Source organism: Ascaphus truei, chromosome 4, assembly GCF_040206685.1.
Source record: "Ascaphus truei isolate aAscTru1 chromosome 4, aAscTru1.hap1, whole genome shotgun sequence".
In the NCBI taxonomy this organism is placed as follows: domain Eukaryota; kingdom Metazoa; phylum Chordata; class Amphibia; order Anura; family Ascaphidae; genus Ascaphus; species Ascaphus truei.
In genome coordinates this window covers 383,509,040-383,653,218 of record NC_134486.1, presented here as the reverse complement: position 1 = coordinate 383,653,218, position 144,179 = coordinate 383,509,040, and the positions used below count along the sequence as shown (strand labels likewise).

Sequence of the window (144,179 nt, the reverse complement as noted above, 5' to 3'; positions counted from 1 at the left end):
GAGCAGAGCGGGAGTGGAAGCGGTATACTATCACATGCCGAGCAGAGCGGGAGTGCAAGCGGTATACTATCACATGCCGAGCAGAGCGGGAGTGCAAGCGGTATACTATCACATGCCGAGCAGAGCGGGAGTGCAAGCGGTATACTATCACATACCAAGCAGAGCGGGAGTGCAAGCGGTATACTATCACATGCCGAGCAGAGCGGGAGTGGAAGCGGTATACTATCACATGCCGAGCAGAGCGGGAGTGTAAGTGGTATAATATCACATGCCGAGCAGAGCGGGAGTGTAAGCGGTATACTATCACAGTGCCGAGCACAGCGGGAGTGCAAGCGGTATACTATCACATGCCGAGCAGAGTGGGAGTGCAAGCGGTATACTATCACATGCCGAGCAGAGCGGGAGTGCAAGCGGTATACTATCACATGCCGAGCAGAGCGGGAGTGCAAGAGGTATACTATCACATGCCGAGAAAAGCGGGAGTCGATACGGTATACTATCACATGCCGAGCAGAGCGGGAGTGCAAGCGGTATACTGTCACATGCCGAGCAGAGCGGGAGTGCAAGCGGTATACTATCACATACCAAGCAGAGCGGGAGTGCAAGCGGTGTACTATCACATGCCGAGCAGAGCGGGAGTGCAAGCGGTATACTATCACATGCCAAGCAAAGCGGGAGTGGAAGCGGTATACTATCACATGCCGAGAAAAGCGGGAGTCGATACGGTATACTATCACATGCCGAGCAGAGCGGGAGTGCAAGCGGTATACTATCACATGCCGAGCAGAGCGGGAGTGCAAGCGGTATACTATCACATACCAAGCAGAGCGGGAGTGCAAGCGGTATACTATCATGCCGAGCAGAGCAGGAGTGCAAGCGGTATACTATCACATGCCGAGCAGAGCAGGAGTCCAAGCGGTATACTATCACATGCCGAGCAGAGAGGAGGTGCAAGTGGTATACTATCACATGCCGAGCAGAGCGGGAGTGCAAGCGGTATAATATCACAGTGCCGAGCAGAGCGGGAGTGCAAGCGGTATAATATCACATGCCGAGCAGAGCGGGAGTGCAAGCGGTATACTATCACATGCCGAGCAGAGCGGGAGTGCAAGCGGTATACTATCACAGTGCGGAGCAGAGCGGGAGTGTAAGCGGTATACTATCACATGCCGAGCAGAGCGGGAGTGCAAGCGGTATACTATCACATGCCAAGCAAAGCGGGAGTGGAAGCGGTGTACTATCACATGCCGAGCAGAGCGGGAGTGCAAGCGGTATACTATTACATGCCGAGCAGAGCGGGAGTGCAAGTGGTATACTATCACATGCCGAGCAGAGCGGGAGTGCAAGCGGTATACTATCACATGCCGAGCAGAGCGGGAGTGCAAGCGGTATACTATCACATGCCGAGCAGAGCGGGAGTGTAAGCGGTATACTATCACATGCCGAGCAGAGCGGGAGTGCAAGCGGTATACTATCACATGCCGAGCAGAGCAGGAGTGCAAGAGGTATACTATCACATGCCGAGCAGAGCGGGAGTGCAAGCGGTATACTATCACATGCCGAGCAGAGCGGGAGTGCAAGCGGTATACTATCACATGCCGAGCAGAGCGGGAGTGCAAGCGGTATACTATCACATGCCGAGCAGAGCGGGAGTGCAAGCGGTATACTATCACATGCCGAGCAGAGCGGGAGTGCAAGCGGTATACTATCACATGCCGAGCAGAGCGGGAGTGCAAGCGGTATACTATCACATGCCGAGCAGAGCGGAAGTGCAAGCGGTATACTATCACATACCGAGCAGAGCGGGAGTGCAAGCGGTATACTATTACATGCCGAGCAGAGCGGGAGTGCAAGCGGTATACTATCACATGCCGAGCAGAGCGGGAGTGCAAGCGGTATACTATCACATGCCGAGCAGAGCGGGAGTGCAAGCGGTATACTATCACATGCCGAGCAAAGAGGGAGTGCAAGCGGTATACTATCACATGCCGAGCAGAGCGGGAGTGCAAGCGGTATACTATCACATGCCGAGCAGAGCGGGAGTGCAAGCGGTATACTATCACATGCCGAGCAGAGCGGGAGTGCAAGCGGTATACTATCACATGCCGAGCAGAGCGGGAGTGCAAGCGGTATACTATCACATGCCGAGCAGAGAGGAGGTGCAAGCGGTATACTATCACATGCCGAGCAGAGCGGGAGTGCAAGCGGTATACTATCACATGCCGAGCAGAGCGGGAGTGCAAGCGGTATACTATCACATGCCGAGCAGAGCGGGAGTGCAAGCGGTATAATATCACAGTGCCGAGCAGAGCGGGAGTGCAAGCGGTATAATATCACATGCCGAGCAGAGCGGGAGTGCAAGCGGTATACTATCACATGCCGAGCAGAGCGGGAGTGCAAGCGGTATACTATCACAGTGCGGAGCAGAGCGGGAGTGTAAGCGGTATACTATCACATGCCGAGCAGAGCGGGAGTGCAAGCGGTATACTATCACATGCCAAGCAAAGCGGGAGTGGAAGCGGTGTACTATCACATGCCGAGCAGAGCGGGAGTGCAAGCGGTATACTATTACATGCCGAGCAGAGCGGGAGTGCAAGTGGTATACTATCACATGCCGAGCAGAGCGGGAGTGCAAGCGGTATACTATCACATGCCGAGCAGAGCGGGAGTGCAAGCGGTATACTATCACATGCCGAGCAGAGCGGGAGTGTAAGCGGTATACTATCACATGCCGAGCAGAGCGGGAGTGCAAGCGGTATACTATCACATGCCGAGCAGAGCAGGAGTGCAAGAGGTATACTATCACATGCCGAGCAGAGCGGGAGTGCAAGCGGTATACTATCACATGCCGAGCAGAGCGGGAGTGCAAGCGGTATACTATCACATGCCGAGCAGAGCGGGAGTGCAAGCGGTATACTATCACATGCCGAGCAGAGCGGGAGTGCAAGCGGTATACTATCACATGCCGAGCAGAGCGGGAGTGCAAGCGGTATACTATCACATGCCGAGCAGAGCGGGAGTGCAAGCGGTATACTATCACATGCCGAGCAGAGCGGAAGTGCAAGCGGTATACTATCACATACCGAGCAGAGCGGGAGTGCAAGCGGTATACTATTACATGCCGAGCAGAGCGGGAGTGCAAGCGGTATACTATCACATGCCGAGCAGAGCGGGAGTGCAAGCGGTATACTATCACATGCCGAGCAGAGCGGGAGTGCAAGCGGTATACTATCACAGTGCGGAGCAGAGCGGGAGTGTAAGCGGTATACTATCACATGCCGAGCAGAGCGGGAGTGGAAGCGGTATACTATCACATGCCGAGCAGAGCGGGAGTGCAAGCGGTATACTATCACATGCCGAGCAGAGCGGGAGTGCAAGCGGTATAATATCACAGTGCCGAGCAGAGCGGGAGTGCAAGCGGTATAATATCACATGCCGAGCAGAGCGGGAGTGCAAGCGGTATACTATCACATGCCGAGCAGAGCGGGAGTGCAAGCGGTATACTATCACAGTGCGGAGCAGAGCGGGAGTGTAAGCGGTATACTATCACATGCCGAGCAGAGCGGGAGTGGAAGCGGTATACTATCACATGCCGAGCAGAGCGGGAGTGCAAGCGGTATACTATCACATGCCGAGCAGAGCGGGAGTGCAAGCGGTATACTATCACATGCCGAGCAGAGCGGGAGTGCAAGCGGTATACTATCACATACCAAGCAGAGCGGGAGTGCAAGCGGTATACTATCACATGCCGAGCAGAGCGGGAGTGGAAGCGGTATACTATCACATGCCGAGCAGAGCGGGAGTGTAAGTGGTATAATATCACATGCCGAGCAGAGCGGGAGTGTAAGCGGTATACTATCACAGTGCCGAGCACAGCGGGAGTGCAAGCGGTATACTATCACATGCCGAGCAGAGTGGGAGTGCAAGCGGTATACTATCACATGCCGAGCAGAGCGGGAGTGCAAGCGGTATACTATCACATGCCGAGCAGAGCGGGAGTGCAAGAGGTATACTATCACATGCCGAGAAAAGCGGGAGTCGATACGGTATACTATCACATGCCGAGCAGAGCGGGAGTGCAAGCGGTATACTGTCACATGCCGAGCAGAGCGGGAGTGCAAGCGGTATACTATCACATACCAAGCAGAGCGGGAGTGCAAGCGGTGTACTATCACATGCCGAGCAGAGCGGGAGTGCAAGCGGTATACTATCACATGCCAAGCAAAGCGGGAGTGGAAGCGGTATACTATCACATGCCGAGAAAAGCGGGAGTCGATACGGTATACTATCACATGCCGAGCAGAGCGGGAGTGCAAGCGGTATACTATCACATGCCGAGCAGAGCGGGAGTGCAAGCGGTATACTATCACATACCAAGCAGAGCGGGAGTGCAAGCGGTATACTATCATGCCGAGCAGAGCAGGAGTGCAAGCGGTATACTATCACATGCCGAGCAGAGCAGGAGTCCAAGCGGTATACTATCACATGCCGAGCAGAGAGGAGGTGCAAGTGGTATACTATCACATGCCGAGCAGAGCGGGAGTGCAAGCGGTATAATATCACAGTGCCGAGCAGAGCGGGAGTGCAAGCGGTATAATATCACATGCCGAGCAGAGCGGGAGTGCAAGCGGTATACTATCACATGCCGAGCAGAGCGGGAGTGCAAGCGGTATACTATCACAGTGCGGAGCAGAGCGGGAGTGTAAGCGGTATACTATCACATGCCGAGCAGAGCGGGAGTGCAAGCGGTATACTATCACATGCCAAGCAAAGCGGGAGTGGAAGCGGTGTACTATCACATGCCGAGCAGAGCGGGAGTGCAAGCGGTATACTATTACATGCCGAGCAGAGCGGGAGTGCAAGTGGTATACTATCACATGCCGAGCAGAGCGGGAGTGCAAGCGGTATACTATCACATGCCGAGCAGAGCGGGAGTGCAAGCGGTATACTATCACATGCCGAGCAGAGCGGGAGTGTAAGCGGTATACTATCACATGCCGAGCAGAGCGGGAGTGCAAGCGGTATACTATCACATGCCGAGCAGAGCAGGAGTGCAAGAGGTATACTATCACATGCCGAGCAGAGCGGGAGTGCAAGCGGTATACTATCACATGCCGAGCAGAGCGGGAGTGCAAGCGGTATACTATCACATGCCGAGCAGAGCGGGAGTGCAAGCGGTATACTATCACATGCCGAGCAGAGCGGGAGTGCAAGCGGTATACTATCACATGCCGAGCAGAGCGGGAGTGCAAGCGGTATACTATCACATGCCGAGCAGAGCGGGAGTGCAAGCGGTATACTATCACATGCCGAGCAGAGCGGAAGTGCAAGCGGTATACTATCACATACCGAGCAGAGCGGGAGTGCAAGCGGTATACTATTACATGCCGAGCAGAGCGGGAGTGCAAGCGGTATACTATCACATGCCGAGCAGAGCGGGAGTGCAAGCGGTATACTATCACATGCCGAGCAGAGCGGGAGTGCAAGCGGTATACTATCACATGCCGAGCAAAGAGGGAGTGCAAGCGGTATACTATCACATGCCGAGCAGAGCGGGAGTGCAAGCGGTATACTATCACATGCCGAGCAGAGCGGGAGTGCAAGCGGTATACTATCACATGCCGAGCAGAGCGGGAGTGCAAGCGGTATACTATCACATGCCGAGCAGAGCGGGAGTGCAAGCGGTATACTATCACATGCCGAGCAGAGAGGAGGTGCAAGCGGTATACTATCACATGCCGAGCAGAGCGGGAGTGCAAGCGGTATACTATCACATGCCGAGCAGAGCGGGAGTGCAAGCGGTATACTATCACATGCCGAGCAGAGCGGGAGTGCAAGCGGTATACTATCACATGCCGAGCAGAGCGGGAGTGCAAGTGGTATACTGTCAGTGCCGAGCAGAGCGGAAGTGCAAGCGGTATACTATCACAGTGCCGAGCAGAACGGGAGTGCAAGCGGTATACTATCACATGCCGAGCAGAGCGGGAGTGCAAGCGGTATACTATCACATACCAAGCAGAGCGGAAGTGCAAGCGGTATACTATCACATACCGAGCAAAGCGGGAGTGCAAGCGGTATACTATTACATGCCGAGCAGAGCGGGAGTGCAAGCGGTATACTATCACATGCCGAGAAGAGCGGGAGTGCAAGCGGTATACTATCACATGCCGAGCAGAGCGGGAGTGCAAGCGGTATACTATCACATGCCGAGCAGAGCGGGAGTGGATACGGTATACTATCACAGTGCCGAGCAGAGCGGGAGTGCAAGCGGTATACTGTCAGTGCCGAGCAGAGCGGAAGTGCAAGCGGTATACTATCACAGTGCCGAGCAGAACGGGAGTGCAAGCGGTATACTATCACATGCCGAGCAGAGCGGGAGTGCAAGCGGTATACTATCACATGCCGAGCAGAGCGGGAGTGTAAGCGGTATACTATCACATGCCGAGCAGAGCGGGAGTGCAAGAGGTATACTATCACATGCCGAGCAGAGCGGGAGTGCAAGCGGTATACTATCACATGCCGAGCAGAGCGGGAGTGCAAGCGGTATACTATCACATGCCGAGCAGAGCGGGAGTGCAAGCGGTATACTATCACAGTGCTGAGCAGAGCGGGAGTGCAAGCGGTATAATATCACATGCCGAGCAGAGCGGGAGTGCAAGCGGTATACTATCACATGCCGAGCAGAGCGGGAGTGCAAGCGGTATACTATCACAGTGCCGAGCAGAGCGGGAGTGCAAGCGGTATACTATCACATGCCGAGCAGAGCGGGAGTGCAAGCGGTATACTATCACATGCCAAGCAGAGCGGGAGTGCAAGCGGTATACTATCACATGCCGAGCAGAGCGGGAGTGGATACGGTATACTATCACATGCCGAGCAGAGCGGGAGTGCAAGTGGTATACTGTCAGTGCCGAGCAGAGCGGGAGTGCAAGCGGTATACTATCACAGTGCTGAGCAGAGCGGGAGTGGATACGGTATACTATCACATGCCGAGCAGAGCAGGAGTGCAAGCGGTATACTATCACATGCCGAGCAGAGCGGGAGTGGATACGGTATACTATCACATGCCGAGCAGAGCGGGAGTGCAAGCGGTATACTATCACATGCCGAGCAGAGCGGGAGTGCAAGCGGTATACTATCACATGCCGAGCAGAGCGGGAGTGCAAGCGGTATACTGTCAGTGCCGAGCAGAGCAGGATTGGAAGCGGTATACTGTCAGTGCCGAGCAGAGCAGGATTGGAAGCAGTATACTATCACATGCCGAGAAGAGCGGGAGTGCAAGCGGTATACTATCACATGCCGAGCAGAGCGGGAGTGCAAGCGGTATACTATCACAGTGCCGAGCAGAGCGGGAGTGCAAGCGGTATACTGTCAGTGCCGAGCAGAGCGGGAGTGCAAGCGGTATACTATCACAGTGCCGAGCAGAACGGGAGTGCAAGCGGTATACTGTCAGTGCCGAGCAGAGCGGGAGTGCAAGTGGTATACTATCACAGTGCCGAGCAGAGCGGGAGTGTAAGCGGTATACTATCACATGCCGAGCAGAGCGGGAGTGCAAGCGGTATACTGTCAGTGCCGAGCAGAGCGGGAGTGTAAGCGGTATACTATCACATACCAAGCAGAGCGGGAGTGCAAGCGGTATACTATCACATACCAAGCAGAGCGGGAGTGCAAGCGGTATGCTATCACATACCAAGCAGAGCGGGAGTGTAAGCTGTATACTATCACATGCCGAGACAGAAGTGGAGACGAATTGGTTTATCCTATCTTAAAGACGGAGCTGGACTTTCATCGTGAAGCCGAGAGCGGGTGCATTCCCGATTGGCGTGGCCTCTTTCTTCACAAGTGTGGACTGTAGCAGTCTATAGTAGCTATAAGCTATAGTAGCTATAGGACTCTTTTTTCCAAGTGGCAAGTTTTTTCCAAGATTTTTCTCTCCAGCAGCAAGTTCTCTCCATCCAAGAGGGACCCCCGGTAAACTTGTATCATTCTCATGTATCTATTTTTTATTGACACATTATTTGTTTCTATTTTTTTATTGACACATTATTTTTTTCTATTTTTTTATTGACACATTATTTGTTGTCTAGCGCTGTCAAGGTGCTTTTTTTTATCTATTGTGATACCATATATTTTTATTGACTAATTCTATATTATGCGATTCTTTGCGCTGGTAATTTCTTTAGATCTTGTATCTATTGATGCTGTGAGCCATCATTTCTATCAGTTGCATTTTTTCCCATACTAGTAACCCCATTTTTACCACGTATCTTTGAGGTTTTTGGGGTACTATTATAAAGGGTTTGGTGCCCATTATCTTTTTTTCCTCAACATAGACTCCCCTTTGTCACAGCTAAGGCAACGTGACGCCTCTCATTATAAGATCTGGTAGTGCATGTGTCACTTGTGACAGAACACAGTGGGTGTGCTTGGCTGAAACTCACTTGCAGATGGTATTTTATCAAATGTACTGTAAGGTTTTGCAATTGTAATTCCAATTTCATTTGCACGTAGGTTTCTCCTTTGCTACAAAAGTGATGGGAAATTCAATGTAAGTTAAACACAGTATTTCAAAATACAGGCATGCCATGGCTATTGCCCCCACATAATGACTCAGTTCTTAGTCTTTGAATCAAGGGCTTAGAATTTAAATTAGGGGCTTAAAACAGAGAAAACTAAATGGTAATGGAACAATTCTGTCAACACAAAGTCCTGGGTATTATCAATGCTAAAAAAAAGAGTGAGATTAACAGGACCTCTGCAGAGTGACGATTACCAAACCTGGTAATGTTGCTAGCCTCAGTATCGCACGGGGTGGTATAACAATGTATCAGAGATGTCAACCTTCAGGTACTGAAATCTGCGAGATTGAAATGGACTTCGTTAGTGAGTCTATGATTATGCCGATGCTAAAACTCATTGAGTCTGACACCAAATCAGTGAGACACATCTGGAATATACAATCGACCTCTCAATCACGAAAAGTTGACAGGTCTCATATAAATCCTAGAGTAGGAGATAGTTATCACAGCTTGACCTTAATATTCAATAGTATATAAAAGATATGGCGGTGCATGGGGAATAATAGATATGTTTATCAAATGACCAAGTATGATCACAAAACGGTTCCCACTAGTTTGCACACAGCCTAAATTACCATGGGTAGTATATAAGGGAACTAATTAGTCCCAACATACATATAATGCAGAAACCAGGAGGGATAAAATACAAAAATAATAACATTTTATTAATTATTTATACCTCTTCTAGGTGAAAAAAAATATATGTATATATACACACTAATAAAATGATTAAAAAAAACACTGAAGTATGCCTGTTTTGTGGACCATTCATATAAATATATGCATGTATATGTCCTTGTTATAGTGAACGCATAATCTCGTATTCAAATAACCTATAGTCTGTGACAGGAATGTGTCACCGATATCAAAGTGTTGACATCTACAAGTGGATAAGGTAAGTATATGCTTCATACTTCAGTGTTGTTTTTAATCATTTTATTAGTGTGTATATATACATATATTTTTTTCACCTAGAAGAGTTATAAGTAATTAATAAAATGTTATTATTTTTGTATTTTTATCCCTTCTGGTTTCTGCATTATATGTATGTTGGGACTAATTAGTTCCCTCATATAAATCCTGCAAGGTTTTTGCATCATATTTTACTGCTCCTTCCCCACTCTTCTTCTCACCCTGGAAAGTTGTCCTCTGTTGCACCACTGAAATAAAGTCAAAATACACCCATTCCAGCATCATGTTTCTTTCATTGTATAATGTTTTACTGTCCTACACCCTGCAAGTGTTCAAAGCATTGGCACCTTATCAGTTCAGATCCATTGTTGGGTCAGGTTCCCAGGTTGGGTCAGACCTTCCACTCATGGCCTACAGGAAGGCTCCTATGTAGATAAGGGCGGGTTTTGGGTCTGCAAAAACCCCAGGGTCACAGTTTAGAGGGGTGCCTATCAAAGGTACTTTTCCTTGTCTCTCATGCGCACAGTGTGGGAATGTGCATACCGGTCCGACATTCACTCACCCACATACAGGCAAAAAGTATGGGATTAAAGATTATGCCACATGCAATTCGGAGTTTGTGGTATATCTCCTGAAATGTCCTTGGGGGTTGGCCTATGCAAGGGAAACTACAAGGAAGGCTAAAGAACGGGTCAGCATGTCTACAATACGCTGTACGGTACTGTACCAACCCGTGTCTGCACATTTCTTACAGGTGGGGAATAGCGTAAATCAGCTAAGACAAAGCGCTGTTCCATAGCGTGAAACGCGTTGAGGGGGAGATCGAGGTGTAGCCTGGTTCTTTGTGTGTGTTAAGGTGGAATAAAGTTTTTTTCTACAAACCGGAAGTCACCTGGATCTTTGCCGCTTGCAGTGGCGCCGCACTTCTTCCTAAGCTACTCTACATTTCTATGGCTGCACACAGGAGCAGCGGAGCCAAGGAGAGAATGGACCTAGATCGGAGAACCTTGAGGTAAGGGATTTCCCTCCCAGCCCCGATCAACCCCAGTGGTCAACATTTATCTCTCATACCCAGCTCCTTAGTTGTTTATTGACACCCTCGGGTGCAGAGACTAAACACCAGAGCGCACAACAGTTTCTATGTTTATCTATGTTTACTTAAGAGAAGGGAGGCCTTCTGGATTTGTGAACTGGGCACTCTTAACAAGGTCTTAACAAGGAATATGACCTCAAAAGAACTATTCATCCCACGGGCAGTACAAAGGACTCAGGGCCATCCCTTAAGGTTGGAGGAAAGGAAATTTCACCAACAACAAAGGAAAGGGTTCTTTACAGTAAGGGCATTTAAAATGTGGAATTCATTACCCATAGAGACTGTGATGGCAGATACAATAGATTTGTTCAAAAAAAGGTTGGACATCTTTTTAGATGGGAAAGGTATACAGGGATATACCAAATAAGTATACATGGGAAGGATGTTGATCCAGGGATTAATCCGATTGCCAATTCTTGGAGTCAGGAAGGAATTAATTTTCCCCCTTAAATGGAGTTTTTTGTTTGCCTTCCTCTGGATCAATAAGTAAGTATAGATATAGGATAAAGTATCTGTTGTCTAAATTTAGCATAGGTTGAACTTGATGGGCCTACGTCTTTTTTCTACCTCATCTACTATGTAACTATGTAACTATATGTAACTATGAATTATATTAAAACTAATTTTTAATATCAAAGTTTAAAATAAAGTGTACATGAAGGACAAACAAATAACAAACATGTGACCTATCTAATAGCCAAATTGAGGGTGTCTCCTGGAGAAAATGAGCTAGATACATAATCCACACTGTGTGAGAAAATGACTATGGTAGCCAGCCTGTACTGAAACAGTAAATATCAGAGTCATATCCAGTTTTCTTCATATGGGCAACTGACATGTTAAATCTGAATTCAGTGTGCCAGTATTAGCCTGAAGTTTACTGCATTAGCACTTTTCTTAGGCCTAGAGGCAGGAATAGATATTCCTTTTTATACAATAAATGTAGTTGCTGGTTGTTAAACTACAATGTTGCCACTGTGTGGTCAGATGCTAACACATAGATTCACTTGAAGTTCTTGTGAATATTGTGAGGATGCAGGTATCACGGCGGTCGCAGCGTGACCCCCCCCCCTTACCTTTCGTTGTACCCGCTGCCACGGGACGCCGCCCTCGCCGGCCCCGTCCGGTTCCCGTGGTTGGGGGACTCCCCCTTCGTCCCGGGCGGGGCGGCCGCTGTTCCGCGTGCACCTGGGGCTCCGGCGGTTGTAATGTCTCACGGGCGAGCGCTCCCCCTCGTTACAGAGCGCGCGCCAGAGCAAGTTAATTTATTCACTGCTCCTGCAGTCAAGCCACGCCCCCAGCTCACACACAGGCAGCAATTATGCCTCAAAACTGCTCATCTGCATCTTCCTCAAGGCAGCCCATCCAGGACAGCTCCATGCACTCCTCCAGGTCTGCCCCCTCTGCCTATTCGCCAGCCGTTCTGTTTAATGCCTGTCTTGCCATTCCCACATCGCTCTACATAGTTTCTCCTTGCGGATGTCTATTCTGGCTCTCTCTCTTCATTATTCAGGTTACGACCCAGCTTGGCGGACTTCACTCTCTGGCTCTGGACCCCGGCTCTCACTTGACCTTGCTGCTTCTCACGCCCTTCGACCTCTGCTTGGACACCGACCTTCCGGATCTCTCCTGTCCCTGACCTTGGCTAACAGCCACACGACGTCTCCTCTTGTACCGGCAAGTATTGCTACAGCTATCTTCACCTGGCCTGGCAACGCCAATAACACCACACTCTGGACACGCTCCTTCTGCTGCGGGTGCGTGCATATATACGTCCCCATCTCAGTATAAGGGACGGGTCTGGTCTGCGGGCAGCACCGGCGTAACATTATGTCGAGTCCACAAGACGCAGACCAGCCTGATCTGGCCTCCATGATGACGGCCATGTATCAACAAATCCAGGCCTTAACTAATCAGATGGCTCTCCTCACTCAACAGGTACAGGAACTTTCATCTCAGGCACCACCTGTGGCCGCACCTCCGGCTCAGGTAGAACCGGTGCCCACCGAGTCTACAGGCCTGAAGATTCCGGCACCCAAGCTGTACGCGGGGGATCCGCACGCCTGTCATGGATTTCTTAATCAATGCGAGATCCAGTTTGAGATGGCCCCGCAGCATTATTCCACTGGTCGTAAGAAGGTGGCATATGTTTACAGCCTGCTCACTGGAAATGCGCTGGCATGGGCCTCCCCGATCTGGGACGTTCACAGGGACGTCGGTCCGTGGCCCAGTACGCCTTGGAGTTCAGGACCATAGCGGCCGAGACACGATGGGACCAGGAAGCCTTAGTCTCAGTCTTCTGCCATGGATTAACGAATTCTGTGAAGTACGAACTCGCCTCACAACCCAGGCCAGGACTTCTGGAAGAACTCATCTCCCAGGCCACTCGAGTGGATCAACGTCTTCATGTACGCCGCGCTGAACGCCAACACCCCCGGTACATGCCTTTTCGTGCTTCTTTTCCCAGGTTCTCTTCTACCACGGGACCTGCCGTCTCTCCGCTCCCCGCTCTGGAGGCTCCGGAGCCGATGCAACTTGGAGTCCAGCGTTCCCGAGCATCGATGCGACAGAAATGACAAAGCCCAGTGAGTACGAAGGGGCCCTCCCTGGGTGCTAAATCTCCTTGTCCCCTTTCCAGGAAGGAACTTCCTAAGAAATTGATCATTCCCGTCTCCCTCTCTGGCCCTACCTTCCGCACCTCCACAGCGGCATTTATCGATTCCGGAGCAGGAGGAAATTTCGTGGACCAGACCTTCTGTGAACAGAACCAGATTCCACTCGTTAGGAAGAAGTCTCCCGTTGCCTTGGTCGGGATCGACGACCGTCCGCTCACCCCGGCATACATTTCCTTGGAGACTTGCCCCCTCACCCTTTCCTCTCATTCCCACAAGGAGATCCTGGCCTCTGATGTAATCCATGCTCCCGGAACACCAGTCACCCTTGGCTTACCTTGGTTGCAGAAGCACAATCCTCACATCAACTGGACATCCTGAGATCCCATTATGTGGAGGTCAAGGTCAGAGGAGTCATCTCCACCAGCTGTACTTCCGCCTCAACTGTTGGCCAGTACTTCCAACCCTAAGGGAGATTTACCCGCTCCGTATACTGATTTTCTGGATGTTTTCGGCAAGACTCAATCCAAGCTACTACCCCCTCACCGATCGTATGATTGTCCGATTGACTTGGTACCTGGATACATTTTGCCCAAATCCAAATCCTACCCCCTTTCTCTGCCGGAGACGGAAGCCATGGACGAATATATTCGCGAGAACTTAAAGCGGGGCTTCATACGGCATTCCACTTCGCCTGCGGGGGCTGGATTCTTCTTCGTTAAGAAGAAGGACGATACTCTCAGACCGTGTATTGACTACAGGGGACTGAACTGCATCACGGTGAAGAACCGTTATCCACTCCCACTCATGTCGGAACTCTACGACAGACTTCAAGGTGCTAACCTGTTTACCAAGCTAAACCTCCGCGGGGCATATAATCTCATTCGCATCCGGAAAGGTGACGAATGGAAGACCGCCTTCAACACCCGTAGCGGCCACTACGAATATCTTGTGATGCCCTTCGGCCTATGCAATGCTCCGGCGGTCTTCCAGGACTTTATCAATGACATTTTTCGGGATGTCCTTAACCTTTTTGTTATTATTTATCTGGACGACATTCTCATTTTTCCTAAGAATCTACAGGATCATATCTCCCATACGAAGTTCGTACTCTCCCGCCTCCGAGAGAACCGCTTATTTGCCAAGATGGAGAAGTGTCTTTTTCACCAGTCTTCCACCTCTTTTCTTGGGTATATTATTTCCAACAAGGGATTTGCCATGGACCCGGAGAAACTTAAAGCTGTAGTGGACTGGCCACAACCCGAAATCCATTCAGCGGTTTCTAGGGTTTTCCAACTATTACCGGAAATTTATTCGCAATTTTTCCACCATCATCGCTCCGATCACAGCACTAACCCAAAAAGGAGCCGATCCTTCGGCCTGGTCACCTAAGGCAGTCACGGCTTTCAAAACTTTGAAACAAGCGTTTGTCTCTGCTCCCATCCTCCGACACCTGGACACCAATTTTCCTTTTATCCTGGAGGTAGATGCCTCGGACAGCGGGGCCAGCGCAGTCCTATCCCAGAGATTTTCTCCCCAGGAGAAACTCCACCCTTGTGGGTTTTCTCTCTAAGAAGTTTTCTCCAGCTGAGAGGAACTATGACGTGGGCAATAGGGAACTTTTGGCCATCAAACTGGCCCTTCAGGAATGGAGGCATCTTTTGGAGGGGTCTAAAGAGTTGTTCACGATTCTCACGGACCATAAAAATCTTTTGCATATCGAGAGCGCCCGCCGTTTGGGCTCCCGCCAAGCCCGCTGGTCGTTATTTTTCTCTAGGTTTAATTTTATTTTGTCCTGCATTCCCGACACCAAGAAAGTCAAGGCGGATCCCTCTCCAGACAGTATTCTTCTGAAGAGAGACCGGAGAAAACTACCGAGTCCATCCTTCCAAAGCAAAAGATCCTCGCGGTCACTGCTTTCAAGAATCTGGAAAAGATCATCAAGTCTCAAGAACACCTTCCTAGTGATCTCGAAGTTCCGAAGGATACTTTGTATGTAGACTCCAAATTTATTCCTGAGATTCTGGATTGGGGGCACGCTTCCCGTTCAGCAGGACATCCGGGATTCAAAAAAAAACTGGACCTCATCCGTTGCACCTTCTGGTGGCCCAATATGGCCAAAACCATCCTTGAATTTACTCGGGCCTGTCCGGTATGTGCACGCAATAAGATACCTCGTCAAAAACCCCATGGTCTTCTTATGCCTTTACCCATTCCGGAGCGCCCCTGGTCCCACATATCCATGGACTTTATTGTCGAATTGCCTAGGTCGAATGGCATGAACACCATTCTAGTAGTGGTAGACCGTTTTTCCAAGATGGCACATTTCGTTCCTCTCAAAGGTTTACCCTCCTCACCCACCCTAGCCGATATTTTCTCCAGAGAAATTTTCTGGGTCCATGGCATTCCCACATCTATCGTTTCGGACAGAGGTTCTCAATTTGTTTCCAGATTCTGGAGGACCTTTACCAGAAGACTGGGCATTTCTTCTTCCTTTTCTTCAGGTTATCACACTCAATCTAATGGGCAGACTGAGAGGGTTAATCAATCTCTCGAGAAGTACATGAGGTGTTTCGTCTCTGATTCACAGGACGACTGGTCGGAATTACTTCCCTGGGCTGAGTATGCCTTTAATTCCTCCAGGAATTAATCCACTCGTGAGACGCCGTTCTTTATTAATTAAGGATTCCATCCGGCTTGCCTGCCCATTTCCAATATCTCCTCTGGAGTACCAGCCGTGGATGAACGCATCACACTATTACAGGACTCTTGGTCAGGATACAATCGGCACTTCAAAAGGCCTCCCAGACTTCAAAAATCCATCGCCGAACTGCACCCAATTACAAGCCAGGGGATAAGGTTTGGTTGTCTTCCAAGAATATCCACCTCAAGACCCCTTCCCCTAAATTGGCACCTAGGTTTCTGGGTCCTTTTCCCATCTTGGAGCAGGTAAACCCGGTGGCCTTCCGTCTTCAACTACCTCAAAGCATGAGAATTCCTAATGTTTTTCATACATCTCTTCTGAAGCCGTTCATCTCCAGTCCTCTCTTTCCGGACCACACTCTTAAACCAGATCCAGTGATCTTACAGGGCAACGAAGAGTACGAGGTCCAAGCTATACTAGATTCCCATCTCTCCAGGGGTAAGGTCCAATTCTTGGTCCGTTGGAAGGGCTTTGGACCCGAAGAAAACTCTTGGGTACCTCTCAAAGACATTCACGCACCTGGACTTCTCAAACGCTTCCGTAAGCAGTTTTCATCCAAACCGTGGGAGGATCGTCCTGAGGCCGACCCTGAAGGGGGGGGTACTGTGAGGATGCAGGGGTCACGGCGGTCGCAGCGTGACCCCTTACCTCTCGTTGTATCCGCTGCCGCGGGACGCCCCCCTCCAACTCCCCCTTCATCCCCGGCAGGCGGCCGCTGCTCCGCGGGCAGCTGTGGCTCCGGCGGCTTTAATGTCTCACGGGCGCGCGCTCCCCCTCGTTACGGAGCGCGCGCCAGAGCAAGTTAATTTATTCACTGCTCCTGCAGTGAAGCCACACCGCCAACTCACACACAGGCAGCAATTATGCCTCAAAACCGCTCACCTGCATCTTCCTCAAGGCAGCCTATCCAGGACAGCTCCATGCACTCCTCCAGGTCTGCCCCCTCTGCCTATTCGCTAGCCGCACTATTTAATGCCTGTCTTGCCATTCCCACATCGCTCGACATAGTTTCTGCTTGTGGATGTCTATGCTGGCTCTCTCTCTCTCTTCATTATTCAGGTTACGACCCGGCTTGGCGGACTTCACTCTCTGGCTCTGGACCCCGGCTCTCTCTTGACCTCGCTGCTTCTCACGCCCCTCGACCTCTGCTTGGACACCGACCTTCTGGATCTCTCCTCTCCCTGACCTTGGCTAACGGCCACACGACGTCTCCTTTTATACCGGTACCGGCAAGTATTGCTACAGCTATCTTCACCTGGCCTGGCAACGCCAATAACACCACAAGCCGGACACGCTCCTTCTGCTGCGGGTGTGTGCATATATACGCCCCCACCTCAGTATAAGGGACGGGTCTGGTCTGCGGGCAGCACCGGCGTAACAAATATCCTGTAAGTATACGTTAATTTTGATACAAAGTGTTGCATCTTGCCATGGCGATTAAAGTGATCTGATACAATACAGGCTTTAAGTACTAACGAGTCTCCAAATGTGCTACACCCAGGCAGTGGGCGGATATTTCTAAAAACAAGGAAGATCCAGATAATTATACTGGATTGTAGTGCTGGATATATACAAGACAATCTTTAGTATGTGGTATTATTATCCACTAGTCTTAGCATTTGCAGAAATTTGATATTTGTATCATGCGTTGTTGGTATCATATCTACTTAGTGTAACGAGTGCTCACCACAAACAGGACGGGGCCGCGAGACAGAGATGGGGATATTTGTACACACCGAACTGCAACCAACCGGGCAAGCAAGTCCAGAGTGAAGGTCTGGTAGCCGGGTCTGGGTAGTAGAGGTCAGAATAGTCGTGATACTCGCCGTGATCTAGGATTGGAGAAGTTGGGTGGTCGTTGTGCATAGCCGGGGTCCAGGGGTAGAGAGGTCAGAATGGTCGTTGTGCGTAGCCGGGGTCAGAGAAGACAGAAGTCTGGGTACAAGCTGAGGTCAAAAGGTACAAGACAGCAAGACTTGAATGCACAGAGCAGTAGGATGCTTGGGGCAAGCACTATGTACATAAACAAAGTTTATGCTCAGCCAGTTTGCATCAGGGCTTGCTGAGCATATATGGAACAGGTAGCCAATTGGAGCGTCCCTCCAGACTGCGAGCAATGATTACTTAGAGGTAGACTGTGTACTGATAGGCAGGGGCGGAGTGTATCGCAGGTGTGGCGTAGTTGATGGAATTAACCCCTCGTGTGTCCCTGGTAATGCGGCGATGGCGTGTAGTGTGCACAGGCACGTCCTCCATTGCGTAACGGGAGGTGGTGCGGGGGAGGAGCCTAGGTCCAGTCCTGGTAGGGGTAATGCAGCGCTTGCGCGCAGCACACACACATGAGGGGCGTCACCCAAGATGTCACATGGGCGGGGCCAAAGTCCAATCCGTGAGTTGTCCCCCAGGCTGGCAGCACAACTCCTGTGCACACCCCCAGAGTGATGTGTGTCACCCAACACGTCACGGGGCGCGTCACGGCGACAGGTCTGAGGTCCAACCTTCACAGTACCCCCCCCTTCAGGGGCGACCTCCGGTTGAGTTAACGTTCGGTTATTCTCTTTAGTGCATATGTAACAGTAAGTTAGGTTAATGTTAGGTTAAATAGGCTAACAAGCTCAGTGCATCTGGCCCTATATGAATTAAACATATCCAGGTTTCTGGGGAGGTTGGCGGGATTGCTACTGTAACATGATGATCCTACAAAAACATTGTAGGGTTTGATGTTTTTTTTATTATCAGCGTCTCAGATGTCTGACATTTCCGCTCCTAAAGGAATAGAGATTAAGAATGCGCATACTGCCCTCTATCATCCTGTGTTTGTACTGCGCTGCCCTGATATTCATTAACCCCTTCACAGGCAGAAGAGCCAGCCACGCATTGCTTTGTGCTGCTGGTCCCTCTGGTAGCAAATGAGTTAAAAAGACAAATTCACTTCCCCTTTGGGCTTCTTGCCATTCAAAAGCATTATTCTTTATAGATTCCACCAGCTAAATTCACTAATTAAAGGAGCAGAACCCGCTGCCTTTTTTTTTATATATAGGTAAGAAGCAGGGGGTCTCCAAGGCTGAACCATGATAATTTAATCTCCAGGGACCCCAGGGTTTCCGAGAAACTTACCGGAGAAGGTGCAACCGGTACTATACCATCCAGGGACAACAAAATGGCGTTTAAATCTCCCGCATTATGCGAGCCAATAGGAACCTGCGACATCATTCCTCACAGCTTCCTGTTGGCCCATGTGATGGGGGGGATTTAAATATCAGGAAGTAACCAGCGGCACCTTCTTCGGTATCCCAAGAACCAGGCGGTCCCCAGAGCTGAAATGAATGCAGCTCTGCTCCGGGGATCCCCTGATAGATAGATATAGATATACAAGAAAGCGCATGGCCCATAGCGTAAAAACGTTTCACATTTAATAAAGGTAATGGGAAGGGTGGGAATAAGCTCACTTACAAAGGAAACATAAAAACAAGCATTTCGTGAACAATTTTGTCACCACTAGACAACTAGATAGGTCCTCTGGTGAAGTCCACAGTATATATCCGTGATTCATTCATAACACAGGAACGGACTCAGCTGCCCCTCAATGGTGATGCATATGGAGCTAAAGCTGATAGATTGCGGTGTATTCGGGTCTCCAAATCCCGACAGACAGACTCACTGCGGAATGCACCTGGCACTGTCAGCCTCAGGCAGCAGCGACGCAATCCGGCCACGATCCGACAGTCCCGAAATGATGACGCAATGTCCCGAATACACCGCCATCTCTCAGCTTTAGCTCCAAATGCATCACCATTGAGGGGCAGCTGAGTCCGCTCCTGTGTTCCGAATCAATCACGGATATAGACTGTGGACTTCATCGGAGGACCCATCTTGTTGGCGGTGGCAAAATTGTTCACAAAATACTTGTTTTTAAGTTTCCTTTGTAAGTGAGCTTATTCCCACCCTTCCCATTACCTTTATTAAATGTGAAACATTTTTATGCTATGGGCCATGCGCTTTCTTGTCTTTTCGATTCTCCATTGGAGTTGGTTCTTCCTTCTGAAAGCAGCCTACGCCCTACTACAGATAGTGTTTTCAACAAACGGGACATTCAAGGGACTGGTTATATTCTCTGTTCTTTGTTGTTTTGTGTTGTCTGTTTATTCACACATGGTATTGTATTATTGTCAATTATTTAGACATTCATTTTGCCTCCATTAGCAAGTTTTGAATTTAGTATTTGGTACACTTATTCAGTGTTCGACAAATCCAGTCGCCCACAGGCCCGGGCGACTGGATTTGACGCTGTGGCGACCTCCTCGTGGCCGCCCAAATTTTTATTTTCGAAATCCAGCAGCCTGAATTTGGTGACGTTTTAATAACTCCGTGTTTGGTAATGACAATTTTGACAATTTGAACAAATCTCCTCAAACTTCTTTAGTTTCTCCTTATCTAGTTGTAATGGTATTTTCCCCATCCGATGGCAGATTTGGCCATTAGTGTACATGTGGTGCATGATACCTGCTGGTAACAGGAGGGCTGAGTCATCCGCTGATGGTAGTGTGGTCACAGGATCAGGTTTCTGGGGTACATTACCCATATGGTTCTTTAGCACTGCAGCGCCTCCATCTGCCGCAGGCTCCAAGATGAATGGAGGCGATCTCCTACGGTAGAAATACTTCCCCTCCTCCCAGTAAGATCACACCCAGGCAGGTATATGCAAACAGGAACAGTCTTTATTGATACCACCAACACACAGCAGTGGTCTGCTCAATCACAGTTTCTCAGGATCAGCTAGCACTGTCAGCCTCAGGCAGCAGGGACGCAATCCGGCCACGATCCGACAGTCCCGAAATGATGACGCAAAGTCCCGAATACACCACCATCTATCAGCTTTAACTCCAAATGCATCACCATTGAGGGGCAGCTGAGTCCGCTCCTGTGTTCCGAATCAATCACGGATATAGACTGTGGACTGGATGATGGTCCCTGGACAACCACTACAGGTCAGGGCCCCTGCTGCTGTCCCAGCTCTTCCCGACTCCCTTATCAGAAGTCAAGGTATAGGCTCACACTCACTCTCGCCCGAAGGGAAAGGCCAGGGAAGACCCCAATCTCAGGCTCTCAGTTGTGTGACCTTGCCTCTCTCAGTGGGGACTAATGAATTTGGGGCTGCCTTTAAGTACAGCCAAGAGGAGGGTACAAGGTCTGTCCCATGATTGGACATGCTCAGGCCCAATGTCACCGCCTCCCACTGTCACTCAAATGCAACACCATGGAGTGGGGAAAACCCATCTTAACTGCTGGCAATGCCTGTTCTTACCAGGGTTTACTGCCAGTACAAGGACAGGCCAGCAGCCACGGGTGGCATGGCTACATAATAAATTCCAAATATCTTGTATATTTTGAGCTTACCGTAAATCATATATTTTTGTATTAAATCCAAGGGGAACATGTGCATTGTCAAATATTGGGGTTCATTTAGAAGGGGAGGAGGTCTATCCAAACTTCTTAGAGGAATTTCCAAATATTTAAGGAGAATTTGATGACTTCAGAGGATATTGGTGGCTTTTGTCCCTTATCTATCCAGAGAAAAGCTGTGCAGGGAGACTGACTTGCATAATGCAGACGCAATGTCTACCCAACATATTTCAGAGGCTTTCAATGCCAGATCATTTAAATTAACCTCCTTATATCCGGAGTAGCTAAACCTCCCTGTATGTTCGAGAGCCAACAGCATCAACCTAGCTGCTCTTTGTTTCTTATTTTTCAAAACAAATTAGATTATTTTATTCTGCAAAGCCTTTATTTGACTAGGAGGAATGGAGACCAGGAGTGTCGGGAAATGATAGAGCAATCTGGGTAGAATATTCTTTTTGAATTAATGTATCCTTCCTAACCAATAAATAGGAAATGTATCCCATATCTGTAAGTCTCTACTAATTTGTGGGTATTTATGTTTAAACAGGGAGTGATAATCTGTAGTCAAGTATATACCTGGGTACTTCTAGGTGGGGCTCCTTCCATTTGTAGTCAAAATGTAATTGGAGTAATTTATCTTCGTTTGAGGTAGGTTCCAGTTTAATGCTTCACATTTATCATTGCATAGAATGTCTAAGTAGACTTTGCTCTGATAAGGGTATCGGCTTTTAAACATGTTACTAATGTAGCGGACATGTAAAATGGCTACAGTCATCTCTCCTGCTGACAGTAAGGCCTGGTAAGTTGTGGGCATGCCAGCAGTAATTATGGAGGTTTGCCCTCACACCCTGGTGGGGTGCCCTGTGTATGGATGGGAGTAGTCACATGCTCTGACTCCATGGTTAGTGATGTCAGAGGTGTGTCAGCTTCCAGAGTATACATAAGGCACAGCACTGAGCCTAAAGTTAGTTCTGCCAGTTCTACACAGATCTACGTTCAGCTCTGCCAAGAGGAGGAGTTCTGGCAGGAGCCCAAGTTCAAGTACTAGCCTAAGAGACTGAGAGTTATGTTCTAGTAACCATAGAGGAGACTGTGTCCAGGGACCTGGCACAGGGCAGTGATCCCTGCGGGGATAGGGAATCCCTATCTAAGGAGAGATACACCTTTTAAAGGGAGGCACTGACTGCAGAATGAGTGGCTAAGAATATACTGCGAGGGGCAGCTAGCCCACATCACCAATAAAGATGTTCTCATTCACAAACCCTCTCGTGTACATGTGGGGAGTGAATGTACAGAGAGGAGCACCACGGAGGAGTTCCTCAACCAGATCATCCCCTTGCGGACGCAGGGACCCTGATGAGGTGGAGGCGCTGCACTGGAACTAGGTGAGACTCAGCACACTACCTCAGCTGCCTGTCTGGATGGGTCCTCTCCACACACCATCATGCGGGAGACTCAGGAGTCCTGTTACCAACAGGTGCACCACCAGACACTACCACACTGTAATGGGGGCCGGTTAAACCACAGGGGCCAATGTGAGATTGGGTGGGTCAGGCCGGTTCACAAAAACCGTTACATTTGGAGGCGCTGCTGAGATCAGATCTGTCATCAGGACAGGCTCTAGCTAGGCACACTGGGAAACAGGGAGAGTGTCTGCTGCCACTTTGTGCTGCGTAGGGACGGACCTAGGGGTGGTCAGGGGGCTGACGGGATATTGTCAGTTCGCAGGGACGACCTAGGGGCCTGAAAGGAGTGAGGGGTCTGGAGCCGGGCTATAGCTGACCGAGTCACCTTGAGGCAGTGCTAGTTGGTAGGACGCCAGAAGGGATAGCCTGTAACTTGGTCAGGAATCCTGGAGAGGGTCTGTGCTAGGCTGACCAAGAGAGGTAGACGCCCCAAGTACTGCATGGCAGAGCCAGAGTACCTAGCCATTCCAGACACTTACCATAGGGAGCACAGACTGGGAGGAAGGAGTCACAGCAGACACTGAGAGAGTGAGCCTAGCCTGAGGTAGTGCAACATGAGTCCAGCCTAGTTCAGGTACACATGTGGTGGTGCATCTGAGCAACTCTTTATTGTACTGATGTGGAGGCTGCCCCGCAGAGCGGAGCCCCATGTACGATAATTGGTACGAGAGTGTGACAACCCAAAGAATGGAGGATCCGCGTGGTGCGGAGAACACAAAATGGCGACCAGAGGCTGATGGGGAGGGCACCCGTGGCGTGCACCCCACTGAAGAGCAAACTGTCGCCGAGTTATCGTTAACCAGCCTGCTCTGGAGCGGAGCGAAGGCCGTGGCTGCCCCGTTTTTATCCTGTCTGGGACACCGAGGGGCCACCCTTGAAGAGTGTGAGGAAATTGTAATAATTGGGGGAGAACCCCGCGAGGAGAGCAAACAGAATGACTTTTTGGGCTTAAAAGCCAACCAAAATGGCGGTTCCCGCTTGCTAGGGAAACCGCATGGGACAGTCACAGAAGAAATGGCTGATGCAGAACTTGCAAAGAGCTGGCCGGGAATGGCGCGAACAGCAGAGCCCCGCCCTGATGGGGGGCATGGCGCGAAAGCTATGGCTGCGCCTGCATGGACAGTGACTAACTCAGCCCCTGTGCTGAGTCAACCGCTTAGCCTATGGGACCCTCCACTGATTTCCACCAGGGGGAGTGACTTTCAACTATGGCCTGTGGGAATGCACCCACTGGGCCCCGGGACTGATATCCAGACGGCGCCACTACAAAAAGTAGTTCCGGCCGCGGAAATGATTTGCAAGAAAGAGGGATATTTTGCACGAAAAGCAGCAGCTAGGAGAAGGCGGGAACTAGCCGCGGGAAAAGAATCCAGCTCTGAGGAGGAAACTGGCGCGAAAATGCAGACCGCGCCCACCAGGACTGAGAGAGGCGCGGCCTTAATCAAGGGGCATGATATTTCCCTGTGGGACCCGCCCATAATTGCAACCCCTGGGGGCGGGTTCCAGCTATGTCAGTGGAAGGAGGAGCCGAAGCAGGAAGTGGCTGGCCCAGAAGCTTCTACCGGTCAGTTGCGAGGAACCACTGACCTGGAGAGACCCACACTGAAAGTGGTCCCTACAAAAAGAATGGCCTGCCCCTCCGCTGTGGGAACTATGGTCTCCACTCAGCCCTACTCAGTACCCGGCGGGCTACTAGTAGTGAGGGTGGCTAACACCGAGACGGTGGTCGGGCTCTGCCTACAATGCGGGCTGCCCGGAGGCACGGTCAACACGGCGGCACGTTGCCCACATTGCGGGACACTGTACTTATGGCCTATGCCAACGTTTATACCGATACAATCGGCTGACCCCCCGGGGGACCAGGCTAAGCGAACTGCCGAGTCCCCTGGCGCACTGTGGATAGGACGTGCGAGTCCCGGAGAAAGGGGACTGGAGCCGGTCAAGTCGGCTGGGTCGGCCGCAACTGAGACAGTCGGGATACCTCCTGACCGCACCGAGAAGGGAGAATACTCGGACGAGGATCTCCGTGAACTTGCGGAGGTAACAGCGAGGCCCAGGATAGAACCGGGGAGGACGACACCCCGTGGTACTAGCAGCTGTCATAAAGACAGGACGTCTCCCGCAGATCGGCGAGCCGATAGACGGAGTCCCTCCGCCTCAGAACGTGGCGGCGACGGACGAGAGACACCGGCACCCCTGCGGACGGGTAAGAGGAGTCCCTTCACTTACCTTGCCCCAGCAGACGGCGGTGTAGGAGCGGAGAGGCCATGCCAGGCCGCAGGCGCACGTGGAGAGACGGCATCACTTCCGGTGAGGACGACGGCGGAGCTTCCGGATGTCGTCATTGAGGAAGAGATCCCGAATGGGGGTCCAACCCGCGATGACGGTATTTCCGGTTCCGGGGAGGACTTCACTTCCGGTGGCGACAGCGGAACCCCGAGGAAGAATGCAGCGACGCTTCGGCGATCGGGGGAAGGTCCCCGATCACCTACAAGGCCCAGGAGTTGGAGGGGCGATCCGAGGACTGAGGAGGGTGAGATATCCTCATTGGACCAGTCTACGGACAGCCAGGAACGGGTCGTAACCCCGTGGGGTCCAATTCCTTGCCCAACCGCCCAATCCCCCGCCCTAGCTAAAACCCCTGCCCCAATCACACGGTCCCCGGGTTCCCCGCCTAGTTTGGAATCTGTGGACATATCATCAGGGGGAGAGGGGAGACGGACTGGGGAGGGGGAGAATTAAGAGTGATCACGACAGCACCCGAGCCAGTGATAAGGGCCCCGGGGTCGTCCAGGTGGTTCCTGCCGCGATCCGCACGGTCATCGGGGATATTTTCTATAGATGATGATAGGGAGTCAGGGAGGTCAGATAGATTCAAAGAGAATCGTTGGTGGGCCCCATTATTCGAAGGGTACTCCGCCTGGATGGACCGCACTCGGTTCCTCATCCGGCGAGAGGATGTAGTGGACTACTGGTGGGCTGTGGGAGAATTCACACCAGAACAGAGGGACAGAGAGTTGCAGGAGCGGTGGCTGCAGATTGAAAATAGGGACATAGAACCCATGGGTCCTAGCATCCTATCAGACCCCGTGGACCCTGATGAGCCCCTATCATGGGTGTTGCCTGGGAGGGCAGGTAAGGCTGACCTGACTAGGATTAGTAGGGCAGAGAGAACCATAATGGCTCGGTATAAATCTTCCCACGGGTTGGAGTACCCGTATATCCCTGAGCCTCTCATGGATGAGATAGAGGACAACCGGGATAGGTGGCTTAGGGAGGCCATAGAAATGCACCTAGTGGGAAGAGGGAGTTCCGTGATAGGGAAGAAGGCTGAAGAGCGCATAGAGCACTTAGTGCGGGTATGGGGCATTGGCCGAAACATCTATAAGCACCGGGTGACATATAGGCCTGAGAGGGGACTGCCTAGGCACTATCACGTCACGGTCATAGACATGGGCGGAAGAGAGGTCAAGAAACCTGACCCGAATCACTATTTTTAGGAGGTATTGATACATGACGCGGGTTCGTGGCTGCTGGTCGGGGCGGGCTTGGCGGAATGTACTGTAGTCATTTTTGTTATACACCATGAAGATTTGTATGAAAAGTTAACCAATTATGTGTTGTATTTCAGTGCTTCCTGGAAAAGGGGTATACAAATTTAGGTCCCAGCGAGGACGATGGGATTCACCAGGGGGAGAATGTAGCGGACATGTAAAATGGCTACAGTCATCTCTCCTGCTGACAGTAAGGCCTGGTAAGTTGTGGGCATGCCAGCAGTAATTATGGAGGTTTGCCCTCACACCCTGGTGGGGTGCCCTGTGTATGGATGGGAGTAGTCACATGCTCTGACTCCATGGTTAGTGATGTCAGAGGTGTGTCAGCTTCCAGAGTATACATAAGGCACAGCACTGAGCCTAAAGTTAGTTCTGCCAGTTCTACACAGATCTACGTTCAGCTCTGCCAAGAGGAGGAGTTCTGGCAGGAGCCCAAGTTCAAGTACTAGCCTAAGAGACTGAGAGTTATGTTCTAGTAACCATAGAGGAGACTGTGTCCAGGGACCTGGCCCAGGGCAGTGATCCCTGCGGGGATAGGGAATCCCTATCTAAGGAGAGATACACCTTTTAAAGGGAGGCACTGACTGCAGAATGAGTGGCTAAGAATATACTGCGAGGGGCAGCTAGCCCACATCACCAATAAAGATGTTCTCATTCACAAACCCTCTCGTGTATATGTGTGGAGTGAATGTACAGAGAGGAGCACCACGGAGGAGTTCCTCAACAGGATCATCCCCTTGCGGACGCAGGGACCCTGATGAGGTGGAGGCGCTGCACTGGAACTAGGTGAGACTCAGCACACTACCTCAGCTGCCTGTCTGGATGGGTCCTCCCCACACACCATCATGCGGGAGACTCAGGAGTCCTGTTACCAACAGGTGCACCACCAGACACTACCACACTGTAATGGGGGCCGGTTAAACCACAGGGGCCAATGTGAGATTGGGTGGGTCAGGCCGGTTCACAAAAACCGTTACACTAGTGATTAGAAAACACAAATGAAATGGCAACTACTGTTAAAACACCACTGATTCATAAATACACCGAGCTGAAATATGACGTGTGACAAATAACTGTGAATATCACGTCCGCTTCCCATTGTTACTAACACCCACTCTGAGATTGAAAAATCAAGCAAACATTCCAACCAATTATGAGCATAATGTATTATTCGTCCATCATATTCTCGATAGAGGAAATAATGTGCAGGTTTCCTTATAAGTGAGTCTCCCTTGTCAAATCTAATTCACAGCTGTCTTCTCTAAATTCTGACAGGGGCATCCATCCATAACCAAGGGCCGCCTAAATGTGTCACAAAGTTTAATCAATCTGCTCATCATAGACAGGAAATGCCAAATAAACACTGGGATGTGCACCTTTGTGATCCCTTATTGGGACCCACTCTACCCATGAGGGTTCCAGCAATATATAAGAAACCTAGAAGTATCACGGGAGTACTGGCATCCAGTAGACTCAAAACAGGTGGTGGCTCAGTAGGCTCAAACAGTCGAGCTGCTGCCCACCCACCAGGGCTAAAATATGGGACCCTCCCATGGTAAAAAAAAAAAAAGGGGGGCTGCAGCTCAAATTATAGTGTTGGTTGTTGTGTTGAGCCAGGGCTCTGGTTCATGTTCTGTCCTTCTCTCCCTCAGGGGAGTGGGAACACCTACCCCTTATTATCCCATCAGGGGAAAAGGGAGCTAAGGAGGGACTCTTGGTGCCTCAAGCTCCTTGGGTTTTGCTCCAGGGATTAGAAGACTGTATCTGTGCTGTGAGAGAATAAAGACACTGTGGTTTTACTCCTGCCTGAGGATGTAGTTATTCAGGGGGAGAGAGATGGGTTTTTCCTGCAGGGGCTGCTCCTATCTATGACAGGCCCTGGAGGATGGAGGCTCTGCACCAAAGAGATAGAAGATAAACCCAAAAGCCTGTCCTGTTGATCCCCAATACCATCGGCGGACGCTCAGAGCTCCTGAGAACCTACAGGTCAGCCCCACAAACACCATATTGCGGACCAATCTCCCGTGGGTGGGGGGGACACAGACAGGTTTGCTTCCCTGGGAGATTGAAATGGCTGCTGCCAGTCAAATTCATGAAGACAACACAGGTTGCCATGGTAACAGCTGATGCCCGTGTAATAATAAACAGGTGAAAATTCAGTCATATGAAGTTTTAAATAAAATGAAAAGTTAAGAATAAATCAGCACAACATGTCCTAACTTGAGGAATCAAGGTAATTTGATTATTTCTTTTTTGGGGAGAGGGGGATGTGGGGGTGCTTTAAATTCTTGTTCTAGATCTAATACTAATAGTTCTGTATTTGGTTTACCTTCAGAGCTCCCCACTCCTCTGATCCTCACTATACATCAGCTTTGATCTCTTGCTATGTTCCTGCTCATCTCCTGCCCTCTGCCCATAACTATCTCCTTTCCACCCCATTCAGCTTTACTGCTATCTCTCGCCGTAAACTTTTTCCCCTCAGTGCCCCTTACCTGTGGAACTCCCCCACACATTCTGTATACACCAAGCACCTTCTCTCCTCACCATTAAGTCAAACCTTAAAACACACCTCTTAAATTAAAATTTTAATTAGCCTAGACCTGTGATTCCCAACCTTTTTTGTTTTGAGGAACCCGTGAAGTATTTTCAAAAAATCTCGGGGAACCCCCTATCTGGCTGACATATTTTAGGTTCATTTCACATCTCACGAGCCCCCTCTATTTCCCACCCTTTACCCATGTATTTCTCTCCCCTCCGTCTCACTCACTCTCCCCCTCTCCCGCCTGGCATGTATTTCTCCTGTGCGTCTCACTCTTACTCTCTCTTTTCCTCACTCTCTCCCCCCCTCTCCACTCACTCGCCCCTACCTTCCATCAATTACCCCACTCTCACTCAATCCCCCCAACAAAATACATACCAAAAAAAACACCCCCTCAATACATATAACCCCACCCCGCAATACATAATAAAAATACCCGGCTCCGCCAAAACATATTAAAAAGACCCCCGAGCGGGGGCATTTTGGATATGTATTGGTGGGGGCCTTTTTAATATTAAAAAGACTCCCACCGCCCCAATACATTTTAAAAAGACCCCAGCCGCCCCAATACATTTTAAAAAGACCCCTACCGCCCTAATACATTTTTTTTAAAAACCACCGCCCCAATACATTTTTAAAAGACCCCCACCGCCCTAATACATTTTTTTTAAAAACCACCGCCTCAATACATTTTAAAAAAGACCCTCACCGCCCCAATTCATTTTAAAAAGAGCCCAGCCACCCCAATACATTTCAAAAAGACCCCCGCTGCCCCAATACATATTAAAAAGACCGCCCCCCCCATACATATTTTTTTTAAAGGGTCGCTTGGGTAAAATCATCATCATATCTCCCCCAGCATTCCATATCATCATTTTCATATATCTCCCCCAGCACCCCTCATCATCTTCATATCTCCCCCAGCATCACCTTCATATCTCCCCCACCACCCCTCATCATCCTAATATACCCTCCACTCCGCATCTCACATTTTCCCCTCCCCCCACCCCCCATATGCCTACCTCAGGCGGGAGGAGAGGCTGGTATCCTGCGATTGGCGACGGAGGAGGCAGCGGCAGGAGGCAGCGGCGGCCGGCAGGAGGCGGCTATGAGCTGGCAGCAGAACAGGCAGGACTGCACGCACACTCTCGCTCTAGCTAGCAGCAGGCACCGGAAGTGCCGCACTGCTAGAGCGCGCTCCTGCAGTCCTGAGAGCGGGCTTGGGGAGGGGGGGGGCGGGCTCGGGGGAGAGCCAGGAAAGCCACCACGGGCCGCTCAGTGAGTGTGGACGGCCCGCGGCCATAGGCGGAACCCCAGGGACTGCTCCACGGAACCCCAGGGTTCCGCAGAACCCTGGGTGGGAATCACTGGCCTAGACTCATGGCTAATGTCCCACAGCCACTCCTACAAACCATTGTGGCCAAACACTGCCATCCACTGCACTTATACCCTCACCTGTTGTCTCTATTAGTCTCCCAACATACCACTTAGATTGTAAGCTCTCCAGGGCAGGAATTTCCTTTACTATTGTCTGATTTTGTTTGTTGCACTTATTGTATTATCATCCCCTGTACTGTGGGCGCTAGATAAAGATATACATACATTTGACAAAAGTCAAGCATGTTCAGGTTCAGCAGGGGCCAAATCCAAATCTTTTTAATAAAAAAAACACAGCCCGGGATAAAACGGTTCACCAACAGGGTACAAACAACAAAAAGAGGGAAGGGCACTTTAGAGGGGTTAGAGTAAAAGCTGGAATAAACCTGGTCAAGGGAGTGGCCACTGCAGTGAGTAGGAGAGGTATTCGACATAGGAGGCTAGACAGATAAGTTGGGCAGATGAGGTGGCAGTGGGATTGTGAATAGGTATGATAAAGTCTCCCAGTATGACAGTAGGTGTCAGAAGAGAGGAAGTGAGGGAGCAAAGCTGCAAAGTTGCCCAAAAATTGGGATGTATGTCCAGGGGGACGATAGATGACAGCGACACAGAGAGAAATGGGGGAAAGAGATGGACAGCGTGGATTTGGAAGGATGAGGAGAGGGAGGGAAATGGGGGTATGACATGAAATGTGCAGCGTTGGGAAAACAGTAGGTTAACTCCTCCGCCCTGTCTATTCCCTGGTCGGGGTGTGTGGCTGAGGGAGAGACTGTCGTAGGAGAATACTGCAGGAGAGGCGTGTCTGAGGGGGTGAGCCAGGTTTCTGTAATGACTAGAATGATGATGGTACATGATGACTCATTGCCATGACAACGTGATATAGGAGATGTTGGCTTCACCGGGCCCCGTCAAACTCCCAGCTGGCCCTGCCTCCATGTCATGTGATCGCTATCATGTGTCTTAGGCTGAGTCCCCGCTGGCGCTGAGCGCGCTCATGCTTGGAGAGCGCTCCAAGCATGAGCGCTGGGTTTCCTGTCATTTACGTGCGCGCGCGCGCGTGAGGGGACCGGGGGTGGCATTGAGCACGCTGGAAAGTTAGATTTTTTGTTTACATAAGCGCCGAGCGCCGGTGAGCGTGTGTGCCCGTGCAGGAGCGCACCCCGTGAGCGGGGACTTACATATAGCTATATATGTAAGTGTAACGGTTTTTGTGCACCGGCCTGACCCACCCAATCTCACATTGGCCCCTGTGGTCTAACTGGCCCCCATTACAGTGTGATAGTGTCTGGTGGTGCACCTGTTGGCAACAGGACTCCTGAGTCTCCCGCATGATGGTGTGTGGGGAGGACCCGTCCAGACAGGCAGCTGAGGTAGTGTGCTGAGTCCTACCTAGTTCCAGTGCAGCGCCTCCACCTCATCAGGGTCCCTTCGGTCACTTGGGGATGGTCCTGGCGAGGAACTCCTCTGTGGTGCTCCTCTCTGTACAATCATTCCACACATGTACACGAGAGGGTTGGTAATTAAGAGCATCTTTATTGCTTGAGGTGGGCTAGCTGCCCCTCGCAGTAGTTTCTCTAGCCACTCATCATCGTTCAGTGCTTCCCTTTGAAAGGTGTAATTCTCCTTTAATAGGGATTCCCTATCCCAGCCGGGATGTCCTTACTCTGTGCCAGGTCCCTGGACACAGATTTCTACTCAGCTACTATAACATAACGCTACTCTTCTCAGAACTCTGGCAGGACTACTCAGAACTCCTCCTCCACTTAGCAGAACCCGAACTTTTAGACACAGTGCTGTGCCTTATGTACACTCTGGAAGCTGACACACCTCTGACATCACTAACCACGGAGTCAGAGCCTGTGACCACTCCCATCCATACACAGGGCACCTCACCAGGGTGTGAGGGCAAACCTAAATAATTACTGCTGGCTTGCCCACAACTTACCAGGCCTTACTGTCAGCAGGAGAGATGACTGTAGCCATTTTACATGACCGCTACATTATCCCCCTGGTGAATCCCATCGTCCTCGCTGGGACCTAAATTTAAATACCTTTTTCCAGGAAGCACTGTAACACATAACACATAATTGTTAACATACAGATTGTACATTATACAGAAAAAAAAATGACCACAGTGACATCTCGCCAAGCCCGCCCCGACCAGCAGCCACGAGCCCGCAAAATGCCTTAGTACCCCCTAATAATAGTGACTCGGGTCAGGTTTCTTAACCTCTCTACCACCCATGTCCAGGACCATGACATGATAGTGCCTAGGCAGTCCCCTCTCGGGCCTATAGGTCACCCTGTGTTTGTGTATATTCCTCCCTATACTCCACACTCGCATCAGGTGATCTATTCTGTCCTCTGCCCTCCTTCCTGTAACTTCACTCCCCTTATTGACTAGGTACATCTCGATGGTTTCCCTAAGCCACCTTTCTCTGTTCTCTTCTATCTCCTCCATGAGGGGTTCAGGGACATAAGGGTACTCCAACCCGTGGGAAGACTTATATCGAGCCATTATTGCCCGTTCCGCTCTACTGATCCTAGTCAGGTCAGCCCTACCTGCCCTCCCAGGTAGCACCCATGATAGGGGTTCGTCAGGATCCACAGGATCGGACAGTGTCTCGGGACCCATGGGCTCTATCTCCCTGTGCTCAATCTTAAACCACCGTTCCTGCAGCTCCCTATCTCGCTTTTCAGGGGTGAATTCTCCCTTGGCCCACCAAAAATCAACTACATCCTCCCTTCGGATAAGGAATCGCGTACGATCCATCCAGGCCGCATAACCTTCAAAGAGTGGGGCCCACCAACGGTGTTCTTTGAACCTGTGTGAATCCCCTGAGTCACTCTCTTCCGCATCCCCCCATGAGAATACCCCCGATGTCCGTGCCGACCGTGGTACGGACCACCGTGATGATCCCAGGGCCTTGTCCTCTGTTTTATTGGTCGCAGGAGGCAACCACGGCCTACCGCGGCCTTACCTAACTCTCCCCCTCCCCGAGAAATGCCCTCCGTAGCGCAACTGCGTTGTCTTTCCCCAGTCCTTCTCTCCTCCCCCCCCAAAGGTATGTCCACAAGTTCCAGGCTAGGCGGGGACCCCGTGGAACAGGTGATGGGGGCAGGGATTTTACCTAGGGCGTGGGGTTGGGCGTAAGGGCAAGAGGGGATATGCCACGGGGCTACGACCCGTTCCCGGCTGTCCATGGACTGATCCAAGGAGGATAGCTCACCCTCATCCGTCTGCGGTTTGCCCATCCAGCTCTTGGGCCCTTGAGGTGATCAGGGACCTTCACCCGATCGCCGAAGCGTCGCTGCATCCTTCCCGTCTGTTCCGCCGTCGCCACCGGAAATGATGTCCTCTCCGGAACCGGAAGCGCCGCCATCTTGGGTGGGACCCCCATGCGGGATCTCTTCCTCGATGACGACATCCGGAAGTTCCGCCGTCGTCTCCACCGGAAGTGGTATCTTCTCCGCACGTGCGTCTTGGGCCTGGCACGGCCTTGTTTCCGCTACACCGTCTACCGGAGCAAGGTAAGTAAGTGGCTTTCTCTTGCCATTCCGCAGGGGTGTAGGCGTCTCTCGCCCGTCGCCACCATATCCTGGGGCCTTGGGACTCCGTCTCTCGGCTCGCCGATCTGCGGGGGACGCCCTGCTTTCCAGGTTGCTACTCACGCTACGGGGTGTCGTTCTCCCCGGTTCTGTCCTGGGCCTCGATTTCACCTCCGCTAGCTCGCGGAGATCCTCATCCGAGTAGTCTCCCTTCCCCGACTTAGGGGTCACCGATTGGGGCGATAGTCTTTTTTCAGTGTGGTCGGGGGGTGACCCGACCGTCTCGGTTGCTGCTGACCCAGCCGATTTAATCGACTCCAGTCCCCTTTCTCCGGGACTTGCACGACTGATCCACAGTGCACCAGGGGACTCGGCGGAGCGCCTAGCCGTATCCCCCGGGGGGTCAGCAGATTGGATCGGAATGAACGTCGGCATTGGCCACAAGTATAATGTCCCGCATTGTGGGCAGCGTGCCGCTGTGTTAACAATGCCTCCGGGCAGCCCGCATTGAAGGCAGAGCCCGACCACCGTCTCGGTGTTGGCCACCCTGACTACCAGTACCCCGCCGGGTACCGAGTAGGGCTGGGTGGAGACCATAGTGCCCACAGTGGAGGAGCAGGCCATTCTTTTAGTAGGGACCACTTTCAGTATGGGTCTCTCCAGGTCAGTGGTTCCTCGCAACTGACCGGTAGAAGCTTCTGGGCCAGCCACTTCCTGCTTCGGCTCCTCCTTCCGCTGACATAGCTGGAACCTGCCCCCAGGGGTTGCAATTATGGGCGGATCCCACAGGGGAATAGCATGCCCCTTAATTAAGGCCGCGCCTTTCTCAGTCCTGGTGGGCGCGGTCTGCGTTTTCGCGCCAATTTCCTCATCAGAGGGGGATTCTTTGCCCGCGGCTAGTTCCCGCCTTCTTCTGGCAGCTGCTTTCCGTGCAAAATATCCCTCCTTTTTGCACGTTACCTCCGCGGCCGGAACTACTTCTTGTAGTGGTGCCGTCTGGATATCAGTCCCTGGGCCCAGTGGGTGCATTCCCACAGGCCATAATTGAAAGTCACTCCCCCTGGTGGAAATCAGGGGAGGGTCCCATAGACTAAGCGGTTGACTCAGCACAGGGGCCGAGTGAGTCACTGTCCATGAAGGCGCAGCCATAGCTTTCGCGCCATACCCCCCATCAGGGCGGGGCTCTGCTGTTCGCGCCATTCCCGGCAAGCTTTTTGCAAGTCCTGGATCAGCCAATTTCTCTGCGACTGGCCCACGCGGTCTCCCTAGCAAGCGGGAACCGCCATTTTGGGTGGCTTTTAAGCCCGAAATGTCAGTTTATTTGCTTCCCTCGCTGTGTTCCCCCCCAGTTATCACAATGTCCTCACACTCTTCAAGGGTGGCCCCTCGGTGCCCAGACAGGACAAAAACGGGGCAGCCACAGCCTTCGCTCCACTCCAGAGCAGATTAGTTAAAGACAGCTCAGCGACAGTTTGCTCTTCAGTGGGGCGCACGCCACGGGTGCCTTCCCCATCAGCCTCTGGTTGCCATGTTGGGCTCTCCGCACCACGCGGATCCTCCATTCCTTGGGTTGTCACGCTCTCGTACCAATTATCGTACATGGGGCTCCGCTCTGCGGGGCAGCCACCACACCAGTACAATAAAGATTGCTCAGATGCACCACCACATGTGTACCTGATCTAGGCTGGACTCATGTTGCACTACCTCAGGCTAGGCTCACTCTCTCAGTGTCTGCTGTAACTCCTTCCTCCCAGTCTGTGCTCCCTATGGTAAGTGTCTGGAATGGGCTAGAGTACACTGGCTCTGCCATGCAGTACTTGGGGCGTCTACCTCTCTTGGTCAGCCTAGCGCAGACCCTCTCCAGGATTCCTGACCACGTTAACAGGCTATCCCTTCTGGCGTCCTACCAACTAGCACTACCTCAAAGTGACTCGGTCAGCTATAGCCCGGCTCCAAACCCCTCACTCCTTTCAGGCCCCTAGGTCGTCCCTGCGAACTGACAATACCCTGCCAGCCCCTGACCACCCCTAGGTCCGTCCCTACGCAGCACAGAGTGGCAGCAGACGCTCTCCCTGTTTCCCAGTGTGCCTAGCTAGAGCCTGTCCTGTTGACAGATCTGATCTCAGCAGCTCGCCTCCAAATGTAACGGTTTTTGTGCACCGGCCTGACCCACCCAATCTCACATTGGCCCCTGTGGTCTAACTGGCCCCCATTACAGTGTGATAGTGTCTGGTGGTGCACCTGTTGGCAACAGGACTCCTGAGTCTCCCGCATGATGGTGTGTGGGGAGGACCCGTCCAGACAGGCAGCTGAGGTAGTGTGCTGAGTCCTACCTAGTTCCAGTGCAGCGCCTCCACCTCATCAGGGTCCCTTCGGTCACTTGGGGATGGTCCTGGCGAGGAACTCCTCTGTGGTGCTCCTCTCTGTACAATCATTCCACACATGTACACGAGAGGGTTGGTAATTAAGAGCATCTTTATTGCTTGAGGTGGGCTAGCTGCCCCTCGCAGTAGTTTCTCTAGCCACTCATCATCGTTCAGTGCTTCCCTTTGAAAGTTGTAATTCTCCTTTAATAGGGATTCCCTATCCCAGCCGGGATGTCCTTACTCTGTGCCAGGTCCCTGGACACAGACTTCCTACTCAGCTACTATAACATAACGCTACTCTTCTCAGAACTCTGGCAGGACTACTCAGAACTCCTCCTCATAAGACAAACTGGTGCTACCAGAATTGTCCTTAGCCAAGCTATCCGGATAAGAAGAGAGTAAGCAAAAAATGCATAAACATGAATGAAAACCTCTTGGTGCCAGTGTCCCACTCAGGTGTTTCAGGAGTTCGTTTCAGGAGTTCATCATTTTCCCTGGCGGCAGCAGTGACCGCCTCCTTACAACCTTTTCTACTGTGCCTTATGTACACTCTGGAAGCTGACACACCTCTGACATCACTAACCACGGAGTCAGAGCCTGTGACCACTCCCATCCATACACAGGGCACCTCACCAGGGTGTGAGGGCAAACCTCCATAATTACTGCTGGCATGCCCACAACTTACCAGGCCTTACTGTCAGCAGGAGAGATGACTGTAGCCATTTTACATGCCCGCTACATAAGTAACCGCGGCAAGCGCCGCCCGCTCAGCACACTCAGCGCTAGCGGGGACGCAGCCTAAGCCCCTAATGCAATAAACAGAAGTAGAGGGGGGCAGTCAAAACGTTCAGCCCAATCAGCCCTTAAAAAACAAGCAAGTCCCTATGATGTACCTTGTACGTCATAAGGACACTGTAAGGCTTTGCCCCGCTGGCGCTGAGCGCGCTCATGCTTGGAGAGCTCTCCAAGCATGAGCGCAGGTTGTCCTTTAAAATTTCGCAAGCGCTCGCGGGGGGGAGAGGGGCGGGGATGATGCAGGGGAAGCTGAGCGCGCTTGTAAGTCAGAAAAATTTGTTTATGTAAGCGCAGAGCGCCGGTGAGCGTGTGTGCACGCGCATAGCGTGAGCAGGGACGTGCATATATATTTATATGCAAGTCGCCTCGCCAAACGCCGCCTGCTCAGCGAGCTCAGCGCTAGCGGGGACGCAGCCTAAAGCGTAAAGCTTAAAGCTAGAGTTCTCCCCAAATGGACATATTTTTTAACCTTAACTGGGGTGTTGGTGGGGAGGTCCCCTGGAGCTCATCCATGGTCACCCGGATTATGTTTTGATTTTCTGCCGATTTTGACACTCAAAAAATTACAAACATGGAAGCCGGACTACACATATGGCTGCAGGACCACCAATCAGCCACCGGGCTGAGCATTTTCTATCTGGTGGGCACATATTCTGCCCAGTGCCCGAGCAGTGTGACTGGTGGAGCTCGGGGAGTTGGGGGCTCATAGACCGTATCAAATATTGGGATCCATTCATCCAGGCAATTTTAGAGCAAAACTAGTGGATAGGAGGCACTTTGCTCCTTGTGTCTGTATCTGGGTAGTGTCCATGGGAGACGTTAGGGGGAAATAAAATGGCACAAGCTATATTGGGCTGAAATTGAATACATCTTTGAATTAACAGTCCGCACTTGACGCAATAAGTGGTTTCACAGGTTCTTACATCAGATACAATACAACTGATGACAAAAAACGGCGAAGAAACATGTTACTTTCAGCTAGTTGATGGTGTTTTCCTCTAGGAAATCAAACTGTGAAATTAGCATTTACATCTTTATGACAAACATCTTTGTATTCCCCTCATTCTAATCGTGGAAATAAACAAAGAGCATGTGTTTTCCCCCCTGCTGATCAGTTCTGATATGTACAAAGTATGGTGTTAATAAAGTTTGCTGTAGAAAAAAAAAATACACGGTTGCTAAAGACGCAACACTAGGTACACAGAGCAGGCTCTCAGTAACACGCCGCGCGCACAGCGCGTATCACCGACTGGTACCAGAGGATTCAGATTTGGAACGTTGGCCCGGGAGCTGTGAAGAGCAACGTTCCAAACAGAGTGGGCGGGAGATTGGGCTCTGGCCAATCAGGGCAGAGATGTGTCAGGGAAGGCAGTGAGCGGCCCGTGACGTCAGCGCCCGGGAAGGAGTTGTGAAGAAGCGCCGGGTCTGTGACGGGGCGGATGGGGCTGTCTGCTGCAGGTGAGAAAACACTTTGTTTTGCCAATGGGGTTCCGTTTTAACCTGGTCCCGCGGTGCACCTGTGAAGTGAGGCATTGCTCCTTCCATCTGCATGCACAGAGAGGCTGCACCTAGTACACACGCTGCATTTACCCCATCTCTTCCTACGGCAGTGTTTTTCAACAGGGGTTGGACCATTGCAGAATAACCCGAGGCAAATTGAGCCATTGCATGCATTAACTGATCTGTGTGAGGGCTGCTAACCAGTCCCCATCACCTTTTTATCCAATAAAAAAACCTGCATTTTAAAATGCTAAACCAGTGATTCCCAATCTTTTTAACCCTTTGAGTGCTGGGGGAGGGGAATGCACCATTAAAGTGCCTCTGGCACATTGTGATCACACGACTGCTCCTCACGGGATCAGGTTCGTCGTGGCTGATTACAGTTTCCTCACGTGGCAGACGTAGCGCAGAACGTGATCTCCCCTAGAAAAAGATCTTAACAAAATCCTGGGGTGTCAGACCCCATGATGTAGTGGCAGTCACGGTTAAATCGGGCGGTCCCCCAATAAAGGCATTTGTTTTGTCTTTTTGGACCCCCTCTTTGTATTCGGTACACAAAGGATATATATGTATATGACCAGGGCAGGCTTGCCACCTCTCCGGGTTTCACCCGGAAACTCCATGTACTTGGCTACGGGTTTAGCTCGTCAATCGCAGAGCCACCGGCATTCTTCTGCAATTCCTCCTCCAACTGCAGGGAACAATACCGTAGAATGCCGGAATCTCGGTGACGCCCCCGCCGCCACCCGGAAATTGACGGGCTAAACCCGTAGGCCGGAGGTAAGTGCCCGGAGTCTCCGTGTCAAACCCGGAGAGGTGGCAACCCTGCCCTTGTCATATACAAGTCCTGCTCACAGGTGTGCCGTACTTCAGGGGGGAGCAAACTCTTTTGTTTTCGCCCCCCTGCCTGTTCTCTCCTATTGCTGGCGCCCCTCCCCCTTACCTTTCCTCTGACGGCGGTGGCATGTGACGTTGCGTTGCCATGGCAATGCATTGCCATTTGACTCAGTGTTGTCATGGCGATGTCACCTGAATCCGCCGGTGAGATGGAAAGAGACATACAGAGGCCTCGCGCGCTCCCGGCATTTTATTTAAATGTTGCGGGGAAGAGCGCGTAGCCTCTAAGCGCAGCGCCCCACCCCCAGAAAGGGGCGCGCATCTCAGTTTGCATTCAATGAAATGTCTGTAAATGTAATGTATCACACCTCTGTTCGTTTAATGTAACCATGTATCTGTCATCATAACTCTGGGCCCAGGACATACCTGAAAACGAGAGGTAACTCAATGTATTACTTCCTGGTAAAACACTTTGAAGTGAAACTTCTTTGCTGGCGCCGACAGGGGTTTTCATGGGAAAAAATCCTTACCTTGTAACGAAAATCCGTAATGCGGGTGACTGGTCGAGCGCCCGTCACGCTTGCGCCCAAAACCACCATTTCAGGCCGACCGTAGTCTGGCGCACATGCGCAGTGGCAGCCGGAGTCTGGCGCACATGCGCAGTGGCGGACAGAGTCTGGCGCACATGCGCAGTGGCGGCCGGAGTCTGGCGCAGTGGCGGCCGGAGTCTGGCGCATATGCCCTGTGGCGGCCGGAGTCTGGCGCACATGCCCTGTGGCGGACGGACTTGGTGCTTGGGAGACAGAGGCACCCAAAGACACAGACGCACACACACAGAGGCAAGCAGACACACACACACGCAGGTACACACACACGCAGGTACACACACAGAGGCAAGCACACAGAGACAGTTAGTATAACTATACAAGTGCAAATATCTTAAACAGAGGTGTGTGCCGAGCACGCGTGTTCTAAGTCAAACTTCTTTGCGTTTTCCCACTGACGTGTTTTGAATTTTAATTAAAAATATCACCTTCACAAATACAATATCTGTGACAAAACAGTGACCAAATACAAAGAAGTTTCCCTTTAAATGCGCGTGCTCAGCACACACAACTTTTTAAAAGTAACAGACGTTATGTTCCCTAAATTAACAGGCAAAAACAACATCCGAAGTACATTTGCAGACCGGGGCATTCGGCTGCACGCGCCGCGCAGGCAGCGGGGACGCAGCCTATGTCCCATGCCAGATACATAGCCTACCAGGTACAACACACCCAGTGGCTGACTTCCTTGAGAAATTGTAATAACTCCTGGAATGTATCCTGACAAAAACCTGCTTCTTAATCATGCAAAATTTGGTTACGCTATCTCAAGAGGTGTCCAAATGCATAGTGATCAGACAAACATTTTTCCAAAATGTATAGTACAGATGACAGACGACATGGAATTTTAAACAATGCTTTTGGGATTTCTACTGATGCTTAGTCTTGTACAGGCATACCCCGGTTTAAGGACACTCACTTTAAGTACACTCGCGAGTAAGGACATATCGCCCAATAGGCAAACGGCAGCTCATGCATGCGCCTGTCAGCACGTCCTGAACAGCAATATCAGCTTCCTACCTGTACCGAAGCTGTGCGCAAGCGGGGAGAATATAGAGCCTGTTACACAAGCGTTATTTACATCAGTTATGCGCGTATATGACGATAGCCGTACAGTACATGCATCGATAAGTGGAGAAAAGGTAGTGCTTCACTTTAAGTACATTTTCGCTTTACATACATGCTCCGGTCCCATTGCGTACGTTAATGTGGAGTATGCCTGTATGCTTGTGTTTGAATATGGAGTGTATTAATCATTGCATTTTTGTTTATCAGACGTTTTGAAGGACTTTCTTACCTTTCTTGTCTCGAGTCGGTCCTATGTTAGTGAATTTTGCCCAACTCTCTTTAAGGGTTAACATACACAGGAGGAAGGGGGTCAGGCCGCATTCTCTGTAACACACGGAACCAGTTATCTCCATATTGCTCTCTAGGATGTGTTTCCCAGAGGTCTTTTCTCTGCTCCTGCTGTTTATGGTGTAGTATATAAACTTGCACTCGCGTGGAAATTATTAATGAAGAGTCTTTATTAACAGATCAACGTTTCGGTCCTTAGCATGAGCCTATACCGTTTTTTTGACGTTTTAGCCATATGCACGGACCGTAATCTTATTATTAGCATTATGTATGTTTATCTTTATGTAGCACCCATAGTGTACTGAGCGCTTTACAAAAGAGACAATGCAATATAGGGAATTATAATAAGTGCTTGAACAAAAGCAGACAATAGGAAAGGAGATGCCTGCCCGGAGAGCTTACAATTGAAGTGGTATATTGTGAGGGAATAAGTGCAGTAGATGGCAATGCTTGGCAACAATGTTTGGTACTGTAGGTGTGACTGTGGGTGTGGGACAGTAGCCATGTGTTCGGACTATTGAAATATTTCATTTAAAATGTTTTTACGTTTTGAATTAAAGGTGGGGAGAGAAGGTGCTTGGTGTGTATTAAGTGTGAGGGCGTTGTACAGGTAAGGGGCATTGAGGGAAGAAGGATTTAAGGGAAGAGACCAGTAAAGGGGGGTGTGGGGTGTGTGTGTGTGTGTGTGTGTGTGTGTGTGTGTGTGTGTGTGTGTGTGTGTGTGTGTGTGTGTGTGTGTGTGTGTGTGTGTGTGTGTGTGTGTGTGACAATTATCGATGGAAAACACGGACATAACGAGAGATCAAAGCTGATATGTACAGTAGGGAGGAGCAGATGAGTGGAGAGCATTGAAGGTAAGAAGGAGAATTTTGTAGGTGATCCGAAGCTTAATGGAAAGTCAGGAGAAGGATATAAGGAGGAGATGAGTGGGGGACTGTTCTGGGAGAAGCAGAATTTTGGATAGATTATTATAAAGGTCCGGGTTAAGGGTCGAAACGTTGGAGACTTGATGTTTTATTGACTCACAGTTATATATATATATATATATATATATATATATCCCCTCCCTTTGTGTTTTTATATAAGAAAGTTAGGATACGCTTTTCTACAATGAGGTCTGGAGATTTGTCTTAATGTGTAGCAGGGTTAGATTTTTCTTTTTATTGCTGACATAGTACTACTGCCTCCTGTAATCCACCTTGTAGTAACAAAGGAGGGAGAAGGAGTAGGTGATACGATAACTTTTTTATTGGATTAACAAGTAGTTGATATGTAACAAGCTTTCGAACCTCCTTTGGGTCCTTCATTGGGTATGAGGTTGGAAGAAAAGACCCACATGGCTACTCAGTCTTCTTTGCTACCTTTAAGCTTTTGGAATCATAATGTGTCAGTGCCATGGGCTGGGTACCATTACGTGTGAGTTTAAAGAGCCGAAATCCCCTTTACCCGCGTTCCCTCGGCCTCCGCACGGGAGAACTGACTGTGTCCGCAGCCATATCCTTGGGACATTTTTATTCGATACGTTTTTACAATAAGGTAATGTTACATTTTCATTAAAAAATCTCAAATATTTCCAGATGAGCCACAAAAATAGAATTTGCTGACCACGTTTTGCATGCCAGAAACATATATAAATGAGCTTTGTGTTCCCCTATGTTGTATCAGCAGTGGTTACAATAATCTTCTTTTAAATCACTCTTACGTTTTGGCTAATTTTAAGATTGTTTAGTGATGTAATGATTGCCTATTTCATTCAGACGTGGGCATTATCAAGCAATAAAGATACTGTATTAGGAAATTGTGATACTATTTATCACAATAAATATCTGTTCAAAAGGGAAAAAATAACATCATTAACCATTTTTTATTTTATTTTAAGAGAACCTTTTTTTAAAGTAAAAGTATTATCAAAATAAAGAAAATATACTCTCTGTCTCTCTCTGTCTCTCTCTGTGATAGTATTCTCTTTTTGTACATTACTGCTCAATACAGATACTCCATCCAATCACTGCTCTGGAATGTTTCTGTGTATGCTACACTATGCTTTATTTGTGCTACATCTTTCTGATCTTATTGTTTGAACCTTTTTTGATCAATCTCTGAGACAGTGGATCGCAGGCTTCTTTCTGTCACCTTCCCTCCCCTAATTGAGCAAAATCTCCAGATGGCTTAAAGAGCTTACCACGTTTTTCTTGCTGTGTAATAAGTCTGTGTGCATTAGCACCTGCCATGATAACCAACCTGTACGTTTCTTTGTATAGCCGGACAAAACCCAAACTTCTGGTAAGAGGACAAGCCGGTTGTAAACCTGATGCTCACCGTTGCAATCCTTTGTGATCGATAGGTAAGGCTGGTATCTTTTTGTTATTTATGTAAAACAGTGTTTCCAGGAATGTCTATTTATATTTAGGCCCCTATTCATTATGCTTTGATGACGTCTTCATTATACTAGGGAATAAAAAGAACTATTACAGTACCTTCTCCAGCTCAGGGACTGTGTCTCTGTGTCTCTGTGTCTCTGTGTCTCTGTGTCTCTGTGTCTCTGTGTCTCTGTGTCTCTGTGTCTCTGTGTCTCTGTGTCTCTGTGTCTGCAAATCTCCAAATTGACTTGGTGTCTTTTTGTTTCTTCAATATGTTGGTATATAATGAAATGTATAAAATGAGTGACCCTGTAGTCAATAATCACTGTATCCTAGAAAGCAGATGGTTCCTTTTGATGAAGTAATATTGCTGAAATTAAGATATTGTTGATATATTACTGAAATGGACTGTGGGGGTCTCTGGAGCAGGATTGAAAGATATGTTCTGTTTCCATTTTGTCTGTTATGTCTTTAGTATCCATTTTGTGTGTAAGAATGGAGTATGAGTGCGTTTTTGCTCTTGGCACATTTACGACTGTGCCTGTAGTTTACGCCCACATTTCTAGAGTAAGGTGGTACCTGGTTCCTATAATACAGAGCTGTTTCAATCTAGTTTTAATGATCTGTAAGATGATTTGGTTCAAGAATTAAGGAGTGGTTAGTGTATTCTGCCTGGTAACCTGTTTTAGACAAAGGAAGCCAATGTGTGATCATACTCTGCTGTACGTACAGACAATAAAGTACTTATTATCAACGAAGCCTGTTTGTAAGTTTGCAAATGTTGACACTTTTATACCAGGACAATCTGGATCTCTAAACTGGCTTGAAAAATCATTATGTATACTTTTAATGTAAATAAAGTAAAAACATCAGCAGTAACATAGTCACAGAGATTTGTTTTACTCTATTAAAACAGATACAGCTCAACCCCGTTATATCGCGGTCCTCGGGGACCACCCGATCTGACCGCGCTATAACCGGGGTCGCGCTAATTTTTTTTTAAAAATTGCCCGATCACGAGGAGGCGGGAGGAGGTGGAGTGAGGCGCCGGCAGCCCTACACGATCCCCCAGCAGCCACCGTACTTCTAGCAGCAGCTCTGCACCGATCCCCGCCAGCAGCTCCGCACCAATCTTCCCCACACCCCCCCCCCCAGCCCCTCACTGATCCTACCCAGCAGCCCCACGATGCCCCCAGCAGCCATGACACCAGAGGTAGGGGGGTGGGAGGGCTGTGTGTGTGCAGTGTGCAGCGAGTGTCTGCTGTGTGCTTTGTGTGTGCTGGTGCAGTGTGTGTGTGTGTGTGTGTGTGTGTGTGTGTGTGTGTGTGTGTGTTGTGTGTGCAATTGTTTTTTTTTTTAATATTCGGGGTCCACGCTCAAACCGTGTTATAGCTGATCGCGCTATAACGGGGTTGAACTGTATATGATTGCTGAGGACTTGTAATCGATATGTTTGCCACTCACATCTCGTCCACTTGAGTTTTATGCATAATAATCCATGTCATTCAGGGATACAGGTAAGTGTATGTGTAGAGGTAATGCAGCTTCCTTCTTGTAGCAGTTTTTCTAAATGAAGGAGTGGTAGGTAAATAGTGTGATATATTCTGTAGTTGTGCAGTAAAAAGAGATCTACAGGATTTCGGCAAACATAAGCCATTACTGAGAACCGCCCAGGGGGCCTTTCTTTGCAACCACGAAAAGCTGGCTGATATTACTCACGTCGCATATAAAACTCTCACGCTGGAGTCTTTGACTTCCTTGTCCTCATCTCTGTCCGATGACGTCAGCGGAGAGCGCGTGTTGTGTGGCTTGGGTGTTAGCAGCTCTGCGTGTCTGAATGTGACCTAGAAAGTTCAGGGGATTGATATGCATGACACTCAAGTGGAGGAGATGTGAGTGCAAAATGTATAGGTTACTAGTTCTCCGACCAGATCTGTATCATCTTACACTATGTAGGGTTTTTTTTTTCCTCCCTGATCTTGTATGAACGATTCAAATATTATAAATGCTGTTTTAAGATTTTTTTTTGGGGAGCGGAGGCGGGGGTATGTCTTAGTGATGCTCAGTATATATTTGTCTTGTGTTTACTATTGTTCACTCAATATAGTTTTTTTGCTTTGTTTCTTCAGATGACCTGTAAGTGGGAGAATGGAGTTGGGAAAAGGTAAACTTCTGAGAACAGGCCTGAACGCCTTGTACCAAGCAATCCATCCTGTGCATGGTTTAGCCTGGACAGACGGCAGACAAGTTGTGCTAACAACCTTACACCTTGATAATGAAGAACCGAAGTTTGGCAACTCTGTTGTTATCGGACAGTTTGACCATGTTCATGGTCTTTACTGGGGACCAGTTTTTGCAAACGATATCCCAGCTCTGCTAGCTGTTCAGCATAAGAAGCACGTTACTATTTGGCAGCTGTACTACAACCCTCTGGAAAAGAACAAGCTTGTTGTTTCTCAGACTTGTGAGGTTGGAGAGCCCTTCCCTGTGCTCCCCCAGGGCTGTGTATGGCATCCAAGCAAAGAAATCTTGGTCATATTAACTAAGCGGGACGCCTCTGTCTTGTACTCTGTCCGTTCTGACAACGCCAATGTAAAAGCGGATATTAAAAGCAGTGGTATTATTCACTGTGCCTGTTGGACTAAAGATGGCAGTCGTATGGTACTAGCTATTGGCAGTGCCCTTCATTCATACATATGGGATAGCAAACACAAAACCTTAAATGCTTGCAGTTTTTGCCCTATGTTTGATGTTGGCGGATACATATGTGCTGTTGAATCTACCGTTGATTCTCAAGTTGCAGTGGCAACAGAGCTTCCTCTAGACCGAATCTGTGCATTAAACGCAGGCATTGCTTTCGATGTCCCAGCCAGTGCCGAAATATCGTTCTCTGCACAACCAGCTTTATTGCTGATGGAAGAAGAATTCTCTATGGATGTCGGACGAAAATCAATCGATTCAGGAACGTCTCTAACAACCGATTCGGCAGCAACTTCACCTGGGGCTTTGGATCTCACCCATATCCTTGTCAACCACTCGAAATCTGATCTGAGTCCTCTTCTTAACCTGAAGCGAAAGGACTATCTAACAGGGAGTGGACAGGACTCTTCACATTTGATCCTAGTGGCCTTTGAGAGGAAAGTAACTTCCACAAGGAGAGTGAGCATTCCTGGGATTCTAGTGCCAGACATACTGGCTTTCGATCCCAGAGCTCATATAGTTGCTGTTGCTTCGAACATGTGTAGCAGTGTTCTTGTGTACTCCTTAACCTCATCCAGCATGCCCAACATTCAACAAATCCAGCTGGAAAAGAACGAGAGACCAAAAGGCTTGTGTTTCCTGACCGATAAAATGCTGCTGGTCCTAGTTGGAAGGCAGAAGGCATCAGACCCAGCTTTTCTGCCCTCTTCCAGCTCTGACAAGTACATTATCCGCTTGATGGTGAAAGAAGTGATGTTTGATGAGGATACTTCAGCTTCGTCAACTGGGAACCCAAGTGCACATTCCAGCTATGATTCCTGTGTGAGCTTACAAGGCAAAAGAAAATATTTGGACAATCTCTACAGGGATGAGCACCTTGCCAGCCGGGAGCTGGTAATTCCAGGAAGCACATTCGTCCCTCCCGTTTTGAGCAAAAAACAGCTTATAGAAGAAATTAGAAGCTACAACTGTGATCGGAGTCCAACATCTAGTGCAGGTGACTTTGAAGACAAAAAAAACTCACTGACCATGGCAAATTTGGAGATCGAACCGAAAAATCGGTCAGTGACTCTTGGCCTTGAGACGCACAGGAAGCCGTGCAGCAGGCCAACATCTCCAAAAATGCAGTGGCCGGGGAGTCTGAAAACCCCCAGCGTGACAAAAGATAGTGTACCACCGCCTGACGCTGATATCCTTCACATATCTAGAAATCTGGAGAGATTGTGTTGCAACTTTGCACATTTGCAGCAGCGCCTTTCAGAATTAACGGACTTCGCGAGGAATGGAAAAAAAATATCATCAACATACCCATCGCTCAAGGAAGCTCCATTTGTTACCATAAAATGTCAGGTAATTATACAAACAGGACATTTAAAATGTGCCTTAAGTGTGCCAAGATGTACTGTATAAGTAATTGGAATAACCTCTTTTTACAAAGTTAATGAACCAACAAGAGTAATGTCTACTAACAGTTATATTTCTTTTCTACAATTCACTGCCATAATAATCTGGATTAGTAGTGTCAAAACATTTTTGATAATGGGGCCCCTCCACCATTACCTATAGCTCTGTCCTCTCCTGCATCCTTTTGCTCTGGGTGCTTAGCAGTACCAGGCACAGGGAATTAGGCAGATGTGCTCTTTGGTAGATAAAAGAAAAGCAATGCATTGCTGACTCTTCTGATTCAATACGGGGTGATTTGTATTACATGGCTATAAAAAGTCACTCGCTCTTTTCAAGCATTGCCACCTGAAACAAGTCCAAGTAGTTATGCTGCTGCAGTATGTAATGTGCCTGGAATATTACAATAACTACATTTGTTTTCTCAACCCCTCAATAAATATTGTTCTTGTAGGGACATTATTTTATTTATCAAATGTATGCCAACTATGCCTTAAAATGCATTGCAGTGGGGTTAAATGTTAGAAATCGCACCATGGGGTATGGGGTATAATGATTACACAGTACCTGGGTAACAGTTACACACCGGGATGTGGGTGTTTCTTAGCCTGTGGCAGGTGCTGATATAGTGTGCAGCCAGTTCTGCTGTGGTTTTATCTTCTCCCAGGAGGATCGCTATTTTTTGGTCCTCTTCTATATTATTAAAGTTCTGGATAAGAGCTGTGAGTTTCTCTAAGTGGGCACTCCTCACTTCAGAGTATGTGTGCAGCACAGCAGGAAGTGTTTCATCTTCTACCTCTCCTAGCTCGCATCGCTGGCACAGTCTCACCTCCCGGGGCTTCCAGTTCTGCCTGTGTCAGCCTGTTTCTATTTCCAGGCAGTGGCCGCTCGTTCTGTATTGGCACATGGTCTGTCTGTGCTTCGGGTCTTTTACCTTCAGCAGGTAGGGTGCCAGAGTGTATTCTCTTTGTAGGCTGTGGTAGGTCTCTAGCTTCTTTGAGCGCTGGGTATCATTTTCCCACATAGTCACATACTGCTCCTTCATTTCGCTGGCGGTTGAGTTGATTTGTTTTTTCTGCAGGCTGTTGATCTGTGGGGTTTTGTTCTGGGTGTGAGAGGACAAGTTGTTTGGCACAGGGTTTAGTGAGGATCTGCTGGATAACTCCTTGTTCTGTAGCAGTATGACACTGGATGGCTGTTTAGGTGAGCCCAGAATGTCAGTGCTCTCTTCTGTACAGTGAGCAGTACACAGATTTCAAAAGTTATGTACACATTAGTACATCTATAGTATGAGTAATATCTGGAGTTTTTACACATAGAGGACATGAATGTTCGTTATCTCCATTGACTGATGGGATTAAATCAAGAAAGATGGAAAGTGAAAGGATAGATTAGTAGCAGATAGAGGTCATGCAGCAGAGTTTCAATTAAAGGAACTAGCAGCACAAGATACAGTACAAGTGGGACCACATGTTGTTAAAACCTATAGAGACTGATCAGTGTAATTATTATTTCAGGGACCGGTTCTGATTATACAGTAGACCAGTGCTAGTCAACTCGTTTTTAAAATGGGGTAAACTGCAAAATGCCTTATGCATAGTAGAAGCATAGTAGAAGCAAGAAGAGTATTATTTTATTTTAGATGTATTTACAATTCTAATATATCCGTAAAAGAATAACCGTGTGCACAGTTCATAAATATTAACATCTGGGCCATATAGTTTAATTGCCATGTCTTAAGTGAGTTTCAATGGGATTTTTCTATTGCATTTAGCTGCCCGAACGCCGAATAAAATAACCAGGAGATTATGTATTTTTAGTTTTTACGTATACAGTCCCAGCAATGTTCGCAGGGCTTTATAACCCTGACATTTGAATGCAGAGAAAATAATATAACCAGTGCTTCAAACATACAAGCAATAAAAAAAGAAACTGCCCCAAGGGACTTGCAAAAGAATATGTTCTGTGTGTCACTCACTGGCTCTTTGTAGGTTATCCATAGACAATGAGGTTGTTTATATGCGGTCATAACTCTTTATTGGCTACAATCTGAATATTTTATTTTTACATCCGATGGTTTTTGTGCTGTGAAATTGTTTGTAAAAGATGTGGATGTTTTGTTTCAAATTGAGATGGTATGAAACGTTAACGCAACATCATGATCACGTGCCTATGTGTATCCTCTGTCGGAGATATATACCGGTCTATTAGCAATAATCAATCAATCGCCGATCTGGATACAGACACACCCAGTCCACTAGGGGTTTAATATAGTCAATCCACTGTAGTGTAACAGTGTGGACGTTTATTTCTATACTACCACACGTACGTGGGTAACAGCAGGGTGCAAAAACTTGCATTGAAATTTATGAAACAACCAAACATGTACACCATTCAGTACTACGTGATTCACATCATATTCGTTATGTATAATAGGCCACACACCCCAATCAGTATTTATATATTCAGTGGTCTACTAAACCTAATTCTCTCCCAAATGGATTTTTCCTTTTCCAAAATAATTGGTCTGTTATTGTACTATTATCTCTATCCAGCCCAACCAAAATATATTACACATCCTCACCTTGAGTAACTAGCCTCCTATCTCTGTACATAGAGCTAGGGTTTTGCTGTTGTCACATTCCACTGTTCTACTGAAGCACATCAGCATAAAGTAGGGAAGCGATTCACTAGGATTTTAACTTTCTAATTCTGTTAGTGTCATCTCGTAACCAAGCATTCATTTTATATATTCTATCTTGCCTCCCTCTACTAAGCGAGGTGCAAGGTTTAGCCAGAATAGCAGCATAGATGTATCTGTGCGAGACACAAACTGATGGGCTCAGTTGACTCTTATCCACATCTTGTACCGTATCTCCCTTATTCCTTTGAAACACTTCACAACACTTATTCCATCCGTGGCAAACACCAAAACTATGACCAGAACGGCAAATTGTTAAAGGATTTCTTTGTTTTTATTATTTATTTATTTTCATTCTGTATTTTCCAACAAGAATTATTATCTTCTGGAGAAGGTTAGCTGCTGAAAACTCGTCAATGCTATATTTCTGTTTGCCCTTTTATTTAAAAAAAAAAAAAAAAAAGTAGTTGTATATTGGTCAACAGTTGTTGTTTTTCAATTTTAGGCTGCGCTTATAATGACAGCGGTGCTGCGGGCGCTGGAAAAATCATATTGACTTCCAGCGATCGCGACCAAGCCGTCACTCTGTCCCGTCGCTTCTACTATAAGCGCACGCGACAGTGTCAATACATTTGTGTTGCTGCGACGTCGCGTTGCCGTCACTATATGCGCAGCCTTATTCTACTTTTTATTTTTCCCGCATTGTTGCTACTTGTCGGGAACAGTAGACCTGTGAGCACGTGACTTGTCTAGCTGACTCCCCATTCTCCCCACAGGGTCCCACAAATGAGTAATATCTCCCCTCAATCTGTCACAAATATAACCTTTACCACCAATGATAAAGAAAAGTCACGGGGTCCTTAGTCCCCGTTTACCAAGAGAACTATGTAATTAACACACATCTATATTGTAGCAAATTGTTTGAAAATGTGGTTACTCTGGTAACAAATGTGCAAAATCAATTAGAGCCCAAAACAGTGCTTATTACGTTTTAGATTAAATATACAAAAATATTACAGTGCTTAATTTACAGAAAAAAAGAATTAAAAGAAACATACAGTACAATATACGTAGACCTTTTATTTATTTATAAAATGTTTTACCAGTATGTCCCTGGGCACAGTTATAATGACAAATACATGGTTACAAATACATTAGTTACAGTTAGTGAAGAGGGTATACATTATATACAAGACATTGCATGCACAGATAAAGATGATATACTGTATTATAGGTGTGTGTATATATATATAACCGTTACAGACTGGATTAAAATGTGAGACAGCTTTACTTTTGAAAGAACTTGGACTGTTCGCGGCTGTGAGAGTCTCCGGTAGACTGTTCCAGTTTTGGGGTGCACGGTAAGAGAAGGAGGAACGTCCGGATACTTTGTTGAACCTTGGGGCCGCGAACAGTCTTTCTGAGTCAGATCTCAGATAAGTGCTGCATGTGGTAGGGGTGAGGAGCTCATTCAGATAGATGGGTAGCTTTCCCAGAAAGTATTTGAAGGCAAGAAAAGAAAAATTAACTTTGCGCCTAGACTCAAGTGATGACCAATCTAGTTCTTTGAGCATTTCCCATTGATGTGTGTTGTAATTGCATTGGACGACAAAGCGGCATATTGAGTTGTAGAGGGTATCAAGTTTGCCATTATAATAATAACCAGGATTAAAATAGAAATACGTTGACACATTATATCAGATTCCTTCAAAGAGGCTTGAATTTTAAAATCAGAAAATCCATGTGTGTATTTGGCCTAACACACCTATTCTATTTTCATACCCCAAATGCATGGTTTTTATCATCAAAAAGGAAAAGGAGGAGGGGAAGGCAGAAGGTCCTCAGATATCTTATTTTTAGTAGCTATTAAACTTAATGTTGACCTGTTTGTCACCTCTCACTGCCACTTACAGTGGAAAAATGCAAGAATGTGAGGTCCTCTTTGAGGATGACACCCAGGTCATCTAGTAGGTCTGGGCACTGTCCCCAGACCTCCATAATATACACACTTCATGTTAGTGGCCCATCAATGACCAGCCCAGGTGAAGCTCTGGCACCCTGCTTATTTCCTCTGTCAAAAAAAGAGTTGTGCACCTAGGGTTTTAATCACCCCACAATCCCAGAGCAGGTCGCCCTTCAATAACCCCACTTTTAGACAAACACAAAAAATGAGGTCGGGGGCCCTGACCCCAATAAAAATAATGCTTGTATTTTGAAGATGTAACTTGTAATTCAAGTTAACCTGTTGTATGCCAGATTATTAAAACTGAATATTTTTATGGTCCTATCATGACACTACTATATTTTTGTTCAATAACAAACCACCGCTATTTGTCAAGTTTAGAGATCAATGTCCCTTTTGAATTGTGACAAAAAATTGGTCTCTAACTGGGTTTTTCCATTCGAAGCAGCCGTCTGTCTGTGCCAATATGGCACCAAATCAAAGCCATTCATATTTTTACACCATTATATATATATACAGTGGTTGACAAATCACCAAAAAATCTACTCGCCACCTAGTACCAAACGTGTGCTGCTTGGGCCAATATTTACTCGCCCGGGGGTTAAATCCACTCGCCCGGGGCGAGCAAATGTATAGGTTTGTCGAACACTGTGTATATATATATATATATATATATATATATATATAAAGCAGAAAGTAGCCGTGTTAGTCCAGTTGCGATAGTGCAGAATAAATGAGTTCTTCAGTATTAGGTGATACCTTTTTTATTGGACTAACAATTTATGTCATAGGACAAGCTTTCGAGAGTTCTCCTCTCTTCTTCAGGTCAGCAATACTGTATTGCTTGACCTGAAGAAGAGAGGAGAACTCTCGAAAGCTTGTCCTATGACATAAATTGTTAGTCCAATAAAAAAGGTATCACCTAATACTGAAGAACTATATATATATATATATATATATATTTTATATATATATATATATATATATATATATATATATATATATATCATTGTGCCTGTAATGTTGGGAAGATATCGATGCTCCAGAAACTGTTGACGGATCTATTATACCGGCAGTCACCGCAATGCAATATTGAATTGGGAAACCCAGGCCTGCAGACAGATTTGGGAACACACATGCACAGTTCAAAAGAGGTAACTGCTGATCCACAAGCGGATGCAGCTTCCTTCAAAGATTACGGGCTGAAAGGATTTAAGCAGGGCTGTCACAGCGCTTACAAACCAGCAAGAAGACATTCTTAAGAGTGTAAGGCAAAGTAATTTATCCCAACTATATTACATACAGAAAAAAATTATTCAGTGCTTTTCTGGTAATCCATAATCTTTTAATTTTATGCATGTCCAATTTGCTGCTGTGTAACTACTGTAATTTAAAAAAATAAATATATATTTATTATTATTGTTTTTTAGTCAACCTGCTATTTCAGTTTCAAAGTAAATAAATACGGAGTAGTTTCACAATAAAGTATGTCATTGGGATGACAACGGGAAAGCAACAGATCATTTGCTCCTTCGATGTGAAATATAATCAAGATGAAGCCTGTGTGGGTTTTCAAGGGCAAAATAACCCGCTGTTTTCAGTTGAAAATGGCCCCACATTTGTGGGGGTTTTCAGTCGAAAATGGCCCGACCGGCAGCTTCGGCAGATTTAGAATGTACCCCTGTGTGTTTTAATGGTGCTAAGGATGGGGTACTTCAGGGGTGTGCAAGATTTGTATTTTTTTGTGGGGGGGGGGGCGTGGCGCGGGAGTTTAGAGGTCCTGCACTCTTCCCCAAGGCATTTAAATGAAGCCGGGGACTGTGCAAGGCCTCTGCAACTCCCTTACCTTGATTTCAGTAGGCTTCGGGCGACGCATCGCCATGGCAACCCGGCGTCATTTGATGCCGGCACAAAGGTAAGGGGGGGGGGGACGCGAGCACTGGCTGAGAGCAGGCGGGGGGGTGCAGCACCAAAAGTTTGCGCACCCCTAGGTTACTGGACAGGGCAGGAATTCTATGTGCCAGAGAAGTCCCACAATAGTAGATGTAATGTTGTATTGTAGGGTTTATGTCTTTACAAAATATAAGAGTCTGGGGTGCTGTGCAGCATGTGGGGGTTCCTTCCACATTTAGCTGCTACTGGAGTACAGCCAGGAGGGGGTTTTAATTGCAACTTTAAGCTTAAGGAATACAGATTATTTATCTATTCGGCTCATACATTGAGTCGAATATAGGCATTTAATTATAAACATCCAATCTTGGTTGGGGTCCCATTGTGATGATACTGAGCACTTAAGAGATGCAGCTTTTATTCATGTGTTAAACCTTTTTAGCTCGTATATAAAAAAATTTGGGATGCAGTTATCAATGCACAATAGACGTAAAAATAGCACGTGATACTGATAATCTGTAAGTATATCTATATATAATGTATCTGAATTTGAGAAGCATATCAATGTGCCATAGGATGATGATGATTGAGAACCTATTCTTTATTTATTTTTCGGTCAGTACAAGCTAGGTAATATTAAGCAGTATAAGTCTGAAATATATACCTGTTCGAGCAAAACGTGCAGCAGGAAGATAAGACCAGGATATTTTGCTAGTGTATAAAAAAAACTGGTATCATTCTCTAGCTAATCAAACACAGTTGTTATTGTCCATTGAATAGGTCCTCCTGATTTTCCTGAGATCTGTGGCTATTGTCAGTCGAAAATCAAATCCTATTCCTGACACTGGTCTCCTACATAGTATCCCTGATGCATTTGAACGGAGAGAGCCTTGCTAAACACTGTGATCATTTCTGGTTAAACCTTTCCTTGTAACTGTGCCTCACTGTGTGCTTCCTTCTTATTAATGAAGATGCGGCCTTCCGAGGTATCTGCACGTGCGGAGAGGAGATGTCTTCTACTTTGTGATAACAAGCTGCGTCTGAAGACTGTTCAGGAGGCGTTCAATCTGTCCTTAGCAGAAATGCAACTGGGTAAGTTGGGGAATATATTTGCACGTTTCCTGTAAGCTGCACGTGGAGCCTGTCCTCCATTCATGGGGTGATCTATCGAATTGCTCTACTTGAATTTCAAGGCACCATTACGTTTTTTTGTATATTTTTTTTATTTTTGGGGGCATGGGTAGGTTTGAAGTAGGGGGTCTCTGGAGCGGAACTGTATTTATTTCAGCTGCCGTGACCCTCCGCTTCCAGAGATACTTACCTTGGAAAGGGGGTGCCGGTATCTCTGCTCAGTTTTTAAATGTCCCGTGTCACAAAGGCCAATAGAAAGCCGCAAGGGATGACGTCACGCCTCCCTATTGGACGCAGGACATTTAAGCAGCTATTATGTTGGCGCCAACTAGCCTAGCTGGAGCTGCTAGCAGCATCCCCTATGGAGGTAACTATCTCGGGAAGCAGGGGTTTCCCAGAGCTGAAATTAACGTGGTTCAGATCCAGAGACCCCCTGCTTCAAGCCTATTTCTTTTTTCTTTTTTTTAAAGTGTTGCCATTAGTGCTACTTTAAGTTTGTGAACGGCAAGCTGCACAAATCCCAGCGTCCCAAAAACCTCTACAAAGTGCCTTAACATGCAGAAGTAATGGTGTGATCTTTTAACAATACTTAATTTTATTTATAAAAAATGTTTTACCAGGAAGTAATACATTGAGAGATACCTCTCGTTTCCAAGTATGTCCTGGGCACAGAGTTATAAAAAATACCTGGTTACAATAAAAGAACAGGGTTATACAGTCACTTCACAGACATTTCATGGACAGATAAAGTAGGAAAATTGGGTACCGGGGATAAAGGGCTTGTGAGTTTCAGATAGAAATAGAGCAGCTTTAACATCAACTAACGGCAGCAAACGGCTCACGCCCTTTGGCTGCGCCAAAGGCTGTGCGCCTTTGGGGCAACGCAGATGTACGCTGGGAGCGTGAGGTTGAATCTGATGCGTCTGTGAACAAAAAGATCTTTTCTTTGTGACCCCATTGCTCATTAACATTCCAGTGGGTGGGGTTGCCGATTTCAACAAATGTCATATAACATGTCACTTAATGTCATACAACACATGTACAGTACTTCATGCAAACTCACCAGCTATTAATATTAAAAACATTTTAACAAGAATACTGTCACGTTTCTCCCGAGAGATCTTTTTTTCCCAACCTTCTCTTGGCCGTGCATCCGAAATGCCATTTGTCAGTTTTGAGCATTGTTCTAGTGAAGGTGTTCTGCGCGTTTGTATTAACAACTGAAGTTTCGCCCAGCTTGAAAGTCACCAGTGCATGTGTTTTGAAGGTGGTGCAACTTGCGCCAAAACACAGAGCAAACGTTTGAATTATTTTTCTGTTTTTATCACTTTTTGGCAGCCTAGAATTGTATATAAAATGTTTTGGATTCAAAATATTTTAAATAAGCATTTGGGTAATAAAGTAACATTTCTAAACTTATATATATATATATATTTTTTTTTAAGGTCCCTCTTCTTGGATTATCCTGACAGGAGACAGTGAAGGATTTATTCCCTTAACATTTACAACTGCTCAGGAAATAACCATCAGGGATGCAAGCTTATTCTGTGACGTTTCTGCACCTTGCTCTCCGAGGAGCACAGACACTAGCCTTCCCATGGAGCCCTCAAGCAGTGTCACATAATGTCTTGTGAACGGACCTTTTCTTGCTGCTGCATGAGCTTGTCTTCTTTTCTGAATCTGTTCTGAACTAGCGACTTACACCTGACTTGCAACCATGTGAGATCATCTCTGCAGTCTGTAATATTTCATTCATAATTATGGCATGTTTAATAGCTTACAGATAGTGTAATCTGTGCAGGCACAGGGTGAGAAGAAAAATCCCTATAGCTGAGCACACCTTACAATGATTAGTGAATCGAGTGTTAAAAGTAACCTTTTATTGATGTTATAGTAAATTAAAGAGACAGTCTGGTTAGACAGCGAGTGTCTCGTTAGTCGCTAGAAAATGTCGCAGACAGTATGCAACACAATATTGTCAGAATGAACACATGTAGCCTGACACCCAAGTGTAAACAACATTTTTTAAAAGCCATGGTTGGCTGCAGTGTCCGTCTTCTTCTGGGGTCTATGGCCAGAAATAATACCTAAGTAAGTAGTTTCAAATGTCATCAGGGGTATCCCCATGGGACAGTTTCTGCAGAAACGGTTCCCTCTTAGAGGATTTAACAGGCTATGGAAATGGAGGAAAGATTCCTGCAACGGGGATACAGCACTAAAAGTGTCAGAAACGCATTCCATGGGGTGAAGATCTGTTAAAAGACAAATAAATTTAAAAAAAGACATCAACTACAACCATTAGTTGAAACTACCAATGAGGTATTACTTCTGGCCAGACCCCTGGAGGGGTCATCTACTAAATAGTGTGTGAGTGTGTGAGTACATACATCCTTAGGTACGCAATACCCTACAGACATCCTTGGCTTTTAAAAACGTTGTTTACACTTGGCTTTCGGGCTATATGTGTGTTCACTGTGACAGTATTGTGTTATATACTGTGCGCTATTTTCCAGCGACTAACGAGACTTTAGCTGTTTATCCAGACTGTCTCTTCCTTTTACTATAATATCGGTAAAAGTTACTTTTTATACTCTATTCATTAATCATTTGTACGGGGTGCGCCGCTATAGGGATTTTCTTCTCGCCCTGTGCCTGCATAGATTGCTATCTGTACCATACACCTATCCCAGGCAACACCCTCCCACACTCACTATGAAGTGGCTGAGCAAGGTACTCCATACCATACTATATATATGTTTCATAGCTTGTCCAAAATAATATAGAGGTATGCGTGCACATTAAAGATACTTGCGGGTGCGGAAACTCAATGGTGACATCCCATAGAAAGAAGTAAAGCGAGTGGCACTCCTAAACAGTGGTCAGACCCTGGTTTTGCAGAACCTGCTGTGTTGGACTGAAATGTTGGATAAATAAATATTAACCACGTGACCACTAGTTTGGAGTGTTAAGCTATTAAACATAGTCAAAAGAGTAACACTTCAAAATAGTGATCAAATAATATTTATTCATCCAACTAGCTGATATACCCGGCATTGCCCGGGATGTAATTTTGGGGGGGCGGGCAACAGGGTTGGGCTCTCCCCCCCCCCCCTTCACAGCTAGGCGGTGGCGGGTCACTCAGGGTTGTAATCCCCCTCCCCCCCCTTCAGAGCTCAGTGGCGGTGGCATACTGGGGGGGCAGGAGCGTAGTGATTCTCCCCCCTCCCCCCTTCAGACCTCACTGGCAGCGGCTCCCTGGGGGGGCGGGAGGGTTGTGATTCCCCCCCTTTGAGAGCTGTCCGGTGGCAGCTCACTGCGGGTGCGGGCGGGGGGGGGGGGTTAGTGACGGGGGGAGGCGGCACGCTGCGGGGGGGGAGGGGGTAGGTATCTCTGCGTCGGCTAACTTTGGGTGTGGTGTGTGACGGGGGTGGGTGGCAGCTGCTGACTTACTGTGGGGCGGGCTGTCCGCTGCAGTGGCGGGCGGGAGCAGGGCTGCCAACAGAAATCATGGGGCCCAGGACAAATGAAAGGAGCAGGGCACCCCCTCCCCCAACCCATAGTGCACCTCTCCCCCAACCCATAACGCACCTACCACGAAAAAATATTTTTTAGCGCGCAACTTTTACTTAACTGTTTTCGTATTGTGATACAGGAAAAAACATTACAATGCAACCTGTTTATTTTTATATTTCAACAAATGACAGGTGACTGTGTGCCTGCCTGACTGAGTGGGTGACAGTGACTTGACAGTGACTGGGTGACTGACTGACTGAGTGGGTGGGTGACTGAGTGGGTGACAGTGGATGGGTGGGAGACGGTGGGTGACTTACCTTGACCGGGTGGCTGGTGCTTTCTGGAAGCAGACGCTTCCCCTCGTGGCCCTGATATCCCCGTGGCAGCTGCCTGGGTCAGGAGGTGGGCTCGGGAAGTTGGCGGGGAGGGGCCAAGAGTGGCAGGCTGGGGCAGGAGGGCTGCGGCGTGCTTCCCCTCCGTTCCTCATTGGGGGGTGTGGGGGTGAGCGAGAGTGGTGAGGCAGGAGGGCCGCAGCACGCGTCCCCTTTGTTCCTCGTTGGGAGCTGGGTGCTGTGGGGGTGAGCGAGCGTGGCAGGCTGGGGCAGGAGGCCCGCGGCGCGCTTCCCCTCCGTTCCTCGTTGGGAGCGAGGGGGGAAGTTGGCGGCTGGGAGAGTGGGGAGGTTGGCGGCTGGGAGAGGGTGGAGGAGCGGGAGGTTGGCGGCTGGGAGAGGGTGGAGGAGCGGGAGGTTGGGGTAGGAGGGCCGCGCCCCGCTTCCCCCCCCCCCCCGTCCGTCCGGGAGCCGGTAGGAGGGTGCAGGGCGGCGCACGTGGGGAAGTGAGGCAGATGGGGTGGCTGTGGAGGTTGCGGGTTTGGGTGAGGCAGGTGGGGTAGTTGTGCGGATGGGGCGGTTGCGAAGCGGCCGTGTTTGTGTGAGGCGGGGGGGGAGGGTAGTTGTGAGGATGGGGCGGCTGCGGATCGGCCGTGTTTGAGTGAGGGGGTAGTTGTGCGGCTCGGGAGGTTGCGGAGCGGAGAGAAGCGCCATGTTTTGCTGAGGCGCGCCAGGGGTAGTTTGGGTGGAGGTGGGCCATATTTGGCTGAGGCAGGTGAAAACGGTGTGGCTCTCACCCGCGGTATGAGGAGGCTGATGAGAGCCGTGGGGGGCGGGACACCGGCCAATGAGAGCCGCGGGCGGGTGGACCGAAGGACCAATCAGATTGGCCAGAGGCGGACTGACGGACCAATCAGCATAAGAACAGCAAACATACAACGTTTTCATATAGATATAGATACAGCAAGTTCTGCGAATGGTCTGCTGTGTTGGACCAAAATGGATGAAATATTAACCACTTGACCACTATTTTGGAGTGTTGCTCATTTTGCTTCATGCTTAATAGCTTGTCAATTTCAAGCTTGGAAGCCTAGATCCAATGCGATAAACAGTGATGTTCTTATACGGGTTATGGAGGGTTATGGACTGGCACTGTACCCAACTGACAGAAGAATGCTGCAGAGATTCTAAGGGTGCAAGGATTAGTGTTCACTGTTAGCGATAGTGTGAAGTTCACAACAGGTGCCCTTTGACAGAGAGGCTGAAAATATTTATTTCCATGAATGTTTCTTCAAAAGTAAACTACTGGAGTGTGCAAGCAGGATAACCTGAAAATGTGAGCAATTTGTAACGGAAAATAAGGAATTTTGAAACTAAAATGGATTAGCACGGCGATATATCCGCTTATTTGCAAGAGTGCGGTGCTAGCCCTTCTGACAGTAGTGAATCAAAATACATTTGCTGTTGTAAATTGGGTAAAATGTATATAAGAAACATTACTGGAGTCTTAGAGAACTTTGCAGGCGTCTGTATTTTCTGTACAAGTAGTACATTGTAATTAAAATATGCATGCATAATATGTGTGTTTTAACAAATTGCTGAATATTTTGTTTTTCAACTGCGATTGTTGCTACTTTTTTGGCCTTAGTCTATATTGTCCGGAACTAACATTTGGGCCATTTTTGGACAATATTCTCGAATTACTACTCTAGATTATATAGAATTACCCCCTTAGAGCGGCCCATATAAAATCACACACAACCAAAAAAATTTTTACATTTTGTAGTAGGTACATTTTATTTTTCATGTATTTTAATTTTTAAGTATGTCCATACAATGGCTGAGTAAGCACTCTTCCACGCCTTGCTCTTCCCAAGAGTTACAGCCAATGCAGAGGGGAAGGTTTGGATGTGTGGAGTAGTGGAGTTATAACTACAAATATACAAAGAATTTACCATTTTAAGAACCTTATGTCGGGTAGTAAAAGCAAAAATATGTTGACCGAGCAAACACCCTAGGGCATGGGTGTCAAATGTGGGGCAGCAGCATCCCCCAAAAACCTTAGCTGTGCTCCTCGTGAAATTTAAAATCTAATTATGATTAAACATTTATATTGTGTTTGTTAAAGCATTTATAACCTGTGCACGCAGCAAACAAATGCTCTCTTCTAAGCAAGTGACTTGTGTTTGCTTGGTACACTTCACACTTCAACCCCCACAAGTGATGAAGTGTGGACATCCTTGCCTTGTGCTAGTAGATGTCCTGACATGCAGGAAAAAGGGGAGCACTGCTCCAGAAAAAACGGGGAACGAAACTGGAATTGCTAATAAAAATTGGTTTTCTTTTCGGAACCACTTGGCAACATTGCAGTCACAAAAATAGCAGTCCTCTTACATGTTTCACGCTGTAGGTGCTTTATCAAAGAGACACTGAGTTGGGGAAATTGCAAGTTTGATTTGTGGAAAGAGAGGATTGGCCTGGCTATATGGGGTCTTCACTGTGACATGACAAGAGCGTCCCCCTCCTGTATCTCTTTCAACACCCCCCACCCTGCCTCTTCTCTTCCTCAGCACCTTATTCTCTCATTGCATTGGTATACGGAAGTCTTTATATATACCAGAAGGACATATTTAATGACAGATACACTAAAAGACTTTATCTCTTCATTTACACTGCTACCCACCAGGACTCCATTCATTTTCTCATTGAGATACATGGGTATATACCTTATCAGGATCTGCTTCACCTGTCGAGCACTAGCACGGGACTTTTGAGTTTCGGAACTTCTCCCTGCCTTGTGCTGCACTGCTCTTTTAATTCTCTCACTCGCTCTGTCCTCCTGTTTCTCTCCCCGTTTCTCATCCCCCTATCCAATATAGTCAACACCTACATCATTCTTTTTCATGTAATATTTGTATTCACCCCCTTTATATTGCTATATTCACTGCTGCAACATATACCTGCCTGGTCTTCCGCTCTCCTGTGCATTCTCGTTCCTGCCTATCCAAAATACCACTTCCAAGCTCATATATTTTATGAGCCACTTCATTGTGTGTCTTTTCCTACCCATGTCCTCCAGAATCTATTTTGTGTTGAATCCTCCCTTCAAATATCTTCATTACAGATTGTACATCTTTGTGCTGCATCTCGGAGCTTCTCCCAAATACACCCCATGTGTCCTATACACTCTGCCCAAGATCCTCTCTTCCCTCATTGCCCACTGCTTGTCGTGCTTCTGTGACCCTTCCCCCTGCAAATTCAGACTTTCTTCCACCCATGACACACAAAAACGTTCTCCTGTTCACAAAATCAGATGCAACATCTTCCAGATCACCTCATGCCTCACTGCTTTTGAGGTTGATTTCTGCTGTCGGCTAAACCACTGTACTGCACATGTATATGTCTCACCTTTTGTAGGGAAACACTTATTAATAGAGACCTCTCTCTTATTGACTTTTACTACCCCGAAATGATCACTGATTCACCTGCTGCCTGCTCTGAACACATGCTCCTCTGAAAAACGGCACAACAACAAGTCGTTTGATATCCATGTCTACAGTCGTGCAAACCATGTTTTTGTTTAGTCTGTGTGTGTGTGTGTGTGTGTGTGTGTGTGTGTGTGTGTGTGTGTGTGTGTGTGTGTGTGTGTGTACACACACACACACACACACACACACACACACAGTGTTCGACAAACCTATACATTTGCACACCCCGGGCGAGTGGATTTAATATCGTGGCGAGCTATTGGCCCAAGCAGCACACGTGGGGTACTAGGTGGCGAGTAGATTTGTCGACCATTGTGTATGTGTGTGTGTGTATATATATATTTATATATATATATATTTTTTTTTAAGCAGCCCACCAAGCTACAGGGACCCCCTAATTCCTGAGGTATTGAATTTTGAAATTCCCAACAAGAATCCTTGTCCGGTGGAAACAACCCGGCCCCCTGGTTCAGCGTCCTTCTGACGCCCAACATGAAGCTGTGATATGATTGTGAGATGACATTGCAGCTTCTGTTTAGGTGACCCTGTGGCCAGCTGTATTTTTCCTTGCATGTACTGGCAAAAGACACACTTCAGCAAACGGGGGGGTTCATATACAGTTTAAAAAAGAAATAAAACGTGACATTTTGGGGGAAAGCCGCTTTAAGTACAGGTATTCTATATAGCACTAAGTGGAATATTTGGGATGAAAATTCCCACAGAATAAGGCCGTACATCTTTGACAGGTAAGCTCCGTTTTCTTTTTATAAAGGACACCACGCTGCACCTTTTAACATATATGTGTATGTGTGTATTTTCCTAGTGAAGTTGCCTCTGCAGTTCATTCCATACAATTGGATTTACAAGAGGAGAAGGAAATCCTGTTACGGTTCTATATTGGGTTTGCAAATGGACTGAAAGGGAAACAATGTTCAACATAACGTCCCTGTAGGTTTTCAATAAGCTGCATTACATAGGGCAGGGAGGCTCCACTCCAGTCCTCAAACAGGACAGGGCTTCAGGATATCCCAGCTTCAGCACAGGTGGCACAGTTTGCGCCACCTGTGCTGACACAGGCGCTATCAGGCTCAGTCTTCGACAGCCTGGTTGAGCTACCTGTGCTGAAGCAGGGACTGATTGAGCCACCTGTGCTGAAGCTGGGATACCCTGAAAACCTGACCTGTTGGGGTTGCTTGAGGACTGGAGATGAGCACCCCTACCGTAAGGAATAAGTGATACTGTGTGCAATGAATATTCATGAGGCAGCATATATACACCCGAAAAAATGGTGGCAGGCATGAAAGGGGTCAATTATTGACTGATTAATAATGTTTTCAAATAAAATATTTCATCAGGACAGATACATTGAGGTGAATGTGTTTTCAATGATGTCCTGAGGGCTGAAGTGCATTGCATTGACAAGCACATACAGTGTGCAACTGAAAAGAATCAGTGTCCAAACATAAGTATAGTAGAACAGAGTACTGACAGTGAGAACCCTCCCCAGTATAGTGCAAAGGATTCCCGAGGACAGCTCTTTATGTTAAACCTGGGGTCAGTAAGCAGATTGGCTCCAATAGTCATTTCTTTATTGAGTTGCCTGTGCAATTGTGGGAATCCAATATTTTCTTAACTGTCCTTGAATATTCTTCTGAAAGGTTGCAGTAACGGATATGATTTTGGGCAAAATTGATGCAAAAATACTGTACCAGATTTATTAGAGAAAAGACTTCCATTGGTTTTAATAGGAATGTCTCTTATTGGTAAATTTGGTGCCGGTTTTTTTTGCCCCAAGCTTTGCAACCTGGAATCTTCAATCCATAGATCCCATAGGATTGTGCAACGGGTCCAGTTTGTGGAGTTGAGTCCGTTGTACCATACACAATGTCACTTTACTCCATAATGGCAATTCATCAATTCATTTGTGGCTTTCTAATTCTTCGTGGAAATGATGTAATTATGGAACGTAGCATTCAAAGGTAGAGGCGTAATTAGTTTTTTTCAAGAAATAGCAGAAATTCGCTCTCACGTGTCCAATGTGCGGTTGTGTAAATACAAATTAGTTAGGACGTGTCAGAAACTGATGGTGCAAAAGCTTGACTGTGTTAAGTCATACAGCACATACGTCAGCTTTGCATTAGTACAGAAACCCCTTGGCTTTCCAGTGTAAGTATTGCTGACCTGAGGAAGAGAGAACTCTCGAAAGCTTGTCTTCTAGCAGGGGGCTCGACTGAGCCATTGAGCCACCGGTGCTGAAGCAGGGATATCCATAAAACCTGACCTGGTGGTGGTCCTTGAAGACTGAGCCACTGATTGAGCCACCTGTACTGAAGCAGGGATTTCCATAAAACCAGGCCTGATGGTGGCCCTTGAGGACTGAGTTTGAGACCCCTGTCTTATAGCATCAACTGTTAGTCCAAATAAAAAAAGGTATCACCTAATACTGAAGTACTAATTTAAGCATAGCAAACATTGATATTAAAATTGATTATAAAAAATTGAAGCTAAAAAGTGTCATTTTTGGCTTGCGTCTTTTTGCATTAATCTACGATGCTGCTTTGTGCAAGTAATTTGAAGACTGGATATAGGGGCAGAAAGGAGAGGACATGTTCAGCACAATATGAATCTGCCAGGTCTGCGGTAGCATTAACATTGGGATCAGTCGGAGGAAAAATCTCGAATCTCCAAAAATCCAGTGGCTGGTCATCAAGTCATTGTTAAGCTATGCTACTGGCCTGCATCATCAGTTCTTGCTGAAACATTAGTGTTTGCCTGCTGTTACTCCATGTATTCTGCATGGTGCCTGATTAAAACATTCACTAACTGAGTGTTTACCCCCCAGGTGAAGAAAGAATGAAAGAGAATGGTTTTGTGCTGGTGCAAGAGAAGCAAAACCCAAAGGGACTACTGAATTATCTCAATAAATTGCTGCCTTACTTATTGCACATTCACAAAATATATCACCAATCCTATGTGGTTGACTCTTGTGGAATGGATATTTGATTGTATTTCTTTTCAGATCCTTGGGTATATACTTTTTTTTTTTAATGTACATGAGGTTATATTTCAAATGGGCTTCCCGTGTGCCAGCATCATATTGTTTTGCAATGCATTATTAACCTTGAAGTGATGAATCCCTTAAATTACTACAGAAAAGATGCTGTTAGTCAAGGAAGGATCAGCTGTGTGCTATTATAATGCACACGTTTTTTGTATTAATACAAAAGAAACATGTGCCATATAGGTTACTTAGGGCACAATCGTTGTTTCTTAGTGATAGTCTACATCAGGAGTGGCCAACTCCAGTCCTCAAGAGCCACCAACAGGTCAGGTATTCATGATATCCCTGCTTCAGCAAAGGTGGCTCAGTCTTCGACTGACTGACTTTCACCGCCATATTGGAGTTATCACATAAAGCAGGGGTTGCCAAATCCAGTCCTCAAGGGTCACCTACAGGTCAGGTTTTCAGGATATCCCTGCTTCAGCACAAGCTTGAGCCACCTGTGCTGAAGCAGGGATATCCTGAAAACCTGACCTGTTGGTGGCCCTTTTGGATTGGAGTTGGCCTCCCCTGGTCTACACAGACGGCACAGATATGATGTAGAACAATGACTGTGTAGACATAGCACTTCATTCCAAAAACGCGAGAAGTATTTCCTCAGTTCTACTGGATAAGACAGTTCCAGCTCCACATGCAACTTATATAACCCCATGTCAGTCACTGTATGTTCACACAAGAACATTGTGCACCAATGGCCATCAGCTACTGTAAATGTGTTTTTACCTACGGATTTAAAAAAAATGTACTAGGTATGAAGCAGGGGGTCTCCAGAGCTGAGCCATGCAAAACAAAGAAGAAGCACACTGAAGCTGGTTTTAGCATCCCATATATTAACTTTCAACAATAAAAACATCCAGACTCGCATTATAAAAAGTTATACCAGGTCCCCAGTCGGATTCGAGAATCACAATGGCAACCTGTGCCATCTCTTCTCCTCTTGGTCTATATTCAAACTGGAACCAGACATTCCGTAATGTCTGACATAACTTCATCATTATCCCCTAATGAAGCACACGAGTGCAAAACGCATCGGGTTTATGCCTGCTGTATTTGAAGTATAAGGAGGCAAAGTGACTTCTCCAAGATCATACAAGTAGCATTCAGTCATCTTCTGGGATCTCATACTGCAACGACCAGTTCCCAAACCTGTGGTCGGAGCGGCTAAGGGGAAATCGGCTTTAGGAATACCTCATTTGTAGACACCTTCAAAATGCACATGCCTGGGATATGATGAATGGGACACTGACTGCGTATCCCAAAACCAACTCTGAGTTGAAGATAGGGTTGAGAATTCCTGTCTTAAACTATGGATGTAAATACTTGTTCATATATTAATACATATGAAAAAAATGGATAAATCAGCATGCCATTGTTGCATTATTACATGAGATCTTCAGTATTCAGTGATAGCTCTTTAACCTTATTAATATTAGACAAAGCAAAAGGTGTGTTCTCTGCTCCTATGTTGAAGAAGAGCAGTAAGTAGTTGAATATGTCAATACCGAAGGAATAAAATACTTCTGAGGTGTTAATGCTGACAAATTTGATCAGCATTATTATTTATTTTTATCTACCAGTTACTCATTTACATGCTTGTTCAATACTAAAATACATTGCCAAAATCTTGCTAAATGTTTACATGTTTAACAGCCTTGCCACTTTGATAAATAGATATTTTTAAGCCCCCCAATATTGAGACTCTGATCTGCAGAATCTGTTACAGGAATAAAATGATATGGTTTATAAAACCTTACAAAAGAACATGTGTTATCTCCTCCAGTTGTAGACGGACTCGTGTCCAGCAAAGCAGTGGAGAGTAAATGAGTTATGAATCCCAGCTTTGTTAACCAGATTCACTACAGAGTTTTCTGACTGTACAACAGAAGTCATTTCCCCCACCGCCGGAACAGCAGGAATATACGATGTCGGAGACACCGCCGACAAGTTTCTCAGAGCCAGCTCCAGTAAGCTGATGAAAGTTGAGTGTCTTGGCAGGAGCAGCTGTAGCCAGCTAACGGTTTCGACTCCACATGCTGGATGAAGACAGCAGCATCAGATAATAAGAGTAGATCGCCGTGTTCGCGACCTGAAAAAAAAAAGACATTGAGAACATTGAAACCATCCAAGAAGTGATAAGACATATCCAGGAACTAATGATATATTTTGCCGTTTTAAGTATTTAAAAGTCACCTGCGTCATATACTGTAGGTACAATGATCGAGGGAACGTCTGCAATATTTTGCTTCAACTCTCCCTATGGAATGCAGCACTCGTGGGACAAACAAATGATGTGATTCGTGTGCACGGCTGAATAAAGATTTGAAATTAAATTTAAAGTAATAATTTAAAAAAAAGTTTAATTTAAAAATTTAAAAATTTAAAAAAAAAAATGTAAAGTTTTAAATTGCATTTACAAACACTATAATTAAACTCCAGGGTGCCATACAGCTGTATTATTTTGGACGGTGTTGACTTCCATAGGTGGTGGTAAACTTCCATGTTTGATTCTTTATGGTCTGTTTCCCGGTGGTGGTTAATCTGCCCCTTTTTACATGGTGATATGAGAATAAGTGATATAATGTGTTTTACAATGTTTAGCCATATCAACACACTGTGTACATTAATATTGGGTTCTTACCCAGGTGGCTGCACATTCTGTTACAAATTATTAAGAGGGAACACTGTTCCCTCTTAGGTTTGCAAACCTTTATACTGTCTATTGCCTGTTACTGTCTACATCTGCCCCACTCTATCCCTGCATTGATCACTTATACTATTGTGAGTGACCAGGATGATTAACAGACAAGTGTAATCAATGAAGTATAGACACCGCACCAGTGATTTTATTGTATGCATTTGTATGTAGGATATTATTGCCATCCTGTGACATATTCATATATTTTTTATACAATTATAATAACAATAGAAGGTAATTTATGAGTGCGCTGTCAATGAGGTTTCAATTGTTTGATATAACAAAGAGACCATATATAACCCTTTGCTTAACTGTGTTGCAGTTGCATTTTGCAGGCATCCGATTGTATCCTTACTCTAATTAAGAGTTATATGCCGTATACTATATCATCATTTGTGTGTGCAAAGCCTTTATAATATTTGCTGAGGACACAAGCGATAATACAGCAGCTTAACAATTAGGGCTGCACTATGGATTATGGATCAGCTACTCTGTATAAGTAAGTGGTGGGTGGAGAGTATTCTTACTAGAAACAGTTGTCAATTGAGTTTCTATCTCCAACTTACCACACAGGATTCATCTATGGGCTGATACATATAGCATGTTATGAGCAGCATTGCATATTAACACAGTTCGTTTTGCATTTTGAGTCAATTAACATCTACCTTTATGTCTGGGTGATTGGTGTTTTTGTAGCTTTGTATTGCCATGCTGGTACATACGCATATTATATAGACATTATAATCAGTTTATAATCAGTATTGCATAGTAGAACACAGCATGGGAGGACTTTATTCACTACTCACCCATTCATTCTAAATTCTCCTTACAATTTTATTCAGTTCACTATATATCCATCAAGAAGCATAATTACTGCTATATACTATATACAATGTTCCGATAGAGATGACTGAGTAACCTTGTTCATATCACCATGATGGATAGAGGAAGTTTATGCATTTTTTTCATTGTAAATACTTCATTTGACTGTGTATATTATAGATTTTGGACGCAATAATATTTTGTTATTTATTTTGGTTTTACTATATTTGCTTGTCCATTTGATCATTTATGATTGCCAATCAGATAATATCTGAAGGGCTGTTATAGTCCCGAAATATCACTACATTAGGTATTGAGTGCAATAATTGGGGTACTTTGGATCATATCTGTTCATTTGTTTGATTCAATTTTTTGCAAATTTATTATTCTCCTTTGTGCGCCGTCTTCTACGAGACTTATCTGAATACCTATACAAACATTATCGATCTTGACCTTGCACACATACACCCTTCCCACACCCATCCTCTCTGTGCGAGGTGTAATTCTGTGCTGCTTATGCAGTTTCCTTTGTGTGCGCTCCATTGTTATTTTTTATACTCTCCGGGTGGCATTTATTGAAGTGAAACTCCTGTGCTGGCGCCTATCAAATGAAAGTTTCCCTTGGAGTAAATCGCCTTGTTGGAGACGGAAGTGCAGTCCCGGAAGTGATGTCACTGCTGGCAGAAGAGGCCGTTATGGCAGCCGGCGCGGAATCGGAGGCCACCCACACACGGCGTGGATACGCAGGACCATTGCCGATGGCTCGGCGAGCCTGCGCAGTAGGTGCCGGCCGTACGTGCGCGCCTGCGCAGTAGGTGCCGTTCATGCGCGCCTGCGCAGTAGCAGCCGGCACCGCGCCGCGTGCATGCACCACAGGTGCAGCATGCGCACACACACACAGGCGCGCACACAGAGACACACACACACAGAGAGACACACAGGGACACACACACCCAGACACATACACACAGACGTGCACACACACACAGAGACAGACGCACAGAGATACACACAAAGGCCCACACACACAGAGACGCACACGCAGTAGCCGCCGGTACACACACACAGAGACACAAACACACACAGACATACGCACACACGTGCACGCGCACACACAGATGCCTGCGCAGTAGCCGCCGGTACACAGACACACACACACGAGGAATTCACAGTTACTATACATATAGAATTACAAATAGGTAAAACAGGGTGTGTTTGCCGCGCACGCTCGTTCTAAGTCAAACTTCTTTACTTTTTGGCACTGAAACTGTGTTTTGATTTTTAATTAAAAACATCAACATCATAAATACAATTTCTGTGACAAAACAGTAACAAAACACAAAGAAGTTTCACTTAAAATACGTGTGCTCGGCACACACACCTTTTTCACAATATGATGGGGTGGGCTGATAAAGCCAAAGATATTTTTTCTTAGTGTAGTTAGAATGGATGTGGGGGAAAAAGGGTGAGGTGTATTGAAAGTGAAGAAACAGTTTTAGAAACTGGGGAAACTGTGCAAAAAACACAAATGAGATGATGGTGGGACACACCCCGCCTAGAGAATAAAGAATAACATTACAGCTGTGTGATCATATAACCGATGATAACCTTTTGAGAAAATAGAACAGCGCTCTATCTGAATGTTCCTTGGAGCTACTGTCCATGTTGATTGAGTATGAAAATGGATCCGTCACTGACATGGAGGGTGAGACTGTTAAACATGCTGATGAGATTAAAGGGAGTGAGAATCAATTAAACTGTGGGCTACATGAGGATAGTTTTACCTGTGAGATGGAGACATTTCAACAACAGATCACTGTAAGAAACCAAAAGAAATTTCCAGGAGACTTGTATCATTATCAATCAGATCATGTGTATGGCTTAAAACAACCTACCAAATTTCGGGAAACATTCCCGGATTGTGGTACCGATTTAGAAACATCTGACAGTGACCCAAGTACACACTCGAATTCGCAGAGATCTGAGGGACAGTTGCATAATGTTCCTGCCAAAGACTTACCTGTTTTAGGCAACAACCGAGGCCAAAGGTATGGTCAAAGAGGAAGACGAGGAAGGGCAGTAGGAGAAAGGAGGGACCCTTCGGGATAGATCGAGATGGTGGTACTGAGGACCCTTCTGAAATCTACACCTGTACCTGTGGAAACTGATCAGTGTGAGTCAAGTATGCAGATCATTTATCTGGCTAACATTGATCTGCATGAATTTCATCTGGCAGTACTGAGGAAGGGATTAACATTCACACCCAGCAAGGAACTTGATGAATTTGAGTGGGTGAAGGATATTCATCTATTCGCTCGGAAAACAACGCTCAAAGAGTTTTTCCAAAGGGATAATAATATTGAGGATCAAACTAAGGTAGATTTGCTGATGAGAGGCTAAATGTATTGAGGATTTAGAGGCCATATTGGAGGGAGGAACAATGTGATGAAGGGTTGACTGATAATAGACTGGCAGTATTGACTAGTAATCAGTTGTGTGTACCACAAACAGATCTGAAACCAAGGTCTAAATTTTCTCCATTGATGCAGACATGTCCTAATGTTCAGGTCTTTATCAAGATGGTAAGGGACATTATAAGATTGAGCACTGTGATCCATCAGGATAATTTGAATAGGAATGAGTGCACAGCTCTGATTGAGCTGAAGAGAATGCCTAATATGGATATCAAACCATTCAATAAGGGCAGCAATATGGTCAGTCTGTCTAAAAAGCAAAGTCTAAAGGAAAATCTTAGGTTGCTGGGGGACACTGACTGCTATAGGGTTCGGACATCCAATCCCACTGAGATCTTTAAAAATAAACTCAATGGTATTTTACTTGAAGCATTTAAAGCCAATCTGATAAGTAAAAAATAATATGAATATATGGAAACAAGGGCACCGGGGACAGATACATTTTATTCTGTGTTTAAGATCCATAAAAGTAAGATCTCCCTTCCTGGGAGACGGATAGTGTCGGGGATTGGATCTCTTTCTGAACCTATCAGTAGGTATATTGATAAAACCTTACGCAACTTTGTAGTCACTCTCCCCTCCTATTTCAAGGACACAAGGGATGTGTTACATCGGTTATACAATATCAACATGGGTAACACATGTTTACTAGAAACACTAGATGTGGAGTCGCTCTATACTAGTATCAAACATTGTTATGGTACTGAAGCTGTCCGCTCCTTCCTTGACACCCGTGGGTCTCAATTTCTCCCGCATTATTTACTAGTTTTAGAACTTCTGAATTTTGTTCTGTACCATAACCTTTTTTCTTTTTAACTGTAAATTGTATCTGCAAAAAAGAGGTCAACCATGGGGGTAGCATGTGCACCCACTTATGCCAACTTCTATTTAGGATGATGGGAGAAATCAAATCTGTGAAGAAATGTCAGTATATACTGACCATGTACAATCATGGATATAAGATATATCGATGACATCCTAGTATTGTGGGATGGAGGGCCAATGCTTTCGAAAGAGTTTGTGAACATATTGAAGAAGAATTAACTGAACCTAAGAATAACTATGGAAGTTTGCTCACACTGTATAATTATTGCAGATCTACAGATTCAGATAGATGGAAAAGGTAATATTACCACCACCATCATGTACCCGGAAAAAAAACCAGCTACCAACAGCCTTCTTCTGACTCCAAGTCCCTGCAAATCAAACGCAAGAGCTTTTTTTAAGTGTAGGCTAGTAAGATGATACAGAGGTATAAAGAACGTGGATACAGTAATAGATCGACTGATAGGGAAGAGTGTAGGCAGCCAAACAGGAATTTCTATTGGGTGACAAAAAACAAGTGGATGTCACTAAAGATGTGGTACATTGGAACATTAAATTCCCAATGGTATAATTTTAGGAATATCCTCTCCAGACACTGGTCAATATAACAAGAGGACAATGGTTTATCTCCATATGTGGGAAGGGGCCCTGTTATGACCGGTAGGAAGTCTGAGAATTTGGGGGAAGTCTTGGTGCACATTAACTACTCTGCATCAAGTCTTGCCCCTCTTACAGGTTGTGTCAAGGGTTTGTTTAAATGCGGCCACTGCAAGGCTTGTCGGTCTGTGCAGAGGGAAGTGATGACATGATGTACCCTATAAACCTCTACATTAACTGCAGAACAAATGCGGCAATTGACCTAATGACCTGTAGTTGTGGTAAAATAATACCTGGGAAAGACGGGACAGAAATAACAAGTAAGGGTACAGGAACATGCGTGGAATGTTTTGAAAAGCGACAACACCCCTATTGCCAGACACATATCTAGATTCCATGGTGGGAATTTACTCAATGTCTCCTTTATGGGAATTGACCACGTGGATCTTGGGATCAGACAGGGGGACATAGATGGCACTTTGTTAAGACCTGAGGCTAAATGGATTTACAAATTGGGAACACAAGCACCGATTGGTTTGAATGAAGCCTTTGCTTTCACTGCCTTCTTATGAATGCATTTGATAAATGAATTTTTAATAGGTGTATCTCTTTTAATTTGTCATTTTTGGGTTGAGCATCCAGGCATGTTGCCGGCAGAATATAAGAAGTACATCCGGTTTATTTGGTATTCACCCCAGAGGAAGCACTTTGGTGTGAAACGCGCGCTGCACTGGGGGGTCAGTGCCTGCATGGAGGAGCGACTTTACTTATCACTCCGCAGTCAGCCTTCGGTGATGCTCCGACTTTGAACTTCATCCGGTTACAGAACACAGACGCTTTCGGTGGACGGGTCCTAACTTGCCATACAGCTGTATTTCATGGACGGTGTTGACTTCCATAGGTGGTGGAAAACTTCCATGTTTGATCCCTTATGGTCTGTTTCCCTGTGGTGGTTAATCTGCCCCTTTTTACATGGTAATATGAGAATAAGTGCTATCATGTGTTTTACAATGTTTAGCCATATCAACACACTGTATACATTAATATTGGGTTCCCACCCAGGTGGCTGCACATTCTGTTACCAATTATTAAGAGGGAACACTGTTCCCTCTTAGGTTTTCAAACTTTTATACTGTCTATTGCCTTTTACTGTCTACATCTGCCCCACTCTATCCCTGCATTGATCACTTATTTATACTATTGTGAGTGACCAGGGTGATTAACAGACAAGTGTAATCAATGAAGTATAGACACCGCACCAGTGATTTTATTGTATGAATTTGTATGTATGATATTATTGCCATCCTGTGATATATTCATATTTTTTTATACAATTATAATAACAATAAAAGGTCATTCATGAGTGCGCTGTCAATGAGGTTTCGATTGGTCCTAATTGTATTGTATTGTATGTCTTTATTTAAATAGCGCCTTTAATGTACATAGCGCTTCAAAGTAGGGGTACACGGGGTAAACAAATAAATAAAACAAACAAATAAATAACAGATAATATAAATAACAGGTCATGGGAATAAGTGCTTCAGACATAAAAGTAACATTAAGGAAGAAGAGTCCCTGCCCCGAGGAGCTTACAGTCTAATTGGTAGGTAGGGAGAACATACAGAGACAGTAGAAGGGCATTCTGGTAAGTGCGTCTGCAGGGGGCCAAGCTTTATGTATCATGTGCCTGGTATTATTCACAGTGCTATTCATATGCTTCTTTAAGCAAGTGTGTCTTAAGGTGGGTCTTAAAGGTGGATAGAGAGGGTGCTAGTCGGGTATTGAGGGGAAGGGCATTCCAGAGGTGCGGGGCAGTAAGTGAGAAAGGTTTAAGGCGGGAGAGGGCTTTAGATACAAAGGGGGTAGAAAGAAGACATCCTTGAGAAGAACGCAAGAGTCGGGATGGTGCATAGCGAGAAATTAGGGCTGAGATGTGAGGAGCAGAAGAGTGTAAAGCTTTAAAAGCGAGGAGGAGAATTGAGAGTGAGATGCGGAATTTGATCGGAAGCCAGGAGAGCGATTCTGGCAGCAGCGTTTAGGATAGGGGAGACATGAAGGCTGGACAGCAGGAGGTTACAGTAATCAAGACGGGAGAGAATGAGGGCATGCGTTAGAGTTTTAGCAGTCGAGCATTCATTGAAAGTGCATTGCACTGGGAGCCCCTCCACAAGGCAATACTTAAGCAGCTTTCTGCATATCCACTGCTGCTCGGGGACTGTGGTGAGAAAGGCGGACTGGCACTATATTATAAAACACAGCTACTTCGCTCTGGGCATAGTTTGTGTTGCTATTGCTGCTGTTACATTGAGGTGTGGTATTGATCACCGTGTCTTACCTCATCACACCGAGTGTAAGCTCCGTTTCCTGTCTCTTGTCCTCAGTGATTGGGTAGAAGAGGAGGATGAATAACCCTGAAATGATTAGGACAGCAGGCACTGCCCCGACCAGTATCTTAAGTGTTAGGACCACCTCGTAGGACTGTTTGCAAGCTCCGCTGCTGTAACCTGCAAATCTATTACACAAGAGAAGTGACTGTTATGCACAGACGAGTCTTATTAATAAAGAATAGCAGATGGGTATAAAACGGTGGTACGAGTGCATAACAAGCCCGGATGCTATCATTCTACATTTACCAAAGAAAATCACTTAAAAAAAAACCTCCAAAAAACAATTAAAAGTCTCAATCCCCTCCCCCGCAACCTCCCTAGAAGCCTATATGAATTTATCTCATATAATGTAAGTATCTCATGCTCTTTCATGTTTTTGTTATTGTTGTGTGTCATGATTTAATTCATCTCTAACTTCTGAGGTTACCGCAGGGAGGTCCCGCTCTCCCTCCTCACCCTCCTCCTGTCAGTGTCGGGATCCAAATTCCACCTGACAGGAGAGGGGAGAGCTGGAGGAGGGAGCTGGGGAGTCCCCGAACCAGCGTAGGATCGCACCGCTGCTCACCAGAAGGGAGGGGGGGGGTGCGAGTGAGTGCGTTTAGCTGGTCGGAGTGCGTGCGCGCGCAGGGGGGGTCTTACCTTATGCAGAGTGGCCTTCCTTCTGCAGAGTCACGTTGTCGTGGTAACGCAGACCGCAGCCATGATGCTGCAGGAGGAGGGGCCCTGCTGCCGGCATGTTACTCTGGACCACACCCAAAGTTAAGGCCAGCCCTAAATACCATGGTAACATTTAGACTGCACTGGGCTCTAATGAGACCTCCATTTTAACCTCCCAGACACCTCATTTTCCAATCACTTACATCTCCTGAAAGGATTGTTTTTTTTTTTTTAGGCATTGGAAAGCGCAAGAGATCTCTTCAAGTAAATAACAAAAAATGCAAACAAAAAGGCTGCTGCTTTAAGTATAAATTGCAAATAACGAGATAACATCAGATCTGCAGAATTACAATGACCCTTCAATAGTGCTCAGCATGTAATGTCTGCCGCATGTCAGGATATTAAATGCTGATAACAAGACATCATTCAACTATAAAGGCATCACTCCGTTTATGTCAGGGGTGGCCAACTCCAGTCCTCAAGGGCCGTCAACAGGTCAGGCTTTCAGTCGAAGACCGAGCCATCTGTGCTGAAGCAAGGACACCCTGAAAACCTGATCTACAGTAATGGTGGCCCTTGAGGACTGAGCTGGCCACCCTTGCTTTAATATGGCTTTGAAGAAAAGCCTTGTTTCATTTCTTTCCGACTCGAACCAAGTTATTTACCAGAATATAATTATCCATGCAAATACTGAAGCCACTATGTCAGGCTGTGTTAGTGTGTCAGCCATATTTGCAGAGAGTTATCCTTAGAATTATGTTGTTGGCATAAATGCCATTAATCTTTTTGAGATGAGACTTGCCAATCTGTTTACTTTCCGAGAGTCCCTTCAAATATTTTTCCAAATGTGCAAAGTGTTTGTTTGAAAGTTTTTCGTCGATGTAAAAAGCAAACAGAGGTGCGCTTCTCAAGTCTTTGTTTATGTGAATATGCGCCGAACCTTTTCAGAATTTTTTTTTCCGTGAAAGTATTCAGCCATTTCCGTGAATACTGGGTTCAAAGTTACTCGATGAGCAAGATTTTCGGATTTGGCGTTCTTTTGTCAAAGTTTGATGTTTTGGCAACTTTTTTGCACCATTGTAAATATCCCAATCGTTTCTGCTTTTATTTCCTGTAACTCCCACCCACACTCCTATTCAATATGCTGCGAAGACTTGAATGAAATGGACTGGAATCTTCTCCAGCGCTGGGGAACTGTTTCACAGCATAGTAAATAAAGGCCAATAGGTGACAATGTATAACTGAAATCACCATGTTATAAATATGGCTGGATTTTGTATCTGGACGTAAAAGTCAGAATCACTTTTTGGCAACAAAATACATTTAGGGCCAGATGCACTAAACTCCATTAAACCAGGGCAAACAAAATATCAGGTTACCCATAACCGACATTTTCCCTGAGTTTAACAGTTATCTACTAACTTAATTATATACAAAAAAAATAAACAACAGCCATTGTTTAACTCATTAGCCTAGGATGATTGTAAAAGAGACATATTTTAATATAATCCCCTCACACCCCCTTCAAACAACCTGTGGAGAGACACCTATGCTCAAAAAAGGCGCACACCAGAGATACCTGGGAGATATGCTAATAAGAGTCATTAATATATACTTTGCCTATCCCAGTCGCATGTGTCCCAGGTATTTCAGCTGTGCTCCATTTTGTCTCTCTTAAAACCCCCATTTCCTGGATGGAGCTTACACCACCCTTAGCTACGACCTAAATAACATCCGGTTGCTTTCCTGTACTAACCTGAACGGCCTTTAGTGTACATGTGATTAGGGGGAATACCTCTTTTGCAGATCATTAGCGCCGACAGCCGGGACCCCAATAACCATACATTATTTAAGGCGTAGCGCTGGGTTAGTGTTCAGTTCTTTGCTTTAATGCATAGGCGTTATAATGAACTTAATGGTTAAATAGGCTGATGGAGCTTAGTGCATCTGGCCCTTTCAGTTTGTTACCTGCCAGAGGAGAAAGAAATACATTGCAAGGTGCAGCACTGCTAGCCCTGTTTGGCAGTGAAAGGATTAAACTCTTTGTATTCATAGATTTGTGCTAATGGATTGTGATGGATTGGATAAAATGCCTATTTCTTCATCTGTAATACTTTGCTATGATTCCTTACTCAAAATGGCTACCGCAGTTACCCCTCCCTTCAAGTAAGGAAGATGGCACCGAGGAATTCCCCTCAAATGCTGATGTGTCCAAGAAAATCTACAATAACAGGACCATAAACTGCAACAACAAGACCATACAAGGAAAAGACCCAACAAGAACCAATGAGATACTGACATGTGTATTTACACACAACCTTTAGACCTGAGAGAGCTCCTTTTGCATACAATCCCCCAATGCAGCCTCTATATATGAACGTGGTCTGTAGGAATAAAGTCAGACATTATCATACTGAACGTGTGTCAGCGTGATCTTTTCTCAGTGCACGCATTACCTACGTAGGAAAATAATCTGGACGGGGACAGATACTCTGCAGACGATTGTTCTGATCCAAATCAGTTGGCGCCCAATGTGGGGCTCTGGGTTTTGAACCAACGGACAGCCGTGCGCAGAGGGACCGGGGTGGACCAAGTGCGGACGCGGCAGGAGACTGATCACCTCTGGAGTACGGTAAGATAACATTTATTATCTACCGATACGCACTGTCTCCGCTGTTGGTCTATTTCTGTGTCTCATACGGCTCTCCGAAGGTCACCTAAAGACAGGTAGATATCTTGCCCAGAGCCCGTTTTAAACTCAAACCTGTTACCTAGACTATCTGTCACCCGGTATATGTTTACATGTTGTATATATGTTAGTCAGTGCCGCAAGTGGGAGCCCGGAGTGGAGTGGGATTTTTGCCGGCTGACTTGTCTTGTCATTGTACGTTGTAAACTTGGTGGAAGGAGGGGTAAAGGGGGAGTAAGGTATAGTCGGTTCAGAGAGGAAACACGGGAATCCCGGTAGTGACTGTGCGGTTTGGCGCGTTGCAAGGGAAGGAGTGTTGCGCGTTACGGTTTGGTAACTGCGCGGAATCCTGCCGATTGATCCCTGAACAACCTTTCCCTCTCTCGTAATCAAATTGTATGTTATGTCCAAAATGTGTTTGTGTATTAGTGTTGAGAATTCATGAGGACGGGTGGGGATTGTTGAGAGTAGAAGAGATAGCCCATAGGTGCTTGGGCGATAACCCCTAGACGTTAAACTGCCCGAACTCCTGTTTTTTCCGCGTTAAGATACGCTTTGCAGTAAGAAAGAAAGAAAGTGAATAGGAAAGAAATAGCAAGTGGATTTGCCAATAGTTGAGGAACTTGGTATTGAGGGTTATTTTTATGAAAGGTTTATATGCAGAAATTGGGATACAATTAGATACTGTGTATATTATTTGGAAGGGAAATAAAGTGTTATAAGTGAAGGGAAAGAAGAAGAAGAAGAAGAAAAAAAAAAGCAGGGCATTTTTGCTAGTAATTGCAGTATAGAGGAAAAAAAAATTTAAAAAAAAAGGTGCAGTTTTAACATTTGAGCACAGGCAAGTAAGACAGGGAAAGGAGTCTTAGCCTGCCACCTAGTGGTGGAAAGAGAGAGAACAGAACGAAGAGGAATGGGAGCAGCTTTCCCGGTAACTGGTAAAGATTTTTTTTTTTTGAAAGGTTTGTTCGTACTGGCCACACGAATGGGTCTTTTAAAACCAGAAAATATTCTTTTTCCTTCTGTTCTAATGGCAACTAGAAAGAGGGGTCTTTTTCTGTGGGAGGGAGAAGTTCAGGGAGCGCAGTCTTGTGTGTTTTTTGAATCCCACAGGGAAACATACCTTACGTTAGTATGAGTCAAAATAATTCTGTTGAGGGACAGAAGGGTCCCTGCTGCATTTATTTTATCATTGCCAGGACAGAAGTTAATATAATAACAAGTAAAAAAGAAAGCAAGTAGACTGTTTAAAGTATGTGGTATTACTGCAGCAGAAGGCAGGTTACAACCAGAAGTGTGGCGAAAGATATTGAAAGAAAAGAGAGGAATTTTGAATGATAACAACCTGCTGAAGATAGCAGAAGCCTGGTTTAATGTTACCAAGGCTGTCCAGAGAAAAATGGACCGAGCAGGAGATAGAAAAGGGAGGGAAGATTGTTTTAATTGTGGTGTGACTGATTTATCTATACTCACTCCTTTGTTACCTTCGCTCCCAGCTCCAGCAGCACCCCCACCTATACAACCCACTACCCCACCCACAGATGACAAACCAACCTTGACTGTTCATGCAGCAGAACTATATCCTGTGATGCAGGCAGACGGTTCCTATTACACCCCGACTGCGCACCTAATGCCCCTGATGCAAGCCCTTTCACCCCAAACAATCACTGCCCCAGCGGTAGGGATTCAAGTCTACCCTGACACAACAATAGCACACAGACCCAGCAGCAGTGTCCACTATAGTACGCCCGGTAGTTTTGACTCAGATAGTGAGTCACAGGCCGTTGCACAGGAGGCAAACATGACCTGGAATACTAACCCCAGACACCCCCCAGTACCCGACCGCTGCCCAAGGTTATATGGGCAGACGCCCAAGCAGGTAGAAGGCGCCCCAATAATGTATGTCACCTCACCCCCTTCCTGGTAGACACAGGTGCAGCCAGGAGCGTAATTAGAGCTGCAGACATACCTGACCCTTCCTATTTGTCTGATATTGATGTTTCATGTGTGGGGGTAGATGGCACACCGCGCTCTAGCCCATTAACACGACCCCTGCAGATAGGTCCCTACCCTGAACTATTTGCACGATTTGTAGTTTCCTCCACTTGCCCGCTTAATCTGCTTGGCACTGATGTTTTGTCCAGGTTACAGGCCTCCATAATATTCTCAGAGGACGGCACCATTGATGTAACCTCCCCGCTCTGGGAGTCAGATGTCTCTGCCCTTTGTTCCCTTCCAATACTTTTGGCATTAGCGGACAAACCCTCAGCTGCCAGTATACCGCCCGCTGTCATGGATAGGATCCCGTCCAAATTATGGTCCACAGGCCCTGAGGATATCGGGCACCTAAGGGTACCACCCATTGTTGTACAGCTCAAACAAGGGGCCCCGCTTCCCCGTAAACTGCAATACCCCTCTTTTCCCTGTTAAGAAACGCACCGTGAAGGGTGAACCTGATAAGTATAGAATGGTTCAAGATCCTCAAGCAGTAAAAGATGCAACCATTGTACGATGTTTTAACAACAAATCCCTTCCAGATGACCCCAGAGGCTTCCAAGAATTTCACTGTTCTCAAACAGGTAATATCCTCTGCCCCTGCCTTGGGCCTCCCAGACTATGATTTACCCTTTAAGCTTTTCGTATCAGAACGAAATGGACATGCAACTGGAGTGTTAACGCAGCCACACGCTGGCCGATGTCGACCTATTGGTTATTACTCCAGCCGTCTCGATGCTGTGGCTCGTGGTGGACCATCCTGTCTTCATGCTGTCTTTGCTGCTCAAGCACTGCTGGATAGAACTTCGGACATTGTTCTAGGGCATGACCTCATTCTCTTGGCACCACATGACATTGCTGCTATTCTCAATCAGACACAGCCAAAACATCTGTCCGCTGCCAGACACTTCAGGTTGCAATGCTCGCTTCTTGTTCCAGACAATGTCACACTTCTCCGGTGCCAAGTGCTTAACCCCTCCACTCTTCTTCCACTTCCCGAGGGGGAGATGTGCAGGGACACGAACAAGAATAAAGCACAGCTGGAGTCGACCTACCCTATGATTGCTTCGAACTCATGAAGCTAGAAACTGCTCATCTGCCCACGGTGAGTGAAACGCCGATACAGAACCCAGATCTAATCCTGTTTGTGGATGGTTCTCGATATGCTGATCAACAAGGCACCTACTATACGGGTTATGCTGTCACCACAGACTCTGTGGTCCTACTGGCAAGCACACTACCGTCAACAGCATCTGCACAAGAGGCCGAACTACAAGCTCTCACTGCAGCGTGTAAACTGGCAGAAGGACAAACGGCGAATATCTACACTGACTCTAGATATGCCTTTGGAGTAGCACACGATTTTGGCGTCATTTGGCAAACCAGGGGATTTCTGACAGCAGCACGAACACCAGTGAAACACAGCTCAGCCATACAAGCTTTGATGGACGCCCTACTCCTTCCAAGCCATGTGGCCATCCTGAAGGTAAAGCCCATGGGAAACTGAACACAGAAGAAGCCAGAGGAAACCATCTGGCGGATGCTGCGGCAAAACAAGCTGCCAGCGGGATACGAGAAGTGGAAGATCGAGTGGACACGACAAGGATGGTTCCGTTAATGCAGAACCTCCCAGTGAATCGAGAATATCTGAAGAAGTTGCAAGAATCTGCAACAAAGGAAGAAAAGGAAAGCTGGAAGAAAAGAGGTGCATCGCCCCAAGAAGGAATTTATGAGTACAAAAAGAAACTTTGTCTGCCACGGGCACTGTATCCTGCTGTGGTACAATGGGCACATGGAGCAGCATATCTATCAAAGACTCTTATGAATGCACTGATCGACAAATACTATGTGGCGCCTGGAATTACCCCAATGACTAATAATTTCTGCAAATTATGTACAATTTGTGCAAAGTGTAACCCAGGACGTGTGGAAAAACCACCGCAGAAACACCTTGCAAGGCCCTGCTTTCACTGCTACGCTAGCTAAAGAAATTTGGTCTGCGCTAGGGACCACCCTTGCTTTCCACACCCCATACCATCCCCAGAGTAGTGGAAAGGTAGAAAGAATGAATGGCACACTGAAAACTAGAATGTTGAAAATGGCCCAGGAAACAAATATGCCCTGGCCAGATAGTCTACCCATTGCTTTGTTCAGTGTTCGATACACCCCACGAGGGGAATATGCTCTATCCCCATTTGAGATACTGTTTGGTACTGCCCCCAAACTTGGTTGTTACTACCCACAGCAGTTACAGATGCAGTCTGATGTTTTGACCAAATATGTAACTGCCCTAGCGCAAGAACTAACCAATATGCATGGTCGAGTGTTTTCTTCTATTCCAGATCCAGATCTAGATACCGGGACTCATAAACTCGTGCCCGGAGACTGGGTATTTGTGAAGAGATTTGTAAGGAAGCACTCCCTAGAGCCCAGATATGATGGTCCTTTCCAAGTTCTGTTGACCACAGCGACATCAGTCAAGCTAGCTGGCAAGAACACCTGGATACACGCCTCTCATTGCAAGAAGGTTCCAGCTCCCAACGAGGACACCTCAGAAGGAAAATGATGCTATATATCCTTTGCTTGTTGGGTCTAGGGGGGGCACAAGAGATTGCTATCACCCAACATGAAGGGGTAGTCACGTTTTGGTATAATTCATCCAATACTCATGTAGCTACCTTCTCCTTTGATTATTGTAATATAGTCCGCTGCCCCTCAACACGTTGGCAATATAATCGATACAGCAATGTCGGTTTCAGGTCTACTTATATATGTGTAACGGATTCCTACTGGGGAAAGGAATGTGATTACTGGGGAGCAGTAGGATGGAACACGGGAACAGATTGGGGATACCGACCACAAAATGGTCTAGCAAGGAAAGACGGGATGGCAAAAGATTCTTGCCCAAATAGGCATCGCAATAGTTATTATTTTTGTTTTGTTTGTGATTATTGTCTGCTGTGTTCTCCCATGTTTTAAAAAGTTCATGACCAAACCTGTTGACAATAGCACTCCTACCCTTTTTCTGCAGTCAGATAATAATACTCCACTCTTGGAAGATGGTCCATTTACTCCGTTACAGTCCCTCCCAGTTAAGTACAATAGTATAAATCCATAGGGACAGCATCTGACTTCCTTATGTGCAAAGTCTGTGGCAAGGGGGGTCATGGACAAGCCATGACTCGTCTAACGTACAGCACAAAAGAGTTCCCAGGCACATCTGGACAGATGAGTTAGTATACATCTAGGGACAGACTCAGAAATAGATATTTCAAGGGGGGACTGTGATGGATTGGATAAAATGCCTATTTCTTCATCTGTAATACTTTGCTATGATTCCTTACTCAAAATGGCTACCGCAGTTACCCCTCCCTTCAAGTAAGGAAGATGGCACCGAGGAATTCCCCTCAAATGCTGATGTGTCCAAGAAAATCTACAATAACAGGACCATAAACTGCAACAACAAGACCATACAAGGAAAAGACCCAACAAGAACCAATGAGATACTGACATGTGTATTTACACACAACCTTTAGACCTGAGAGAGCTCCTTTTGCATACAATCCCCCAATGCAGCCTCTATATATGAACGTGGTCTGTAGGAATAAAGTCAGACATTATCATACTGAACGTGTGTCAGCGTGATCTTTTCTCAGTGCACGCATTACCTACGTAGGAAAATAATCTGGACGGGGACAGATACTCTGCAGACGATTGTTCTGATCCAAATCAGGATAGCATGACATGATATATGTAGCTGGTGTTAAACCCTGCATTAAACGGCACAATATCAGTCTTCTCTCTGCGATTTATCCACCTATGTGTACAGCAGGGCCCCGCTTCTCGGCGATCCACCAATACAGCAGTACGGTTTCCCGACTGCAGCCCTTTTTTTCACGCATGCGCAGAAGGGAACGTTGAGTCCGCCCATGCGCAGAAGGGAATGCTGAGTCCGCACATGCGCAGAAGGGACTGCCGAGTCCATGCATGTGCAGAATGCTGCATCGTGGGACGGCGCAGGAGGAAGGAGAGACGGGAAATCGCCAGTGGACATAACTTTTTTGGCGCTATGTTCCGCTTTTCGGCGATTTCTGCTTTTCGGCGGGGGTCTGGCCAACCGAACCTGTCCAATGTGTGGGGCCCTACTGTATACTGATTTGTTTACAATAACTCAAAATCAAAATAAGATGCATTATACATTGAGTTGATATCTTCTGCTTGCTGCTTTCATGAAATCCGGTTTGCACACTATGGACGTCTCCTCATTGCTGCTGCCTTCCTACATCAATATTTACCAGACAGAACATCATGTTGAATATCAATGTACTTTTATCTTAAGTCTTCACAGGTCATCTCTTGTTCTAGTGCTTGTTCAAAGATAAAAAGTGCTCAAAAGTAGCAGTGGCTTAGAGCCAGAGATTCTGATACAAGTGCAGACTGTTCATTCTTGAGATTGCCAATAAGCCGCATGCACCGCCTGCCAGTACCACTGATACTTTGCAGCAAATGCAGACCTCTTGTACGTACAGTATGTGATCCGCTCTCCTGATTAAATCCAATTATGAATGGCAAGTGTGGGAGGCATAGGCATTCTGGAGAGAGGCCCCCATGAGCAGTAGGAGAAATTAAAATAGCAATACCCTCTATGCACCATTAAAATAAATATATCCCCCCTCTTCCCAATGAAAATGTTTAATAAAAATTAAGTATATGTAACCCTATTCCCCCCCACCCCCCTCCCCAATCTCATGTCGGGTACCCTAAGGGAAATGGTGTACTGGTTACTTGGGTGTATGTGGTGCAAACCTGCTGGCAACATGGGGGCTCTGAGTCTCCCGCTGTGGTATGGGGGATGTCATCAGGACTGGCTTTCGAGGTATGGCTGAGACATACTCACTATTGGTACAGCGCCTCCATCTCTCACAGATCCCCAGTGTTGTAGGGAGAAGTCTCTGAAAGAGAACCTCTTGATGCAACTTCTCCCTGAATGACTCCAGGCTCAGGCGAGAAGAGTTCTTTAGCAAAGGTATACTTTATTTCTTCCTTTACTGGCTGACTCCCATCATGCAGCCGGTCTCTCAGCCGCTCATCACAGGTTGTCACCCGAAGGAAGTCCCTAGTCCCTGAACACCACTCCTAGTCAGGGCCCTAGGAGCTGTCCCTGCTCTTCTCTTACTCCCTGATGGAGGAGTAAAAGGTATAGTCGTCCCTCACCGCTCCCAGAGGGAGGGCCACAAAGCCTGCCAGAGCCCTGGCAGCTTGTTGGGACAGACTAACCTCTCTCAAGGTGCAGAGGAACACTGCTAAATTCAGGAAATGCTATGCAATAAGTAGTTCTAATATGCACCACCCCTGTATCACTGTAATTGGAACAGAGCCTTATGACACTATCTTCACTGACTTACTACACAGCACGTGTGTGTTGGCAAAACCCATGATTACTCCTGGCAAACCTGCCCTTACCAGGGATTATTGCACAGGAGGAGAAAGAACTATAGCCCCCAAACGCAGCCTCCCTGAGTGGCAGGAAAGGAGGTGACACTGGGTTTGTGTTGCAGCCAATCATGGTGCAGACCCTGTGCCCTCCCCTTTCTGCATTAGGGAGGATGCCTTCCAAATTATAGAGTCAGTCTGAGTTGGAGTCCTTCCCAGTCGAGGAAGGGAGAGGAGCTCAAGATCTGTGCATAGCACAAGGCCTCAACATTATCTGCTGGCCAGCACCATCCAGGGGTCTGGAACCCATTCTCCACAAGGATGCAAACGCTGTAATACCACCTGCAGTGGCTGCACCAATTACAGATCCTTTTGTATACTTCTGACAAAGTCGCAATCTATTGGACAGAAGTATAGGAGAAAAGAACTTTCATGGTAGGGACTGTCTGCAGCTCTGCTGTAGCCTGCTATGACTGGATTCACTGTCACACAATGAAAATAACCTGGGGAATCACCTAAAGCCTGTCCTGTTCCCCACAACATCACGGCTGCTCATCTCTCCTGGACCGTCACAGGTAACCAGCACCACACGGACCTGTAACCTAGGCAAAATCACCCAGGAAGGGGGTTTGCAGTGATTATATATATATATATATATATATATATATATATATATATATATATATATATATATATATATATATATATATATAAAATGTAAATATTACTGTATGTTCATTTGCATGTCTTAGACAGGTCTGCAACCCTGTCTTCCCCCATTATCACCCAGCATACAGCGCTTCCACTGCAGCAAAGGATTCTGGGAAATGACATGCAAATGAGCACTCAGTGCCACCTTTTGTCTCAAGCTCGTATTACACAAGCCAATCCTCAAGCCAATGCATGCTGTTTTAAACACAGCTTTTAAAACAGCATGCATTGGCTTGAGGATTTGCTTGTGTAATACGAGCTTGAGACAAAAGGTGGCACTGGGTGCTCATTTGCATGTCATATCCCAGAATCCCTTGCTGCAGTGCAAGCGCTGTATGCTGGGCGATAATGGTGAAAGACAGGGTTGCAGACCTGTCTAAGACATGCAAATGAACATACAGTAATATTTACAGTTGCTTTATGCTTTACTGTGGAGGGTTTTTGTCACTTTTTTACCCACCATAACCTTAATAATAGTGGTATATATATATATATATAGGGCATTTAAAAAAAAAAAAAAAAAAAAAAAAAAAATTTATATATATATTTATATATAAATATTTTTTTTTTTTTTTTTTTTTTTTAAATCCCCTTTATTTTTTCCTTTTGCTGCTGTTTTTAGCAAGCCCATCCTGTTTAAATTCTGTCGAGTTCTGGAGAAATCAGTTGCTGGAAATTTGCCCGCCCTGAGAGGTAAAAATCGGAGGCTGCCATCCACACTTCTTAAGACAACAGAGATTGCCCCGGTAAGAGCCGGTGAAACAACGAATGAGGGTTTTGAATAAATGAAGAGTTAGAAGTAGATCAGCCCAACATAAACCATCAGTTTATGTTATAACTTAATTTTTAGTTTGGGGGGTTGGGCGGGCGGCGGAATTGCTGCTTTAACCATTAGAGTGCCACTGGTCTCCCGGACCTTAACGACGTGATTGCTTGGTATAGCGATCACGTGGTCACGAGCAGGGCCCCCAGGATGTGAACAGAAGTGGAGGATACTCCCCCTGTGGTCCAATCATGTTCACCGCTCCACTGGAGAGATTAACTCTATCTCCCCCTAGAAAATAAGCGTTACCAGTGTTAGAATAATTTCACCTTATTCCTTGTTCATAAAAGGTTACAATACCTCACAAGATTGTTGTTCAGCAGACAAAGTTATAGTTTATTCTTATAGCATTACTTACAGATGGAAGTTCAATCAATCATGATAACGTTCTCTTCTCTCGGATGGTGATGATAGAACAAAGAGTGAGAAACTTTTGCACCTTGTGTTACTTAGATGTTTCTTGCAGATGATCAAAATACAACTGTATTTATTGATCACTATCTCCACCCCCTTTCTCCTCGTGGTTCCAAACAAAGAACCTTACTCATGTTAAACAAGGCCTATCTCTAAGCCAACCTCCAATATCTGTTATGCATTAAACCTTACCTGACATTCAACTCTTAGCCTTAGAGAGATGGGCACTGAATAGGATACAACAACAAAAATGTGGCTTACTGTAGACTGAGTGTAGAAATTCCTAATGCAATTCCAGAAGACAGCCGGGTGAAGAAGACGTATGAAGAATAGAAGATGGTTTCTAGCCCCTTCGAATGATGATTCATGAGACGGAAATTATCCACTACATCAGGCAGCATGGACCTTAGGAGAGGCAACATAACGTCATGAGATGTATTTCCTGTAAAAACCTAATGACCCTGCGGCTTTTGTTTAACAAAACAAGAGAAGGCATATATACCGTATACGTTCCATACACAAAATGCCTCAAACGTGCCTTCACTGAGAGAAGCATCTCACCTTTTCATGCACCATGACCATGTATGCAACACTACAGCTAGTCGTGGGATGACATATTAAATAACGTTGGAGTAAAACTGACACAAAAATGGCTATTTTAACATTCATTTCTTGTATTCTTGTATATCCTGAGGTCAAGGGATTTTTTTTTTAATTATTATTAATTTGCAATAGTGTTGATTAGTGAGTGCACTATTCCACAGAAACTCCCACTGTAAAAAAAGTCAATGAAGTCCCAGTGAAGTGAATAGGAGTTTCTGTGCGATAGAGCCCCGGCCCTATCGAACTTCAATGAATAACCCCACAGTCTATCATAACTAATTAAATGTTATGATGGGCCGTTGCCATGACACTCCATTGCTAGTGTGCGTACAGGCTTCTTCTTACCTATTCAGCCTCTTCCGGAGACAGTCTACGAAGCCTATACCTGTTTCCTATTGATTTAAAGCCTTTTTTACTAAGCAGTCTTCTGCCTGAAAGAATGCAATACAAATACTGTAATGATTCTCCTCCCTTTGGAAGGTGGGGATTTAAGGACATGCAAGTCGGACCATGGCCTGGAAAAGCACATACTGTACAGTGCTACATACAGTCTTCTGACAGTTTTTCCTATATTGAGTAGAATATTGGAGTATTAAATAACCTAAAAAGTATTGCAGATAATTGAACCACTCCTCAAATCCATAATGAACCACTCCTCAAATCCATAATGAACCACTCCTCAAATCCATAATGAACCACTCCTCAAATCCATAATGAACAACTCCTCAAATCCATTGTTCATGCTACTAGGAGATATATATATATATACATACACACACACACACACACACACACACACAACATACATATATTGATGTATCTCATGTCTATAATGCTTGTGCAGGTTACCTCGGATCTGTTAAGAGTTCCCTCACAAAGAACAATTCCATTTAATGTCAGTATCATGTTATCTGTGGGAGCTTATCAGGCCCCAGTCTTCGTGCATAATCGTTACACACCATGTGTGAATAGGACACCCACCATGGCAATAGCAGCGATGCAGCGATGCTTATACCAGATGATACTGCAACCATGTAAGCTATAATGAGATTGGCGATAGTCACCAGCATGATGGCAAAGGGAATCATCAACTGGAATGATAAAAATGGAAGACAGTATCAATGCAATATGTCGGTGATTATCCAGTTTGCTGTAATGTATTGTGCATTATTTATAATTGGCCAAAATGGTTCAAATTCCAGGCATTAGTATGCAGTAATTTTTGGCACCTTGCCAATTATTTGACCCATGGCAGAAGAGGGGAGCGGGAGAGGGTGAGGCGGCCAGGAGAAGGGGAGGGAGAGGCGGAGAGGGCAGTGGGAGTGGGAGAGGGGGAAGGAGAGGGGAAAAGGGGGCGGAAGATGAGGGAAGGAGATGGGGCGGGAGAGGGGGGAAGGAGAGTGGGCGGGAGAGGGGTGAAGGAGATGGGGAAGAGAGTGGGGTGGGAGAGGGGGGCTGGAGAGAGGGTGGGCCATCTGGTTAAAGGAGGAGGGGGAGCCATGTACTGTTTGACAACCACAGGGGGTACATATGCAACCCCAGGCTCTTAATGCATGGACTCTGGGGGGGGGGGGGGGGGGGAGGGGGGCAGTTTGTTTAGTGAGGTTGATTTCTTGGAATGGGTGAAAACACATAAAATATCATCATAATAGCATTATGTTCTTAAATCAAACAGACATTTAGCCTATAATAGTAATAATCCTCTCAGGCTATGTTCCAACCCTGATCAGAAATGGCCAGACAAAGCCCTATCCTTCTGGGATTAACTACAGCCACAGCCCCTCCGGTACAGTGTGGTCATGTGACCGCGGCGGCCCTTGGTCCTGGAAACGGTAGAGGAGGAGTCTTCATCTTCCATGTCTCTATACTGCAGATTGCGTCTGCACTCTGCGAGCAGGATGTAACCAGTCACCATGGGGCCCCTGGAGTGCCAGACCCCATGACTTAATGACTACGTTTTGGGGCATCCAAAGGGTTAATACTCAGATAATGACATACCTGGGTAATTACCACTGAGCTACTCATTGAGCCAATAGACAGTCAGTGACAGAAGACAAAGTCACAAAAAACACATGCACACAACAGGAAAGGTGACCAGATGTACCGGTTTGACCGAGACAGTACCATTTTTAAAGTTCCTGCCCAAGTGTCCTAAAAGTCCAATTAAAACTGGTTATTTGTACCGGTTTGTAAAGCTGCCGATCCAAATGTCCCAGTAATGCAGTCGCGCATGCGCGAGCGGCAAGCGCTGACCGCAAATGCGCGAGTGGTGAGTGCCGAACAAGCATGCGCGAGTGGTGAGTGCCGAACACGTATGCACGAGCACCAACTGCCCATGTGCGATCTGCAAGAACAAGCGCCAACCGCGCATGCACAAGCATCCATGGGAACAGCAACAGATCTGAGGCTTCTCCTGTCCCTCCCCAACCCAAGGTAAAGTTTCTTTGTATGAGTGTGTGTGTGTGTGTGTGTGTGTGTGTGTGTCTATATGGGGGGAGCTGTGTGTGTCTATATGGGGGGAGCTGTGTGTGTGATTTTGGGGGGGAGCAGTTTGTGTGTATCTTGGGGGGAGCTGTGTGTGTGTGAGGATTCAGGGATCGCGGCATCCGCGCCCTGGTCCCCCTTCTCCTGCGGTTACTCCCGCTACCGTGGCGCGCGCCTCTCGCTGGCGTCACTCACCTTCGGCGGTCCTGGGGGTTCCCCGCCGTGCTCTGCGTCCTCGGATGCCCGCGGGGTCTGCAGTCCCGCATGCGGCCGCCGTGTTCCCCAGCCGCGCGCCTGAACAGCGCGCGCCGGGTGAGGTTAATTTATTCACTGCTCTTGCAGTGAAGACCCGCCCCCAGCACACTAAGAGGACCTCCTACCAAGACAAGAGTCCTCACCTGCCTGCCAATCAAGGGGACCTATCCAGGATAGCTCCACGCAGTCCTCCAGGCCTGCCCCCACCTCTGATTGGTCAGTCACACTTTATAATGCCAGTCCTTCCTCTTACTCATTGCTCGACATAGTTTTCACTTGGATTACTACTCTGGCGTTTTCTCTCTTATTCTCTCAGGTTACGACTTGGCTTGGCGACGTCTCTCTCTGGCTCTAGACCCCTGCTTGGACAAACGACCTTCCGGAATTCTCCAATCCCAGACTTTGGCTAACGGCAACGACAACGGCATTTCTACACCGGTACCGGCAAGTATTGCTAGCTAAATACACCTGGCCTGGCAACGCCAAAATCACCACACTCCGGACACGCTCCCTTTGCTGCGGGTGCGTGCTTCTATACGTTCCTCACCTCAGTGAAAGTAACGGGTCTGGTCCGCGGGCAGCACCGGCGTAACAGTGTGTGTGTCTTGGGGCAGAGCTTTGTGTGTGTCTTGGGGGGGACTGTGTGTGTGTCTTGGGGGGGAGCTGTGTGTGTGTCTTGGGGGGGAGCTGTGTGTGTGTCTTGGGGGGGAGCTGTGTGTGTGTCTTGGGGGGGGAGCTGTGTGTGTGTCTTGGGGGGGAGCTGTGTTTGTGTCTTGGGGGGGAGCTGTGTGTGTGTCTTGGGGGGGAGCTGTGTGTGTGTCTTGGGGGGAGCTGTGTGTGTGTCTTGGGGGGGAGCTGTGTGTGTGTCTTGGGGGGAGCTGTGTGTGTGTCTTGGGGGAGCTGTGTGTGTCTTGGGGGGAACTGTGTGTGTGTGTCTTGGGGGGAACTGTGTGTGTCTTGGGGGGAACTGTGTGTGCTGGGGGGAGCTGCGTGTGTGTCTTGGGGGTAGCTGCGTGTGTGTCTTAGGGGTAGCTGTGTGTGTGTCTCTTCGGGGGAACTGTGGGTGTGTCTTGGGGGGGAGCTGTGTGTGTGTCTTGGGGAGGTGCTGTCTGTGTAATGGGAGGGGGAGCTGTATGCGTGTGTGTGTGTGTGTGTGTGTTTATCTTGGGGTGGGAGCTGTGCATCTAATGGGAGGGGGGGGCTGTGTGTGTGTATGTGTGTGTCTTGGGTGGGAGCTGTGTGTGTGTCTTGGGGGGACTGTGTGTGTGTCTTGGGGGGGAGCTGTGTGTGTGTCTTGGGGGGGAGCTGTGTGTCTAATGGGAGGGGGGAGCTTTGTGTGTGTGTGTGTGTGTGTCTTGGGGGGGAGCTGTGTGTCTTGGGGGGGGAGTGCTGTGTGTGTGTCTTGGGGGGGAGCTGTCAGTGTAATGGGAGGGGGAGCTGTGTGTGTGTGTCTTGCGGTGGGAGCTGTGTGTGTAATGGGAGGGGGAGCTGTGTGTGTGTGTGCCTTGGGGGGGGGGAGCTGTGTGTTTAATGGGGGGGAGCTGTGTGTGTGTGTGTCTTGGGGTGGGAGCCTTGTGTGTAATGGGAGGGGGAAGATGTGTGTGTCTTGGGGGGGAAGCTGTATGTGTAATGGATGGTGATAGCTGTGTATGTGTCTTGGGGGGGAGCTGTGTGTGTGTGTGTGTCTTGGGGTGGGAGCCTTGTATGTAATGGGAGGGGGAAGATGTGTGTGTGTCTTGGGGGGGAGCTTTGTGTGTGTGATTCATGGGGGGGGGAGGTGTGTGTGAGGTGCGGGGTATTGAGTGAGAAAAAGAGGGGTGTAAGAGATGGAGGAGTGAGAGTGGGAAGAGTGAGGTAAGGGGGGGAGAGTTGGAGGTAAGTGATAGAGAGGGTCAAGAGAGAAGAGCGTGGAGTGCGTGAGAGGAGTGCGGGAGAGAGGTGTGAGTGAGAGAGGAGTGTGTGAGAGGAGTGCGTGAGTGAGAGAGGTGTGTGTGAGAGGAGTGCGTGAGTGAGAGAGGAGTGTGTGAGAGAGGAGGTGTTGGGTCTGAGGAAGGGACACATTAGTCCTGAAACGTTATCTGTACTAAAGCTCTGATGCTGTGAACACCTTATTGAAGTTTTTCAAAACTCAAATCAAGTCTCCTGTGTGCTCCTCCTTTCCTTCATTTTTGTGCCATTATCAGGTCCAGCCTTGAGACACCGGGACCATTGGGAGTTAAGCACCAGAAGCAGAATTATACCTGCATGTCTTTATTAACAGTGGTGTTTATTTCTATGATTGCTCTGAGTGAGAGAGGAGTGCGGGAGAGAGAGAGGAGTGCAGGAGAGAGAGGTGTATGAGTGCGTGAGTGAGAGAGGAGTGCGGGAGAGAGAGAGGTGTATGAGTGCGTGAGTGAGAGAGGAGTGCGGGAGAGAGAGAGGTGTATGAGTGCGGGAGAGAGAGAGGTGTATGAGTGCATGAGAGAGAGAGGTGTATGAGTGCAGGAGAGAGAGGAGTGTGGGAGAGAGAGGTGTATGAGTGCGGGAGAGAGAGAGATGTATGAGTGCGGGAGAGAGAGGAGTGTGGGAGAGAGAGGTGTATGAGTGCGGGAGAGAGAGAGGTGTATGAGTGCGGGAGAGAGAGAGGTGTATGAGTGCGTGAGAGAGAGAGGTGTATGAGTGCGGGAGAGAGAGGAGTGTGGGAGAGAGAGGTGTATGAGTGCGGGAGAGAGAGAGGTGTATGAGTGCGGGAGAGAGAGAGGTGTATGAGTGCGGGAGAGAGAGGAGTGTGGGAGAGAGAGGTGTATGAGTGCGGGAGAGAGAGAGGTGTATGAGTGCGGGAGAGAGAGAGGTGTATGAGTGCATGAGAGAGAGAGGTGTATGAGTGCGGGAGAGAGAGGTGTATGAGTGCGTGAGAGAGAGAGGTGTATGAGTGCGGGAGAGAGAGGAGTGTGGGAGAGAGAGGTGTATGAGTGCGGGAGAGAGAGAGGTGTATGAGTGCGGGAGAGAGAGAGGTGTATGAGTGCGGGAGAGAGAGAGGTGTATGAGTGCGGGAGAGAGAGAGAGAGGTGTATGAGTGCGGGAGAGAGAGAGGTGTATGAGTGCGGGAGAGAGAGAGAGAGGTGTATGAGTGCGGGAGAGAGAGAGGTGTATGAGTGCGCGAGTGAGAGATTAACAAATAATTTTGTCCCGGTTGTCACTTTAAAAATATGGTCACCTTAACAACAGGACATGATAATTACACAAAGGACATAACACATGTACACAAGACGGGGGCTGACACACAGCCTCATCTCTCCTGCCCAAGCTGCTGCCACATCCCCCCAGGCTCCTGACACCTCCTCCTGATTGGTTGCTGTTGGGTAATACAGCCAATCAGAATGCAGTAAACCGCCCAGCCCCCTAGCAACTGCCCTGCTCTCTCCCTGCTCCGGGAGACGACCAGGGACATCCTTTTGATCCTCTCACAGGATCCTAGGGTGCTGCGGGACCCCAGTTGAGAAACACTGCGTTATCTAAAACAGGACAGACATTATGTTCCCTGAGTTAACATGGTATCCTTAAAGCTAATTATATGCAAGAACCGCGGCCGGACTATAGCCCATTAGAGTAGGGTTGGCGTCACATTATTGCAGCATAACGTTGTGCTATCTTCCAAGAATGTGACGCTATGCGAGTCTTGGCATTACGCCTATCCAGATCCCAGGGACAGAGGAGAATGGAGGGAAATAATGCGGTTAGTTCCATTACAGTGTATGTGTAACTGAGGCATTACAGCCACCCAGACCTGCAAAAGCCGTATTTCATACTCTGAATGTGAGGAACGCCAAGTTTAGGTGTGATGTTAAGTCGTCGCGTTAACCTTAACGGACGTCTGTGGATAATCAATGTTTTTATAACGCCTCATTTGCATATATCATTATCACTAACAGCCGTTACAGTTCACGCTGTGGCTCTTTGTGTGAGAAAGCAGGACTTCATGTTATATTATTGCCCTTTCAAAGATAATGTACACCATTAGTTTTAACGTAACGTTAAGTTAGGTCAAAAGGTTACGTGACTTAAAGGAGCTTTGCGGATCAGGCCTCCGAGAGCCACTGTTCTCGGAGTGAAATTGCTAAATCGCTCATTGAAACAACTGTAGCTGAGGAGTCATTATAAAGAACCCTCATAGATTCATACAGAGACATGCAACGTGAAATTACATGTGTCTGGCATGTAGCTTAGCGATATGAACACTGCTGGGTGAACTTGGTTTAAATCCTAGTGTCGTGTCCATGGTGAGAAATGTATCTTATATATCTGTGCGGCAGGCATACAAATTAGATTGTAAGCTCTTCTGAGAAGGAATTTGTTGTGCTTGCCTGTCACTAATATATAATGCAACAATACGATCCAAACAGCTTGATACATGTTGACAGTAATGCTACATTCTATGCCAGTATTGCACCACACGCTTTAATTGAAATGGCTCATCTGCTACAATATAACATTTATAACCAGCAAACACTTCCAAACTGACCATCTGAAAGAAAAAAAACGATCTCAGCAATTTAGTGAGAATATTCCGACTCACACAAATCCCAAAAGCTGCTATTTTCTTGCCAAATCTTTGTAAAAACCACTGCCAGAAAGGGATGCTCAGAACAGCAGAGATCTGAAGAGAAGAAATCATTGTTATCGTCCACCAGGAAATAACCACACTTTCCCCCAATCCCATTCTCGTCTCCCAGACTTCTCTTGGGCTGCTCCACAACTATGGAATTCTCTTCTCCACACTCCAGACTCTCCCCCCCCCCACCCATCACACGTGTATACGTGACCTAAAATCTCACTTCTTCAGTGATATCCTCAATCCTCTCCCGTCTGCCTTTACCACAACACCTATCATATGCTGCAAAGCTAAGGACATCCCCAGCTGCCTTCTTCATGGCAAGACACATATCAACCTTTTTCTACCTCGTACCTTGTGGTTCCACTCTCAATTCGTTTTAGGTTGTAAGCTCCACGTAGAAGAGACCTCCTAACCTGCATTACCAGTATGTGTTGACGTTGCCATTGTATTGTTTTCACACACCATTGCACTGGCATGTTATAATTACATCATAAGAATATTAATTGGCTTCTAGAGGGGCCTGTACCAGCAATGGCTTTAATGATCCTGCTGTGTTGGAGGGGCTGCGGTGTGTGGCACTATACTCAGTATGGGTTTTCTGGAGGGTTAGCTGATTATGCCCCAAAGATATTGAAATACTTTTTTAATGTTTTTTTTAACTTTCCATTGCTGGAGGAATTTATCGACGGTGCCAATTTTCCTTTAAAGAAAAGATCTGACGGTCGCATATAATTGACCTGGGAAGATCTGTACAGTACTCACTTTCTGCTACATTGTCTACAGTTGAATGTACTCTATTTATGAAACAATGTGCTCTGTGCGCTATAATCACAGGCTTCCATAGAACATAATAATAGAATGTAAACTCTCCCACCATATGCTACTTCCAAACGGGACACTGGAAGAGGCTATGACCAAATCTCCTATGTAACACTGTTAAGTGGTTTGGGATTTCATGATCGTGTCCAAGTTGCACCAGAAGTCATCGTTTCAGAGGCTGGGACTCGCTGTATTAGTTTCCCACGCAGTGCTAATCATAATGCACCTTACAGTCCATTCACTTCACAATGGAAATAGATGGATGGTTAAGGGTTAAGTGCAACAAGTTGCTAAGTCCCTTACTCCATAATAAAGGCAGAGCATGTATATATTAAGCTCTAGTTCAGGGGTGGGCAACTCCAGTTCTCAAGGGCCACCAACAGGTCAGATTTTAAGGATATCCCTGCTTCAGCATAGGCAGCTCAATCAGTGGTGTGTGACTGAGCAACCTGTGCTGAAGCAGGGATATCCTGAAAACCTGACATGGTGGTGGCCCTTGAGCACTGGAGTTGCCCATCCCTGAACTAGTTGGAACATAGGGCTTTAATGATGGGCTAGTTAGCACTAGGACTATATCCTACAGAATACACCTCCTAGGCTCAAGGAGTACCTCTGGATAAATAATATTACGGCCCATTCACTAAAATGGACCAACGGTACCAAGAGGTATAGCACCACTTAGTAATATTGCCCTTTATTCTATACCAGCAAGAATCTAAATCCTCTGCAACTGGAGGGTCAAAAGCAGTCTAACTAGCAGTTGTACAAAAGGATGGGTATTTTTATTGCTGACTCGTTTACCTGTCTAGTGGGTGGAAGCCGTTACTACCACACAGGTCTGCCATGCATTGCAGGTTCTTCTAGTTACCAAAGGGGTAATGTACATAAAGGGAATAATAGAATGACTTGTCTTCACTAACTCACCAGGATGGTCAGCACCAGGTACTGAAAGTGACCCCGCAGATCTGCAGCGTGCGTGCAATACAGAACAAAATTGCTCTGTAGAAGCTGATGAATTAGAAAAAGAGGTTAAACCATGAACGCACTCATTGCACACGCAAGTGTCCTCTCCCAGCGGGTAGTCAGGCATTCACTGTTGGTGAAGAGAGAAAAGTTGCTTGTTTAAACCCTTGTCTGCCCCGCTATACAGCTCAGGATTTCCTGGATGCAAATGTGTTAGCGGTCTCTCTCCGGAAAGAGGTAACATCAGATCTGTCACTGAATGTCTGTGAGTATCACTGATCTTGGGTCAGTCCCAACACTTGTAATATAAGTGGTCTTATAGACTTCAATAAGGTCACATCAGACACAAATCAGCATTCTTCTGCTCTGTTTTGGTTCAAAGCCCCCAAAACACATTGATTTGGGGGTCTTTGAAGGCTTGCATCTCTAAACTGAATTGAAACTGCAAAAGAACATGATAATGTCACAAAACGATAGCACATAGTGCTGCTATATAGTGCAGACATGTTAAGAAGAGGAAGGAGGACTCAGAAGCTTGTTCTACAGATAGAGCTCTCATGTTTGAGCAATAGCAATGCAATGCCTCTAGTCCAATTGGTTGTTTAAATATTTCTAGATTGAAGTAGTCTGGAAAAAACATGGGACTTGTGTGTAACCTTTAGAGTGCCAGGGGTCTGGCAGTGGTCCGGTATGCTGGAAACGGTAGTGGAGAGGGCTTCACCAGTTTCGATTGGGTTGGCCGCTCCATTGGAATTATCAGCCCGGTCACTCCCTAGAAAATGAGCAACTGCCTATGACGGACCTGGTGCGTTATAAGGGCTCCTGGCGTGCTAGGGCCCATGCTGTACCAGGTATATCATTAGGGCTTTGTAAGGTATTCTACATTAATCAGGTGACCCGCGTTCATGCCGCTATGCCAGCTCCTCATAACTTGAGGTAAACTAATGTACAGTATTAAGTGGGGTCTATGGCAATTCCTGGACCCGTATGATGTCATTTCCTGTGTGTAAGAGGCTTTGAGTCAGGTCCCTTCAACTACGTTCATCTATCCCTGTAACCATGTATTTCCCAGCTCACTATCACAGGAATGGAACGTGGCGCCAAATTACAGTGGCGGCCGCCTTTAGTCTCCTGCGGCCGCCACCGCGGGATTTTTAAAAACGCGGGCAGATGCGGCGTTTTTTCCTCTGGTTTCGGCGCTGCGGGCGCTTTCAATGTTAAGCGCCATTAGCGGTGAACGGAAAGTGCGGCTGACACGCGTCCAAGTCCGTTAGAAACGAAAAACATCCCCAAATTTTTACGGGGATGTTGGAGGTTTAAGGGGGCTGTGACAGTACCAACTAAAAGAACATAAGTCATGCAAATGAGCCTAAATGTATAAATAACTTCAGATATCATATTTACTTATAAGTATGTCAAGTGAATGTGGGAAACTGACACTGATTTGTTTCATTGATAGTGAAACAGGAATCAACATTTCCTCATCTTTTATCATGGCAAATACAAAGCTATATATACCAGGAACCTGAGCTGAACATTGCACGGTTGAGTTCTGGAAGGCACCACATTCATAATCGGTTAAACAAAATGCCAAATGAGGGTAGCTGGAAAGGGGCACAACAGCAGAGAACCACGACCCTGCTGGCAAGTCACGATCACTTGAGTAGCGACCACGTGGTCGCGAAGACAAGACAAGGATGTGCACAGAAGGGGATCGGATCGTGTTCACGGCTCAGCAGGAGATCGCCCCTAGATTACGAGCCAAAAACCGATGAGGTTCACTGGACATCATAAGGACCAGCAGAGTGCCAGGCCTCCTGACATCCGGGGGACTTCATAAGGGAACACACTAGGTTAATATCTGGGATGCTGTAGCATTGCCCAAGATTTGCAACTGGGACACTGATGAAAGAAACCTCTTCTGTCCCCTCTCCTCTGATTCATGTCTCTCTGAAGTAATGCGAGATTAAGCCAAATAGTATACTGTACTTACAGCCATTTATATATATATTATATTTGCCATTTTTTCATACTGAAATAGATTCATCTGTTAATTTTTCGAATTTATTGATACTCATTGGTTCTCAATAAACTAGTGTTTGTCACCATTATTAGTTATCCACCTTTAAGACCCATCTTAAAACACACTTCCTTAACGAAGCATATGACTAGTTCCGTGCCTGATACTTTACACCTCATACATAAACCTTGGCCCCCTGCAGACACACTTAGCAGAACGCCCTCCTACTGTCTCTGTACGTTCTTTCTACTTACCAATTAGATTGTAAGCTCTTCGGGGCAGGGAGTCCTTTTCCTAAATGTTACTTTTATGTCTGAAGCACTTCTTCCCATTATGTGTTATTTGTATTATTTGTTATTTATATGACTGATTTTCATTTGGAAAAAGTGATATACTGAATAAAATGTACGGTACCTTTTCATTTATTTGTTCCATTACACAAATTCAGCAGTTTTGGATAAAGAATTACTTACAACAAAAAAAAATGATATCCGTAATTATGTAAGATAATAAATGTGTAGTATGCGAGGCTCACATCCACTTTTATCCAGGAATAACATGCATGGCAGAATGAAATGCAGACACCCCTGGCAGAGCAGTTCAGTTCATCCCTGGGGCACAGGTTAATATTGTTTAACACTAGATACATGATCCCATGGGAAATACATCATCTCAGAGACAGCTGGAGCCAAGGCAGGAACTAAAGTGCTTTATATGATGAAAATGTGGTGTAATATGTGGCAGGACATAAAAATCACATAAAATAAAAATCACAAAATCATAAAAATAGCATTGCTCTGATGAATCTGGTGCACCAAACGTGACCCATTCTTCATCCTGGAGACTTTGATAAAAAAAAGACACCATTATACTGTTAGCCAATCACTGAACACTTTTACGCTCTTATTCAATATGCTACAGTATGAAGCTGTCTTTATTTAAGCAAGGGATTTTTGTTCCAATCATTTGCATGGAGTTGAACTCTATTCTGACACAGGGAGGCATCTGTACAGCATGCTCATGCTGAGTAAGGGCCTCGTTTAGTTTCTACTTAGAAATACGAAATAATGTCAATAAAAAATAAAAATAACGAAATAATTGGCAATCATAACAACACTGATCTCATTTCCATCTGAAAAGCCAATCGACTGCCCATCTCCAGCTCCTTAATTGTGTTAGCGAGGCAGGATCTCCCTGTGTCCCGTGTAACAGGCCCCAAAGTACAGGAGGCTCCCAAAACTGCAGGGTCTGTTTATCTTTTCTGGTCTCCTGCATTCACCCCTTTAACTCCTGGGGGATTACTTTCCTTAAATTACTTAAGTCCTACATGGGCTTTAAACCATAAAACATAATCCCTGCCATTAGTCCTCACAGATTGTCTCCCTACTCATCTTCATGTATGTGGGAAAGAGGTGGAATAGTCTTGGCGGTGGTGCTGAGCAAGGAGATGAAGGGCCCACTGTACAGTAGACAAAACAGGAAACCCTCAAATCCCTGCTGACATGTCTCATGATAGAAGTTTTACCTGGACAGCTGCGGAGATGAGCAGGAACGAGGCTATCAGGTTGAGGTATGGACCATGCCTAATAGACATTTTAAAACCTTTAAAAAACGGGATAACCTTCCCCGAGTGCAACGCATACGGATCTGCAAGAAAAGATAAAACAAAAGTAAAAAATTATCTATTAACCCATTAGCTGTGCAGTAATGACATACCATTGGCTACAACTTGAAGTCCTAGGCAGTTTTGCATAGTGGTTACTGTGACCGAATGGTCAGCAGGTCAGTGCTTCACATTTGTTTTGCGAGCCCTGACCTGTTGGCCATTCTCTGCAGTATTTACTGTGGGCAACCAAGGGTTAATGTTGGGCATGTCAGGGGTGGCCAACTCCAGTCCTCAAGGACCACCAACAGGTTAGGTTTTCAGGATGACCCTGCTTCAGCCCAGGCGGCTCAATCGGTGGCACAGGAGACAGAGAGAGAGAGACAGACAGTCAGAGAGGGCAGGGAGTCACAGGAGTCAGATGGGGCAGCGATTTACAGGATTCAGATAGGGCAGGGAGTCACAGGATTCAGATAGGGCAGGGAGTCACAGGAATCAGGTGGGGCAATTCTGGTTAGTCCACTTACTCTGTTGCCTACTCCCTGCTCTGACCTTTGCTTGATCGACTACTCTGCTGTTAAATGCCTGACTACCCCTGCTGTTTACCGCCTGACTACCCCATCTCACTGCTCCTCCCTGAACTCTCCGCTGACCTTCACACAGTGGATCCGGACTGCTGGTTCCAGCTATCTGCGAGAACCCCAATCAAACTGTACTAGTGGATTTCCCCTCGAACCCCGATACTTATGTTGTATCTATACAATTTATGTTGGATTACAATGTTGCTATACCCTATCCAAAATAATCCCAAAATGTATGCGCTCCGGGGGAAGCCCATAGGGGTGTAACACAATTGAGTTTACCAAACAGGCTCTGGTGGCAGCGGACAGTAAGGGGTCTTGGCCCAGATCGGGGATCTCTGGTCGTGGAGGTACCCTAATTTTTCATTAGGGAGTTTTCTACTTAATCAACTTTATACTGTGTACACTTTATTGTTATAGTAAATTCTCACCATCTCTTTCTTTAACTCCAGCGAAAAAGACTGCCGTGCAGATGAGATACAGACTCCCTATTACTCCAGCAGCAAGCATGTAGACATTCCTCTACAATTAAAATGACACATAGATTATTGACATCCCAACCAAAAATCAACTTTCAACAAAAACGCAATGTATGAAAGAGGGGAACGATTTCACGTGCTTCCGGTATTTTGTAAGCACATTTTGAATTCTATTCACCAATGAAGCAACGTATTCTATTCTCGTTGTTCTTTCATTGTTATTGTAACTTCTTTAATGCTGAAGACTGGGATACAAAAAAAGATAAGGTAAAGAGGGAATAGACAAAAAGAATAAAGCCCAAAAATAGATATGTGAAAACAGCTTTAACACAAGGGGGAAAAGGGCTATTTGAACTTATTACTCTATATTTGCTTAAGAGGCCGAAGGCTATAGGGATTGTTGGCCACTTTGGCAGACATAGAATTACCCCCTTGAAGACAGCCACTTCCTCAGGGGGATTCTATGGATGCATTTCTTCTCCCATAATCCCCTGCTTGTGAGAGCAGTGACATCAGACTTTACTGAAAGCGTTTCTCCCCACTGGGTCACTATTCAGTATGCTACCTAGCCACCTCTCCATGTCTGGGTAGTCTTTGAACTCTGAACTTTGAAATTAATTGGTTTTCCCTGACATCAAAACGCAAGTTCACAGCATATTGAATATGGCTTTGGAAGGAATCAGTTGAGTTTGGGGCGGGTAACCTGCAGGAATGTGAAGGGTGAAGAAAACACTCCAATTCTTTTTAGAGTAGAGGGGAATCACACCTTTAAAAGCACATGTGACCGTTTATGACACAATTTAAAAATGTTTGTAGCCCTTCCATATATATAACAGGGGTTCTCAACTCCAGTCAAGGGTAGGGGTGTATGTGGCCATAATGTGGATATGGGGTTTCTCACACACTACCATAATTGTTTGTAATGATCCTGCCTGCCTCTCTGCCAATGTTCCTATCCATACCTTTACCCGCCCCCCACAGCATTCCCTTCCCCCTCCATGCTTTTCATTATCCCAGTTTTATTACCCTTCCAATGTCTTCAAACACCCCTTTCTCACCCTACCTTATCTACATGTTTTTTTCCCTTTTTTCTCCTTTCCTAATCTCTGTTTTAGCCATAGAAACCATATTTCAGCGCATGGGATCAATTTAAGGAGAGGACTTAATGTCCCCCAGGAAGGAAGTACAGGCTCACCACAGACATCACTAATATTGCAGACATTTTAAATGGTTATATATATATATGCATGCAAATGTATGTACGTAAGGGGTGCTTTTCAGAGTAACAAGCGCCTGTTCTTTTAGAAGCTTAGTATAAGATGAATGTTTTATTTTTAATTTAATATTCATTTTTGTGTTGGTGTAATTTTTTGCACCCAGCTGGGATAATTGCTTTATCAAGTTTTTGTTTTGTTTAATTTTATTAAATTACTGTTTGTACCACACACATCTAGAGTGAGATCTCATTTGGAATCCCTTGGCCTCTGAGACATTAAGTTCTCTCCTTAAATTGATCCCATGCGCTGAAATATATTTTCCTGTCATATGCTTATATAACCTAGTGCAGTTCAAAACTGGTATACACCAGTACAGAAACTCACATGTCCGCAAGTGAAGTGAAATAATGGGACCTTGCTGGGAGATTATATACCTGGAAGAGGAGGGGCTGGCCTGCCACAAACTGCTCAATAAGCAGATGCAGGTGATTGGCTAAATATATTTATAGGGAGAAGCGCAGACATTCACCTTTTGTTTTCCCTGTGTTGGAGAAGAATGTAGTTCCATTTATGTGACTGGAGCTGAGCTCTTCTCTGGCACAGGGAAGATATCTTCCCATCATGTATAACAGGGGCTTGAACACTTAAATGAAAAGTGCCGATAAAGGGGCAGTTCCAGTGTAATCCCAGATGTTTTTTTTACAACTTGCATTCACTTTCTCTTTTCCCTCCAAGCTACATGTGTGTGCGTCTCACTGTGAGTTCATGCAATACATTTCTGTTTAGGAGAACTGTTTCTGTAACACATCCTCTCTGGCTTTCAAGCGCACGCTAATCCTGAATAATGAAGCAGCCACTACAAATAGTGGGCAGCACAGCAAGAGTGTCAACTTCGTGCCTCTCAGTATATGGTGCTGTGTGTGACAGCCCTCCAGGGGGTAAACTCCTCGCCTTGTTCGGGAGTTAGTGTTAAGTTATCCCACTCTTCTTCCTACGGCAGTCCCTTCATTATACCACGTCACTTACAAGGTCAAGGGGTGCATATAAATATGATTTGCCCATCCCCCTAAAATAAACTTACATAGTAACCCACTCAGTGACAGTGGGGTCAGAAAGAGAATGTAATCCGGCACTGGAGGGGTTACTGGAATGTTTCTGCCCTCAATGCCTCACTATTACCGTGCAGCCCTCTGAGCTATCATGAGCCATAAGGATAGCTACGTTTGCTTATCCCTTGGATGCGCCCACTGGAGGTGAGTATGGCAAAGACAGAACAATGACTGGCAGAAGGGACAATGGAGCAGTTCACAAATTGGCAACACTACCTGTAACTTCAGTATTATCCGTGCTGAGGAGCCACATCATGGCATCCTGTACTTACTGCATGCCGCTGGAAGTCTAGAGACCTGGGTGGCATGGTGCTGTCTGCCCAGGAGTCTGTAGCATCCGCAGTGAGGTTCGCTGTCCCATTGCTCAGAATACAGTGAGGGGCTGTGTGAGCACTCGCGACGATCTGTCCCTGAACCGCCGCCCCAATCAAAGTCCCGAGCACTTCCACGGTCATCCCTGCATGGAAACACGTCAATATCATTGTCCGCCGTTACTGTAAAGGCGCCAGAGTAGTACAGTGAAGTGACAGCCAATAGCAACACAAAAGCACCCCAATCTTAACATGTAGTGCTACAGTGGGTATGGAGGTCAAACCCCCACCCCCATCCCCTCAATGTTTAATGCCCATTTTATCTCAGAATAGTAGGAATCAGCCAGGCTTACTGTATGCAGTGGCTGAATCCCTCTCCGCCTGGTCTGTGATGAGAAACATGGTGAGAGTCGCGTACGGTACATGGAAAACCTAGAGGATACGCAGAGCGTTAAAACATCACCACTTACTGTAATATCATAGAAATAAATCAGTGCTTCCTTCCCCCACCCCCACGTTTTGCAGCTGTCTTGTGGATAGGGATTAATATTGCACCACTGTGTACATCAACACACCTCTTTCCATTGTCTTCCATTTAGAGAACACAGGTTTAATGTATTCCTACCAAGCTGCTGTTATCTTCTCTCTGCCCCTAACCTCACTGAGACCCCAGAGGTGGGGGAGCGCCTCTGTACTTTACAATGCAGCCTCACCTATTATTATTTCAGATACCCATGTTGAAGATCAGGAGGAGCAACAGAGGGAAAGCTCCCAAGAAACACTTTCTTTTCCAGTCATTAATCAATGTTACAATGTAAAGCACAATGAGAACGCACCGTGTTACAGAATATATTCCATACATGCTGCTTTGGTTAGGGATTTACAGTATATCTAACTGGAGAGCTGCAATCCCAAGTAGCAATGGTCAGAGAGGAATTTAGACTCACTGATTATTAGCATCTGCAGTCCCATAGACTTTAGTGCTGTCTCACTGCTAAAAATCAGCATTTTTTCATTAAAACGCCATGCTCTCAGGATTTGCGAAATAGAGGTAGATACCTCCAAGCGTTGTCTAGACCAGGGGTGCTTAACTCCAGTCCTCAAGCCCCACCAACGGGTCAGGTTTGCAAGACATCCCTGCTTCAGCACAGGTGGCTCAATCAGTGGCTCAGTCTTCTACTGGAGTTGATCCCCTGTGCCGTAGAGACTCTTCGGCAGTCTTTCTTCCAACCCTGCGCAGCTGAGACTCCAGATCAGAGGAGACACTGCGCGCAAACGTCCCTTTCACTCTCGAGGTCTGTGCTGTCAGCGCGGGTGTCCCTGTGTAACCACACCCAATCTCTACCTGATATGGGCATTTTATAAGTGCATTTCGGCTATTTGGTGCGTGCCACCGCAGTAAACAGATTACAGTATCTCGTTTTCTCTCTCGTGATTTTTCAACGCGTGGGATTACCTACTGGAGTCCGGTATAACCTGTGGGCTTCTGCTACCTTTGCAAAGCAGATTCAATGCTTTTTGGATCCTTCATTTGATCTAAGATCTGTTGTGGATGAACGTGGCGCCTCTGCTTTTTATTCAGATTTTCACTTTGACGGACTGGGAGACCGGATTTGGAGAGCAGCAGGTTTCATCCAACGGTACGTTGACTTCTTCTTCATTATTACAAGTATTTGCCCTTATTATCACCATATTAGGTGTGTACGTTTTGCGCTGTTATCTTTCGCTATATCAATGAGAGTTAACGCCAGACTGGGTGCACTAACCCGTACCTGCGCTCAATGAATCTGCCCCTTAATGAGGTGGTCTACCAGTGCAGGACTGCAGAGGTCCCATATAGGAAGATGGCCAATTGGGCCCATCGGTTTGAAAGATGGCCACTGGGCAGATTCCTGTCGGCAAACCAAACCGTTAAGACGACTGATGACAGCTTCCATTTGTATCCCTCCTGGGACGGATGAGGGTTAGAGACTATGGGGCCAATGCTAGGAGCCTTCATAACCCACTTATTGAGGCTTTTTAGCTGTTATCGGCCAAAAATGCCTACAGCGATTCAGAAAGCCTCGATAAGTGGGCGGCAAAAGCCTTAATCGCCATTTTTGGCTCTCGTCAAAAGCACATCGCCAGGTGAGCCGCGATAAGCCCCTTATCGGCAGTTTTTGAGATTCGTGCAATTCTAGTAGCCTCAATTAGGATATCGAGGCTCTAGAATGGCGATTTCCTCCCAAATTCCTCTCGCCAGAAAACGTTGGCGTGAAGCTGGTGAGACGCTGCTGAAAAGGCGGCGAGAGAGGGCATCCATCCGATGCAATAAAAATGCATTAACAGGCAACTTTATTACCTTAGCGGCTAACCGCTAAGGCAATGAAGGGGTTAACTACCGGTGCCATATTTATTGTGGGTGGAGGGAGGAGGGTGCTTGGTGGTGGGTGTTCAGGCCTTGCAGGGGGGTTGCGGGTGGAGTTAACCCCTTCATTATAATGTAACGAAGGGGTTGACCCCTCTCGCTACCTACCCGGTAGGTATAAACACCCAGCAAGAGTCAAATGCCAACCTCACCCATCCTTGCTACCCACAATAACATTCAAAAACACAACAACCCTACTACCCACCTCCTCTATCCCCAACAACCCCACCCCCCAATACATACAGTACAGTAATGGGCCAAATTACTATTATCCAGATATGGATAATAGATTATTTGCCCATTCAAAATCAAACATTAGCCAGTCAGGATTAATAAAGTAAATAAAACTTTCTACTTACCCCTGCCACGATGAAGGGCATCCTCATCACCATACTCTAGGTCCATGTCCTTCGTTGGCAGCAAGAGTACAAGAAAAAATACAATCGAATGGCCCTAACCCCTTAATCACCTTAGTGATTAATAACCGCTATAGTAATTAAGGGGTTATCCACCCTCCCCCGCTACCCACCCGGGAGGCCTAACCACCCACCCAAGGGCCACTATAACCTCTATCCATTGATTGGCACAGTGGTACATCATACCTATATAATATGGGCATGATAAGCCACTATAGCAGTCAATGGCCAACCTATAAAAAAACCCTATAGAGCTGAAAAATACACAACAATTAAAGAAATACACAAGCACCTATACACCACAACAATAAAATAACTAAAAAGCCTCAACTACACATCAATAAAATTATTCTAACACCAAAACCGCAAAAGAATAAAAATTATGTTATACCAAAATACTAGAATACAATTAAATAAACACCAAACCACCAAAACAATTCAAAAAATAAAACCGCTAACCAATCCTAAAATGTTATAAAAACAAGCCATCCAAATACCAAACAATTTAGTGAAAACAATAAATAGAATAGAAATAGAAAAAATAACAATCAATTGTAAACAAGTATTTGCCAAAAAATTCATTGCTTGTCACTGTATTTATCTGTACCCTAAAGGGGCAGAGATTAATACATTAGCAGTCAATGGGCAATGAAAAACATAAAAAGAAATAATAAATACAATAAAAAAACCTGAAAAAAGACAATTACATACATTCAATATTTATCTTACCTTTAGAAGTCTTCACGCTCCGAATCCCGATGTATCAGGAAGCTCTCGATCTGCGACATCATCACCCGCAATCCATCTCCATCCTCTGCGATGATCAGTATCAGGTACAAAAAAATCTTCTTTCATCTTCTTTCACCTTCTTCTATCTTCTGTAATTTTTTTCTTCTTTTCTTCTTTTCTTTCAATCCAAACCCAATGATAAATCCAGAAATCGAAGTTGTCTGGTCGTCTTCTTGAGCTAAAATGAGACGGAACGGGCCTTTTATAGGGCCTGTGACATCACATTTTAGGGTCAGATTGTACAGCTCCAATCCGATTGGGCGCTGTACCTTGTGACAGGCTTTAAAAATATATATATATGGTAGTGAAGGGGTTACTCCTCCCGCAACCTTCCCGGCAGGTCTAACCACCCACACTGGGGCTACAACCCCCTTCATCCACCCACTCTGCCCCCAATAAGCAGGCTATTAAAGTTGAACCCCTTCATTGCCTTAGCGGCTAGCCGCTAAAGTAATTAAGCTGTTTTAATAACAATTTTAATACAAGTGTACGTGAGCAATGCAATGCATCACTTAACCAGGACATTTAAAAGCATAACTCCATACGGCACCCCATAACGGGGCCAGTATATTGGGAAGCAGGGGGTCCCCAGACCTGAAATCAACGCAGTTCTGCTCCGGAGACCCCCCGCTCACATACACTAGTATTCCATTTTTTATTAAAACCTAGTATTAGGTTTTATTAAAAACTAGTATTCCATTTTTTATTAAAACCCTGCGATCGCTGGCGAGATATGCGCAGGGAGAGGTGGCTCTCTCTGTGCAGCTCTCTATGCAGGGGGCCCACCCATATAGCTGCAGATCCACGGGAGAGACCTTCTGAGAGTGGTGAAGATCACATCGCTGATCCTCGTAAGTTTTGGTCGGGGAAAGTGGACTATTCTAGTAGCCTTCATAACAGTTTTATGAATACTGCAGTAAATACTGCAGTGAAAAAAAAGGCGGCGTAACAGGCCCAGTGAGATGTTTTATGAAGGCTACTAGAATAGGCCCCTGTAGCTACTGATGAGATTCCTGGTGTATAGGGCTTATCCTGCTACGTACTGGAAGACCACCCAGTTCAAATACTGTATGTATATCAAAAAGGTGGGTACTCCTTCATGGGTCAGTGCCTCCTTAACCTACTACACTAGCCACTGCCCTTAATCTACTACACTGGCCACTGCCCTTAATCTACTACACTGGCCACTGCCCTTAACCTACTATACTAGCCACTGCCCTTAATCTACTACACTGGCCACTGCCCTTAACCTACTATACTCGCCACTGCCCTTAACCTACTACACTAGCCCCTGCCCTTAAACTACTACACTAGCCACTGCTCTTAACCTACTATACCAGCCATTGCCCTTAACCTACTATACTCGCAGAGGCTAGTGTAGTAGTTTAAGGGCAGTGGCTAGTGTAGTAGTTTAAGGGCAGTGGCTAGTGTAGTAGGAAGTTGACACAACGTTTTAGTGTTTTTATGATCTTTACCTAATCACTTTTGAGATAAAACTGCTTGTCATATGCTGTATGCACAGAATAGGTTATATTAATCCAGACATTTTCTCTTGTGTTGTGTTGTTTATCTAATGATTGCCATCTCTTTAAACAAATCATGGTGCAAAGAAGAAGAATTACCAGATAAGATTAGATGAAGAAAAACCCCCAGAAGAAATCAGAAATGTACACATTTTTACACCGGAAGCAAATACTGGAAGTTTTTCCTTACAGGAGCAGTCACATTTTCCTAAGTACGAGTACTATGATACTTTGTTAAAGTACACAGGTCACATATTGAGATCATTTAAGTGTTTGTATAGTCATCTGTTTGTACGACAGCCCCCCATTATTTTATCGTATAAAATATATATTAAAATGATTCTAATTTATCACATGCCTGCTGTTATTTGTATAAGGGGAATGTTTATGTTTCATTTGTAGTTATTATTGGCAGCTGTCCCTGTATAGTCTGGTATTATATATATATATATTATCTTTGATTAAAGGCGAGTGCACCACAATTGGGTTCCAATGCTTTGGTAACAAAACCTACATCTATTTGTATTTCATACTTTGTTAAACAAATATTTTTCCTGCTACGTGACAGGCTGCCCCTTTTAGATCTACTTTATCTAATAAAAAAACAACTTTGAATAATAATAATAATAATCCAATTTTTTCCCTTTTTCATAACATTCATAAAAGGTTAAAATGCTTTTTTTTTTAAAGCTTTGTGTTGTATTTAACAACTGTGCCAAGGATATCTGTACTGTATGCCTTATGTTCAATCTCCAATAGAAAAATGTATCCAACATCCGAGACCTTCATTCATTCACCACTAGGTGGCGATAGAGAACAAAGTATGGCTATAAAATGACATGTATGGGTGCATTTCTTATTCCAAAGATTAAAAGTGAATCCCACCCCCCGATACCACTATAAAAATGATACCTGTTTTCTATAGAATCACAATATTCAACAGGTATCTGACAAAATAAATAGGCAGGTAGAATTAGAGGAATTCTGCTTCTTGCCAATGAATTGATAGGGCTTAATTCATTGAGCAGCAGAAATCTGCTTCTTGAAAATGTATTTATAGGGCTTAATTCACTGAGCAACAGTAGTGCCGATTGCTTTGCTTTTTCGGTGGAAACAGCCATTGTCCTGAAAGGCAGTTTTTCAATCCCCGTTAACGAGCGACATCACTAGTTACATTTGAAACGTTGCTTTCTACAAATAGCTTGGGGGCAAACCTACTTATCTACCCCTATTTAAACTATTCCCTTCATTGAGAAAAATACGAGATTGTAAAAAAAAAAAGTGATGCAGAAAGTGATGCAGAAATGAATACATCTCATTGTAATGTGTGAATCATGCAAAACTCGGGGCATCGACCTTGATCCATTATTGCAAAGAGACACAGTTTTGTTCCAAATTTGCCATCGCCCTTTTGCAAAAAAACAATGGGGGGTTATTTACTGAGGCCTTCCGGCTGCTTATCTGGGGTGAAATATTTGTCCCGGATTTATTGAAGGGGATATCCACATTGCTTGCAATAGGGTGCGTTTTCTTTAGTAAATTTGGTGCTGCCTTATGCTCCAGTTTGGCAGCCAGGAAACCTTAGTAAATAAACTAGGGTTGCCAGGTGGCTTCTCAAAAAATACTTGACACAATGGTGCAACACACTTGAGACACACACACACACCTCTCTTCACTCCATGCTGTTTCTTTCTCTCCTTGGCCCCACCCCCAGACTCCTGACACCTTCTCTTGATTGGTTGCATTACCCAACAGCCAATCAGGATGGAGGAAGCAGCCCAGCCCCCTAACAACAGCCCGGCTCTCTCCCCACTCTGGGAAATACCACGGCACCCCAAGCCGGTCAGGTCACTGTGTCCAGAGAGGGTAATACCGGACACATCCATGTCCATTATTACCTCTAATTTTTTACTGGACAGAGTCCACATACAGGACAGTGCAGTTCAATACTGGACACCTGGCAACCCTAATTAAACCCCACTGTGTACGATGCACAGGGTAACACTTATGCAGCCATGTATCTGGTTATAAACAGTGCTGTCAGTAGTATAGTTGAGTGGACACTTACGGTGGTCAGCGCTTGGAATGAACAGTAGAATGTCAGATACCACAGGAATCTTCCAGTCACAAAGGGAGGCACAAACCACAGGAAGAAATACGACACTACCAGAAACGGCATGCACCCAACCATCCTGTAATACAAAGAGCAGATCAGAACTCATTGGCCGAGACTCAGTGCCCAGGCAGGGTACTCAACACCATCCGGTATCCACCGCAACTGCTTTAGTTTAGAATTGTTTCGAGCCAACACATTGAAGTGACTTTACCGAGCTCGCTCAGCACATACTAGGAGCGGAGTGGCACATGTTGGTGCTGCCATCTCAGCGCAGCCAATCTACCGCCGGCATTTAGCCGCCGATAAGTCGCAGGGGACAGCTAGCCACCGGCCTTTTCACCGCGAGGGTAAGAAAGTGGTAAGAGGGGTGAGTGCTAATATTTGGGGTTAACTTTAGGTGTTTCAGGGAAAGGAGTTAAAGTTATGGGGTTTTAGGGTAAGGGGTTAACGGATTATGGTCTGGCGTTAAGGTTAGGGGTTAACGGGTTATAAGTTAACAGTTTTGGGGTTAAAGGGGTTAAAGGGTTAGGGTAAGAGGTTAGGGGTTAGGGCTTTTAGGGTAAAGGGTTACCAGGTTAGGGTAAGTGGGTAATTGTTTTTAGGGTAAGCGGTCCAATTAGCGGTTAGGGGTTACGTTTAGGGACTTCCCTACGCCATGAAACGGCTAGCTGCAGCTGCTTAGTAAATATGGGCCAAAGTGACTTGGACAAGGTCAAGAGCTTCAAGGGCACTGATACTACCATGGAGCGGCTCCTCTATCCCACTATATTAAGTGTTACTATTAATATAAGTTTCAATATATTAAGGTTATACTATATTTATGCTAGAAGAAAAAAAATAGGGAAAACACACTTTTTTTTTTTGAAAAACAAAGAACATTTTTTTTTTTAATTCATTTTTAATAAACATTTTCTTACATTCAAACACATACAATGATATGGCAGACTTAACACTGGAGACAATTATTTGGACATACACGCTCAACTTTATACGGTCACTAAAATAGGCAAAGAAAACCGTTAACCAGCAACCCACAATATTGTAAGATGAACAATTCCACCGGCTTTGTAGGAACTGTCATTAAATAAAGAGAAGAAAGAAGAAGATGGAAAGGAAAAAGAGTCGGGGATGTTCCTGAGGATAATCATTCGAGCCTTAAACATTATAAACACACGGTATGTTTCCTGACACCGCGGTTTTACTTTAAGGGTGGTTTCATTTTGTAAAGGCACAATCCCACGTAGCCACCAAGAAACACACTGCTGAAGTTAATTTAAAAGTCTACTCGGCTTTCAGAAACAAATCTCGCCATGTTAAAAACATAGATTTTTCTGCTTTCATGTTTAGAGAGAGATTGATTACAAATAGCATTTCTGAGGGGCTATGAATGGGGAAATGTTTGTCAGGAAAAGTGCTTTTTTTTTTAAACTTGTACCTCACTCTGTTCTTATCAGAGAACCAATAAAGGTAAGGGGAGGTGGGTAGAAATTGCCTGTGTAAGCTCTTGTTGAACACACAGTGACATCGGTCAGTAGGAAGCAGCCAGATATAATGAAACCCCTCCAAAGTCTCAGCTCACCAGTTTTACATAATAAATGGTGTCAAATTTGGGTAAAAGAATGCATGGGTTTTAATGATTGGGCGTCCTCGCAGGCTCCGAGGTCAGGTTACCATGGAAAATCTATGGCATTTCTGTCATTATCATTGGGGTTCACAAACGTTTTCTCGCCGCTGTAAATACATACAAAACACCCGGCAAAACACGAACCAGCATACTGTGAACGCAAACAGCGTCCCCGTCTATGCTCTTACCGAGTGGTTTCTGGGGACGATGAGACCTCAGCCATTGCAGGGGTCACAGGGTTCCCAGAAAGCCTACTAGTAAAATACCCCCAAATGTTACTGTACGCATAAAATAAAAATGCAATGAACCACGTGGACTAGCAATAGAGATATTAAACTAAGGGGTATAATATGAAAAGGTACAGTACACAAAAGGGACAACATGATCAGAAACAGCAAAATAAGGGTATACAATAAATCCTGCACAGAACTAACACAGAAGGTGCCTCTGGGCAGGGGTTAAAGGTCCTTGAGTCCCGATGTAGTTGCACAGGGTGTTCTGGGTCCAGATGAACCAGGGAGATGCTTACTACCGATTAGACGTGTCTCCGACTCTGATTGGCGCAGTGCCAGATGTGGCCCTTGAAGCTATTCTCTCGCCATGCATTCCTATGGGGCTGGGCCCCCCAAGCCAATCAGGGACGCTGCGCGGAGCCCAGGGAATCAGCCAGTCCGCATTTAGAAACAAAGGCCCCTCTTCTAGGCCTGGGCGGGGGAGAAGGTCGCGGGCGCCTGCTGCTGGCCCGCCAAAACGGCACACAAAGTTTTCACAGCTTTGCTGCTGTCGGGGGGGGGGGGGGCGGGAGGGGAGGTGCCGCAGGCTCGTGTAAGCCAAGATCAACGTGCAGCCTCCAGCTGGGGGTGCCCCCTCCTCCCCGCTATCGGAGAGGAGCTGGCAGGTGGCAGGGAGCGCAGTGGCTGGTGGCGGTGCAAGGAAACAGCTGTCGGGAGGAGAAGCAAGAGAGAGAGAATTCTGGGGTCAAGAGGACAGCTGGGACTCAAGGGCTGGACCGCCCCGTCAGAAGGAGCAAGAGAAAAATGACGCAACATTGCATATATTTTGATACCCCTTTGCATTAATTGTGCTCCAAAATTACCTTAGTGCGGGGGTGCTCAACTCCAAACCTCAAGACCACCCAAAAGGTCAGGTTTTCACGATATCCCTACTCCAGGGCATCCCTACTTCAGTGGCTCACCAGTCCCTGCTTCAGCACAGGTGGCTCAATCAGTGGCTGAGTAAAAGACTATACCACTGATTGAGCCACCTGTGCTGAAGCTGGCATATCCAGAAAACCTGACTTGTTGGGGGGCTTGACGACTGGAGTTGAGCACCCCTCCGTTAGTACATAGCCCCCCAAAAACTCTTCCAAGACTGTGACAAGGGTACCAAAACCATCCAATTTTTATTCAAGCGCCACATATTGCTGCCGCAGGTAACTGGCTTTTATGGAGAATGGCAGTAGTCACCTTTTTTTTTAACATTTATTGCAACATACTCACAAATCGGCATTAAATTGTCATTTCATAATTAAGTCCAGTTCAAGCAAAAACATATGAATCCATTACGTTCTGTCCCTGGCTATTTGGGACAACTGATTATTGTGCAAATAGCGGACCCAAGAGAATCCCTCCAAAGAACAAAGGAACAATGTGGGTCAATAGTTCTGTAAAACAATGAGGATTGTTTGGGTGCGGTTCTGCGCTGCTCCACGGGATAATGGGCCGTGCTGCTGGGATCTGTGTTTACCTCGGCTGAATGTGCAGTGACAGTGAAAGCAGCCCGTTCTAGCAGTGTCTGCCTGAGCTCGCACAGGGGAGGCTCTCTGTGCGGGGAGCTCTCCGGCTCCTGCGGGCGTCGGCGAGCTTGTTACGTTACATCGCAGCTGCCAATGCACAATTTGAAACAGTGGCGAAATGCCATTAAAAAGTACACATGCTGTGCGCTGTCGCACAATCCTATTTAACACTTTGAGTGCTAGACGGGCTACCGATGCACACTGAAGCAGTCTAGGACACTTGGTCCAAATGGCCACCGGCTCGTCACCACGACTCACCCCGCCGCGCGGAAAGCAGCCTCAGCCGGCCACTTCTCCGCTAAGGTAAGTGCCTTACCCTAAAACCCCTTACCCTAAAACCCAGTACCCTACAACCTGACCGTAAAACCTGGTACCCTACGCCCTTTCTGCGCAACCCGGTACCCTACACCCTTAAGGTGCAACGTAATGCCCTACACCCTTACCGTAAAACCCTTTAAATTAACCCCTGCTCTAAAGAGTAACAAAATTTATCTTAGAAGCGCCGGCGGTGGGGATTCCAGCGGCGGGGATTCCAGCGGCGGGGGTTCCAGCGGCGGGGGTTCCAGCGGCGGGGGTTCCAGCGGCGGGGATTCCAGCGGCGGGGGTTCCAGCGGCGGGGGTTCCAGCGGCGGGGGTTCCAGCGGCGGGGGTTCCAGCGGCGGGGGTTCCAGCGGCGGGGGTTCCAGCGGCGGGGGTTCCAGCGGCGGGGGTTCCAGCGGCGGGGTTCCAGCGGTGGGGGTTCCAGCGGCGGGGGTTCCAGCGGCGGGGGTTCCAGCGGCGGGGGTTCCAGTGGCGGGGGTTCCAGCGGCGGGGGTTCCAGCGGCGGGGATTCCAGCGGCGGGGGTTCCAGCGGCGGGGGTTCCAGCGGCGGGGGTTCCAGCGGCGGGGGTTCCAGCGGCGGGGGTTCCAGCGGTAGATCGGCTGTGGTGGCAGAGTGAGTCGCCGTGAAGCACCGACAGTCATCTGGTCGCGGGGAAATGGCCGTGACCAAATGTCCCATTCCGCACTGAAGGGGTTAATAAGCTGACAAAGCTCTGCGGTGACGTTTAAGCAGATTTATTAAATATTTAGGCTTTGCAACAGAAAATTCATTTTTTTTTTCCCCCTTTCTTTAAAGAAGATCCATTATTCTGTCCAAAAAAAGTGACATTTAGGTATGTAAATAAAAGGTAGCGGTCCCCCGTCTCGCTCCGTTCCCGTTTAACCACGGAACTTAAACCCAATCCCAATCTGAAGAATATATAGGGGTTGCAATGCAGAGAAAGCGCTCAGACATGTAACACAGTCATTGCTAAAGCTCGCTTTACCCTTTGGGTCCCGGACGGGCCGCAGACCCTTTGGCACTTCGCGATCACGTGACCGCCCCTCGGGAGCGATCACGTGACCGCCCCTCGGGAGTGGTCACGTGACCGCAGTGCCACTGATGACGGAGAGGAAAGGGACGGGGTCCTCATTGTTCCTCGTCCTGCAAGATCCGCTCCAGAGAACCCGATCTCCCCCACATAAACGCGTACGTACAGTACAACCTGACGTAGGCCCTTGGGGCGCCAGACCCCATATGTAGTAGCTACGTCAAACGGCACCCGAAGGGTTAATCATTTTAGGAATGTCTAAAAGCTTCTTCTCAGATTCCGGAATTGCACGGATTAGATGATACAATGTTTCTGTACAAATACCATGAAATTCCACTGTAGGTAGAGTAGTGGGAGGAGTAACGAGACGCGCAATGCCAGATATATAGATGACATTTATGTTGACATGCTGTTCCCAAACGTTCCTGTGCGCTGCCATGGCGAAAAAGGAATTCTTGCCGTCCTCTCCTCGCTGCCAGTTTCAACCCCGCGCTCAAAAGGGGGACGTATTAAACTAGCGCAAAACTCCAAGAAGTATAAGAATCCATTTATATTTAATAAAATCCAAGTCCAATAAAAACATTCAAAATATGTATCTGCGGGGTAACGGGTGGTCTTATCATCAGTCCTCCATGGAAGGCATCCTGAGCGGGACCTTTGCGGTCCGCAATATGCCCGCTGCCATTTTCTTTTCCAGCCCTTCCAGATAGGGTCCTGTATGGCTGAATGTTAGCGGTGTCTTCCTCCGCACGTGTCTCTGATCAGAGTTCTCATCGAACACAATGGATGAATTAGACGTCTAAACGTGATGACGTCTGTGCTGACCTCTACGCATTTCGCTAATCGCTTCATCAGGGGTTAGATATCACTGAGTTAGCACTTAAAGCAGCAATACTCCCGGAAGCCTGTATGAATTTAACTCATATCATGTCAGTATCTTGCCTCCTGGGCATGTCCTGCTGCGGCTGCACATTTTTAAAAAAATATATTTTTAGTGTTAAAAATGATGATTAAATGTCTCGCATCTGATAATAACCTTTAGAATGAACAGGGCTCTGGGGAGAGCATCATTTTGACCTTTCAACTAAACTTAATATTTCAAACGCTTTTATATCCTAAGCCAGGAGTGGCCAACTCCAGTTCTCGAGGGCCACCAACAGGTCTGGTTTCAAGGATACCCCTGCTTCAGGACAGGTGGCTCAATCAGTGGCTCAGTCGACGACTGAGCCACTGATTAGGCCACCTGTGCTGAAGCAGGGATATCCTTTAAAGCTGACCACGTTGGTGGCCCTTGAGGACTGGAGTTGGCCACTCCTGTCCTAAACTCCTAAACAGATCTGCTCATTTACATTTAATTTCATTTTTTAAACTGCGTTGGAAAGGGCAAGAAGAGATTTCTGAGCGAAGCAATGTCATTAATTCCTGCTATGGCTCAGATGGCGCACACCGCGATTAGGGAGAAGTAATGGTGCGTTGGATCCATGCAAGTCTGCCTGTAGATATGCTGTGGCACGATGCTGAGAACATAAATAATGGCAAACGCCCAATTAATGTAATTATTAAGTATGACATTACTTATTAATATACGCCATGTTATTAATTGGTATAGATCCTCCAGCTGTGTGGCTGTATTGCCCGGCATAGGTAAGTGCGCAGTGTACTTTATACACAGCCCAATGAAACCTGTATGTGTCTATGACACATATGTATCACGGGACATAAAGCACTTTATAAATACGCAGAAGACGGCCGGCAAAAGGTACGCCGAATTTCACAGCAGGTTTATCAGCTAACACAAACATGACGATGATCAATAGTTCCTCATATTGATTTTGTATTCTCAGGTCAGTTTTGAGGCTCAGCATCTTCACTGGCAGGAGGGCCTGCAAGGCATTGCTGTACAGCAGGCTCATTTTGCAAAGCTATACAAATGTATTACATAACGGCCCATACTGACTAAGTGGCAAGTGCCATTGAGTGTATGCATACGACCAGATGCTAGAAGCTGGGAGAAGATAACATGTGATATCTGACCCATCTGATCTCTACTCGGCCAGATAGCTCCCAGTGCTGCCACTGTTAGAGACAGCATCATGGGCTTCATAGACTGATTGGCCTGGCCACGGGCAGAACTAGTCACCAGTGGGACTTACGTGGCGGCTATGGATGAAGCCCAACCAGATGATAACTGTAGAAGTTGGGCCCGGCTTCCAGGGGGGCTTCACGTCCGTGTTAGGACCACATGGATGGGCTCCCTCCACTGCCGTGTAAGGCCCCGAATTACAGGTAGGGCCCAGGGAAAGGATGTGCACAGAGGGGGGCTTTTAGAAACGCCGGAACAACTTTCTGGCAGGTGGAGAATGGACCCCAGTGCAGATGAACTGGCTGCACATACAGTATGGTACTTTCACCACTGGACCTGACTCTCTATGTACAATTGTTATGTTCTTATGGACCTGTTGTAATGCTATCCATGCAAGGAACTGCGTTTTTCTGGGTGGCACGGTGGGAGACCTACAAGGCCAGCATGTAAGGACTGCTGGAGTAGCTACACTGCGTTAGGGGTTTCCATTAATGGCAGACACGGCAAGTTTGGTGTAATGGGGATCATTCCTCATTTTGAAATAGGTAACAACCTAATCGCTTGATTTTATTTTTCAATTTCGAATCGAGGACGCGGAGAAAGGAAACTTGGTGAACACGTGATTGAAAAGTGAGATACAGAGATAAAAAGCAATAACTGAAAAAACAGTGACAATCATAGAGACAAGGGGTGCAGAGTGGATACAGACCTGGGGAGAAGTGTGGATAGAGACCTGAGGAGCAGGTGCCAGCAGGAAGTCAGGAAGGCATGCAGATTACAACTGGCTATACAGCTATATGACTCCAGTCAGGGAGGGTAGGATAATAACAGGTTAGGTCATTTTTATTTCTTTTATTATTTGATTTTCTGTTTTTTTTAGACATCATTCAGGACTGGATCAACCTGTGCCACTGATTTTGGAATCTCATGTCTTGCCTGCTAAGGAGTAGGAAATGTAAGGTTTGGAAGGAAAGGAGGGCACTTTAATTTAAACCCTTTTTCATGCCAGAGGGGCATGCAACACAGAAGGGTTACACATCAAATCACCTTTACAAAGAATAATGTACTTCTTACCAAGGCATCAAACGACCAATTCGTGTCCATTTACTTTTGTTAATGAAGAAGCCGACGATGGGATCCGTGATTCCACCCCAGGATTTCCCAACAAACAGCACCAGAGAGGCTTCGAAGGGTGTGATCTGAAGGAACGAACACAGTGGATCCCCATGTATTACTGTAGCCGGACTCCACCACATCCCTGGCGACTGGATCAGCCAGCCAGTGATTCCTCAGTATGTTGGATCAACTTCACACAGAGGAGGAATAAATATATTATAAAACAGCTGGGCAACGTAATCGGCTTCCACAGAGAGGTGCAATCCCCTTTACAGTGCCGACGTTTCCTGTGAAACATGATTGCCATTCTCAAGCTATACTGTAACCCGCAAATATTCTTGTAGCCTCATGATGTCATCTGCCCCGATACGGTTTAACGCACCTTGATCCCACGTTAACTGCGTTGACTTAAATGGCCGGGTCGGGGTGCGTTGTTCTGTGTCATAGGTTAGTGAATCTCCCCGCGGGAGTTTTGTGCAGGTGTTTTTTTTTTTTATATATATAAAGCAAATTCTTAAATAATATTTATCTATGACAACAAGAAATATCAAATGGGCGCCAGAAATAATGACATTATTTATAAGGCACAACATCGTATTCTACACCGCTCAACTCCAGTCCTTAAGCCCCCCCAACAGGTCAGGTTTTCAGGATATCCCTGCTTCAGCAGTCTTTGTCTGAGCCTCTGATTGAGCCACGTGTGCTGAAGCAGGGACTAATTGAGTCACCTGTGCTGAAGCAGGGATATCCTAAAAACCTGTTGGGAGAACTTGAGGACTGGAGTTGCGCACCCCTGTGCTACACAACTGCCCCATCATTTACTGCACGTTCGCTCTATGTGGTTATTTAGGAGGATACAACCCAAAAAAAAGAAAATATATATTTTTAATGATGTGTTATTTCTAGATGTTTACCAAATAAAGTCATCCAATATTCTGTGAAATTCCAATAATGCAAAAGAGTCCACAAACCTACTGGTGATATTGCTTGTTATTTATTGACAATAATGCCTATATACTAAGATTTGATTTGATATTTTTGACATTTCAGTGCTAAAAAGTAACACAAACTGTTCTGTGCGTCGCGTGTAGGAAGACTTCATATGTATGATGCATCGTTTGTTGTGTCACACGATGCAGCCCTCATGTTGAATTTCAAGAAGCTATAAGAACAAAAAGAAAAATGCACAACTCATGGTGTAGTATATAGAACATTCTAATGGTGAAGGTATCAAAGTAAGTATCACACGTTCTTTAAAGCACTTCTGTTTTGTACGTGTGATACTTACCTTGATACCTTCACCATTAGAATGTTCTATATACTACACAAAGGGTGCGCAAAGTTGTTGACCTGCGCCCACCTTCCTCACAGCCCCAGCGTTTGCCCCCCCCTCCTCCTACGACCTGGCATCAAATGACATCATGTCACGTGAACCCGCAGCGTTATCTGACGCTGTGTTGACATGGCGACGCGTCGCCAAAGACCAGGCTGGGAGCAGGTAAGGGCTGTTACAGGGGCCTCCCGCCACCCCCGGCATTAAATTGAAATGCCTCGGGGAAGGGCACGGGGCCCCTGTAACCGCTGCACCTCGCCTGGAAAATCCCCCCTGTCCTGCACCATGAGTTGGGGGCTTTTCTATTTGTTCTTATAGCTTCTTGAGATGTTGAGCCATCTTTTTGGACAGCAGCCGACTCTACCTATATATTTCCTGTATACGGTCACGTATTTATTTGTGGCACCTAATTGCCCCTTATTTTTCTACACTCCTCACTGCCATTCACGTTATTGGTTATTCACATAACACGCGCATTTAGCGCGCTATTCATTGTTTTTCACCTCATGTTGAATACCTAATTTATACCGTTTTAATTCAAACAGAATGATGTCATTTTATTTTTAGAACTAGTATTAGTTAACATCAAGTATTTGTGTAATAATGTAAAAATAACACATTTTTTAACCCGTATAATGAAACATCCGTTCTGCGTCAAAATACATGTTTGGGTTTATTCGTACCCCCCCATGCTGCACTAACTATTACGTGGCCGATTCATTAACTTTAATTACGAAATTGGCGATTTATGCCAGGTTGAACTTGTTGGACGATTATGACTCACTTTCAATTGATTTTGCGTCACACAGAAATATTATTTTTAGTACATACCATTTACATGTACACGCCAACCGCAGTCAATTTATGTGCGCCAAAAACATATGAATTTTACACTAATCGCACAGGTGGAGAAATTGGAGCATAGTGCATAGGCGCGCACACTACTGTGAAGCGCTATGTACATTTTATGGCGCTATACAAATAAAGACATACATACATACATACATACATACATACATACATACATACATACATACACTCGCGCAAGTGAAATTGAGTTAATATGGGAGTCAATTTACCAAAGTCTCCCGTCTGGGGTAAAACTAGAGCATAAAACTGCACCATATTTAACAAGGAAAAGGAATCCCATTGAAAGCAGCTGGAGTTTTTCCTTTGATAGATCTGGTACAATTGTTTTGTGCTGATTTCAATCCCATGCTCCAGAGAGGAGATGAGGATCTACCTTCACCTGCGCTCTCTGTCACTACACAGCTTTACCCCCGGCACCAAAACGCACCCTACAAATCCTCCTCACACATTCTCTTTCTATCCATGCTTCTTCTTCTTGCTTCTGGGGATCTCTCTCCCAATCCTGGTCCCTGCCTTATTTCTACATGCTCTCGTCCTCGCCTAACACAGGCAACTTCTACTCCTTCTGGTGTCAAACCCTCTAACCTCATACCCATCCCCTGCCACCCTCCCTCCTCTCTCCCTTTCTCCTGTGCCCTTTGGAATGCTCGCTCCCTTTCTAACAAGTTCCTCTCTGTGCTCTGGAAGCTGCCCTCTCTTATGGTGGCCTTTCTTTCTCCCACACTCCGCTCCCTGATGGCAGAGGTGGAGGCGTGGGGCTCCTGCTCTCCTCTCTCTGCCGCTACCGAACCCTTCCTATTCCTCACTCTCTAGCTTTTCCCTCCTTTGAGGCTCACACTGTCCAGATCTTCTCTCCCTGTCCACATGGTGGTCATCTATCGCCCACCTACCTCTACTCATCCCCCTTCTGCCTTTCTCACCTTGAATCCTGGCTCTCTTTCTTTCTCTCCTCAGACTCCCCAGTTCTTCTCCTTGGGGACTTCAACTGCCACATTGATGACCCCTCTCTCCCTTGGGCTTCCCGCTTTCTTTCTATAACCTCTTCTTTTGGCCTTCAACAGTGGACTACAGCCAGCACTTAGACCTGGTCTTCACTAAAAACATTTCTCTCTCTGATTTTTCCATTTCCCCCTTTCCTCTCTCTGACCATCACCTCATCTCATTTTCTCACTCTCACTTCTCTCCTTCTCCATCTACCCCTCGTTTCTGCAGAAACCTGCGTTCTATTCACCTAACAGCTTTTGATTCCATTTTACGCTCCTCCCTCTCCTTTCTAAGTTCTGCTACAGTCCCTGACAACCTGGTCAGGATCTACAACTCTGCCTTATCCTCCTCTCTTGTTCTACATGCCCTGCTTTCTCTCTGCCGTCCTCGCCCTTCTAACCCCAGACCCTGGCTAAATTCCCATACGCGCATGCTGCATTCCTCCACTCGTTCCTCTGAACACCTCTGGAGGAAATATCGCACTCTCGCAGACTTCACTACAAATGTATGCTGTCCTGTTTCAACTCTGCCCTCTATCAGGCTAAACAAACTTACTTTTCTTCACTAATCAACACGCACAAGTTTAACCCACGCCAACTTATCTCTGTCTTTGACTTTCTACTCAGACAACCCTCAGTTGCCTCTTCTTCTTCCTCCATCTCACCTCGGGACTTTGCTGACTATTTTAAGGAAAAGATGGAATCCATACGTCAAAACATCCCCTTTGTTTCCTCCACCCATCCTCCACCGCTTCCTAACTCTCCTCCTGTCTTCCTTGACTCTTTTTCCGCTGTCTCAGAGGAGGATGTGTCATTGCTTAATTCCTCTTCTCCCTCTACCACTTGCCTTCTTGACCCCATTCCCTCCCATCTCCTAAAACCTCTTGCTCCTGTTATAATCCCTACGCTCACACACATTTTTAACTCCTCCCTCTACTCTGGTACCTTTCCCTTCTCCTTCAAACATACAACAGTTATACCATTACTCAAAAACAGCAAGCTTGACCCTACCTGTCTTTCTAACTATCGACCTTTCTCCCTCCTGCCTTTTGCCTCTAAACTCCTTGAACATCTTGTATTCTCTCGCTTGCTCCATTTTCTCAACACCTATTCTCTCCCAGACCCTCTACAATCTGGCTTCCGCACTGCTCACTCGACTGAAACAGCCCTCACTAAAATAACTGATGACCTCCATGCTGCCAAAGACAGAGGTCATTACACTCTGCTCATATTACTCAACCACTCTGCAGCATTTGATATCGTAGACCACCCTCTTCTCCTTCATATTCTCCATACTCTTGGTATTCGAAAGAAAGCTATATCCTGGATCTCCTCTTACCTCTCCCAGCGTACTTTCAGTGTCTTTTCTGCTAACACCTCCTCCTCCATTGGTCTCTCTTTGGGGGTACCCCAGGGCTCTGTCCTGGGACCTCTTCTCTTTTCTCTGTACACACTTTCTCTAGGTGACCTAATCACATCTCTTGGGTTTAAATATCACCCCTATGCTGATGACACACAAATGTACTTATCTACCCCTGACCTTACACCTGCTGCACAGACCAAAGTTTCTGAATGTCTCTCTGCGATATCATCATGGATGGCCCTCCGCTGATTTAAACTTAACATGGCAAAAACAGAGCTCCTCATACTTCCTCCCAAACCTGGCCCTACTACCTCCTTCCACATTACTGTTAGAAGTACGATCATTCACCCAGTAGCCCAAGCACGCTGCCTAGGGGTCACACTCATTCTCCTCTCATATTCAAACGTTTCTAAAAACCTGTCGCTTTTTCCTCCGCAATATTACAAAGATACACCCTTTCCTCTGTTGCTCGACTGCTAAAACTCTGACTCAGGTCCTCATTCTCTCTCGTCTCGATTACTGTAACCTCCTGCTGTCCGGCCTTCCTGCCTCTCACCTGTCTCCCCTACAATATATCCTAAAATCAGCTGCCAGAATCACTCTACTCTTTCCTAAATCTGTCTCAGCGTCTCCCCTCCTGAAATCACTCTCCTGGCTTCCGATCAAATCCCGCATCTCACACTCAATTCTCCTCCTCACTTTTAAAGCTTTACATTCTTCTGCCCCTCCTTACATCTCATCCCTAATTTCTCGTTATGCACCATCCCGACTCTTGCATTCTGCTCAATGATGTCTTCTCTCTACCCCCTTTGTATCTAAAGCCCTCTCCTGCCATAAACCTTTCTCACTGACTGCCCCACACCTCTGGAATGCCCTCCCCCTCAATACCCAACTAGCACCCTCTCTACCCACCTTTAAGATCCACCTTAAGACACACTTGCTTAAAGAAGCATATGAATAGCACTGTGGCTAATACTATACGCATGATACATAAAGCTTGGCCCCCTGCAGAAGCACTTACCAGAACGCCCTCCTACTGTCTCTGTACATTCTTCCTACCTACCATTTAGATTGTAAGCTCTTCGGAGAAGGGACACCTCTTCCTAAATGTTACTTTTATGTCTGAAGCACTTATTCCCATGACCTGTTATTTATATTATCTGTTATTTATATGATTACCACGTGTATTAGTGCTGTGAAGCGCTATGTACATTAATGGCGCTATATAAATAAAGACATACATACATATAGGTTGGGGAATGTCTCCGCACACTGGCAGAGATCTGGAATGCAGACATACAAACACACAAGTCAGATGCAGTAGGACGGTGTGCTGACTGCTGGGCTGCTCCACATGCTGTTCCCTTCATGTATGTATGTATGTCTTTATGTATGTCTTTATTTATATAGCGCCATTAATGTACATAGCGCTTCACAGCACTAATACACGTGATAATCATATAAATAACAAATAACTACAAATAACACACCATGGGAATAAGTGCATCAGACATAAAAGTAACATTGTGGAAGAGGAGTCCCTGCTCCGAAGAGCTTACAATCTAATTGGTAGGGCGAACGTACAGAGACAGTAGGAGGGCATTCTGGTAAGTGCTTCTGCAGGGGGCCAAGCTTTATGTATCATGTGTATAGTATTAGCCACAGTGCTATTCATATGCTTCGTTAAGCAAGTGTGTCTTAAGGTGGGTCTTAAAGGTGGATAGAGGGGGTGCTAGTCGGATACTGAGGGGAAGGGCATTCCAGAGGTGCGAGGCAGTCAGTGAAAAAGGCTTAAGGCGGGAGAGGGCTTTAGATACAAAGGGGGTAGAGAGTCGGGATGGTGCATAACGAGAAATTAGGGCTGAGATGTAAGGAGGGGCAGAGGAGTGTAAAGCTTTAAAAGTGAGGAGAAGAATGGAGTGTGAGATGTGGGATTTGATCGGAAACCAGGAGAGGGATTTTATGAGGGGAGATGCTGAGACAGATTTAGGAAAGAGTAGAGTGATTCTGGCAGCTGCATTTAGGATAGATTGTAGGGGAGACAGGTGAGAGGAATGTACAAGCTTTGTTTGCACTTAATAAAACCTGTGTTTGCTAAACTGTGCGAATCCCCCTATGTAAGGGAGGCAGGCGGTGTAGAGGTTCTCAACTCCTGTCCTCAAGACCCCGCAACAGGTTAGGGTTCAGCACAGGTGGCTCAGTCGAATGGGACGTTTGACCGCAACCAAACCGCCCCATGGGTTCCGCCGCCACCACAACTCACCACCGGGCTCCTCACCGCTTGAGATTTGGCCGTGACCCCCGACGCCATTTTTAAATCTTCCATATAGCGCAGCAAATGTCAATGTCCCGGACGGCTGCCTCTCCGAGTCCAGCGTGCCCGCCGATCCTACGCGACCGCTGGGCATTTAAAGATGGCACGTAGGAGCAGCAGGTGCGCCTGGGACTCAGAGCAGCACCCGCCCGGGACATTGACATGAGCGACAGCCATGCGATACAAGACATTTAAACATGGGGTCGGAGCGCGCGCGGCCAAATTTCAAGCGGTGAGGTTCCCGACAGCGAATAGTGGTGGCAGCGGAGGAGTGCCAGGGGCGGTTTGGTCGTGACCAAACGTCCTAGACCGCAATCAAAGACTGATTGAGCCACCTGTGCTGAAGCTGGGATATCCTTGAACCTTAACATGTTGGGAGGTCTTGAGGACTGGAGTGTAAGGTATCGGACCGTGCAGTGTCAACACACAGACAGCTTTCATTCAGCACCAGGTGGGCAAACACAAATAAACAATGTGGTAAACACATGTAGCAAAAGAGGGGGATGTTATCCAACAGGCATCTGGGTTGTAACATGTAACCCTTGCTGCTGGACAAGCCTTTTTGTCGGCTATATGATTGCAGTGACAGCTAGCATAGAGACTCGCTAAGGTCTGATGTGCGTTATCGCACCGCGATTCTGCGATAACGGCCATTTAAGTCATTGCAGGTAAATACAAAACGATGTGAAACGTGGAGAAACCAACATTTGGAAAAGGGACCAATCGTCCCATTCAGATTTGAAATTGAATCACTGGGAAATATATATTGTTGTTTTCTTCCAACTCTTTCTAACGTTGCACCCATGCAAAAATCTCCAGTTTCAAGACTGTGCAAACGTTTTGCCAAATCTCTGATGGCTACTCATTCAATGAAATGATTTCCCTTTTGGACTGAAGGGCAATAGGTTGTAATGTCACTTACCTGTGCTATATCCAGCAAATAGATTTGCAGAAAAAATGCTGAAGCGCTTCCTGCCACCTGATTGGGTGCACCTCCAACAGCATAGCAGAGCTTGCTGAAGACTGACAACTTGTATGTGTGGACCTGGAAACAAACAATGTGTTACTTACTACAGTCACTATCATAACTGGAATACCCATCAGTTTTCAATCAGCAGGTTACCTTGTGACTGAGTGACTTTATGGGAACATTCTGACGAGTGCAGATTTTCCACTGGGCAGCTTTGTATAAAATAGTTCCAACCCAAACGTAAAGGATGTTCACTAAAAACACAACACTGTATTTTATGCAGACTGCCACGGCTCTTTAATGAAGCATGTGGGTAGTTCTGTTGGCTGATACTACACGTCTCGTATGCATTCACCACGACCCTCACACGCACTTACCATAATAATCTTCCTGCAGTCTGTACATTCTCCCCATTTACCACTTAAGCCATTGCTGGGCAGGGACTCCTTTCCCTAATGTCAATTTTGACGCGGTTATTACTATTCTGTCACGTTTGTTACTGCTGTGAAGCTCTATGTACACGGGTGGTGTTATATAAATAAAGATATAGATTTATACAATGACAAGAGGTTCAAAGGAGTTACAAAGGCTACAGGCGGCTAAACTTCCTGGAATGACCAGAATTTGACCTGCAGATGACGCTCAGTGTTTGCTGTTGGAGAGAGAACTAGATGCGGCAATAACCTCGCTCAAACCCAAAGTATGTGGTGCTGCATGCTGCCCGGGAGCGAGTAGAACAGATAGAAAATTGATGCATTGTGTCAAGAAGACACAATGCACACAAAGAATCCCTTAAATAAGGCGCACTGCAGACCAGAAATGTATAATATAATAAAGGTCTTAGCACGACTATAGACAAACAGTTCAAACCAAATTTATTAACAATAATGTAATTGGGATTAAAAAAGTGTGTATGTCCAAACTCAGAAGTAATGGACACAGATTCCTGTGGCACTCTGAATGTATCACTATGCCAGATTGCAATGCACCCTCGGATAGATCCAATTGATATGTTCAGGGTGTACACACACCTATTGTAGACATATAGCCCAAGTGCTAATGTCAGGATTACTCAGGGTGAAGGACTAGGGTATGGGTTCCTCCTGTGTATAGTTAATGGACCAAAACCAGATGCTGTCAATGTCAGTAGCACAAGTAATTTGCCAGGTATTGATAATACAGGTATGATGTGTAGTGCACTTTGTATACACATGTATATCACTATCCCCTTGTGAGCAGACGTCTCTGCTATTGTTAGTGGGGTGTGGAATACATCCCTGAGGTGGGGGTCAGTGTGTCTCCTTGGATGGATCAATGCCTATCCTATTGTTAAGGGTCGACACCAGCGTGTTATCTATTGTCTAGATAGGTAAAATCATAGCCTGTAGGGTGATAATAACCTGGAGTTATGGTGCAGATACACTGTGCTCCAAGGTGGTAATATAACTGCCCTGTGGATGGAAGGCTCAGCCACTAGAAATCTGTTCTGGTTAAACAGGTATGTTGAATATGGCCTGTGTGTGGCTCCACATAGCTAGATCCATAAACGGGTTGATGCTGAGAATATCACTATTGTAATGCCAGCTAATCAGTGTAGTAGCATCAATAATGTGCAAGTCCAAAGGCACCTGGTTAAATAGGTATCAGTGCCATAGCGTGGCAAAATATAACTTTAGCTGTGAAGCCGATGCAATGATTTTGTAGTGAAGTGGAGAGGTATTGAATGTTGCTCAATCTGCGCATGCCCGTTTTTAGCGGCACAACGTCCAGTCTTTTGTTTGTTGTTCTTACACAGTGACACCGTCCCTGATCGGGACTTTGAATGGAGATGATTTATTTCCACACGTAAGTATATTATAAGGAGAGGAGCCGATGTACTGGCTTCAGAGCAGTTTCGTAGCTTATACTTAATACTGTGTATTGGGGAGTTCCAAAGTCGACAAACGTATAGCTCAAGCGCCTATACCGGTGTATATACTACCCCACTTATCAGATAGGCGTAATCTTATGCCACCATAGGTGGAGATATATGCATTTGTGTACTTATAGTTGTTTTAATTTGTAGTGTTTAATGAATGGACATTGGACAGGCGAATGATATCACTCATATATGTATATCTGGCAGCCTGTTTTGCTGTTTCACATTTATACTTCCGCCGTGTCAGTTTGTGCATAACTCCGTTATTTTATGGTTAGTAATGATCATACAGTTTGCCTGCTCGGTAAGGAGACAGACTCTAATCCTGTCTGTAGCTGCACTTATAGAGACACGTGTTGATGTGCTCAGGTGTGCTTGTAAATGCTCCAGGAACTGTTGACACTCATGCTTGCCCTAAGAGACTATGACTCTCGCTGCTTCACCAAAGCCTTATAAATGATAGTACAGGAGATCCTAATAGCGATAATCTAAGTGCCATGAAACTCAAATAAAATGTAATACATCAATCATTCGCAACCATGTCGGCTTCACCCGACGTACGTTTCGTCGCTCTACTCGCGACTTCTTTGGAAGAAGGGTGAAGCCGACATGGTTGCGAATGATTGATGTACTACATTTTATTTGAGTTTCATGGCACTTAGATTTTCGCTATTAGGATCTCCTGTACTATCATTTATAAGGCTTTGGTGAAGCAGCGAGAGTCATACTCTCTTAGGGCAAGCATGAGTGTCAACAGTTCCTGGAGCATTTACAAGCACACCTGAGCACGTCAACACGTGTCTCTATAAGTGCAGCTACAGACAGGATTAGAGTCCGTCTCCTTAACGAGCAGGCAAACTGTATGATCATTACTAACCATAAAATAACGGAATTATGCCCAAACTGACACGGGGGAAGTATAAATGTGAAACAGCAAAACAGGCTGCCAGATATACATATATGAGTGATATCATTCGCCTGTCAAACGTCCATTCATTAAACACTACAAATTAAAACAACTATAAGTACACAAATGCATATATCTCCACCTATGGTGGCATAAGATTACGCCTATCTGATAAGTGGGGTAGTATATACACCGGTATAGGCACTTGAGCTATACGTTTGTCGACTTTGGAACTCCACAATACACAGTATTAAGTATAAGCTACGAAACTACTCTGAAACCAGTACATCGGCTCCTCTCCTTATAATATACTTACGTGTGGAAATAAATCATCTCCATTCAAAGTCCCGATCAGGGACGGTGTCACTGTGCAAGAACAACAAACAAAAGACTGGACGTTGTGCCGCTAAAAACGGGCATGCGCAGATTGAGCAACATTCAATACCTCTCCACTTCACTACAAAATCATTGCATCGGCTTCACAGCTAAAGTTATATTTTGCCACGCTATGGCACTGATACCTATTTAACCAGGTGCCTTTGGACTTGCACATTATTGATGCTACTACACTGATTAGCTGGCATTACAATAGTGATATTCTCAGCATCAACCCGTTTATGGATCTAGCTATGTGGAGCCACACACGGGCCATATTCAACATACCTGTTTAACCAGAACAGATTTCTAGTGGCAGAGCCTTCCATCCACAGGGCAGTTACAGTATATTACCACCTTTGAGCACAGTGTATCTGCACCATAACTGATCTCAGACGCACTATTAGAGAGGGTTGGGGTTCCTTACAATTCATCTGATCTCAGACGCACTATTAGAGAGGGTTGGGGTTCCTTACAATTCATCTGATCTCAGACGCACTATTAGAGAGGGTTGGGTTTCCTTACAATGCATCTGATCACAGACGCACTATTAGAGAGGGTTGGGATTCCTTACAATGCATCTGATCACAGACGCGCTATTAGAGAGGGTTGGGGTGCGTTACAATGCATCTGATCACAGACGCACTATTAGAGAAGGTTGGGGTTCAGCAGAATGTCACATTATAATTATAGGGTTCTTTAACCAAAGTAAGTTGGAAATCACTGAGCTAAAAGGTAGAGACAGCGTTCAGTCGCTTGGAACATTAGCTGCAATTGGAAAGGAAGCTTAGTTACATCGTTTGGCTTTTTTCCCTCCTCTTTCTTCAACATCTAAAATAAATATATATTTAAAAAAAATGTGGTTTGGACATGTTCTTTCTTCTGATAATGTAAGTCCCAGTCCTGCAAATACTAACAACGCTCTTAGGGAAGAGAACGACTGTGTCCGAATGACAAGAACTTTATCTGGCAGCCCCATGAAGGAGCAAGCGGTTCAATGACAGGAATAGGCAAGAAGAGCCACATAGTATGTCAGGGACGTACAAGAAGCCCGGTGCTGCAGGAGATAGATAAGGGAAGTTATCTGCTGCCACGAGCTCCCCAGGAGTCCCACTGCTGACCAGCAAACTCAAACACCTTATTCCCATACAGCACACGTTACATGCTATGTCAGGGGTGACCAACTTCAGTCCTCAAGAGTCACCAACAGGTCAGCTTTTCAGGATATCCCTGCTGCAGCACAGGCGGCTCAATCAGTGGGTCAGCCAAAGACTGAGCCACTGATTGAGCCACTTGTGCTGAGGAAGGGATATCCTGAAAACACGTGGAATAATTGTTTCATATGTTCACTTAATCAGATTATCATATGCAGAACCCAAAGGAGAACTGGGAAGCCAAATCTCCCACAATATGCATTTTATGTCTGTTATGGGCCAATAGTGTAGCCACAATGACGCAGCAATCGCAAAGCTGCAGCACTCAGGGTTACATTACACAGCAATGTTTTTAAGAGACGCCAGCCACAAGGACAATGCCATCCATACTTCATTAAGTACCGTGGAACAATTCTGGAGGATTTAACCCTAAAGCTATTGGGTCAAAGAAGGAAAGGGGAAGTATTTTCACATGAATGGGAGTGCGGGGCGTTCCACATCCAGTCCCAACGCGTTCACCACCCTCCCCCCAGAAACCAAGCATTCATTGCATGGCGCTCGATGACCGGCAGCAGAGCCCAGAGAGCGCGGGCCCTCGCGCTATTCAGGGAACATTATAAGGGCACCCTAAAGGTTAATAACCCTAATAGCCTTTCATTGTTAAGAGGTAAATAACAATAACCTGCCTTTCCCCATTATCTCTTAGCATACAGTGCTTCCACTGCAACCGGGAATTCTGGGTAATGACATGCAAAGGAGCACACAGTGTCATCTTTTGCTTCTTGTCCGTTTGCCCTATAAGCTTATGCCTGCCGTAATTTAACATGCAAAGGGTCTGTGTTTGGTTTAACCTCTTGGCTGCCAGAGAGAAGTTCATTTCATGAAAGTGTATCATGCATTTTATAGATGGCAGACAGTACACTTAACTACTTCATAGCCAGAGAGGTCTGCAGCACACAGGAAAGCAATTAAGGGTCACAGGAAACTTTAGAAGGGTGTACAATGAGAACAATCAGTGCCACACAGTTTTTGCAATAAAAAAAACACACAAGAACGCAAAATATTATTTACCATGAGTGCAAAGGGGAAGCGGTTTTACACACTCCCCCCAAAATCATCAAATAAAAGCTGATGCATCAAAAGCATTTTAACAACCAAAACATATTAATCCCTGTGGAAAGCATGACAGTAGTTCTTAAAAAGATGCCAATAAAATTCTTATTTATAAATATATATACAGTATCATTGACTACAATAGAACTAGTCAGCCGGGGATGTTACCCGTTGATTAAAGTGTGATAAAGATATGATATACATATTAATAACAGCCATTTATTTAGAATGATGAAAAAGCAGATGAAAGTAGCACTCTGGGTTATAATAAAATGCCAATTTGATTGCACAATTCAGCTGTATATAACAGGATGTCAGCGTGTGCAGGTCTGCGTGTGTTTATACACGTGCAAATCTGTGTATACAACGGTATAAATCAGTATACTGATGTTCATACTGGTATAGCAGTGCTTTTTTGTGTGTGGATCAGTGCTGTGTGCTAGTGTGAACATGTGTTAACTTCTGGGGACCATCCGTGGATCTGTGTATCACTGAGTTAGTGAATTTGTGCAGTGGGATTGAAGAGCATCAGGTGATGGCATTAGGCATCAACAGCTGGAAATAGCAGAGGGCATCGTCATTAACCCTGCCAATGCCACAGGAGACAGCAACTAAGCTATATATGTATCCAGCAGCAAAAAGAACGCAGGCGTATTCAATATGCTGTGGGGCCAAGTATATTATCTGTCAGGGAAGCTTTAAGCTCCACTAATGCAGCTAAATATTGCACTTAAAGGGTGACTCAGTGCCCACTCTATATGTATCTGTGCAAGTCATATTATAATCCAATGCTGTTTTGTAGGTCCTGAACGTGACATCGTCAATCCTTTGGGCAGAAATTAATTTGTACCTGAAACCCCACAGCGTACAGCAGTGTGCAGATCAGCAGTGTGTTATCTCCGAGTCATAGTTATAAGATACATCTAGCCAGGAAATGACAGAAAGGCAGGGTAGGGTTTTAAATAGTCTTCTGACACACAATGTTTTAAAGCATTTAATCACATCAGGAGGTATGTTACCGTTCCAGAAAATAGACGTATGGGTATTAGAGATACAGTAACAGTAAAAGCCCAAATCAGTATTGGTAACACCACTCTGCTTTACCCAGTATCTGTATGTGTACATCAAGTACAGAATGCAGAAACACAACAACCATTCTTACTTATAAACTAAACAGAACAATAATAATACCCACACGTTTTAGCCCTGGCACTGAAATGTCACTTTGTGATCTGTTTGAGGTATAAGTAGATATTATGTAAAAGAAGGCGTGAGGAAGGTGGTAATTGTCATACTTTGCTTTATACCAAAAGGTCACATAACACAAAACAGTTATCAGCATAAAAATAACATTGTCCATCCTATAAATACGCATGTGGGGCTTATTTTAAGAGAGTGGTCCCACCGATGTCCCACTGATGTCTGTGCAGGCTGCATGTGGTGTGTGTAAGGGGGTCGTCCATTTCTCTGAACAGGGGGACCCTACAAATATCCACGTGGTGAGTGTGAGTGTCTTTAGGGAACTCTGCTGTGTGTAAGAGGGAGATCGTACCGTTTACTGAGGGGCTTCTGTAAGAAAGACTGGTGATCCCTATTCCCTTTAAGTCTATGAGGAATATGCCATGTAAGGCAGTGATCTGTGGGTGCAAGGAACTTCTTGTGACAGTTACCCTGTAGGTGCATATGGAATGGGACAGGGTGCCTTTTATTGAGGCAGCTGTTGGGTATGTGCAGCATTAAAGTAATATTTCATTTCAACAGGGTGATCCTGCAGAGGGTTATAGGGGCAGATGCAGTGTGCGTTATAAGGTAAAACAAGATGATCCTATAAGTATCCGTGCAGCTCCTGTGTGCAGCAGGGGTGTGTGCAGCATTGCTGGCGCTAGGCAGCTCTCACCTGCGGTGCTGGGCTGTGCGGGGGGCTCGTGGTGATGGAGGTCAGATCGCTCAGCTGGATGTCCCGGCCTCTCTCAGCCATGGCAGGGGCAGAGTGTGCGGGCAGCGGGCAGTGTGCGGTGTGCTGGGCACGGGGGCGGGGCCTCCGGACAGCGGTGCGGGGGAGTGATCTTCAGCTGCAGAACATGTATCCTCCTCTGTTACACTACTATATACTGTATATTTACTACATATATACTCCTCTATTACACTACTATATACTGTATATTTACTACATATATACTCCTCTATTACACTACTATATACTGTATATTTACTACATATATACTCCTCTATTACACTACTATATACTGTATATTTACTACATATATACTCCTCTATTACACTACTATATACTGTATATTTACTACATATATCCTCCTCTATTACACTACTATATACTGTATATATACTAAATATATCCTCCTCTATTACACTACTATATACTGTATATTTACTACATATATACTCCTCTATTACACTACTATATACTTTATATTTACTACATATATCCTCCTCTATTACACTACTATATACTGTATATATACTACATATATCCTCCTCTATTACACTACTATATACTGTATATTTACTACATGTATACTCCTCTATTACACTACTATATACTGTATATTTACTACATGTATCCTCCTCTATTACACTACTATATACTGTATATATACTACATATATCCTCCTCTATTACACTACTATATACTGTATATTTACTACATATATCCTCCTCTATTACACTACTATATACTGTATATTTACTACATATATCCTCCTCTATTACACTACTATATACTGTATATTTACTACATATATCCTCCTCTATTACACTACTATATATATTTACTACATATATCCTCCTCTATTACACTACTGTATATATTTACTACATGTATCCTCCTCTATTACACTACTGTATATATTTACTACATGTATCCTCCTCTATTACACTACTGTATATATTTACTACATATATCCTCCTCTATTACACCACTGTGTATATTTACTACATATATCCTCCTCTATTACACTACTGTATATTTACTACATATATCCTCTATTACACTACTATATACTGTATATTTACTACATATATCCTCCTCTATTACATTACTATATACTGTATATATACTACATATATCCTCCTCTATTACACTACTGTATATATTTACTACATATATCCTCCTCTATTACACTACTATATACTGTATATTTACTACATATATCCTCCTCTATTACACTACTATATACTGTATATTTACTACATGTATCCTCCTCAATTACACTACTATATACTGTATATTTACTCCTTATATCCTCCTCTATTACACTACTATATAGTGTATATTTACTACATATATCCTCCTCTATTACACTACTATATATATCCTCTTCTATTACACTACTATATATATTTACTACATATATCCTCCTCTATTACACTACTATATATATTTACTACATATATCCTCCTCTATTACACTACTATATATATTTACTACACATATCCTCCTCTATTACACTACTATATATATTTACTACATATATCCTCCTCTATTACACTACTATATATATTTACTACATATATCCTCCTCTATTACACTAATGTATATATTTACTACATGTATCCTCTATTACACTACTGTATATATTTACTACCTGTATCCACTTCTATTACACTACTGTATATATTTACTACACATATCCTCCTCTATTACACTACTGTGTATATTTACTACATATATCCTCCTCTATTACACTACTGTATATTTACTACATATATCCTCCTCTATTGCACTACTATATACTGTATATTTACTACATATATCCTTCTCTATTACACTACTATATACTGTATATATACTACATATATCCTCCTCTATTATACTACTGTATAATAACTACATATATCCTCCTCTATTACACTACTATATACTGTATATATACTACATATATCCTCCTCTATTACACTACTATATACTGTATATATACTACATATATCCTCCTCTATTATACTACTGTATATATTTACTACATATATCATCCTCTATTACACTACTATATACTGTATATTTACTACATATATCCTCCTCTATTACACTACTATATACTGTATATTTACTACATATATCCTCCTCTATTACACTACTATATACTGTATATTTACTACATATATCCTCCTCTATTACACTACTATATACTGTATATTTACTACATGTATCCTCCTCAATTACACTACTATATACTGTATATTTACTCCTTATATCCTCCTCTATTACACTACTATATACTGTATATTTACTACATATATCCTCTATTACACTACTATATATATTTACTACACATATCCTCCTCTATTACACTACTATATATATTTACTACATATATCCTCCTCTATTACACTACTATATATATTTATTACATGTATCCTCCTCTATTACACTACTATATATATTTACTACACATATCCTCCTCTATTACACTACTATATATATATTTACTACATATATCCACCTCTATTACACTACTATATATATTTACTACATATATCCTCCTCTATTACACTACTGTATATATTTACTACATGTATCCTCTATTACACTACTGTATATATTTACTACCTGTATCCACTTCTATTACACTACTGTATATATTTACTACACATATCCTCCTCTATTACACTACTGTGTATATTTACTACATATATCCTCCTCTATTACACTACTGTATATTTACTACATATATCCTCCTCTATTGCACTACTATATACTGTATATTTACTACATATATCCTTCTCTATTACACTACTATATACTGTATATATACTACATATATCCTCCTCTATTATACTACTGTATAATAACTACATATATCCTCCTCTATTACACTACTATATACTGTATATATACTACATATATCCTCCTCTATTATACTACTGTATATATTTACTACATATATCATCCTCTATTACACTACTATATACTGTATATTTACTACATATATCCTCCTCTATTACACTACTATATACTGTATATTTACTACATATATCCTCCTCTATTACACTACTATATACTGTATATTTACTACATATATCCTCCTCTATTACACTACTATATACTGTATATTTACTACATGTATCCTCCTCAATTACACTACTATATACTGTATATTTACTCCTTATATCCTCCTCTATTACACTACTATATACTGTATATTTACTACATATATCCTCTATTACACTACTATATATATTTACTACACATATCCTCCTCTATTACACTACTATATATATTTACTACATATATCCTCCTCTATTACACTACTATATATATTTATTACATGTATCCTCCTCTATTACACTACTATATATATTTACTACACATATCCTCCTCTATTACACTACTATATATATATTTACTACATATATCCACCTCTATTACACTACTATATATATTTACTACATATATCCTCCTCTATTACACTACTGTATATATTTACTACATGTATCCTCTATTACACTACTGTATATATTTACTACCTGTATCCACCTCTATTACACTACTGTATATATTTACTACACATATCCTCCTCTATTACACTACTGTGTATATTTACTACATATATCCTCCTCTATTACACTACTGTATATGTACTACATATATCCTCCTCTATTACACTACTATATACTGTATATTTACTACATATATCCTCCTCTATTACACTACTATATACTGTATATATACTACATATATCCTCCTCTATTATACTACTGTATATATTTACTACATATATCCTCCTCTATTACACTACTATATACTGTATATTTACTACATATATCCTCCTCTATTACACTACTATATACTGTATATTTACTACATATATCCTCCTCTATTACACTACTATATACTGTATATTTACTACATATATCCTCCTCTATTACACTACTATATATTGTATATTTACTACATATATCCTCCTCAATTACACTACTATATACTGTATATTTACTCCTTATATCCTCCTCTATTACACTACTATAAACGGTATATTTACTATATATCCTCCTCTATTACACTACTATATATATTTACTACATATTCCTCCTCTATTACACTACTGTATATATTTACTACATATCCTCTATTACACTACTGTATATATTTACTACATATATCCTCCTCTATTACACTACTGTGTATATTTACTACATGTATCCTCCTCTATTACACTACTATATATTGTATATTTACTACATATATCCTCCTCAATTACACTACTATATACTGTATATTTACTCCTTATATCCTCCTCTATTACACTACTATAAACGGTATATTTACTATATATCCTCCTCTATTACACTACTATATATATTTACTACATATTCCTCCTCTATTACACTACTGTATATATTTACTACATATCCTCTATTACACTACTGTATATATTTACTACATATATCCTCCTCTATTACACTACTGTGTATATTTACTACATGTATCCTCCTCTATTACACTACTGTATATATTTAGTACATGTATCCTCTATTACACTACTGTATATATTTGCTACATATATCCTCTATTACACTACTGTATATATTTACTACATATCTCCTCCTCTATTACACTACTGTATATATTTACTACACATATTCTCCTCTATTACACTACTGTATATATTTACTACATATATCCTCTTCTAATACACTACTGTATATATTTACTACATATATCCTCTTCTATTACACTACTGTATATATTTACTACATATATCCTCTTCTAATACACTACTGTATATATTTACTACATATATCCTCTTCTAATACACTACTGTATATATTTACTACATATATCCTCTTCTAATACACTACTGTATATATTTACTACATATATCCTCTTCTATTACACTACTGTATATATTTACTACATATGTCCTCCGGTGCTACTATAGCAGCGTGCAGTCTACCAGTGATCTGTGGTTCACTTCTGTCAGTTTAACCCTCACGTGCATTCTGTCAGTTTAACCCTCATTTGAATTCCTATGGTCAGGTGACTGTGCATATCAGTTTCACCCTCTATAATGTTGTTAAAAAATTCTATAAAAATGTAATCTGAAAAGAAGACAGCACAGTTGCATTTTTACACGAAAATAATCTTCTGGATGTACCACAAGAGTCAGAGCCTTGTCATCGATGTGGTAGTGTAATGCTTATATCCTCTTCTATTACACCACTGTATATATTTACTACATATATCCTCCTCTATTACACTACTTAAGGTTTAATACGGGATAATATTCAGGAATACCTAATGGAAAACAAAATTATTAGTAATAGTCAGCATGGATTTATGAAGGATAGATCTTGCCAAACTAACCTTATTTGTTTCTTTGAGTAGGTAAGTAGGAATTTAGACCAGGGTAATGCAGTTGATGTGGTCTACTTAGATTTTGCAAAGACTTTTGATACGGTTTCACACAAGAGGTTGGTGTACAAAATAAAGAAAATTGGACTCAGTAATAATATATGCACCTAGATTGAAAACTGGTTAAAGGACAGACAACAGAGGGTTGTCATAAATGGAACTTTTTCAGGTTGGGCTAAAGTCGTGAGTGGAGTACCTCAGGGATCGGTACTGGGACCCCTGCTTTTTAACTTGTTTATTAATTACCTTGAGGTTGGGATCGAGAGCAAAGTCTCCATCTTTGCTGATGATACTAAATTGTGTAAGGTAATAGAATCAGAGCAGGATGTAATTTCTCTTCAGAAGGACTTGGAGAGACTGGAAACGTGGGCAGGTAAATGGCAGATGAGGTTTAATACAGATAAATGTAAGGTTATGCATTTGGGATACAAGAATAAAAAGGCGACTTACAAATTAAATGGAGATATATTGGGGGAATCCTTGATGGAGAAGGATTTAGGAGTGCTTGTAGACAGCAGGCTTAGCAATAGTGCCCAATGTCCTGCAGTAGCTGCAAAGGCAAACAAGATCTTATCTTGCATCAAACGGGCACCTTTCCTGTCTTGCCTTTAAATTCTTCATGGGCAAGCTACCCAGCTACCTGAACAAGCTCCTCACCCCTACCACTTGCAGCACTTGTCACCTGAGATCAGACTACAAAAGACTATTCATGGTCCCAAAGCTCAACAAAGTATCCGGACGTTCCTCCTCCTTCCATGCACCCCAAAACTGGAACAACCTACCAGAGACTCTCACATCCACCACCAGTTTAAGTTCTTTCAAATCTAAGGCTGTCTCACATTTTAACCTGGTCTGTAACTGTTTCATACGCTCATAATATATATTTTCTTTAACTGTGCACGCAATGTCTTGTATATAATGTACACTGGCGACACACTTTATTCGAGCTCGGCTAGTCCCACGAATTCGGGTATACCCGGGTGTATTGAGGTTTGTGACTGTTTTCTGCCCGAGTGCATTGAGGTATTTTCCATGCAGGGATTGAAGCATTTTATTCCCGCTGGCTGCAATATTGCACAGTACATATATACAGTGGTTGACAAATCACCAAAAAATCTACTCGCCACACAAAAAAATCTACTCGCCACCTAGTACCAAACGTGTGCTGCTTGGGCCAATATTTACTCGCCCGGGGGTTAAATCCACTCGCCCGGGGCGAGCAAATGTATAGGTTTGTCGAACACTGCATATATATATACTGCATTACAATTCATGAATTTATGCCATCTGGTAGACACACGAAGCATTGCAGCCTATTAAATCCTAATCATTATCATTTAACAGATCAGCCGCCCATCAGCCAGGCATGAACCCAGGCTGGGAAGGCAAATGCAACGGGGCTTGTCAGAGGTGAGGAGCGGCGCATTCCAGGTATCTGCCAGGTACATACTGGGTATTTGCTCGAATAAAGTGTGTCGGTGCAGTATACCCTGTTCATTTATGTAACTGTACTTGAAACCATGTATTATTTGTTTTACTCTGTGCCCAGGACATACTTGAAAACGAGAGGTAATTCTCAATGTATTACTTCCTGGTAAAATATTTTATAAATAAATAAATAAAATAAATAATGGATGGAAGGGAAGTAAACATAATTATGCCCCTTTACAAAGCACTAGTAAGACCACACCTTGAATATGGAGTACAATTTTGGGTACCAATCCTAAGAAAAGACATTATGGAACTAGAGAGAGTGCAGAGAAGAGCCACCAAATTAATAAAGGGGATGGACATTCTAACTTATGAGGAGAGGCTAGCTAAATTAGATTTATTTACATTAGAAAAGAGGCGTCTAAGAGGGGATATGATAACTATATACAAATATATTCGGGGACAATACAAGGAGCTTTCAAAAGAACTATTCATCCCACGGGCAGTACAAAGGACTCGGGGCCATCCCTTAAGGTTGGAGGAAAGGAAATTTCACCAGCAACAAAGGAAAGGGTTCTTTACAGTAAGGGCAGTTACAATGTGGACTTCATTACCCGTGGATACTGTGATGGCAGATACAATAGATTTGTTCAAAAAAAGGTTGGACATCTTTTTAGATGGGAAAGGTATTCAGGGATATACCAAATAAGTATACATGGGAATGATGTTGCTCCAGGGATTAATCCGATTGCCAATTCTTGGAGTCAGGAAGGAATTAATTTTTCCCCTTAATGGGGTTTTTTGTTTGCCTTCCTCTGGATCAATAAGTATAGATATAGGATAAAGTATCTGTTGTCTAAATTTAGCATAGGTTGAACTTGATGGACGGAAGTCTTTTTTCAACCTCATCTACTATGTAACTATGTAACTATGTAACTACTGTATATATTTACTACATGTATCCTCCTCTATTACACTACTGTATATATTTACTACATGTATCCTCTTCTATTACACTACTGTATATATTTACTACATGTATCTGCTTCTATTACACTACTGTATATATTTACTACATATATCCTCCTCTATTACACTACTGTATATATATACACTACATATATCCTCTTCTATTACACTACTGTATATATTTACTACATATATCCTCTTCTATTACACTACTGTTTATATTTACTACCTGTATCCTTCTCTATTACACTACTGTATATATTTACTACATTATCCCCTTCTATTCACTACTGTATATATTTACATGTATCCTCTTCTATTACACTACTGTATATATTTACTACATGTATCCTCTTCTATTACACTACTGTATATATTTACAATATGTATCCTCTTCTATTACACCACTGTATATATTTACTACATATATCCTCTTCTATTACACTACTGTATATTTACTACATATATCCTCCTCTATTACACTACTGTATATATTTACTACATATATCCACTTCTATTACACTACTGTATATATTTACTACATATATCCTCTATTACACTACTGTATATATTTACTACATATATCCTCTTCTATTACACTA

General features: G+C 45.4%; 2 protein-coding genes across 11 annotated transcripts; one reads left to right on the top strand and one right to left on the bottom strand.

Annotated features, from left to right (window-relative positions):
- Nucleotides 1–38,134: 38,134 nt before the first annotated feature.
- Nucleotides 38,135–58,657, top strand: LOC142493833 (WD repeat and coiled-coil-containing protein-like). The gene is made up of 5 exons (XM_075598467.1): nucleotides 38,135–38,407; nucleotides 43,509–43,591; nucleotides 45,737–47,657; nucleotides 55,174–55,294; nucleotides 56,779–58,657. Exons 3-5 carry the CDS (start codon nucleotides 45,756–45,758, stop codon nucleotides 56,955–56,957), a joined length of 2,202 nt encoding a protein of 733 aa, XP_075454582.1. The 5' UTR covers nucleotides 38,135–38,407; nucleotides 43,509–43,591; nucleotides 45,737–45,755; the 3' UTR covers nucleotides 56,958–58,657.
- An 8,585-nt stretch (nucleotides 58,658–67,242) lies between these two features.
- MFSD2B (MFSD2 lysolipid transporter B, sphingolipid) lies at nucleotides 67,243–140,763 on the bottom strand. 10 transcript variants are annotated; one of them, XM_075598456.1, is made up of 16 exons: nucleotides 140,678–140,763; nucleotides 135,703–135,877; nucleotides 128,291–128,413; nucleotides 120,464–120,588; nucleotides 112,488–112,611; nucleotides 105,638–105,716; nucleotides 105,246–105,430; nucleotides 102,600–102,690; nucleotides 101,510–101,631; nucleotides 97,926–98,009; nucleotides 96,090–96,224; nucleotides 89,831–89,940; nucleotides 88,508–88,651; nucleotides 75,473–75,649; nucleotides 71,262–71,396; nucleotides 67,243–67,810 (listed from the first exon to the last, which is right to left on the bottom strand). In XM_075598456.1, exons 2-15 carry the CDS (start codon nucleotides 135,781–135,783, stop codon nucleotides 71,267–71,269), a joined length of 1,710 nt encoding a protein of 569 aa, XP_075454571.1. In that variant the 5' UTR covers nucleotides 135,784–135,877; nucleotides 140,678–140,763; the 3' UTR covers nucleotides 67,243–67,810; nucleotides 71,262–71,266. The 10 variants fall into 10 exon arrangements, with proteins under 10 accessions (XP_075454571.1, XP_075454574.1, XP_075454575.1 ...); XM_075598459.1 differs by having other exon boundaries at nucleotides 96,144–96,224; XM_075598460.1 differs by lacking the exon at nucleotides 71,262–71,396.
- Between the last annotated feature and the right edge of the window lie 3,416 nt (nucleotides 140,764–144,179).

Coding starts and splice junctions, on each gene's coding strand:
- LOC142493833 (XM_075598467.1), top strand. CDS start 45,756: ATGGAGTTGGGAAAAGGTAAACTTCTGAGAACAGGCCTGAACGCCTTG. Junction 47,658..55,173: donor TTGTTACCATAAAATGTCAG/GTAATTATACAA, acceptor TTATTAATGAAG/ATGCGGCCTTCCGAGGTATC. Junction 55,295..56,778: donor CTTAGCAGAAATGCAACTGG/GTAAGTTGGGGA, acceptor TTTTTTTTTAAG/GTCCCTCTTCTTGGATTATC.
- MFSD2B (XM_075598456.1), bottom strand. CDS start 135,783: ATGGCTGAGAGAGGCCGGGACATCCAGCTGAGCGATCTGACCTCCATC. Junction 112,612..120,463: donor ATTGGTCGTTTGATGCCTTG/GTAAGAAGTACA, acceptor TTTGTATTACAG/GATGGTTGGGTGCATGCCGT. Junction 75,650..88,507: donor ATTTCTACACTCAGTCTACA/GTAAGCCACATT, acceptor CTTGTGTAATAG/ATTTGCAGGTTACAGCAGCG.